Consider the following 144,179-nt stretch of genomic DNA (forward strand, 5'->3'; position numbering starts at 1 on the left):
TTGTCCCGGACTTCAGCTACAATGAAAAAGACACAAAGCTGGAGTTATTCTGTGTCTTTGCTGCACAGCTGCCTCTTCTTCTCTCATTCTCTCTCCTGTTTCTCCTTCAATCATGAAACTGATCAATGATCGTCTCTCTTGTTTGTTTATCGTCCACTTTGCGCCAGATGATGCGCTAAACAACAGCAGCACGTTTAAGCTTGATCAGCTGTTGTTAGAATTGATTTAATATTAATTTCTAGTATCAGCTGATGTTTGCTGGAGCCACAGCTGTAAAGCTGCTGGTCATGATGGTTTGGATCTGTGGTGAGAGGGAAACATGAAGATGAAACCAGGAGATGTCCTTACTGAATCATCAGAGCTGAACAGCTGATGGAGAAACAGGTTTACCTTTTAGGTGACATGGATGAGTTGAAGTTATGAACTGTTTCTGAGAGACAAATTGTTAAGGTGAATTGTTAAATATTGTCATTTTTATGTTTATCATTTGTACATTGTTTTAAGGAATTCTTTCTGTCCTCCCCTCCCCAGATCTTTAAGATTCTGGGAGGGGGGGCGGTAGTGTTTCTGATCACAGGAACACCCTCTGTGAAGGTCTGTTTGATGTGGTAAACTTCCTCCCCTTTGTATGGCTTCATTGTGTTATCTGGGGTGTGGGGGGACTACCCTCTTTATGACCAAGGATGTTCCTGTGCTTTTATGTTATAGGACCCTTTGATCTGACACACACACACACACACACACACACACACACACTCTCTCTCTCACATAACACACACACAGTGCCTTGTCTTTGTAACCAAGGGGGTTACGTGGGGAAGGTACGTGTTGTAAACTATTGTTTATTGTGTGAACGTTGCCAATAAAAGGGAGCGAGAGGGGGCAGTCGGAGAGGTCATTTTGTGATGAGCTGACATACCGACAAGGCCTCCCTTGCAAGTGAAAAGATCGATCGCTGTTGCCTTGTCTTTCTTTCATGGGAATAAGTTCTGGGATCAGCGGGGTCTGACTTAGACACAACATTTATTTGGTCCTTCAGAGCCGGAGCCCAAGAATTTTGCCGTACACTGAGGAGAGAGAGGACAAGCCGCAGACTGTCAACAGCCAGGCCGTAGGACGCCTGATAAAGCCCTGAAGTGTTAAAGTCGCGACCAGGCCGGCGAGATAGCGTTTGAACTCCCCTCGTGGACGGCGACTGACGGGATTCTGGAACTCTCCTGTGAACGAAACGCAACACAACAGTAAGCAAACAGAGAGCGTCTCTATAACCGTGTGAATGAATGTGGAATTCTAGATAGGAATGCGTCACTGAGACTGCGCGGGTACACGCGAGTCCAGGGGAGCGCTGGTTGCGCGGTTTCACGCGAACCTAAAACAATAGAGAGCGGCTACGTGACCGTGCAGGTTCTCGCAGGTACGTGAGTGCGCCAGCCGTGCGGGAAGGTCGCAGGCTATTAAAGAAAGAAATGGCTCCGCAGCTGCGCGGTTTCACGCGAGCACGGGAGTGCGTTGGACTGTGCGTTTCGGACGCAGGTCCATGAGAGCTGTGCGGGAAGGATGCAGGCTATTAAAGAAAAGAAACGGCTCCGCAGCTGCGCGGTTTCACGCAAGCACAGGAGTGCGTTGGTTGCGTTGGTTGCGCGGGTCCACGCGAACTTAGAGGAAGCGGCTCTGTGACTGTGCGGATAGGTCGCAGGTCCAGAAGCACGCTAGCTGTGCGTGTAGACGCAAGCTGCCTGGTTTCTCCGCCAGTGTTTTTGTTTTTGTTTTAATCTTTTTGATTTATTTAAGGAGGGTAAGGTTGGTTTCTCCGCCGAAAGGAGGATAGAGCTCTATAAAATAAAAGGGACTCCGCAGTTAAGGGTGTTGAGTATATGGTTTCTCCACCAATGTATAAGGAGGAAAGAGCTCGCCGCGGTATAGAGAGTTTAAGATTATAGGCCTTAAAAAGTGTGTGAATGAACGTATGCGTGTGTAAGTGAACGCAGCCACACAGAAGGAAACCTAAAGCGGTGTTAACTAATTCTGTGACCTGTTGTGTACACGTAGCCTGGATTTTTGAGGTAAGGTGTTACCTGCCGCAAACTTAAAAGAATTGTCATAATGGGGAATAAAATGTGTAAGTCTGCCTTAGAAGGGGATGTAAAATTTATGGAGAAATTTTTACCGGGCTGCACGCAGTATGTAGGTTGTTGACGTGAAAAATATGGATTTGAATGGACATTAGTGGAAGTTAAGAGTAAAGTGCTTGTAGAAAGAATAGCTGTAAGTGTAGCCGGTAAAACAGGGAAAGTGAAGCAGAGGAAGGAGTTGCAGTTAGCAGTTGCTCAAAAGAGAAGAGGAGCACAGAATGTTAAAAGAGCAATATTGCAAGTAGTAGTTGTAAAACCTGAGGATGAAACCACAGCTCAATCCACTGCAACTACTTTAGAACAACACCGTAGAAAAGCATTAGGAAGAGCAAGAATGTTAGCAGAAAGAAAGGCAGAGAAGAGTGTGAGAGAGCAGAAGCAGAGGAGGAGAAATTAAAGGCTGAGTATGGAGAGGCATTAGGAGCAGCATCGAGTCTAAGACAGACTAGGCAGGGCAGGAAACAGAAAGTAAAGTTAGTGAACACAAACGTTACAACCACATATCCATCCCTGACACAACACAAAAAAACATATGGTGTTTCTGTCCCAGAGTGTGAAGATGAAGAAAGTTTTTCTCCTGATCCATTCTGTGAGGTGAGCACTTACCCTATGGTAGAGGTTGCTAACCCACATTATGGAGTGGACGGGGATGATAGCCGCACTCTTCATGTTTACCGGCCATGGACCGAGTCTGAATGTGCTGATGCTTGCAAGAGCCTTGGAGACCCATTGACTAATGTTGATGAGTTCATAGCTCGACACAGACAGCTTTGTTCTTCATACCGTTTAAATGGACAGGAAACTTAGGTTACTTTTAGGAGATGCCTCACTTATAATTGGACCCGTGTCAGAGGACAGTACACAGGTAAAGGGCCAGGTGATAACACCCTGCCCTATGGAGATGCAGATCTCGTTGTCGAAATTAATGAAGTGTAATTGTGATCTAAGCAGAAGTGAGTGTGAGCGTGTTTGACGTCACGGTGTGTGTGAAAAGGTATCCAGCTGGGGCAGACATGATTCTGCAGATCACCTGCCCAGTGGACAAAAAGAAATTAAATAGTTGTGTGGATGAATGACAGCATGAAGAGTGTTTGGTGTTTCTCAGTCTGAAACAGCTGTAATGCTATTTTCTGTTTTGGAGAAAAGGACAGTTAAAAAAAACAGAGAGAGATGTGTGTTGTTTAAGCAGTGATGAGATTAATGAAAGTGTGATGAGAGAGGAACACAAAAACATACAGAAAATGCATTAACTATACTAACCCTACATACATATACACAATAAATGATACTCATGAAGACCAGACAGCATCGTAAGCATGAGATTCTGTTTGTCATCTTGTCCAAGTCACTAGTAAGATGAAAGTGATACATAGACTAGTGGACTGAATATTATAGGAGGACAGATGGTTGCATCATAGAGGAGAAAACAGAACGCTGATGAGAGGTTTTAGATGAGTGAGCTGATTGTGAGTTTCTGGTGTGTGAAGAAGTTTTAACATGGCACACATTTAGTTACATGAGAAGGGTTGTTACGATTTATCCCCCTGGCATGAAGAACACGTGTCATGACTTAAACAAGGCCTTTCTTTCCTTTCCTTTATTTTCTTTATTTCCTTTTATTTTGTTGCTTTCATGGTGCACTGAAGTTTTGTTTGATGATCTCTGTTTGAGCAGATCTGCACGATTAGAACAGAAGCGCTATATACTATACTATACTCGTCGTGGAGAATACTGTTGCAAAGTGAGCTTCTCCAAAATTAAAATGGGCTCAGGAGAAAGCCACTTATTTGGGACAATTAGGAAACAAGTTCCTGTCCAAAAGGATTCAACGAGGAAATCCAGTCTAAATTATTTTTCTTTTTGAAATGACGTCAATTTGCTGAGCGTGGAAACGAATGCGACAATAATTTCCACAATCTGCAAAGAATCACTGAGTGAGAATTTTAAAATAAATGGGGAAGCTGACAAGACTGACTCAACACCATTGTGTGAAGTTAACCCCCACCTGACAAAGGTGTGGATGTATCTCTGTGTGTGTCTATCTGTTGCAGGAGCAGAAGGAGACCACAGGAGGAATCTTGGGTCACATGACTATGTGAACGCTGCAAATTTAACCTTTTTAGTTTAAAATTTCTTGTGTCTGTGAATTTACCATGGGTGTGTTATTCACTACCTTATGTTGCTCACAGAGATTACTGTGAGAAAGAGTGTATACACCTGCGCAGCGCTAACATTTACATTTCTTTTTACAGCAGATGGTTAATCATGTGATTTGATCATGTGATTTACAGCAGGACACAATTTAATGATGTTTTTCTACCACAGGATTACTGAGATTTTGTGTGAAGGAAACTGGCTATATGTTGATGATCAAATTACACTGTGTTGTTGAGAGAATGTTGGAGAAAATGTGAAAATTACAGGGGAGAAATTAATACAGTTTGAGACATACTGTGATGAGACCATTGTTACTTTTCCACAGTGAGTGTTAACTTTATGACTTTTCACAGCTCCTCTGGAATCTGGATGGCCGACACCTGACCAGGATGAACCGTGTGTTTGGCTAATGTTTGTTTTTCCTTAAGAGTGCTAAAGGATTCAGCAGACAGACAAGTGACAATTGAACAGATGTGCAGTGGTTACAGAATAGTTACATGGGGCTCATTATCTGACCACTATTGGGCTCATGGTGAGTGACAAACTTAAGGGAAGTCACTGATTACAATGTGGAATGACGTTGAGATGTTCAATGATTTGGAACAAATTATGGGAAAAAGTAGGAGTTTAATGAGTTTAGAATAAACCTGCAATGATCCTTGTCTCTGTGATGCTGAATACTTTATTACTCTTACGAGCTGCAGTTGGTTGCAAATGTGAGGTTGTTTTAACTTTAAGACTTTGTCTTCTAGGATACAGGAGCTGGGAGTTAAACAAGCAAAACATTTAATTGCTGACTAATGTTTTTACGCAGAGAGCTGTGCTACTGGGCTTCCAGGAGCGTTGGAACATGAGAACCTGAGGGAGCGTGCCAAACTCCAAAGAGTGACAGCGCAGAGGAGGTCCAGCGATGGACTTGTGGTTCTGTGAACAGCACAAATGCCAGGTGACTGTAAAATAACTAACAGCACTTGTTCCACAAGTGAAGCCAGTAACTTACCATCCTAAAAGATTAGCTCTAGTTGCTTGTGCTTTACCTCCATGCGTGAGATCAGTATGTGCAGCAGCTTAAGCTGTACAATGTTTCAGGAAATAGTTTATTTCATTTTTTGACATTGTTGGTTCCACACGAGGTAGATGTTTACTACTGCAGACTAAAATTACATTTCTGTCACTTACAAGACACTTGTCTTTAATGTTACTGTTACTCTCACAACCATACATAACCATAAAGCGGTGCACAATTCTGAATCTGTCAAACCCTTTTTGCCAACGTAAGAGGAGGGCACTTCTCATGAGTGTAGAGAGGACATGGAGAAGAAGTGTAAGTCGAGGGATGACTTAATAGCTGTGCCACTCGTTGAGGGAAAGGTTTGGTTTGTTGATGGTTTGAGTTTTACAACAGCAGAGGGACAGACTAGAACACGTTTTACTGTAGTAGACAGTGAGAAAGTTATCTATGCAGGACAACTAACATGTTTCATATTTGCTTGAGCAGCAGAGATGCTAGGTTTAACGGAAACGTGTAAAGCTGCAGAGAAACAATATACCCTGATAGCCAGTGTGCATTTGCTACATTACATTTCCTTGTAGTGCAGTGAGTGAGACGAGGTGTGACAACCTCTACAGGGAAACCTGTAGAACACACCAAACTCTTGCAAGATCTGCTGGAGGCAGTGTTATTAACCAGTGGAATTGCCGTTTGTAAATGTGCAGCACACATGTGAGGGAAAGATCCAGTTGCATTAGGGAAAGTTTTTGCAGATAACATCGCAAAAGAGGCAGTTTTAGGTAAACATGGTGTTAACATTTTGGCAGTACAACATCAGCAGACATGTAGGCCCACTCACCTACAGTAGGAAAACAGTTGTGACTTACAGAAGGAGTGAGCTTGCAGGTTGGTGTTTATTATCTGTGTGATAAACCAATACTGCCTAATAATAATAATGCTAATAATAATGCTATTTTGAGCCATGGGCTTTGCAATGTCTCCACAGGGGGGATGATGGCAGCAGTAGGTTATACTCACTCTAGGATTATTAAATACTTTAAAAAAAAAATTGCATTTGCAGGCAGAGAACTAATAGAACAGTAAAGTTAAGACTTAGGAAGACAGGCAGGACATGGTTAGACTGTATAGAATTAATTAAGATGTACATGAGGATTCCTCCAACAGAGAATGGTCTGACTCTTTGAGATTATATATGTTAGAGCATTTAGAGTTCTAGTCTTCTGTAGTGATGATAGAAAAACAGAAGAGAGAGCATATTAGCAGATTAGATGCTTGAAATGTTTAAAAGTAAAGTAGTCATGAGAACAAATGATCTGCCAGATGATTCTGTTTCTCTGCAGGAGCAGAGTCTGAAGTCTGGAGATTGGATGTTGATAAGGCCATGGAGAGGAAGTGCTGGTCCAGTCCGCGGTGGAAGGTCCCTATCGGGTGCTGCTGACGACCACCACAGCAGTGAAGATTGCCGGAAGGAATACATGGATACATCAAGCGCACTGCAAGAAGGTGACACACATCCAGGCCAGCTCGGAGTAAGTGGCAGGAAGACCGGGTACAAAGGGGGGGAAAGCCTCCAGGGCCCCTCGTCTCAATCCGGTGAAGAAACCAACTGAGCCACAGGTACTCATCAGAATGGCTGGGAATGTGCTGTGCATCTTCTTGAGCCTGTGGACCCAGAGTGGGATGACAGGGAGCGCACTGGCACAGAGCAAACCACACCCAGTACCCACATGGGTTTTCAACAACTACTGGTGGCAGTTTAAGAACACAACCGCTCACATAAAGAACGAGACCAATGGTTATGCTTGTGATGCCACTGGCTACACATTCTTCTGGACTGTGGCCATATAGCATCACTGAGAGCGAGACAGTTTGTTTGGTTGCCTTAGCAACACATCCAGGAGTAAACATACTTGGAATACTGCCAACTTTTCAACTGCTCTGAACCTGAATGGACGATTGATTCACCAGTAGCCGGGAAGGTGAACTGCTCTGGTACGTCAGACCTGCTAGTCTGACTCAAAGGATCTGACTCGCTGCAGGACATTGAACAGCTAAACGAACTGGAAACAGGCCGATTGCCTATGTGCATAAAGGACAATGGATTAGTCCAAGTTGAAGATTTACCGTGGAATTTGTGCAACATCACCTATTCTTTTGTCTTCTGCAAGAATGATGTAAACAGAGAAGCCTTTTGTCTACATCTACATCATGAACACTTGAGGTTTTGAGCCAAGAAGATCAAAACAGCTTGATCCAATTTCCTTTACAAAGCTTTTTCTGTGGTGACAACAGGACAGGAGAAGAGTTGTAAATGCAGATAACTCACCAGTTGACTCTAACCCCCACAGGAAGCCTACAGTGAGATTTGGGGGGTTGATAGGAGTCATAAAAAGGGGTGTTGACCAGGCTACAGCTTTGAAGTTAGCTGAGAGCCACATGGACAAACAATGAAGTCAACTGATGTGTTTGAATGCATATGTCTGTATACAGTTGGATTGTAGTGACATATGATTTTTGAGAATGATGATTCTTCTTGTTTGACTTTTGATATTCAGTTGTTTACTTGCAGAAATACATAATGAATCGCACGACAGGAATAGACGCACCATAAGGCTGGATAGGTTGGTTAATGTCTGGTCCTTGGTGGCATCCTCTTTTGAAAAATTAATTCCTGTTTATGTATTGTTGATGCTGATTTGCTTATGTATAGGATACATTTTACCTTGTATAAGATCAATGCTGACTAAGATGATTTCCAATACATTTGTTAATTATGTACTTTTGCAACAATATGACATGACTGAAATTACTGACATGACAGAAGCCTGTGTATAAATGATGCCTGTGCTGAAAATGTCAAGCATCAGGTGCATGGCTAGAATGTACTACATAGGAATAATTTGAGGCATAAAAATGACAAACAGGAGGGTTATGTCAGGGTGAATTGTTAAATATTGTCATTTTTATGTTTGCCATTTGTACATTGTTTTAATTCTGTGAAAGGAATTCTTTCTGTCCTCCCCTCCCCAGATTCTCGAGGTTCTAGGTGGGGGGCTGTAGGGCTGTAGTCTTTTATCATCCTTGTGCTTTTGATGTAAGCTTCCTGCGTTTACGACCCTTTGGTCAGCAGGAGGTCTAACACACACACACACACACACACACACACACACACACACACACACACACACACACACATTCTCACATAACACACACACAGTGCCTTGTTATTTGTAACCAAGGGGGGTTACGTGGGGAAGGTACGTGTTGTAAACTATTGTTTATTGTGTGAACGTTGCCAATAAAAGGGAGCGAGAGGGGGTAGTCGGAGAGGTCATTTTGTGATGAACTAAGATACCGACAGGCCTCCCTTGCAAGTAAAAAGATCGATCGCTGTTGCCTTGTCTTTCTTTCATGGGAATAAGTTCTGGGATCAGCGGGGTCTGATTTAGACCCAACATCATCCTTGAAGATTGAGGGTACCCATGCTTTCAATGTCAACTACCCGTCATCACTCCCTATAAATATGGCAAATGCAAGGTGTGGGAGCCGAGCACTTTAACAGCCATCATTCCAGGGCACGCTCCATCATAGAGTGTGCTTTTGGAATGATGAAGGAATTATAAAATGTTTGTATATAGTTTTTTTTAATAAAATAATAAAATACATATTTTTTAAACCACATCATCTGCCTCAGTGCTAGTGAAATTGTGGCCTCAGAGGATGAGGGAGAGGCTGCAAATCCTGCAAACCCTGTGGATGGACAATGCAGTGGACAGTCGGAGAAAGCATCCTAAAGCTCTCTATGCAGACCACCCTGTGTATGATTCTCCATTCGTCGACAACAAAAGATGAACCACAGGACTCATTTGCAGCATGCCATCCATGTCTAATCTGGCTTCGGCAGACTCAGCAACACTGCCAGAGACTTCCTGTTTCTTCAAACTATTAAAGTTTTTTTTTTAAACAGTCCAGGAAGAAGTCAGTTAATCCTGTGTCAATAACTGTCAACAACTATAAGATTTTTTTTGACTGGATTATTCATCCAGAATTGCTGTGTGTTGTTGACCTACAGCAGACAAGAGCTTCTGGACATTTGGACTGAGAACTCCAACAGTTTTGATCGTTCTACACCCTCTTCAGTTGATGATTTTGCTAACTCCTTTCTCTCTACCTGCTCCTCTTTACTGGACATTGTGGCTCCTATGAAAGTAAAAAGGCCTAGAAGCTGCGCTTTACGACGCGTTTGCCACCAGGCTGAAAGGCGGTAAAAAAAAAAGATAGGCTCCAGGTGTCTTTTGATATCCTTCGCAGCACCCGCCTGGAATTTCAGAAATCTGCTAAGTTGGCTAAAGCGGCTTTTCTGTCAGGTGTCATTGCGGATAACAGTCACAACCCACGTATTTTATTTAAGACTTTTAACTCATTGATCAATCCTTGTCCTGAAACGCCTCGATTGGCTTCCTTAGCCCTTTGTGAAAAAATTTTAAACTCACTTTACAGGCAGAATCTTATCTCTAAGAGTCTCACACCCCCCTGTGATGAGTCAGGCCCCAGCATTACGATGCTCTACTAACCTCAATCAGTTTGATCCAGTTTCGCTCCCTACTCTTAAGGGTATAATTGATCACCTAAAAAACTCAAACGCTGCTCATGCCATCCTTCCATCTCGCATTATTAAAGATGGGTTTAACATTATCGGGCCCTGTATTTTATCATTAATTAACCTGTCACTGTTATCGGGTTGTGTTCCGGCTGCTTTTAAACACGCTGTAGTGCAACCTATACTCAAAAAGAGCTCCCTTGATCAGAATGACCTCGCTAACTTTAGACCTATTTCCAAACTCCCGTTTCTGTCTAAAATCCTAGAGAAGATTGTTCATTCCCAACTTCAAACTTATTTGGATGCAAATAATATCGGGGAAAATTTTCAGTCGGGGTTTAAGCCACACCATAGCACGGAAACTGCATTACTGACAGTCTTTAATGATCTTCTCTCAATTGCTGACTCAGGGCGCCCTGTGGTGTTAATTTTGCTTGATTTGTCCTCTGCTTTTGATTTGGTGGACCATAATGTCCTTTTAATGAGGCTTGAGCATCTGGTGGGCATCACGGGCAGTGCCCTTAGCTGGTTTAAATCTCTCAGAAAGGTCCTTTTCTGTCACCATGGGTACCTACGCCTCCTCCATTGCCCCTGTTACCTCTGGTGCCCCCCAGGGGTCTCTGCTGGAACTGGCAGGTTTGAGTCTATTACTCCAGTTCTCTCCGACCTGCACTGGCTCCCTATTAAATTTCGTATTGATTTTAAAATCTTATTGCTCAAATCATAAATAACACCGCGCCCAGCTATCTTACGGATCTCCTCAGCTTTTATATCCCTGGGAGAGCGCCTAGGTCAGCAGGCCAAATGCTCCTGGTGCGACCTAGATCTCGGCTCAAGACCAGAGGTGACCGCGCATTCACCGCTGTCGCATCCTACCTCTGGAATAACCTCCCCCTAGCTATTCGGGCGTCTGATACAATTCAATCTTTTAAATCTCAATTAAAAACTTATTTGTTTAGCCTTGCTTTCCCCGCCTCCTAGAGCCCACATTTTTAGTGTACTGGAACTTATCTTTATCACTTTGTTAATGTTTATAATGTTTTAACCCTCAGCATTGTGTGTGGACTTCACTGGTGCCTACTATGCCTGGTGTATTATTGGTTAGTTATGTCACCCGCCTGCTAGTATATTTTATTTGTATTTTGTGCTTTATATTTGTATTTATTATTGCTCTTAACTCATTCTGTGAAGCACTTTGGCATACCTGTGGTTTTTTAAATGTGCTATATAAATAAAATTGTATTGTATTGTATCATACTCACTGCAGTGTATATCCCCCCTGATGCTAATGCTAGGTTGGCCATGAAAGAACTTTCTGCAGCCATTAACAAACAACAGACTAAACACCCCGAGGCTGCTTTTATTGTTGCTGGGACTTCAACCAAACCAACTTAAAGACAGTCCTCCCCAGATTCCACCAACATGTCTCCTACCAGACTTTAGACCATGTTTATTCCAATCTGGCTGGAGCCTACAAAGCAACACCCCTCCCCCACATTGGACAATCTGACCATCTCTCCCTGTTCCTCACACCTCGGTATTCACCACTCATCAAATGTGTGACACCTGCTGGGAGGACAATTAAAGTGGGGACAGATGCAGTGGTCCAGGACAGATTCAATAACACAGACTGGAATATGTTCACCCACACAGACTTGGACCTCATCTCTGTTGGATTACATCTCCAAAACTCGTTCGTCTCATCCTGAAAGCATCCGCAACACCGCCTTTAGGTCAGGAGATGCACATGCCTACAGTACAGCCAGGGCTAATCTAAAGACGGGTATCAAAACAGCCAAACACCACTACAAAAAGAAGGTAGCGGCAAGGACTCCAGACCATTACAGACTACAGGACCACCACACCGTCCCCCGTGTCCTCTGATGTCTCCTGCCTCAATGAGATCAACAACTTTTATGCTCGTTTTGAGCGAGGGAACCCCACGACCACAACCAAAGCAGACATGACGCCAGACCACCAACCTCTGACTCTCTGCCCCACCGATGTAGGAGCAGTGCTGAGCAGGATCAATGTCCACAAGGCTGCAGGTCCTGATGGCATCCCCGGGCGTGTTCTCAGAGCGTGATCTGGGGAGCTTGCAGGAGTGCTCACAGACATATTCAACCTGTCCTTGGCCCATGCTGTGGTACCGGCCTGCTTCAAATCCACCTCCATCGTCCCGATACCCGAAAACTCCAACCCATCAAGCCTCACGACTACCGCCCAGTAGCCCTCACCCCCATCATCACTAAGTGCTTAGAGCAGCTGGTCCTAGCACACTTCAAATCCTTCCCCCCCACCCTGGACCCCCACCAATTTGCATACCATCAGAACAGGAGCACAGAGGATGTAGTCTCCATTGCACTGCACTCTGTCCTCTCACACCTGGACAACGGTGTCTGAAAAGGGCTGGGAAAATCATCAAAGACCCCAGTCACCCATCACATGGACTCTTCACCCCCCTTCCCTCTGGGAGGCGCTACAGGAGCCTCCGGACTAAGACCACCAGGTACCGGAACAGCTTCTTCCCCACAGCTGTCAGACGCCTGAACTCTGCCTCCTGACATCTGACCCACGTTAAACTCATGGACTGGACATACACACACCCACAACCACCTACACACACACACAATGGACAAAAACAAACCAATGGACAACTGTACCCTCATAGACACTGTTAGATTTGTATTGTTGATTGTCATTTATGCTTAGAAATATCTACTCATATATGCTTAGAGTTGTATAATCAATAGAGGTTTGATCTTTAATAGTCTGCAAAGGCTTGGTGTGCATTCCAGAGTGTTCTGGCATTCACACCCACATCTTGGGAGCATGGGAGAGGTCGTACCTTCTCTTATTGTTTTATGGTAGGATAAACGTGTCTATGTCTGTTTTAGTCTAAGTGCCTTTTGTTTAGATGAACTGTTGGACTTCCAGACCAGCAGGTTTAGGGAAGTCTTTATGGGGTCACACTCTGACCCCCCCCCCCACCCCCCCACCCCCCCCCCCCACACACACACACACACACACACACACGCGCACAGGCAAGTTACTCTTTGTGTGTATGTAGACGTCGTATGTTAATGAACCTATGTATATTCATGTAACCTCAATAAAAGAGCAGTGTTACGGGGGAGCGGATGAGAGCGACTGGTGTCAAGCGAAGGAATGGCGCTTGTCGTGGTTCTCTCCCTCATATATGAGTGACACAAAGAACTTTGCCTACTCGTGTCTTGCTTTTGCTGTGTAGTAAATTTACTTTAATCGCTGGGGCGATCGTGGCTCAAGAGTTGGGAGTTCGTCTTGTAATTGGAAGGTTGCCGGTTCGAGCCCCGGCTCCGACAGTCTCGGTCGTTGTGTTCTTGGGCAAGACACTTCACCCGTTGCCTACTGGTGGTGGTCAGAGGGCCCGGTGGCACCAGTGTTCGGCAGCCTTGCCTCTGTCAGTGCGCCCCACAATGTAGCTTGCCATCACCAGTGTGTGAATGTGTGTGTGAATGGGTGGATGACTGGGTGTGTAAAGCGCTTTGGGGTCCTTAGGGACTAGTAAAAGCACTATATCTGTGAAGGTTCTCAGTCATCCAGGTCATCGTAGTCAAAGGAGCTTGCAAAGAAAAACATCTGGACTTCTTTAAGTTAAGAGAAGCTTCTTCAGTTCTAAGGTCAAATGGTGGAGAGTCCCAGATATAAACCTGGTGGGAGTTTCCCCCCACAGAGGGACAAAAGGACCCCCTGATGATCCTCTAATCGCCTGAGACAAGGTGTGAAACTGGGTGTGGGTCCCAATCAGCCAGAGTTTCGGGAAGGGATTCAAAAAAAGTTTTTCTGATACACCGGCTACATAGGAGTGCCGGTGTATCAGAAAAACTCAGGAGGGTTTTCTCCAAGCATGACATCCCGGTGCATTTCAGACCCAGCAACACACTCAGACACAAACTGGTTCACCTGAAAGACAAAACTCCAAAACACAGACTCAACAATGTGGTGTATGCCGTACAGTGCAGCGAGGAATGCCCAGACCTCTACATCGGAGAGACCAAACAGCCACTTCACAAGCGCATGGCACAACACAGAAGAGCCACCTCCATAGGACAAGACTCAGCTGTCCATCTGCATCTAAAGGTCAAAGGTCACTCTTTCAAGGATGCCAATGTTCACATTTTGGACAGAGAAGACAGATGGTTTGAAAGAGGAGTGAAAGAAGCATCTATGTCCACTGTGAGCGACCATCTTTGAACAGAGGCGGTGGTTTATGACACCAACTCTCTGCCATCTATAATCCAGTTTTGAGATCCCTCCCCAGACGCCTTAATGCCCACTCACATCCTGGGCCATCTGACCTCAGGAAATCACATGATAAGGTGGGGCCAGGTTTCACAATGAGCTCACCCGAAACTCTGGCTGATTGGGACCCACACCCAGTTCCACACCTTGGCTCAGGCGATTAGAGGATCATCAGGGGGTCCTTTTGTCCCTCTGTGGGGGGACACTCCCACTAGGTTTAAATCTGGGACTCTCCACCATTTGACCTTAGAACTGAAGAAGCTTCTCGGATGAAGGTGAAACATCTTCAAGCAACTTAAAGAAGTCCAGACACTTTTCTTTCCAAGCTCCATTGACTAAAAGCACTATACAAATACAGGCCATTTACCATTTAGTAGAATTGTCTTGAACGTTCCAGCGAATAGGTTTATGCTACAAACCTATCACACACAATAACATGGACTGAACCACCACTCACAACCACTAGCACTTTATATAACCTCTGTAGAAATCATCCACATATTTCACTTATCTTAACTGCACGACTTTAAAATTATGTATAAATAATCATTCTGTACAATACAATAATATTAATTCTACAACTGTTTATAACCCACATAGTTCATATTGCTGTATATTTCATATTTTGGTATAGTTTTCATATTTATATCCTGTTCATAGTCTGTACATAGCGTGTACACTAGTACAGCCTGTACACACTTTTAGTTATAGTATATTCATAACATAACATACCTTCATACCGTGTACATTATAACATACCTATAATAGACCCATATTTTGAACCCTCATACCTATAATAGACCCATTCTGTAATATATCTAGCTATATATATTATTGATAATATATATTTTGTAATATATCTATATCATGGATAACGCACTCCTGGATAGATGCAAACTGCATTTTGTTGCCTTGTACTTGTGACATGTGCAAGGACAATAGAGTTGAATTCTATTCTATTCTATTCCATAGCCAAATAAAATTGTTCCAAGTTAGCTTTATGTTTATACATGTTAAAAAAAAAAAACAGTAAATAAAGTTTAATGCCAGTTACTTTTTGTTTTAATCAATTTATTCATAAAAAAAAACTTAAACTACAAAACAAATATAGCCAACTATTAAATATATTCAAATAAATAAATTTGGGAACAAATCTTTCAAAAATTGAAAGAAGTATGTTAATTCTTTCCCTAATGCCTTGTGCGCTCCTCTCCTCAGCCTCTGTTTGCTTTCTCGTCCCTGTATCTTTTCCTCTTTCTCCCCTATTGTGAGTGGCTGACTTGATTCCTCATTATTGTCCTCATCCCTTTTCTCTCGGTCACCCACTGCTGCACTTGGCCCTGGAGTGTCCTCAGGGAGAAAGGAAATTAGGAGAGGACGGAAAACCAGGGCCAGGTAGCAACAGTGGGCTTTCCACTGACTCTTAATAACATATGACCCGTGTCTCAAATCATGAGCGGCATCCTGCAGAGGCAGCATTTGAAGGCTGATTACTTCACAGCCAAGTGACAAAGGCTGCTCCAAATGAGGTCTGCTTTTCACCAGATTCGAAGGATGTGTCAGGTGTTTCCTTCATGGTGCACCCTATCCCAGGATTCATAGTGCAGCAGTGGCTGTGGATTTTTTTTTTTTTTTTTTTTTTCCCAATGGTAGGAGTTTCAAGCGGGCCGGCCAAGGAGTAAACTTTTAAAAGTAAGTACTGAGTTTTATCCCACTTATTTAAGCAGTGATATAAATGTTTAATAACGAAGGACATTAAAACATTACTGTTGACCACATGTCGGCAAAGTTATGTGACATTAGTGATGTTTGTACTTTCAGCCATAACTTGGTTTTAAAACCTCTACATATATATATAGTCGACCTTAATCTTACAGAGAATGTGATGATTTTGTGGATAATTAAAGTCAGTCATATAACCACAAACACAACAAGCTGAAAGTCAGTGATGCTGCTCGGTTTGCAGTCCTGAATATCACGGCACAAGCAGGATTCACTGCACTGTTAATGTTAGCTCTGTTATATTGCTGCCTCTGTTCGGTGGTGTCGAGCCAAACGGACTTTAACGTGTGTTTGAACGAGCTGACGGTTCACTCGTTAAGCTGAAAGAAAGATGCTTTAATCACAGCAGTCACACATGTGTCCACTGTACCATCTGGGAACTCTTCTTGTTCAGCACTCGTAATAACACAAACACTAAATCCTCCTGTTTGTAGCAGTGTGTACACCTGAGACTGTCACCTGTGTGTCTGTCCTGCACTCTCTCTCTGTTTCTTTCTCTCTGATTGTGGAATAAAAGTATGAACATGTGTTTATAAGTTACACTTGTGTTTGAATCCTGCAGCTTATCACACATTTGATTTCCATGTGTGACAACTGCAAGTGTCCAGAGTGAGGACAGACTGAGGGACCCACTGCTGCACATCATCTGTGAGGCTTTGCACCCCTGATGATCCACCAGGACAAACTCAGCAGTGTGTGAGGAAGAGGAGGAGGAAGAGCCAGCAGCAGCTGACAGATGGAGAGAATAGACAGACTGTTCCCTGTTTGTGAAGGACTGCTAGGAAAGTTTAACATCACTAACTGTCTGTCCTGAATCAGTCTTATTAGGTAATGTTCAAATAATGTTATCATCCAGTGTTTTCAGTGTGGGAGAAAGTACTCAGGGCCTTCAAGTTACACACTATGAAAGGCAGCAACAAGTTTAATGTTCAGAAACCTAAAGTATGTATCAGCAGCTGAATGGAGCTAAAAATAAATGTTTGTTTCAGTTCTATGAAGCTTTGAGTATTTTGGATCAGTAGCACTGCTGTGTTTGTTGCATCATATTGCTGTAATTGTTTATATGCTTTATATATTCTGAGGTAAGTTGATCTATAGTGTTACATCATATTCTATAAGGATGTTATGTGTTTGTAGACTTTCTGCCCAGTTTGACCCATTTAGCTGAAGTCAGCCTGTTTAAGGCTCTGATATCTATTCTGTGTGACTTAAAGCAGTTATGACATGGTCTGATTTTCTCACCCAATAAAGGAATATTTCATATATCAGTCTACTCTTCATTCTATCAGACACAGTTATCACAGCTCATACATTTGCTTTTTACAGAAATTAAAAATGCATGCCGTGTAAGAGTTTGGGTCTTACAGGGTTAAAGGTCAGAGTAAATAAATCAAGTGATGCTGCCTTGAGTGATGTCACAGACTAGCAGCATTTAGTTATTCAGCATATATTTAATCCTTATTATCTGCTCCTGTCACCTCTAGTTACCTCTCACAACAAGAACATTTAGCCAACAGTTTATTAACTTTGGTAAGTTATGAACAGGCATCAGCACGGTCAGCTATACTGTGCTTTAGTGCTAGAGCAGCAGGAACACCAGTTAATCTGAAATCTCTTTTTCTCTCTAAAACAAAGTGACAGCAGACTGAGTCAGAGACAGAAACCTCATTTAAACACAGAATAATTATTCACTTCTGGTTACTCTGACACCAGTCACTGCAGAACAGCAGCCGAGCTAAGGCCACATTCAGTGTGTCAGTGAGTGGGAGAGCAGTGGCTTCTGTGGAATGATATTTATGTCATAAAAAATGCGTGAGCAAATAATTTCATTTCAGGCAGGCAATTAAATTTTATGCGTGGCAGCCACGTGTACAAAGAAACGTGCTTTACATGTGCTGCTACAGTTTCAGGCCCTTTGAACCCTTTTACCTCCCAAGGGACTTCAGTGCCGTTCTCATTTCATCTGTTTACATCCCCCCACACGCTGATAAAGCTACAACTATGGACAAACTGTATGATGTCTTTAACTCCGGGGATGCTGATGCATATAAAGCAGCCAGGGATGAGGTCTAAAAGTCAATTGAAACGGCCAGAAAGGACTACAAGGACAAAGTGGAGTCCAGATACCACAGCTTTGACACCAGGCGACTGTGGAATGGACGACCCTGCATCACTGACTACAAGAAGGCAGGCAATGCTCTTCATCGATTACGGCTCAGCTTTTCACACCATCATCCCCTCAAAACTTGCCTCAAAGCTCGTCGACCTTGGACTGGGAACACCAATCTGCAGATGGATTCTGAATTTCCTCACGAACAGGCCCCAGGTGGTGACAGTTGGTAAGCAAACTTCCTCATCACTCATTTTAAACACAGGAATGCCACAGGGATATGTGCTTAGGCCCCTCCTATATTCCCTGTTCACACACCACAAGCCTATCAAGGAACATTATACACTCTGCATTGTTCACTTCACTTTATCAGTATTAAAATATAAAGTATAAAGTATAATACTTGTATTCTGCTCGTCAACCACATTTCATTGCAGTGATGCAGTGACATTGTTGACTTCCATATGACAAACCTAAACCTGAGATAAATCCTTCTCTGCAAGTAAATTTACTTCTGACAGTTTGGAGCCCAAATGAGGTCAGGGTCCTAATGTAATTGATCACTTTGATTGACCCTTCAGGTTACTGCATTAAATTCAGTACACTTTAGCAGCAATTGAAACGTGGTTTTAAAAATCTATTAGTTTACAGTTTGCTGGATTAATTATTAACAGGTATTTTTTGCTGTGCAGCAGAAATACTAACAACTGTCACTGGGTTTACTAATGTTGAAGAAATATTTAAACCAGGGGATTCTAAGGGAAATTCTGAAGTCTCTGCACTGCTGTGCCATTAGTCTAATGTACAGTACAGGACGCAGAGCTACCTGCTAGAGCGTGAAACTGTGAAACACTCGGGAATGCGTGAGTGCTTCTTTGTGTGTGTGGCTGCTGAGTTCTACACTCAAAAAAAATGTATTTGCTCGGATTATTATTTTACTCGTGCATTTGTTATGACATAAATATCATTCCATAGGATCCTCCCCGCCCCCTCCACAGACTGATAGGGACAGAAAAAGCTGCTGACCATCAACTAACTCAGCTGCTGCACCACAGTGGAAGAACTCGTGCTGAACTAAGCTGATTTTAGCCAGAAAAAACAAACAATGCTCTACTTACCTTAACATGGAGCTTTACACAGAGACGATCAGCATAAGTCACGAACGCCACGTTCGGCAAAGTAAAAGGAAACTTTCAGCGGGAAAGGAACAGTGTTGCCAACGCCTCAGTAAGGAAAATCGCTATTGGCTATCCTAAAAGTCGCTAGACGCCGACAAATGACGTAATCGCCTAATTTGCATAAGATGTGAACATTTCCTTCCCTGATCGCAGCTGGGGGAGGACTATCCTCCGCCTGTGAGCGCTTTGGCACGGGCGAGGTGCCCACCGCAGCACCCGCTGCTTGTTGAGAGTAAGAGCGATACGCGCTTTCACGTCAAATAGTCGTCTTAAATAAGTCTCCAATAGCCAGAAAAAGTCGCCAGATTTGTCGCTAGTCGCTTTTCAGAAAAAAAAAAGTCGCTAAGGCGGTCTGAAAACTCGCTAAATATAGCGACGAAGTCGCTAAGTTGGCAATACTGGAAAGGTAACGCCCAGAGATCCGTTTGAGGACACATTCACAATCATGAGCATCAGTAACGGATTACTCTGGAATTGAAACGCCTTTAGCTGAAAATGTTTTTGATTTTTTTTACAGGGACACGTCACTCTGTGTGTCAGTTTAACTCCAGACTTTGAATTTTTCTGGTTTTGTTTCAAAGTCTGAAAAACTCCTATATTCTGAAGTCAAAATGCATAAACAACCTGTAGGCAGCTTCAGCAGCACTAGAGGAGATTTGATGACTGAAAGCCAGTAAAGCAAAGCGATCAATGAACAACAAACTGTAACAGTGACATTTAGAGTTTACTGCACATGACTGTATCCCAATTCAGGGTCTGCAGCCTTAAAGTACGCAGCCTTAAGGGTCGCTAAGGCCGGAAGTGCGAGGCTTGTGAAATGGGACGGTCTCCCTCCGTCGCCCTGCCCAAGTTGCCTAGCAACCAGTGGCGGTCCTAGCCTGTTTGGCGCCCTGGGCGAACACTCCCTCTGGCGCCCCCCCCCCCCCCCCCCCCACACACACACACACAGACAAAACATATTAAGGATTGTACATTAACATAAAACTGTTGTACACACACACACACAATCCTCGTGCATATGGTACGACAGCTTTTCTCCGTGCCCCTGGTACGCTGCGCAGAACAACCTTGCCCCACACACACACATGAAGAGAGAGAGAGAGTATGCATAGTATGCAAACAGCTACCAAACAGCCATCATAATCCATACAACGAGAACAGGACAAATCAACAACTGACAATGACTAATTAATACTAAAATCTGTAACATAATGTATTGTTTGGAGTTTAGTCTGTTACTGTTGCTATTTTTACCATTTCTTCTTGGAGCAACTGTAACCCACATAATTTCCTTAGGGATTAATAAAGTATTCTGATTCTGATTGGTTCAGGATGACCTGCCATTATCCAATCACACATCTGCTTACCTGCATCTTTTGCTCGTTTCTCCTCCTCTTCTTTTCTCTTTTTCTAAACTGAGCACCTGATGGCTTTGAACTTTTCTTGTCCATCTTACATTGGTTTTAATTTTGCACTCCAGTATGAACACAATTCCCCAACTCGAGGATCACCACAACATGATCTAACACACCTACAACTTAGTTCACAGATTCACTTTGTCTAAGGTGCATTTTTGGGATTTCACACAACCCAGGATTCAAATCATGAATACATAATGGGCTTGGATTTACAACATTATAAATGAAATGTGCTCTATTTGGAAGCAGCTGGCCCCTCCCCTTTCCACGGGTTGTGTGTGAGACTTTAAATCATCAAACTGTAAATGTTAAATTGTTATTGATCCTTTACCCCGAGTCCTAAAGTGTATATTTATTTTCTTACTCTTCTTATATTTATTGTTTGTTTACTTGCACTGCTGTAACTGGAGCCTCGTCGTCTCGTCTCTCTATATACTGGACTGTATGCAGCGGAAATGACAATAAAGTTTACTTTGACTTCAGCAGCGAGCAGGCGCACCGAGGGCTCTCGCTCACTTTTCGTGTAGAATTTCGAAAAAAAATTGGTGCAAATTATAAGTCTGTATTATAATGTCTGGTGTTTTCGTGTTTGTTGGTTTGTTTTTATTTCGTTTTATTTTGCGAGTTGGTTATTAGATGCTGCTCCAGCTGGTCAGAGAATCCCCGCCATCCCGCCCTCTCCTCTCTGCGCCGCAAGCAGCAGGCGCACCTCACAAACGAAGGGCGCCCTTACTCCCAGGAAATGGGCGATAGAAAACCGATCGGTGGTATGTCATTGAGTCAATGGCGTTGATGAAAGATGTCTTCCAAGATAAATAGTTCTCCGGCTTGTCATCAAACTTGGTGAGTTCAGAGGTTAACAACTGACTTCTCATTAAATATTTGGCAAGCTCATTAGAGTCCCTAGAGGAATTTGGATCTGGAGGGTAGTACTGAAAACGTCCAGCAGAGGGCGGTGTAAACCCTGGTGAGACATGGCTGAGGTGCTGCTGATAGTTAACAGAGTGTAACTGTTGTCCTTGCCTTTCATGTGAGTAATGTCTTTGATCAGGGGGTCTGAGGGAGCCATAGTCCTTTGGTGCTGAGGGCAGTTCATCCGGTGACATGTCCGGTGGCTTAGGTCGATTTACATACTCGCCTTTTTCTATTTTGACGTCCTTTGATTTAACTGAATCACTGCGTGCCTGATGCATATTGACATAGTCTGTAGTTCGCTCATGAGAACTCTGTGTCTCCTTTGGTAAGCTCAGGTGCTCATCACTCATGTCAAAACTTGCAACAGCAGACTCCCAGACAGCTGCTTCAGCGGCTGCGGCCTCAGCTTCACTTTCTTTTGCTAGAAGATCAAGCTTTGCATCTAATTTGGCTCTTTCTACTTTAAATTCAACTTCCTTCTTTGCAAACTCAGCTCTTTTTTGGGCAGCTTCAGCTTTAGCACGGGCAGTAGCGGCGGCTAACATTGCGCTTGCAGTGGAAGAGCGGCTATATTTCTTTGACGTCGTGGATCTTACTTCATATCCTTCTTTCTCCATCTTTAAGCTGATTGAATGTGCATTTGTGCTGACTTGGTGTCACTGCGTCTGTCGTGCTGGTCTGGATACAGCGTGTAACAATGCAGTCTTCATCGTCGTAGTAGGGTGTCCCTTTTCACTGTACTGGCCTCGTAGAACCACTTTCTACTATCCAGGAGTTAAACACCTCCACACAAAAGTCACTGACGCCAGAGTGGGTTTAGACCTTGCTTTATATGGCAGGTGTGAAACTGTAACAACAAAATACAGTGTATATGAGTGTCACACTAAAATAATCACTTGAGGAGCTGCGTGACCAAGTGCTAATGCTAACACCAAACAACTGTCGACAAACCATAAATTAGCACGCGTAATACAGCCTCTTAGTAACTGCTGTTAATCAGCATAAAGTGCCAAACAATAATGCATTTATATGATTGTAACGTTTTACCCTTTATGCATACGCTGGACACTTTTATTTACAACTGTGGTTTTGTTCAGCACTGGGACACAGACACTCCTGCTCTCTGCTGCCACTGTGAACATATAAAGAATCACAATCACCTTCAGATCCCAGCACACCTGTTCACCCCTCCTCTGTAGCTGGCCAGAGACCACACCCACGCCACAATGATGTATGAACATTCATGAGTGTAAGCTGGTCTTCATTGCATATATGGGTTTGTATTCACATTAATTCATGCATATTTGCGTTGAGCTGTGGATTCAAACTATCTCGATCCTCATTCCCTCCAAAGATAATTTCACATATTTCTACTTGTGTATGTATATTTTCTATTCATTTATGTAATTTTTAGTTTATTTATCTTTCTGTTGCGATGCTCTGGACTTTTCTAAACCTCCACAAGTTCAGCCTCAATTTTCAACCCAGTTTTCATATGCTCTCAGCTTAACAGGACCAGCCTTCACCTCTCCCCTGTCCGCTCTCCTCTCCTCACAGTTGCCTTTGTGCGCTCCCAAATCTCTTGCAAGGACAGGCCCAAAACAGCTGTTTCTTCTTCTCTGTTCATTCTCTTCCTCTTCTCAGTCTCTTATTTTGCCGCTTGACTTTGCATGGCAAATATGAAACTCAGACAGTCCCATCAAGTCCATCCACACAATCATGTCACTGGTACACTTCCCAGCTCGTGATCAGAGCGCATGTTTCCCAAGATGGTATTTATTCATGCTTCTGGACCTTTCAGAGTTTTAGGTCATTGTTGCTCTCTGGTTTTTCTTCTTCAAGTCGACTCTGTTGCTCTGGAGCTGCCTTTTGTCTTCAGGAAGAGATCGACCGTCCTTTAAGCTTCTCCTCAGGATAAGGACAGGATGACCAGTGAAGCTGTCAAATTTCAGCCAAAACCTGGCCTGTTAGTCGTCCCAATTACGTTACTCTATCATTTTCCCGCTGTACTCATCCACAAGGTTGAGCCAAGTCCATGGGCACCTGTATTAACGCACTAATAAATTTATTTAATATCATTTTCATCACTAATTATTAACACATTCATTCTCTGATCCCTCTGTTTTCATTTTGAAACGTCTCTATTTCTCACTCATTGCACACACAGCCACTCTCCTTCAAGCTACTTACAGACATTTTCACTTCCTGTCACACACACACACACACACACACACACACACACACACACACACACACACACACACACACACACACAAACATGACGGTTTTCATACACACACATGCTTCATTTCACTGCATTTCCGTTTCTTCACCCTAATCAAACTCTTGTTGCATGTTCGCACACTATATACTGTACCCTCTGTAATTCTACTCACTTTTAATATAAAAAGAATGCATGCTCAGCCACGCACACAAACTGAACAGCTTCATACAGTTATATACTCAGCACTTGACACTTGCAGCAATACACAATAAACAGACAACCCAGGTACATACATACACAAACACTGGTATCCCTATGGGGGTTTTCTGGCGTCCAACGTTCAGTCCAACCCTTGTGCCCCCGTCATTAATTTAAGAGGGGTTTACTTTAACTAGAAATACACCTACGAGCCTCACTGGGGACTAGAACCACCAGTTTCAATCAGTGCCTGTTTAACCACAAATACCTTTAAGAGCATCTCTGGGGTCTGAAACCACCAGCTTTAATCAAGTCCCACCCTGTCGTCCAAACTGTCCCCCCGAAGTCTAACTTCTGCTGTCCAATCAGCGCGAACAACCATCCCTGACAGAGAAAGTGATCTGCTAACGTCATCAATTTACTATAAGGGCTCAAGTCCCCCGAGTTCCAAACTCTAGTAGCCAAACAATAGACCACTGACAATTAACGGGGGACAAATCCCGAGGCTACCTACCTGGCTACCGGTCCAACCGGGCCCACTCCAGCGTCCAGGAATGGGTGGCTTGCCAAAGCTTTAACGTTAACTAGTGATGACTTCATGAACTTCTTCACAAATAAAATTTTTATCATTAGAGAAAAAATTACCAATAATCATCCCACAGATGTAATATTATCTACAGCTACTCTTAGTTCCATTGATGTTAAGTTAGACTCTTTTTTTCCAATCGATCTTTCTGAGTTAACTTCAATAATTACTTCCTCCAAACCATCAACGTGTCTTTTAGACCCCATTCCTACAAAACTGCTCAAAGAAGTCCTGCCATTGATTAATTCTTCGATCTTATATATGATCAACCTATCTCTAATAATCGGCTATGTACCACAGGCCTTCAAGGTGGCTGCAGTTAAACCTTTACTCAAAAAGCCATCTCTAGACCCAGCAGTCTTAGCTAATTATAGGCCAATCTCCAACCTTCCTTTCATATCAAACATCCTTGAAAGAGTAGTTGTCAAACAGCTAACAGATCATCTGCAGAGGAATGATTTATTTGAAGAGTTTCAGTCAGGTTTCAGAGTTCATCACAGCACAGAAACAGCTTTATTGAAGGTTACAAATGATCTTCTTATGGCCTCTGACAGTGGACTCATCTCTGTGCTTGTCCTTCTTGACCTTAGTGCAGCGTTTGATACTGTTGACCATAATATCCTATTAGAGCGATTAGAACATGCTGTAGGTATTACAGGTATTGCACTGCAGTGGTTTGTATCATATCTATCTAATAGACTCCAATTTGTGCATGTAAATGGAGAGTCCTCTTCACACACTGAGGTTAATTATGGAGTTCCACAGGGTTCAGTGCTAGGACCAATTCTGTTTACATTATACATGCTTCCCCTAGGCAGCATCATTAGAAGACATAGCATACATTTTCACTGCTATGCAGATGACACCCAGCTCTATCTGTCCATGAAGCCAGATAACACACACCAATTAGTTAAACTGCAGGAATGTCTTAAAGACATAAAGACTTGGATGGCCACTAACTTTCTGCTTCTTAACTCAGATAAAACTGAGGTCATTGTACTCGGCGCTGAAAAGCTTAGAAATATGGTATCTAACCAGATTCTTACTCTGGATGGCATTACCTTGGCCTCCAGTAACACTGTGAGGAACCTTGGAGTCATTTTTGACCAGGATATGTCCTTCAACGCACATATTAAACAAATATGTAAGACTGCGTTCTTCCATTTGCGCAACATCTCTAAAATTAGAAATATCCTGTCTCAGAGTGATGCTGAAAAACTAGTTCATGCATTTATTACTTCCAGGCTGGACTACTGCAATTCATTATTATCAGGATGTCCAAAAAACTCACTGAAAAGCCTTCAGTTAATCCAAAATGCTGCAGCAAGAGTACTGACAGGGACTAGAAAGAGAGAGCATATTTCTCCTGTTTTGGCTTCCCTTCATTGGCTTCCTGTTAAATCCAGAATTGAATTCAAAATCCTGCTCCTCACATACAAGGTCTTAAATAATCAGGCCCCATCTTATCTTAATGACCTTGTAGTACCATATCACCCTATTAGAGCACTTCGCTCCCGCTCTGCAGGCCTACTTGTTGTTCCTAGAGTATTTAAAAGTAGAATGGGAGGGAGAGCCTTCAGTTTTCAGGCCCCTCTTCTGTGGAACCAGCTTCCAGTTTGGATTCAGGAGACAGACACTATCTCTACTTTTAAGATTAGGCTTAAAACCTTCCTTTTTGCTAAAGCATATAGTTAGGGCTGGACCAGGTGACCCTGAATCCTCCCTTAGTTATGCTGCAATAGATGTAGGCTGCCGGGGGATTCCCATGATGCATTGAGTTTTTCCTTTCCAGTCACCTTTCTCACTCACTATGTATTAACAGACCTCTCTGTATTGAATCATATCTGTTATTAATCTCTGTCTCTCTTCCACAGCATGTCTTTATCCTGTCTTCCTTCTCTCACCCCAACCGGTCGCAGCAGATGGCCGCCCCTCCCTGAGCCTGGTTCTGCCGGAGGTTTCTTCCTGTTAAAAGGGAGTTTTTCCTTCCCACTGTCGCCAAAGTGCTTGCTCATAGGGGGTCATATGATTGTTGGGCTTTTCTCTGTATCTATGAAGCGCCTTGAGGCGACATTTGTTGTGATTTGGCGCTATATAAATAAAATTGAATTGAATTGAATTGAATTGACCTTCGTGCTCTTAAGAGTCCAACTCTCGTACCGAATCAAATTAACAACTTTAAGACCGTCCAACGGCCGACGTCCAGCGCCTGCTGGCCTATTGTAAAAATTATTATACTTCCACAGCAACACGTGGAGACAACTTTGCAGACACTTAAAATAACTTTGCAGCAGACTTAAACATCAACCTGCAGTTCTTAGGAAAAATCTCTTGTTCTAATGTTTCCACACTACAGAGCCAATTTAACAGTGAAGATCATCAACTCAGCGAACAGATAATTTAGAATTCATCCAATATGCACACTTTGATTTAACAGGCTGTGCTTACCTTTGTATTGTCGAGTCGGCTCTCTGTTCGCTTCATTTTACGATTGCACATGAAGCCGAATTTGTCCTCTCAGCCGTAAAAGAATCCCGGGTTTCGGCACCAAGTATTAAATCTGGTTCTTGTCATTCTTTTACTGAATAGAGAGAACACAACATATTTATAATTATTTATTCAATCATATTCTGGGAGAGAGAGACATGCAAAGCCCAAAGCCAGGTGCAAATCTCTAGCATTAGAAACCAAAAATGTGTCTCATATAGGTGTTATTTTGATGTGTGTGTGTGTCTATGTTGCTTAGTTCTGCTTTTTCTCCCTGTACTGGTTTCCTGTATTTTATTAATATGCCTCTGCATCTCTGCTCTAAACTTCCTGTTTCTCAGTCTGGCTGAGCACTTGGTTTGTGAGTCAAAGCTGGCCTTTATTATTAAAATACATAAAACAATATAATCAGAAAATAAGCACTGAGAACATATATTTATTCTTTAACAGTATTTTTGAAAACAGCTGTTTCTATGCGTTTGCGCCTTTCGTCCACACGTAAACGGCGTTTCAAATCACCGAAAACTGAGGACGTGTGGACGAGGAATACAGAGTTCGTCAAGCAACATCAAAGGTACGTGCCTGTTTTAAGTTTTTACTGTGCGCCATGTTATCGTTTACATGAGATGAATTGCAGAATGGCAGATAGAGACAAAATACTGTTACTGTTAATCTTAATATCTTCAGTTTTTACATGCTTACATATAGACTACACATGGAGTTACTGTCCCTCCATTTACAAAGGCAGAGGCGTCGTGGTGTAATTATTTCACTTGTAGTTGTTTTTTCCTGTGTAATAATATTCAACATTGCTATCAATACCTTTTTTTCAAATGTCTCTCTGTGCAAAATGGGTTCAAAATCATAATATATACCTGTGGGATCCTGTTTGTCCGTAGTTTGGACCGGGGGAACAAATCATGGCAGGATCAGCCTGATGTCATTTGATCCCGCTGTAACTTTACTGTATAAAGAGCAAACATCTCCAAAATGTCAGGAGCAGTTAGTCATTACAAGAAGTGTTTGTGAACTAAAAATCTAGAATGTGGGGTCCTGTTTGTCCGTGATTTGGAGAGCCCAGCGCTGCTCCCAACAGGGAAAACTAATTGTGCAGGGAGAACTACCTTGGATCTTGTGCAGGTGAAGCCAAAGGGAAGATTTGCTTCACCATATTTTCTAGTCTTTGGCTTGGAAGAAAATTACATACACACACAGGCTGACATCTGGGGCCAGAGCTAGGACTGTTGTGGGCCAGCAGTGGACCACCTCTGGCAAACATAATCTGAGCCACCTGAGGGCCGTCATTCTTTGCGGTATGTGGGCCAGATTATGTGTAGATGTGTAAGCACATTGTGGGCCAGATCTGGGACATACCAGTTTTGCTATGTGGGTCAAACAGCTGGCCTTACCTTCCCAAACGGACCCAACTTCATGAGTGAAGGGACAGAGGTCTTACAAGAGTCGAAGATTCCCACTTGATCGTCATCGGTCAACTTTGGCAAAAAATTAATGGGACTGATGTTGAAATTCGGCTCGAAGGATCAAACTGTTAGAAACATTCTCTTATAAAGTGAAACACACAGAGTAGTGAGCGCCAACACATTTATTTTACTTGCAAGGAAGCAAAAGACACTTTGAATGTCTATCCAATTGCCTGGGAAATCCCATGAATTTCATTTATACAGTTCTTTTAATGTTTCCCTTGGAACAGATATGTGTGTGTGACACTTTTACAGATACACACTCAGTTACATGGCGTACTAGTACATGATTTGAATTGTACTGTGGATAAGAGATAGCAGAGGAGCCACAACAAGGCCTGAAAAGAGGACAGATTGAGAGAGAGATTCAATCTTTCAGCTTATCAAAAAGTGTGTCGTATAGCTTTAATAATTTTCCTATCAATGTGAGAAGGAGAAATCTGGCTAAAGGCAGAAAAGTCACAGCTGAGCAGCTCCTGTCACAAAGGTGCTCACCGACCTGAGTCTCACATATGTAAAAGGTTTTTTAGTGACTGCTCGGGGCTCTCCCTCCCTCTCTGAGCTCCATTCCCTAATTACTATTCCAGGAACTTGCCAGCTCTGCTATATCACAAAAACACATTCACTGCTTGATTGATTGAACCATTAGACTCTGAAATGCGTTCTTTTCATACCGTTGTAAGCTTTATTTGTGTTCTATGATTTAAAAAAATGTATACTAGAGGCATACATGCAAATTCTGTAAAAACGTTTTTGTGCATTAAATAAAATGGGAAGCGGAGTATCACACATCAATATTCAAGGCACTCGTCTATCATCAGGTAGTTTTCCGTTGCTCATGCTTTGATCTAAGTACCCCTTGAATGTCGACTGTCGACGCTTTGATAAGATATAGCATGGTTCATGTGCAACTATTGAAAATAGATATGTATAATATCCAGACTATGGATAAGAAACAAACAGACAAAAATGACTAAATGAGCTTGTTTTGATTTTTTTTGTATCTAAAACGAATGGGAAAAGTAATGAATTACATAGCTATCAATTTGAGTAACCCCAGTAAACAATAAATTAGATCTTATACCTGAGATAGATTTTTCATTGCAAAAAAGTGGGAGAGAACTAAAGTTTTCATTTATAATAAGATTCTTTATTTGCAGGCTTTTTATGAATGAGTACAGTGATCAACTATATAAAATTTTCTACAGTTTTTGTGTGAGCACACAAAGGTATTGTATTCCTGAGCTGTTCTAAGATGGCTTAGATCAGCGGTCCCCAACCCCCGGGCCTCGGACCTGTACCGGTCCGTGAGTCGTTTGGTACCGGGCCGCGAGAGTTGAGGCTCAGGTGTGAAATGTATAGTTTTCAGGTTTTTTATCGGTTTTCAGCGTTATTTTGTTATCGTTTTTATCGTTAACTCGGTTTTCCTGGGTCTTTTCACGTGTGTTATGAATCTTCTTTTTTTCGGTACCGGTACTAGTTTTATTTTGTTGTATTTATCCGCGACACCTTAAAGGCCGGTCCGTGAAAATATTGTCGGGCATAAACCGGTCCGTGGCGCAAAAAAGGTTGGAGACCGCAGGCTTAGAATACCTCAGGACACTCCAATAAGAAATGGAGGATGTCATGAGGAAGATAGATCTAATAAGAAATGTTTTGTGCAATCACAACCCAGATCCGGAAAATAAATGTATGACTATTGTTAGTCATGAGCGTTTCTGCTTATCGCACACTTCTTGCCATTATCCAAACAGCTATGAATAAGTACCCAGTATTTATTTCACAATACTGCAAAACAACATCAAACACCTGAGTTTCTCAGTATCAGTTTTCTGAAGACAATTTTAATTATTGACCACAGAAGGCAATACCATTCCTATTCTGGCAAGTAGAACTGATAACCTAAGCAAATTTAAACGTTTGAGGAAGTGAAATCAAGGAGCAACGATCTGAATGGTGTGACTGGTTAGGGCTGATGAGAAGAAAACGAAGGAAAAAGGGACAGCACAGGGAGACAATTAGTTATTGTGTGGAAATTATTACTACTGATTGTTTTCCTAATTTATCTTATATGACGAGGACATAGATTTGTGAGCTGAATGACAAATATTAAATTTTAAATTTGTGTTAATGTAATTAACCCAACACTTCAGAGCAATCAAAGTTTGCCTTGTTATATCAAATATTGTGTACTTTGTTTAACAAGTGTGACTCTTGTTGAATGAACTAACTGCATGGTCACAACATCATGGCCCTATAGACGTGTTTGCTTGCTCTGCTATCATTTTGATTGGCAGGCCTCAGTCCACCAGGATCAGCAACAGGACTTCAGGCAGCATTATCACAAACACTGACGTCCCACAGGGTTGCATCCTCAGCCCAATCCTTTACACCCCGTTCACCCACAACTGTGTCACCTCCAACAAAGAGAACACCCTACTGAAGTTCACGGATGACACTGCAGTGATTGGTCACATCACTGGAGGGGACAAAGCGGCTTATAGGAGAGAGGTAGCCGGTCTGGTGTCATGGTGTGAGGACAACAACCTCACCCTCAACACTGATAAGGAGATGATAGTGGACATGAGGAAGAAGAAGAGGCCTCACCAGCAGCTGTTTATCCAGGGGCTTGAAGTGGAGAGGGTGAGCAGCTTTAGATACCTGGGCGTCTACATCAGTGAGGACCTCACCTGGACACTGAACACCACACAGCTGGTCAAGAAGGCTCAGCAGCTGCTGTATTTCCTGAGGAGGCTGAGGAAATTTGGTATGTCGGCCAAGATCCTCAGCAGGTTCTACAGCTGCATTGTGGAGAGCACCCTGACCAGCTGCATCACTGCATGGTACGGCAGCACTACTGCTATGGACCGCAAACGCCTGCAGAGAGTGATAATAACTGCGGAGAAGATTATCAGGACTCCGCTGCCCTCTCTGCAGAGCATCAACCATCGCAGAGTCTGGAGGAGAGCTGCCTCCATCCTCAAAGACCCCACACACTTCCAACACCGACTGGTTACACTTCTGCCCTCAGGGCGGAGGTTCAGGAGTGTGAAATCCAGAACATCTCGACTCAACAACTCCTTCTTCCCCACTGCTATCAGACTCCTGAACAGCTGACCTATTCTAACAGTAATCATTTTTAACAGTAATAATTTTTGTATATCGGGTCATCCTACATATTAAGCTCATAGCTCTTTTGCATACATACATCTACCTCACTCTGAAATTTTGCCTTCATTTATTTATACTATTTGTATTTTATCTGTTCTATTTGTACATATTAGCTGGACTCTTGTTGTCTATTTCAGTGTGTGCATGTGTTTTTTTCCTTTTTTTACTTTGTAGTAGAGATGGCATGATACCACTTTTTTATGTCCAATACCGATATCATAAATTTGAATATCTGCCGATACCGATATGAATCCGATATAGTGTTTTTTAATCAATAAAACTGTTTTTTAATATCTTGCTGCATTTTGTATAAGTTATAAAGCTATTCTGTTATACCTATATGCAAAAATATATCATAGTTCAGCAAAACTGATCAATCTAATAAACTTAAACCTGCTCCATCCTCCCAACTCTGGTATTTTAAAGAGTACTTAGCAGAAATATTAAGCAACCTAACTAATAGGGCTCTAAAACTCCCAGCAAAAATAAATAGGAAACCACCCTCCACCTCATGATGCTTAATCGACGTAATCAACTTTAATTTGATGCAGTGGTGAAAAATGCACATAAATAAGTTATTTTTCAAGAATAATTAAATAGATTCAACATCTTTCTTCAACAGAACTGCAGACTGCACAGATGGTTCCCAAAGGAAAAAGTACTATAGCTTACTAGGGTATATTAGACTTAACAGTTACTATATACAGTAATGGACTTCTATTCGTTTTACATCATATTAAAACTTTGGGTGTAAGAGTCAGATAATTATTTATTAAAAGCTCGACATTTTAAATGAGAATAAGAAAGAAAAGTATGTCTTTGTGCCCCCTTTTCCCTGTTCATGCCCTATCGGCCCCCCTGGCTACACTTTGCTAGATCCGCCCCTGCACAGTTACGTCAGCTGTAGAAAAAGATCCTGGTGTAGAAATAATATTAAATAAATTCTAACAACAGCTGATCAAGCTTAAACATGCTGCTGTTGTTCAGCCGCTGGTTTCCTCTTTCTGGTGAGAAGTGAGACAAAAACAAAGAAGAGAGACGATCAGCTGATCATTGATCAGTTTCATGATTGAAGCAGCAACAGGAGAGAGAAAGAGAGAGGCAGTCGCTCCATATATCGGTTGTTAAACTTAACGCGGGAATGCTTTACAAACACTCAGAGATGAACTTACACACTTGCTTCACTTCTCTCTGGGAAAACTTCATCTGAGATGAAATGCAGGTTTGTAGTGATGGGATTTCTGGCTCTTTTTAGAGATCCGGCTCTTTCGGTTCGGCTCACTAAAAAGAGCCTGCTCTTTCGGCTCCGAACCGGCTCTTCAGGTTGTTTTGTTGCTTTAATTAATTTATTATTAACAATAATATTAAATTATGCACAAAAGGAATTACTAACATAAAAAAGTGGTTTTATTTATATATGTTTACATATAAATATATGCGGTGGCCCCTAGAGACAAAACACGTACAAACTCCAAAACACATTTCTAGCATGAACTGAACTTCCAAAGAAGAGCTACTAGATCACTTAAATTACACAACTGAAAGCATGTGTGTATTGTTTGTGTATTTATACACAGGCACTCATATATATTCAAATAATTTAAAAAGAATGTTCATTTACCTGTTACTACCACACACCAAATCCGGTCGTTGGTACTTGCTGGCTTGTGTAGCCACAAGGTAACAAAAGCTCAACACTGCGGCTAGCATTCTGGAGGACTTCTGTTGAGTTTTGTACGTGTTTTGAGTTTTTATGTGCTTCTGAGTTTTTACGTGCTTCGGAGTTTGTACGCGTTTTTACATGTTTTGGAGTTTATACGTGTTTTTATGTGTTTTGGAGTTTGTACGTGTTTTTATGTGTTTTGGAGTTTATACGTGTTTCTATGTGTTTTGGAGTTTATACGTGCTTCAGAGTTCGTACGTGTTTTGAAGTTTGTATGTGCTTTGTCTCTAGGGGCCACCGTAAATATACTTTTGTTTATTCACTCCACATAAAATGTAATAAATAAATCATATAATAATAATCAACTATTCACATTTCAACTTCTAACTATTTAAATTTTCAGCTTTTTCCTTTTACAAATTTAAAGTGAAACAACACAAAACACTGCAAACCACAACACAATTAAATATAAATTAAAATATGAAAACAAAAAGAAAATGCATATTCTCTGTCATATGGACCTGCATAAATAAACTTTCTGAATCCTTTATCATCATCAACTGAAAATAGTTGTGGATGATTACTATACCTTTCTAATGTGACGTTGTTGTCCCTGGCTCTCTCGCTCTCTCTCTCCCTCCCGCTCTGTTCCTGTGCTACTGAGTGTATCTACCGCCCCTCCCCCCTCTGCCCATCACAAGGCTCACGTGCTGAGTGAAGCAGAAAAAAAGTGCGAGAGAGAGGCTGAGAGAAAGGAAAAGAAAAAAAAAAAAACACGTGACGGCTCGCGTTAAGGAGCCGGCTCGCGTCGTTCACGTCAAAGAGTCGGCTCTAAGAGCCATTTCGTTCGCGAACGACCCATCACTACAGGTTTGGTAGCGAGGCTACAAATGCTCAACCAGACCGCTGACAGGTCTGGCACGCCACAGCAGCTCTATCACGTGAGCACACTGCTCCGACGTGCTACGGTTATGAACCGAGTTACGCCATGTCGCAAGTTTTGTGAGGTGCTCTTTTGATATTTAATGGATCGGATTACATTTTTTATTTCTCTCCGATTTCCGATCCAGTAATTTACGTCAGTATCGGACTGATAGCGATAGTAATATCGGATCGGTCTATCTCTAGACACATCTGCTTCTAAACTGAGCGCCTGATGACTTTGAACTTTTCTTGTCTATCTTGGTTTTAATTTTGCACTCCAGTATGAACACTTATCCCCCAACCCGAGGATCACCACAACATAACCTAACAGACCTACACCTTAGTTCACAGATTCACTTTGTCTAAGGTGCATTTCTGGGATTTTGCACAACCCAGGATTCAAATCATGAATACATGATGAAATATGCTCTATCTGGAAGCAGCAGGTCCCCTTTCGACGGCTTGTGTGAGACATTAAATCATCAAACTGTAAATGTTAAATTGTTATTGATCCCTTTACTCCGAGTCCTAAAGTGTGTATTTATTTTCTTACTCTTCTTATATTTATTGTTTGTTTACTTGCACTGCTGTAACTGGAGCCTCGTCGTCTATAAACTGAACTGTATGTAGCGGAGATGTTTTTTCAGAATGAGATAAGTACCCCCACGTTACAAATCCATTTCTTGTCAAAGACCATGTTCATAAATAACTGAGCATGTCTTCAACTGCAGAATGCAAACACAAATTTTAATTAAAATTTACTTGTGCTAAATATTGGCTGCGCTCTAAATGTGGCTGAGAATAAATGAGCAAACTGGAGCTACACTACAGGATCAGACTGTGGCTCCACAGACAATGCTTCTTTAATCAGTAAGAGTTTATTTCTCCCCTCATATTAACAGCATGAAATAAAGAGCGTATAGACATGGCTGGAACGGTTGCATAACTGGCACTGAATATCAACATGTGACTCTGGGCCAGTGACCTTTAATTGCTTAGCCAGTTTACACAGTCTCTTCAAGGTAATTTTCAAGGTAACTTTATTTCCAGGGTCCAGGACATTTCACCAAAGTATTGCCCCCCCCGCCAGCTGTAGTAGTCACTGCAGCCCCTTAAATAATATCTCTGCCATTACAATATACAATGTAAGAAATCAAACACAAAGCTGTAGTGAACAGTACAGCAGCGAAATGTCAATGACCCTGGTGAAGACGTGAATAAACACAAGAAACTAACAATATCAATGCTAGCTTGCCAGTTAGTTTCTCTGAAACACAGACCAGGTCCAGTGTCAAAGATCTTGTAATAATACATTTGGTGAGGAAAGGGCACACATGTTATCATGTGGTTACTACAGGGAGCAGGGAGTTAACCCTCTGAGTTAAAGCTGGAAGTCTGCACTTCAATCACTATTTGATTGTTTCATTTAAAATCCACAGTGGTGCTGTAATTATTAAATTTACTAAAAGAAAAAATGCTAACTTTCACAGTCTTGAGAGTGTGTGAGGGATGTTCCTTGAGAAAATGGGGTCCTCTGCCCTCTTCCTTTGTGTAGGGCTCTGGTCAAAGAAGTCAAAAAGAAAACAGAAAACTTTTAAATAGTGTTTATGAAGCAGCTCCAAATTCACAGCTTTTTCCTATATAATTCCATCAATATATGATTATCATTGGAGATAACTGGGCCACTTACACCTGTCTTTCAATGTTTTAATATCTTTTCATTTGAATCTGGCTTATCAGGACATTCAAGTAGAATATGATATCCAACCTACCACCAATATACACAGATTCTGTAAAAGTTACCACCCTAAATGTCCAGTTGTGAAATATGATGACAGACTTTACTTATCAGCTTTCTTTCAATGAGTTCATCAGTTGAACTGGATAACCTAAACTTAAACAAAGGAGAACACTTACATCATAATTGAAGCATTTTATGAGCCTCGTTAGCCCTCCTATGCCACTCTTGAATTTGTACAGCTCCATGAACCTCTCCATAATGGTCAAGCACAGCAAAAAAGGAACTCTTTCAGGTCAACAGATGTAAGACGGGCAAATTCTGCTTCAACCTGAGCAATAGAAGAAGAGGGGTGGTAAGTAAAGGCAAGATTTAAAAAAAAAATGCTTTCAGACCCAAATTTAAGCAAACCGTCATCTGAGGCCATTAGATAAAACACAAACACACAAAAGTAAACAAACAAAAAGATGCACTTTACCTGCCGTTCAGCGAACAAGGAAGTTCAGAGAACAATAAGCTCTGTCTTGAAATCTTTTAAAGTAGAATGAGTGTGAAAATGACTTATGTGATGTAAAACTTTAGTAAATCTTCGATGTAAAAGAACACTGAGTAAAAGGACAAGTAACAATTTCCTTATTCCTCAGATATTTACCTTGACGAGCAACATATTGCTTTAGTCCAACTGCCTCATTAAAGTTACACAACAGGCTTTTTACATTAAAGCCAGCAAGTCCATTACATACTCCTTCTGTGACCCCATGATCTCATAAATTAACCTGTAAGGCTCTGAAATACTGTGCACATTCTGTGTATATGCAGGGTAGTGGACACCAATTTACACAAGCAAAGTGCAAAGTTTGCAAGTTGACCTAATTTAAATGACAAAGACATATGTGATCATCCACAGTAGATCTGTGAAAATAAATGAATGACAAACCTTCATTTATGGATGTTATTACAAACACAACAGCCTAAACAGTCTGCTTTTGTTAATGCGTTTGTTGGTAGCATGTCTGAATATTTAGTTTATGCCACCTGCGTGTGATTGTCAATAGTGCAATATTACTTCTTAAAAAGTACCTTGACACTACACAGTAAAAAACCAAGTGTTACACTTAGAGAGTTGATTTTAACTCTTCTTCAGATAACATTTGGTCCCACTCAAAATTAAATGGCCAGTGTTAACTTTTCAGTGTTAACTGTACTCAATTTAGTGTCAAAATTAACAACAAACATTCTTATTTTTATATTTAACACTGAGGGTTATTCACACTGAGGGTTATTACACTTTATAGAGCTATTTTCCCTCCACATTTAGTTTAATGATAACACTGATGTGTAATAATATATCATTTTTATTTCTCTGTAGTTTTATTTTTTTATATTCATCTTATGATGCTATATTACTAAACTGTGATCTATGCTATATTATGGAAATAACAACAAACATACAGGTTAAAGTAACAGCATTTATTATGTTTCTCATTTCAGTGTCATTTAATTACCAAAACAAACCCTTACAATTCACGTTAGCATACAGTTCTATGAGGCTCACTAAGCAATATGACGTTTCCCCAATGTCATAGTTGTGTGCAGAAAAGTGAAAAGGTTGGTCAGGGATGAACTGTACGATGTACCAAAGACATAATGGGCCCTAAAGAGTTCATCAAGGGCTCCTACTGAACCTGTCACTTTACATGGAAGTGCAAGCTTGTCAATCACGAGGTGTGAATGCTGCTTCTTGTGGATCCTTGAGCAAGAAGGTAGGGCTGATGATGTTGTCTAGATGCTGCTGTACACTGGTTCCAGCCTACAACAACACATTAAACAGCAGTATTAAGTGACTATCCTCTGACAGTAGACTAGCTCACCTCACTGTCCATGAAAATAGAGGTGATGGAACGTATATTTTAAACAACGAACCTTTGGGAATTTGATGAGGTTATCGACAGCTTGAGATGCAGACACCTTTCCTGGTCTCTTTCCCCTTTGTGCAGATGGTGGTAGCAGATGTAGCAGCAGCAAGATAGTAGACATGTCACTGTCCCAGACTACAGACGAATAAACAAAGAATTATTCAATAATATTGTACGCTGTAATCGTACTGGGTAATTAGTGATACAAAACAACTGTTTTATCCTGTGAATAAAAGTATGTTTTTGTCAATGTACCATGGTAATAACAGAAGCGAAACGCAATGTTGTGTCAGGACAATTCACTATTTATGCACAATAAACAAAGGAGCATAGCGCCACAATTTCTGTTCAGCGCCAGACTTGCTTGTAACCTATATCGCCAATTATGTTATGAAAAATGACATATTAACTACTACAAAACACTGACCTTTGTGGAAATGTTTGGAGCAGACTAACCTGTGAGCTGGAGTGTTCTGGGACGTTATATTTGCTCTTTGGATGGCTGCAATCCAGGCCATCCGTCGCCTCTTTGTTACTTTGGAAACATGGCTCGAACAATTTCTCTTCAACGACGTAATCCGATAAAAACGATCTCTTTACCCGTGGCTGTCATGCGACCGGCTATTGCAGTTAATAATACAACAGCTTCTTGCCATTTTTTGTGTTTCTTTTTATCGCTGTGTGACTGATTTCAATTGAAAGCCTGCGTGCGCTAGTACCTCTTGCCACGAGTTCCCAGAATCCTTTGCAGTTTTACCGTTGAATGACGTCACATTTTCAATCTCTATTGAGAAGCTAGCCGCTCACAATGGTGGAGAGAAAAGTTGATTCTGAAAGCAGAGCCTTCCAGCGCCAGTGGGTGACAGAATATATGTTTACAGACATTGCTGGTAAAGCCGTGTGTCTTATTAGTGGAGCTAATGTGGCTGTAATTAACGAATTTAATTTAAGACGGCACTACGAGACAAAACGTCAGGATAAGCTGAAAAACCTAAATGCAGAAACTACAGAAAGTAGAAGAACTAAAGAAGAATCTGACATTTCAGCAGACTTTTTTCACCAGAGCAAAATCACAAAGTGAAGCTGTTGTGAAAGTTTTATTGTAGCAGAGGAGCCAAATCAGCCCGGTACCACTCTGAAGAGCTGCATGATGAAGCTGTGAAGCGACACATGATGAAGCGACGTCTTGTGTCCAGACAAAACGTGTGGTCTCAAATTGTGGTCATAAATATTTTGTACTTGCAAATCAGGATTTGTATGTGTAAAAGAGATTTGTGTGTGGAATACGTGTGAAACTCTGCACTCAGGTTTCAAGTTACAAGTACGAATTTTGACCCTGTTTTTCTTCCTTTCATCTGATTGGCCAATGTCATGTCAATCACAAATTTAACTATCCAATCAGAGAACAGGTGGGTTTGGCTATTGGAGGGGAGCTTTATGGAGCTTCAGGTCCCTGAAGGGAATAAATGCCCTTTTACATGCCAGCCCAGCGTTTTCCTTCATCACCACGAAGGAAAACAGTCTGTGGTCGTCTGAGTTTGGTGATTTTTGTGTCACAGGTCTACGTGTTTAATACAGGAACCTCCACAGCCTTTTCAACAGCGCTGCGGACCGCGGGGGACGGGCAGTATTGTGGAAATGACAGTCTTCACTAGTGGGGATAGTTACAAAGCTTTCTTCGTTATGAATTAGCATACGTGTTTTTATTGAACATTTGAAGAACCAGCAAAAAAACCCCAGAAACTCTTGTAGAGGACATAAAGTCAGAGATAGAAACAACAAGGAGCAGGTGCATCTAGTGCAGGTAGAGCTGCTGCAAAAACCCACAGAGCTCAGCAGCCAGCGCAACAAACTCTGGATCCTTTGCTTTTAGTTAGCAGTTAGCAGTTAGCATTATCTGTGTCCGATGAGGACTTTTATGCTGCGCACTGTGACTCACAGCAATGGTCCCGGGTCAGCCCTCACTTTGTGTTAAACTAATCCTAAAGTAATAATGGTATTTCTAACCACTGATATATAACTTTATCCTTTCAACAGCTGCTGAAAGTTAGGGGACCTAGCTGCTATCGGATATTTATATAGAGATCCTATTTGGAATCAGAACGATGCCACCTTGAAACGAAACCGAAAAAAATATTGAAACCGAAAAAAAATATTGAAACCAAAAAAAAATATTGTAACTAAAAAAAATATTGTAACTGAAATAAATGTACTGAAAAATCTTGTATTGAAACCGAAAAAAAATTTGATAGTGAAAAAAAATTAGTGGAAACTGTAATTTTTTTGTTTTCGCTTACAATTTTTTTTTCAGTTTCAATCCATTTTTCAGTTTCAACCTGCTGGCACTGTTTTGGCATCCGGGGGCGCGCTGGGGGGAGGGGGGATTCCGGCCCGCATGTATTTGCATACATTATAGAGGCCACTAGTGCTGACCAAGCTGCCATCTTTCTCTCTTCGTCTTTCAATGGCTGCTTCAATTTCAGCTGACCCTCCAAACCGCAAGTAAGTAATGATTTTTTGTCATCTTTCCTTGCTGTCCCACTGGACTGGACATTAGTTTAGTTTTTTTAGCTACATCTGGTGAAGTTGTGGTAAAGTGCTGGTATTAGCCTATTCGTCGTAGCAAGCTAGCCTGAAGCTAATATTTGCTAAATTTAGGGACACCCGTGTCTCTTTAGGAGTTGGAGGCCGGTGTTTTAGGAACGGCACAAGATCTCATCAACAGGCAGAGTTGGGCAGTAACGTAATACATGCACCGGCGTTACGCATTTAAAATACAAAATATGAGTAAATGTATCCGTTACAGTTACCGTTCAATAGGTGATATTGAGAATACAGTTAGTTTGTTGAAATAAATGGATTACAAGGCGGTATTTTCCTGTTTCATATGTTGGGCCATGGTCTCTCTATTTTTGGTAATTCCACGGCGGTGGAAACCCAAACAAAACACGCAATAAGAGCCTCTAAAAATTATTATACAAAAATGATTTAATATGAAGGCAATAGCAGAATGCTACAGGTAAAGAATGTAGCATCATGGGCAGTGTAGTCCGTGCTGCAGGGAGAATGGACTGCCATACCCGTTATGTGTCTGTGAGCGAGGGAGGGAGAAAAAGGAAAAGTACGAGCTGTCATCGAGCAGAAGCGGGAGCTGGAAGCATGTAAATATAATAATAACCACTGCAGCCAAGAAGAGAGCCTGACGAGCCCAGTTGTAAGTAAGCTATTAAGACTCGACTGTACACCGTGTTCGTGTTTTCCTCTGAAACAATAAGTTCTGTTGGAGCAGCCTTTCAACGCCTCTCTCTGTCTCTGCTAGCAAAGTTGACCCAGACAACAAAGTAAAGCTAGTTTTCAGCTACGAGCCGACACAGAACCCACCGTATTAGCCAGAGGTCCCTTTACTACGGTTCGGAGCCGCGGACCTGTTTTATATACACGTGGAATAGTTTTCTACACGAGATCACTGCAAAAAGTGCAGCCTTACCTAATGTCCACCTACTGTTACTCATTTATATTAAGATTTAAACATCTAGTTGGTGTTGGTGTGGAGACTAACCTTCAGTAATAGTAATAAATCACACGGTAATAGGACATTCATGTAGTTGTAAACAGCATGATAGTATGTTAAGTAATCCAAAGTATTCAGAATACGTTACCCTCATTGAGTAATGTATTCAGAATACGTTACTCTCAAACTGCAGAGCTGCACAGTTACTGCCTCAGTTTGGTTTGCAGAATGTTTAACGGTATAAAAACACAACGTCACACATACTGAACTTTCTCTCCATGTAAAATACAGTAGCTGAACCTTTCGCTAGCAGATACACAGTGCGACAAACTGCACAGCAACAGTTTGTGTGTTTGTTGAGCTGGTAGAAATATTGCTCACAAAAAATATTGTTCACTTTATATTCACCCTTCTTCTGTAGGACCTCAACATCAAAGAAACACCATCCCACTGTAACCTGTGACTATGGCAAACAGTCTTGCCTCCTTTATCTCTTTATGTGACACCTCTTGGTGATTAATGTGCTAACAGTATTGTCTTTCATGCATTATTGTTTACATTCAAATCGGTTTGATGTTTGAATACCCAGAGTCACAAATAAGTCTCCTCAAATAACTTTAAACCAAATGTAATGAGCCTATTTTGAAAATGTACGGAGTAGAAAGTACAGGTGTCTGTTTAAAACTAAAGTACTAAAGTAAAAAGTTCAGATATCTCAAAATTGTACTTAAGTACAGTAACAAAGTATTTGTTCTTTCTTACTTCCCACCTCTGCTAATAATATTGCCTTAATTGTCTCAGCACAGAATTACATGTCAAACCTGCATGTGTGACTCACAGGTGCTTGCAGGTGGTTCACGTTTTTCTCAGCTACCACTGGACAAGACACAAGGTATGCCGTGGACGCCGTCTGCCACAGGGCTGGACGCTGGTTCAGCTCACTGTGTTGAGCAAGCATGTGGGCGCAGCACCCCCAGGCTTGAGTCCGACCCACGGCCCTTTGCCACATGTCTTCTCCTCTATCTCCCTCTGCTTTCCTGTCACTTCTTCAGTGTGCCGATCAATAAAGTTAAAAAATGTTATTTTTTCACAGGGCTGACACAGAGAGACAGAACCATTCACACTAACAGTCATGCCTACAGGCTTTTAATTCAATTCAATTCAATTAAATTCAATTCAATTTTATTTATATAGCGCCAAATCACAACAAAAGTCGCCTCAAGGCGCTTCATAGATACAGAGAAAAACCCAACAATCATATGACCCCCTATGAGCAGCACTTTGGCAACAGTGGGAAGGAAAAACTCCCTTTTAACAGGAAGAAACCTCCAGCAGAACCAGGCTCAGGAGAGAAGGAAGACAGGATAAAGACATGCTGTGGAAGAGAGACAGAGATTAATAACAGATATGATTCAATGCAGAGAGGTCTGTTAATACATAGTGAGTGAGAAAGGTGACTGGAAAGGAAAAACTCAATGCATCATGGGAATCCCCGGCAGCCTACATCTATTGCAGGGAGGATTCAGGGTCACCTGGTCCAGCCCTAACTATATGCTTTAGCAAAAAGGAAAGTTTGAAGCCTAATCTTGAAAGTAGAGATAGTGTCTGTCTCCTGAATCCAAACTGGAAGCTGGTTCCACAGAAGAGGGGCCTGAAAACTGAAGGCTCTCCCTCCCATTCTACTTTTAAATACTCTAGGAACAACAAGTAGGCCTGCAGAGCGAGAGCGAAGTGCTCTAATAGGGTGATATGGTACTACAAGGTCATTAAGATAAGATGGGGCCTGATTATTTAAGACCTTGTATGTGAGGAGCAGGATTTTGAATTCTGGATTTAACAGGAAGCCAAAACAGGAGAAATCTGCTCTCTCTTTCTAGTCCCTGTCAGGACTCTTGCTGCAGCATTTTGGATTAACTGAAGGCTTTTCAGGGAGTTTTTTGGACATCCTGATAATAATGAATTGCAGTAGTCCAGCCTGGAAGTAATAAATGCATGAACTAGTTTTTCAGCGTCACTCTGAGACAGGATATTTCTAACTTTAGAGATGTTGCGCAAATGGAAGAACGCAGTCTTACATATTTGTTTAATATGTGCGTTGAAGGACATGTCCTGGTCAAAAATGACTCCAAGGTTCCTCACAGTGTTACTGGAGGCCAAGGTAATGCCATCCAGAGTAAGAATCTGGTTAGATACCATATTTCTAAGCTTTTCAGCACCGAGTACAATGACCTCAGTTTGATCTAAGTTAAGAAGCAGAAAGTTAGCGGCTATCCAAGACTTTATGTCTTTAAGACATTCCTGCAGTTTTAGGCTCACCTCAACCTAACCCCACTAAGTTCCTGTCTTTGGATTGTGGGAGTAACCTGGAGAAAGTGGTGGGTGGCCAGTGGGAGCCTCTTTACTGGGCGGCAAAGTTGTGAGGTTAAGGTTAACCATTATTCCACCGTGCTGGCCTAAACGTCAGTCCATTAATTAGAAAAATATACTGAGTTAAACAGGCAAGCCATCAGGGCACGTCAGGGTCTTCTCTCCCAGATCCTCCATAGTTCACTGCTTCAATCTTTGGGCTGAAGGTAAATTATGCAACAACTGTGATTACCACCTGATCTATTTTCCTCCTTTCTGATGTGTTATTCTCAATCATATACTCAACTATTTCCCACCATTGGCCCTTTTTACAGGCAACATCTGGCTATAGTAAATAGAAAGTAATTAGAAAGTATTTTAACTTGTATGTATATAACTTGTATTTATTTACTTGTACTTTTTCACTGATAACAACCACAGTCTAGTCCAGTGAATGTAAAATTGTGATCAACATAAAAAATGTGGAGTATTTGAGCTGGCTGAGCCAGTGATATCATTAAGTACATTATTGTTCTACATTAGCAATAGCTGGTTATTGTCATTGGAATTTCAGGTGCTCCACACCAGCTGTGTGGCTATAAAATATAAATAGTAAGATAGCAGGAATAATATTCAACAGGATATATACATAAAAATATAAACATAAGAATAGGAATGTATACAAAATAAGAGAAATATAAACAAAAGAAGACAAAGGCACACATGAGAAGAACAGGTTAGAAAGTCCTTGGAATAAGTGCAAAAGGACCTGAGTGTAGAGACCGTGTGTGAGTGGCCTCAGTGATGATGGTTATATTTCTTCAGCTTGCTGTAAATTGTTGTATAGCTTTAATTTGGACCGTGATGCATAACTGTATTAATTTTTCTAGACACAAAGCCACTCCACCAACTGGTCCATATAAGTTTTGAGTGGGTCACTTAGTACATTCATCATCAGCCACCCTTTATCTAATGCCATTCTGTTCTGGTACGTCATCTCATGTAGTTGCATGTAGTTGTTCAGAGAGCCCCTTCACTAGATCCCGAGGGTGAATCTAATCTACAATTTTTTTCTTTTAAATTGTCAGCCACCAAAAAATGACTGACTGATGAGAAGTGGGCTACTGGAACAAGAAGGCATCAGTGGGCAAGAGACAAAAATAGGGCGCTGTTGGAGTACGCTGCACAAGTAGCAGCAGAAGGGGTTACATGAATATGATGAGTGACCTCTGCAATCTTCGATATCCAACATCCACACTGACGGCAAAACAACTAGTAGCAAAGATGAACAGGAACATGGCTCAATACATAAGCAGGGCACAGAAAGGCATTGGCAAGATCACCAGAGACACAAAACACCAGCTCCTGGTAGACAAAGCAAGACTGAGACTGCAAGACTAGGCTGACCAACAAGAAGGCCTATGACTCAGTGCCCCACACCGCCTGAACCCCCTCAGTGAGATCATTGACTGGCTACAGATACCGACTACTGAACGGAGCAGTTGTCAGCCACCTCCTGTACATGGATGGCATCAAGCTGTATGCCAGAAGTGAACGAGACATCGATTCACTGATCCACACTACCAGGATATACAGCAATGACATGGAGCTATATCTATGAAGCGCCTTGAGGCGACTTTTGTTGTGATTTGGCGCTATATAAATAAAATTGAATTGAATAGAAATGTAGTCGGATAATAACAAACAGAGAAAATGTAGTCAGAACTGAGGGGATCGAACTACCAGAAGGCAACATTGCATCCTGTGGGGCTTCCAGATACAGACGGACAAAATGGTGGTGGCTAACCAACTGAATGTAGTGGTGGTAGACAAACAGAGGAGAAGACGGCGTAGTGACAGATGTAGCGTCCCAATGACAGCAACATCAGGAAGAAGGAACACGAGAAGCTGGAGAAATACCAAGGGCTCAGAGAAGAGCTCAAGAACATGTGGAGGGTGAAGTTGACGGTGGTCCCCGTGGTAATCGGAGCACTTGGTGCGGTGACTCCCAAGCTGGGCGAGTGGCTCCAGCAGATCCAACATTGGAGATCTCTGTCCACAAGAGCAATCCTAGGAACAGCTAAGATACTACACAGGACTTAAGCTCCCAGGCCTCTGGTAGAGGACCTGAACTTGGAGGACAGACCGCCTGCAGGGAGAGCAGGGGATTAATGTGTATACAAGTCATTTGTGCCCTTTAATTACTGAATGAATGTTTGATACCTGTGCTTCTATTCATTACACACATTTTAACAATAATCACCATAATTCCAAGTGTAAAAAATGAATATTGTATGTTATTTATATTTAATTTAATTATTATATAAACAATGCACACATATCTTATTTGAATGATTGCTGTAGATGAGAGAAAGTGAGGATAAAACACAGAATGAGCTCCACTGACTCGTCTCAGCAGAGCGAGGCAGGCCAATACTGTAAACTGTGTAGTTTTCAACTCTGACGCGGTCTGCTTTCTACTTTTCTTTCCTCATGTTCAACAGTTAAAACCGTTACATAATTCACCACCACAAAGAATATAAATTATTTACTGTGAATAAGTCACCAAACAGAATTAGAATTTTACACAAAAGCATTGAATGTTTACGTGTTTCACAAAGCCCTGCTTTGCCCATTACTGATAGAATAGAATAGAATAGAATAAAATAAACCTTTATTATCCCACGAATGAGAAATGTGGGTGTTACACAGCTCTGGTAGCAAGGGGAATATAAAATATAGAAGGAAGAAACAAGGTGGTCCTATTTCCATAAGCAACTGAAATTCATATATGCAGATAACAATGTACAGAAATATGTATAAAAATAGTACAGAGTTATGCACACAAGTGTGTGTGGGGTGAATGATTCTGGTGAAATGTACGGTGAACAGGCTGATGAGTGAGATAACCATGTTAAACTGTGTTATAGAGTCTGACAGCTGCTGGTAAGAATGGCCTGCGGCAGCGCTCCTTCCTACACTGCCTACATGCCTAATCAGATATTTACAGAGAAATACTCGGTAATGAATCCTTCAGGACGTTGTGTGGGTCTATATACACTGTTTTTGTTGTCACGTACATTTTGCACATACAACACTTCAGATGGTCATCGTGCCCTTTCTCCTTTCTGCGCAGTCCCCTGCCCAGTGTCCACGTCTGCCGCAGTTGTAGCAGCTTCCAGCCCTATCCTTGGTTTGGCCAGGCCTGCCTCTACGCCCGGTAGAAATGAAATAGTTGTCTTGGCAAAGTGGTCTGTATTGCGGGATGCGAGATGGTGGCTATATTGACTGAGGAAGAAATAGATGCAATGGGGAAATAGGTGTGTTCACGGTCCTGGGTCATGTGACCCAGTGTTTTGAGTTTCCCTGTATTTAGATATTCATTGTTTATGTTTAAGTTCCTTTAGTCATCTTAAGCTCCGTTGTTCAGTTATAGTTCTTTGTTTATAAGATCCCTTTATTTCATCACCGCCGTGTTTAAGTCTCCTCTAACCTGTCGCCTGTATTCCATTGTTCCTATTTTACTTTGAAAGTTATGTTTCTATGTTCATCGTGCTTGGTGTTACTTTTCCCCATGGTGTCATGATGTCATTCCAGTCAGCTGGTTTGTGTCTCCATTTCCTCTGATCACCACCGGTGTGTATTTAGTCTGTGTTTTCTTTCAGTCTTTCTCAGGTCGTCTGTTTGGTTTCATGTCCAGCCACATCAGGTCTCAGAGTTCTTACTAATCAGGTTCATGTTCCTGTTCAGTTCCATGTCTTTTGTTGCAGTTTTCATATTTATTTAGTAGGGGTGCAACAATACTCGTATCGATATTGAACCGTTCGATACAGTGCTTTCGGTTCGGTACACATATGTATCAAACAATACAACATTTTAAATTTATTTTATCAACTTTTCTTCTGACGATGCTGTCTGTGTTGAGCGCTCAGTGGATCTGCGCTCGACTACTCCGCCTAGGCTGCACTGTCGAGCGCAGATCCACTGAGCGCAGCACAAGCTAGCAAGACAGAAGCACAAGCTAGCAAGACAGAAGCTAAGCTCGTTGCAACATGGCAGCTGCCTCAATTGTCTACTTTTTGAGTCACCACACTATTTCAGCTTCTGTTTATGTATTTATTTAATTTTTATTTATTTTAGGATAGAGTTAAGAATGTCCTAAAGCCACCAAGAGAAACATGTTTTTAACCTGGTTACATTTCAACTGACTTTTTTTACTGAGTGAATGAACAAAATAATAAAAGAGGAAGAATAGAATAGAATAGAATAGAATAGAATAAAATAGAATGGCTGCTTATTGTGCGTGCTCCACACCAACTGTGCAGCTATAAAATATAAATAGTAAGATAGCAGGAATAAATATCAAACAGGAGATATATATATATATATAAACAAAAGAAGACAAACATTAGAAGAACAGGTTAGAAAGTCCTTGAAGCAGTGCAAAAGGACTTGGTCTGTGTGTGAGTGGCCTCAGTGATGATGGTTACTCAGACCATGGGTCAGGTAGGTGAGCAGGGTGGGTGAGGGGGGTAGTATTTGTTAACAGTGTGAATGGAGCAGCAGCTGTTAGTGGGTCTGCAGGTGTGGGACCTGACTGACCTGAGGCTCATCATTTATCAGTCATTTGTTCATTATGTGCTCACAATAAAACAATCTGTGTAGAGACAGTGGCACTCGAGTATAGACTATATTTCTTTTTCAACTGAGCCACAGTATGTAGACTCACTTTTCATTTTTGTGACTTTTGATTGAGAAACATTTTAAAAAACAAGGAAAAAAAACATTGGTGGTAGACATCTTGTAGTTCCCCATATATTGCTCCCATTTCTTACATAAGGTAGAATAACAGACAAAGAAGAAACGTCACGTACAACTGTAAAAGAAAAAAGTCATTAAAGAGCTCAGAAGGGTCAAATATGAAATGTTTTCATATTGTTTGACCTCGGATGAATTTGTGATTGTATGTAGAACAAAAACATTAATCTAGATATCAAAATAACATTTTTTAAGTGAATACAACGAAGAATTAAAGATAAATGTAAAAGAAATGTGAGTAAAAAGCCATGACAAGTGCCTGACACACCCACCTGAGCTACCAAAAAGCTCCGCCTCAGTCTTTGTATCTTGAGGCTAACTTCAGGCTATAAAAACAAGGATCAAACTGTAACAAGCGCACACTCTTTAAGTTTGCTTGGTGATCTCCTTTACAAGTAAAGTTAGCTCAATGCTTTAATTATTGAGAACACAGCATTGTTTCCATCGACAGCATTGTTGAGCTTTCTTGCGACCTGTAAATGTCGAGCAGAACCATGGCAGGAGACCGGTCAGATCATCGGGTGCTGCAGTACGAACAAAGTCTTGTAAGTTTTCACTTGTCACCATATGAACTTTTCCCACAGTGCATCCACTTATGAGCAAAGTGTGATCAAAGCTGGACCAGAGATGCAATGAGTGAATTGTGATGCGTAACTTATGAAAAATAAGTATATGCATGTACTTTTTGTCTGTGTGATTCTGACAACTTTTCTGGGTGATTGTGTGTTTGAGGAAATATAAGTTTTAAATGATTTTCTACGTCTGGCTTTCAAGTAAAACGTCTGTGGAGCCATTTTGTCCGTTTTTTCAGATTAACTGGTCTTTGATTAACTAGTGAAATGGATCAAAGGCATAACATCCAAAATGGCACAGCAGCCAGAAGAAACAACAGTCCTTCTACATTAGAGAGTATGCATATATCCATAGCATTACCTTAAAATGGACATTAATATCTTTAGGGCTAGGTTCTGTCTTCTGAACCAAAAGCCCAACTTTGTTTAAGCAGCTTATATTTTTCTTATGAAATCAGTTTTAGCCCTGCAAATATTCCTTTATTCATTTTTACTTTAATAGGTTATCTAAATAATTTGATTGAAATAGGTAATGTTTCTAAAAACTGGGTATGCTGTGGAAATACAGTACCTGCCATTCTTGCAAAATACACATGAACCTGTTGACATCAACTATGCAGCAATTTCATTTACAGCAAGTGTCTTACAGCCTACGTTGTTGGTGCGATGACATTAAAAATGATGTTTAGCAAACCAAAGCAAAAAAGTGGTTCTCACAAATGTAAAGAGACGAGAGCAGGATGAGGACAGCACCAGGTGTGTGGATTTGAGTGTTGCAAGGCCCAACGTTACAACGTTCTGATTGGCAGGCAGTAGCAATCTTTGTGTTTTTGTAAAGGACTAAAACATTGCACCGTTCATGTTATGCACTCATATTTTAATACATGCATGCGATATGTCGACAAGTTGGTAAATTGGAAATGACTGTTGAATGAGGAATTCTAGAAATCAGTTTGTTTTGTTAGCAAGACTGTTTTAGGCTCGTGGTAGCCTATTTGAAGAAGACTGTGTGAGTTTAAGAGCAGAAGAGTAAATAAAGGTGTCCGTTCACGCAACCTCTGACTGAGGTGCTGATAAAAAGCTTGAACAACTGCTATATCTAACCCCAGAGACAGTTATGTCAGAGTTTTTACTGTGGACTTGCTTTTCGGGAGCTGAAAAACAGAAGGAAAAACATTGTGAACATATTTTCTTTAAATAAATTTAAAGTTATATAGCTGAGACTGCAGCTACAACACCAATGCCTGCTCATAATTTCACCAAAGCTAATTAAATCTTTGCAAAATGTTTTTGATGACACTAACACTGTTCACACACACTGTTATGTACTTTGCACTCAAAGGGACTGGATGCTAGTCCACTAGTGCTGCTGTGTACTCACTGGGCACATCTGGACCTGTTTAGCTGATAATATGCGTTTTACGTTCAGTACATCATGTGCTCTGCTGCTCACTTCTAAACAAAAGAGATACAATGTTAACATGAATTTATTTTCCTAGATTATTTCTTTCTTCAAAAACCACTTAGGAATCAATGTGCTCCTGTTGGAGTATTTATTACTGCTGCAGTATGTTTGTAGAACAATTATAGACTTCAAATGAACAATGTAAACATGTAACCACACAATAGTAAAAAAAATAAAAGACTCTTAGCTAGAAGCCAAATCCCTTTCTGTCTTTTAAATGTTGGCCTGTTCTTCACCTCTCCTGCTCTTTTATCACTCTGTGACACACTGAAGTGCCCAAGTGCAAGTCGATATCTGTTACAAGCTTCTTCTGCAGACGGGTTTCCAATTATGCAATTCCCAGTTAGTAGTTCACTTTTTCTTTGTAATTAAAAGCACCACTTTATAATCAGTCAGCTATGCAGAGATCACACTGCAGAATTAATATCAGCTCAGAACAAATCTACAGTCCCATCTTTCTAGCTCAGTGAATGTGACCCACAGCAAAAACTGCATCGAGTCATTGGTCTGATGCCTCACACAGACATTTCCAGGTATAAGATCGGACATTAAGAAATGGGTTATACTCTACATCGGTCATGTCTACACAATTCCAAATCCATTGAATCAAGTTGCAATTGGCACTCATTTTTCATACATGACTGAGCCTCCTGGAATTTCACTGAACTTAGTGACAAAACTTATGTGGCAATAGCGGCTAACCTTGATAGTGTAGTGAGGAGAAAAATCAACTTCTTCCTGACACGAATGTAACAATAGACACAACGGGACCTGAGTCACAAACAAATGTGACTCAAAGCTTCTTTGAACTAAATGACCTGAGTGTGTTTGTGGTTAAAACACACTCATGGATGAGTGTGTGTGTGTGTGTGTGTGTGTGTGTGTGTGTGTGTGCGTGTGTGTGTGTGTGTGTGTGCCATGTTTATATATCTGTGGGGACTATGTGGTTTTAGTGTCAGGGCTACAGTCAGGTTAGGGTTAAGGTAGGTGGGTAAGGAAAGCATTATGTGAATTAGATGTCCCCAACAAGATGTGAAAACACAACTTTGTGTGTGTGTTATTTAACGTGCATGCTGTGTCCTGTATGTTATCAAGGGAAACCTCTCTGTGAAGGAGCAGAACCCACTTTCCAAAAATGTGTAACCTGCTTAACTCAGGACTTCGTTCCTGTCCGAAGTATAGAATCTAAGCTCACACTTTAAATCTCTGCATTCAGTTGTTAAAACAAACCAAACTAACACACAATGCAACCATGACAGCCACAATGGGAAAGTTCTATACGTCGTTTTGCCACACCAGCCAATACTTTGTTCCATATTCAGTGTTCCCATGACAACCACTCACAAACAGGGTTGTAGTGAGTTTTACACACCTGTGAAACTTAAATCTGTTACGTTTTGACTAAATTACCTGAATTGTCATTATAAATTTCAGGCAACGCTGGTTTGAGCATTATAGACATAAGAACATAAGTCAGATTGTATTGTCAGGACAATGAGTGATCAGCAGTACTGTGCAAAGGTCGTGATCGATGCTTCATGTTTTTGTTTTTCTGCTTTCTAGGAGCCGGACTGTAACGAGTTCAAGGAAAAACGTGCTCTGTAATTCAACTACCACAAAATATTTCATAGGAAAATATTTATTATGAGCCTGCTGGATGGTTATGAAATGTATGGTTCTTTGGGGTTCTTAGAGGTTGGGTTATTTTTAGCAGAGAAAGCATGTGGGGGAATATTACACAAATAATGCCTGGAGCAGACTCTGACTCCTGCAGCTGCTGTACCACTTTCACTACATTACATTTTCAAATAGTTACACAGTTATCGTTCTTCTTTAGGCTAGTGAAGTGTTACACCACCACAATCAACTATAGCTCCTTGTTCACTGACACCAGTAAATGCATTACACCAACTTACATCTGATAGCTCAGCACAACTTCTATGCATTAATTGGAAAGTCTCATATAAGGACACGTGTAAGCTGCTTCAGGATGCCCTTATATGCTGCATATGTGTATGTCATTTTGCAACCCAGCTTTAATTCAGTATTCAATATGTGGAACGTTTTGGGACCACCTACACCTCCATGCAAAGGAGCCCTCCTCCCCCTACGATGGTCCCAGCCTGTTTGCCCTGGTTGAACGCTCCCTCTCAAAGACTCATCTGTTTACCTGCATCTTTTTCTCCTCTTCTTTTCTCTTTTTTCTAAACTCAGGACCTGATGGCTTTGACCTTTTCTGGTCCATCTTTCATCAGTAATTCTGCACTCCAGTATCAACACCCAACCCCACAACATACACTAACAGACTAATAGGCCTACACCTTGTATAGGGTTTCTTTTTTTCTGGGATTTCACACAACCCAGGAAAAATAATTGATACATAACGGGCTTGAATTTACAGCATTATGAATGAAATGTGGTCTATTTGGAAGCAGCGGTGCAGCGAGGGCCCTCGAGCTCACTTTTCAATTATATGTGATAGAATTTAGAAAACACATTAGTGCAAATTATAAGTCTGTATCATAATGTCTTCAGTGTTTGTGTTTGTTGTAGGGCTGTTATGTTAACACGTTAACGCCGTCATCACGATTAATGTGATTACAATTTTTAACGCAATCAACCCATCGGGAGCACAGAAGCGACAGACTTTGGACAAACAGAGACATTTCAGGGAGTTTGAGTCATTCTGCGCTCCAAATGGTTTAATTGTGTTAAAAATTGTAATCGCGTTAATCACGATGACGTCATTAACGTTGACAGCCCGAGTTTGTTGGTTTATTTTAGTTTAGTTTTGTGAGCTGGTTATTAGATGCCGCTCCAGCCAGAGAATGCCGCCTGCTCTCTCCTTCCTGTGTGGCAAGCAGCACCTCGCAAACAGAGGGTGCCTTTACTCTCCACAAAAGGAAACGGTTCGGTGCCTATGCTGTCCTCAAAAGGCTTTGGCATGATGTCAGGGCAACATGGGTGCGAGCAACTTTTTTTTGCTGATGCCCATGATGCCACCCCCACCACGATACCGCCCCAGGCAACGTTGTGTCGCCCTTATCAAAAACCGCCACTGCCCCTATGCACGGGGGCCAAATATGGAAATGAATTCAGACAAGAAGTCAGAAGAAAGATACAATTCTGATTTACATCACACCGCCCATTTTTGGGACATGTGTAATGTGTTTGTTTTTTGAAAGCTAAATGGATGCCGGTGTTTTTTCGCAGATGTATGGGCGCTACACCCAGGAGCTCGGGGTGTGTGCCAAAGAGGAGGCCGCTCGGCTGAAGCAAAGTGGGACGAAGGTCAGTCAGCGAAGCCGGACACTGGAGCACGACAGTGGACGCTGTGCCAAGTGTAAGAGTCAAACCACACAGCCAGCAGGGAATATGAAGGACAAGCAGCAAGTGTTATTATTCCTGTTTCTGAAATCGTTTTGTTATTTTATAGAAAATGTTACCATTTCTAACCATGTGATGGACAAATGCCTGTTCACACCACAATGAACAAAATTAGTTTAACGAAAAGAAGTGCAGTGATACAGATTTCTAAACCCTATTAAAATTTGGACCTTTTTATCTTTCACAAAAGTGTTCACACAGTCTACATTCCTGTAGCGGTAGAGAGCAATTTGTATGTGGTAGAAATCCACACCGTGTAGCTTGCCATTTGAATATTGGCATTACCACTGAATGAGGCTCAAGACTTAACTGTTCAGGTTTACTTTTTGACCTTTGAACTGAGCCTCCTGTAGTACTGAAAACATCATTGAACATGGTCGTGTTTTACTGTAGTTTGGCCATTTGCACACTGACTGGACGGCCCTCAGACTGAACCAAAACCCCACTGACAGCTCTAGTATGGATTTGTTATCAAATATGCATTACATGGTCATGATTTTAAGTGGTAGAAAAACATAAAGGATTATTAAGCAGTCTTTGGTGATGGCACAGTTCAGAGAAAAAATACAAAGAGTACTCCAGGAATTGCTCAGAATCCAAGCCTTGAGAGAAATTGTTTGAACATTAGCTTTCCGTTAAAAATGTAATACTACAATCACTTTGATGTCTCTAAACTAAACCCTGTGCCTTAGGTGTTGCTTGGGAAGCATTGATCCTACTGAACGGTTAGATAAAGAAGCTAAACAATATCTGCAGGCAATCATGGCAAAAGCATTCATGATCCACTGCCTGTCTTACCTACTGTTGGTGTTGTCAGGTAGCTACAGTAACGAGATTATGTAGGACTAAATGCATTGAAGGATAAAACAAACAGAAGTTGGAAAGTCTCTGATGTTCAAGTGGAATCTCCAAGGCACACATAGACTGTCAGTTTAAGTCTGAGAGTCGACAGCTTTGACACTTCTAATCATGGTGAAGTTTTAATGATACAGATGTTTGTCTAAATCCAGTATGCAAGGATTGTGTTGGATTTCATGCCTAATTCATCGGAGTCACCTACAGATGAGTTTGAACTCAGGATAAATTTCTGTCAGTGATCATTTCTTAAAAGATTAAATTATGACTTACAGGCGATCTTCATGTGCAATTTTCACTTGTCCATCCATCCATTCTCTTCCACTTATACTTGTCAAGGTCGCAGGGGGCTGGAGCCTATCCCAGCTGTCACAGGAGGAGAGGCAGTGTATACCTGGACAGGTATACCCTGAGTCTGTCGCAGGCCAAACATAGACATAGAAAGATGTCATTAACGCACTAGTACTGTCTCATCTAGAGTACAGCTCAGTCATTTGGTCAGCAGCTAATAAGACAGATCTGAACTTCAGTTAGTCCAAAATAGGGCGGCTGGATTAGTGTTAAGGTGTTCATATTATACAAGTATTGATAAAATGCACGATAAACTTTCTTGGCTTTCTGCACAAGCTAAATTATACTGTGGCTTACTTGTATTTTTAAAGAAAGCAATACTGGTAAACACACCACACTTTTTTTATGCTCAGTTGCAGCATCCAGATACATAATCATGCTACACAATTCTCAACTAACCACAATTTAGTAACTCCTCGAGTTAAAAGTAACTTTTTGAAAAACTGTTATATTCAGAGCATCTTTTCAGTGGAATAAGTTGCCTTATGCAATTAGAGAATTGGCTTCTATTCATAATTTTAAAAATCACCTAAAAGCCTATTTAGGCAGTTTTTAATTTATTTGTAAATGTTGTAAGAGGGTGATGTCACTTGTAATGGAAATTGTGTATTTTGTTTGAGTGTTTTTATATTTTTTAATATTTACATGCTTATATTTTCAGAATTGTAAAACCTTATTGTGGATGTAAGAGCCAAATGATGTGGATATTTTGCATCCAACTCATTGTGTAACATTTTATTCGATGGTATTTGATGGTTTGGGCCCCAGGCCCCCAGACGAGCAACCACTGTTGTGGAAGCTAATGGGGTTCCTTATAAATAAACAAACAGACAGGCAGACTAACCATTCACACCTAGGGGCAATTAGGAATTACCATTTATTACCAATTACTGTGGGAGGAAGCCGGAGTACTCGAAGGGAACCAACGCAAACACGGGGAGAACATGCAAAATCCTTACGAAGAGCCCCTGACTAGGTGGCTCCAATAAGAACCACGCCACTGTGCTGCCCCTATTCACACCACCCCTGTCCGTGTCCTCCTTCAGAGCATCTGTGAACCTCCTCTGTGATCTTGCTCCCGTCCTACTGCATGGCAACTCCATGTTTGTTCAATATTTCCTTTATCCTTCCTGTAAGCATGGCCCGACCATCTCCGCCTAGAGTCTCTAACCTTGTCTCCAAACTGCTCAACCTGAGCCGTCTCTCTGTTGCAGTTGATTCTACTTCTGTCCATCCTGCTCTCTCCCAAAGAGAATCTAAGCATCTTCAGCTTGGACTCCTGTCTTTTTGTTAGTGCTTCATCTTCACTCTTTCTACTTTCTTTCTCTCACTTATCGCCACCACATTGTTCATTGCTTTGGATGGTTAACCCAGGTATTCAAAGTCATCTACTTTCTCTGTTTCTAATGCTTAAAGCTTCACTATTCACTTGCACCCAACTCTCACTAGATCATAATGTTGTATACAAACATCTTAATCCACCTTCCTCCACACTCCACACTCTCCCTCCTGTATATGGCAGTGGAAACCCACCCAACACCTCCTCATCACTTGTGTTCCCTTCACTTCCATTGTCTCCATCTTTGTAGCCATGTGTCAGTCTATGAAACCAGTTGGTCTTCAATTCTCCTGTCTCTTTCTCTCACTGCTGATATCACAAACTCCTGCGGTCTCCCAGCACTCACACAGACATTTATGCAAACTCAGAATATGCAGCTGTGCCCAAAAAGGTGACCAGAGCTACATTTCTCTGTAAAGAGAAGCAACATGTAACATAGTGATAAATAATATAGAATCAGTGTGTGGGGTATGGAGCCCCGCAAGGGACATGGGAGAAAAAACAAATTATGAACTTTTGCGAGATCTCGCAAAGCAAACTCGGTTTTTGCTTTGCGAGATCTCGCCAAAGTTCATCGTAATGTTTTTCTCCCATGTCCCTTGCGGGGCTCCGTAGTGGGGAAAGGTTTCAGAAAGCACACGGAGGCATAAACACATCAAAGTGATAACAGTGTGTTCAGTGTGGTTCACAATGACCTGAACATATTTAACTGCAGCTTTCCCCTCTAACGTCTCCTGCATCTTTGACTTTGTCACAGTGTCCCCGTTATTTTAAAAGTTTCAAATGTCATCAAGGCAACGTACCAGAGAGTGGGCAATTGGATTGTGATACAAGATGCCCTTTACTACATTTAACAAATAAGTAACTTGTACAGTTAATGGACTGCCCCTCCATTTAAATGCTCTCAGCCAGCACACACACACACACACACACACACACACACACACACACACACACACTTATTATTACCTTCAGTTCTTGATTTGATGAAAGAACAATATGTTTGCAGTGTTGGAAATAACTGTGATTCTGATTACCGGCAGCTGATGCAGGGCAGTTTTTGAAAAGCAAATGAAGGACCTAATAAGTTAGGTTTTGAAATAAATGTTTGACAGGGAATTCTTGGATATGCTTAAATGAAAAGGCCGAATGCCATAAAAGTCAATTATTTGGCGTATTAAAACACTGGCATTTGTTCTACAAGCTCAAGTGTAAAAAGGAAGCAGGGAGATGAAAGCAAAGTAACTGACTGCACACAATCGTCTTTTTCCTGCAAGTAAGATAAGGGTGGGAAGAAAGAAATAAAGAGAAATGGTTTTCACCAGGAATATAAACTTCTGAAAATGTCTTCTTTATTTTTTACAAAAATTGCCCCAAAACAAATTCATAATTACTGAATTTCCCAGATTTACGCACCTGAGAGATCATTAAAGATTTATCTAATCTACTTCTTTGTTATTGGGCATGGGTCTGTTTAGATTTGGGCCAAAGATAAGAAACTTTTGCATCTCTGGTTTACTAACTTGTAAAATGCTATAGAGTACGAAGCAGTGGTCTTTTGGGCTAACAACATGTTTATTGCTGTTCAATATTTCAAAAGCTATTGGGATGAAACACAGCTGTTATTGGAAAATGTAGAATAAAGTGACCTGTACTAATCTCTGGGTGCTGTAGTCCTAATGTATTATGCTGTGTTCTTGATATTAGTCGGCCCATTTCGCTGGCTGAGGTTCCTGATCTCATTGATCGGGGAGGACTGGATCTTCTTCTTCCTGTTGGGGCTCCTCATGGGCCTAACCAGCTGGGCAATGGAACTGGGCATCAACATGCTCCTAAAAGGTGAGGGAGAGACTGGGTTGGTTTTGTTTGTTTGTTTGTAAGAACGCAGCATCGCTACACACTAACATAATAACACATTTTGGGAAGGAAGGAGGTCAGTAATATCTAACAACTACAGGAAACTGATGGCGAGAGGAAAAGATGAGTTGATAGGATGGAGGTAGTGGTGAAGGGTGAGGTAACAGGAATGGAAAGGGCTGAATTTATTTGAAGTCTTTCACATTCTAGTTCTACACATGTATGCAAATGTATACAAATCTATTCAGAATTTTAAAATCGGACAGTGAAAACACAAAATAAATGAAGAAAAATATACAATGGAATTAGACACTGGATCAAACCATTAGATGGCACATATTGGAAAGGTTTTAGTTTTACTTCTTAGTGATGGAGACCAATCTTAAACCAAGTTGACATAAAAAAAACTTGGAATTTGACAAATGGCAGGAAACTTTGTGTCCAGGTAGATGCACTGGGGAAAAAAAGACTGGGTAAGCATTTGAGAGAAACTAGAAACCACAAATAAATGGTGAAAAGCTTTGTTCTTATATAGCTTTAGCACTCATAGCACCTTAAACAACACGTTTCACACACGCTTCTTTTCCTACACGTTCTTTCTATCTAAGTGTAACATTCACACTCAGACAAATGCATCAAAGGAGCAATTTGGGGTTTAGTATCACTTTCCTCTAGTATTACAAGTCCTTACCATCCAATACCATGGCAGAGCAGCTTGACTCCACCTCCAGTGTGCCTGGCCTAGCCTTCAATCTGGTTTCCTGCACACATAATGTAACGACCTTCGTTTTCACATCAGCCAAATCTCCTCTAATTTTTTGACATAAATTTCCTTTTTTCTCTCTGTACATCAGAGCACACATTGGGGGGGCATAGTCGACCAAAATGCAGAAACTCAGCAGTCCAAGGGGGGGCTTTCTCTTCCTTTGTCTGAGCCCCCCAATTTTGTTGGGCAGATGTATGTTATTATACGTGGGGCGATCGTGGCTCAAGAGTTGGGAGTTCGCCTTGTAATCGGAAGGTTGCCAGTTTGAGCCCCGGCTCGGACAGTCTCGGTCGTTGTGTCCTTGGACACTTTACCTGCCGCCTACTGGTGTTGGCCAGAGGGGCCGATGGCGCGATATGGCAGCCTCGCCTCTGTCTGTCTGCCCCAGGTGTGGCTACAACTGTGGCTGCCTCCACCAGTGTGTGAATGTGTGTGTGAATGAATAGTGGAATTGTAAAGTGCTTTGAGGTTTCTTGAAAAGTGCTACATAAATGCAATCCATTATTATTATACCTAGACTACCCAACCATACAAAATCTATGTCTGACTGACACTGACACTGGATTGTGTAGATCTACATAAATATGTAAACAAAGGAGGCAAAAGCGAGGCTGCAGGCCCACTAGCACAGCTAAAGAAAAAAACACTGTTTCCTGTCCACATTAGATTCATAGCCAACAGAATTGACTGAAATACAGACTATAGTTCGGCTGTAAAATCTAGTATAGTAATCTATATTAAGTAAACTGAACTCAGTTTTTCTCACGTTATTAGAACTCAGTTTAAGAAAGTTACCAGTACGTTTTATTCAAAACAGCAGATCAAGCTCAATAACTCTTTGTTGTGTGTTAAAGGTTCTCCAAGGGATAAAAACTAGAAGCTACAGTAGACAGGAATGAAAGAGGCATTTAAAAGTGTAAAAACAGTTTGGTGTAAAGAAGAAAGTAAGTAATGAAGATGAGAGCAAAGGGGAGCAGGGAGGTGGATAAGGGAACAATAAGTAAACAAACTGTGCAAACAGGAAGTTGAAATTAGACACCTGAACTTTTGAAATTCATCAGAAATGTCAAATCTTACAGGTTGAGATATTCAAACACATTTCTCCAGCTGCGTGTTTCATACTTTCAGAAAGGGAAACTAACCTCGACCTGTCAGTTCCAGTTTTGTTGTATAGGTCTGAAACTGCACTGTAAATCTGTGAGGATGGTTTTACACGTTGGGCCTGGTTTGTGTGTCCACAGGACAGCAGTGGATATATGGTAGACTGGACAGTAACGGGTTCCTGCAGTACCTGGGCTGGGTCGGCTATTCTGTGGCTCTCATCGTGTTTTCTGCCGGCTTCACCCAGATCGTCTCCCCACAGGCTGCTGGTATGTAAACAGATGTGACACCAAAATGTAAAAAAGAAATACTCAAGTACTGAAAAAAGTTCTTTTCTCAAGTAAAAGTGAAACTTGATCTCAAATGTACTCAAAGGAAGAAAGTAAAAGTATCTCTTTGAAGGATGATTCTACTAACCATTGTTGTACAAGGTAACTGAACCTTGTGCTATATTAATATACTGGTGAAACAATACTATTATATAAGAATACAAATACTATTCAAAGCTAAATTCTACTTCCACTGACTGTGGTTAGTTTGATATGTAAAAATAATTTTTTTCCAGTGGGCCACATGGTGGTGGGTAACTTTGCCTCCACACCTGCACAACAAAATAAGAACATTCAGTGGTTAAAGTGGGATTCAACAGGTGGAGGAACACTGGGCTCTATGTAGTGTCTCGGCGTATGAAAAGGAATCACAGTTGTCAATAATTTCTAATGTAAGCTTCAGATTTTATTAGTGTACAGCTGAACTGCTGCTTTTTGTGGATGTACACAATTGAATTGAACAGGATTTTGGCTCATGTCCTTCCTACACTGACACTGTGCTGCTTCCACTATTTTTATACAAGACATGTGGTTTGGTATAAAGTTGACTCTAAGCATCATCGTCTTAAATTCAGATTCATCTCTGCTATACTTGATGTAACCTAAATCGAGCTAAAAGACTAGCTAGCAACTCATTGTGCGACAAACTGCACACATACATTTTTTATTCAAGTAAAAATCTCATTGAGACTCATTTTCAAGAGACACCTGCCATCATGTGTGATGTCTGGTACTTTTCCATTAAAATAACATCTGTACTTCTTGTCCATTGTTGTTCATTGTAATGTAAACAATAATCTTTTGGGTCTAACAGAAAGTTTTGACATTCAGCCCGTTGTTGTCCCCTACAGGTTCAGGGATTTCGGAAATGAAGACCATCCTACGAGGAGTATTACTGAAAGAATATCTCACCTTCAGGACCTTCGTGGCTAAAGTCATCAGTCTGGCTTTTGCCTTGGGCAGTGGCATGCCCCTTGGCAAAGAGGTAAAATAGATGCATACACACAAATCAGCTGCACACTCTTTAAATGTCTTCATGTACATGTACTGTTGCATGTTGCTGTGGGTAGGCGTTCCTGTGTCTGTCTGCAGTCACCATCCAAACCATCAAATTGGGAATAATTACTTGGTAGTTTGAAGGATCTAATATTCTAAGAGCTACATGTCTTTATCAGTGAGTTTATTTATTTTAGATTTTCAACAAAATTGAAGTTTTGATCACATTCTGCTGTTGCTGACGTGCACGGTGTCAGTGAGTCACAGCATTAAGACACCACCACGGAGAGACAGCCCTAATATGTCTCAACCCTCTAGCAGCTGCTTTTAAGACATCCAAATAAAGAGTAAAGATCCCTCAGAAGACGGGCTCACACTCGGACCACATCTGGTCCTCAGAAACCCGCACAGAGTAAATCAAAGCAAAGTGTTGGAGCACCATCGTGCTTATATGAAATTAGATTTTCACCTGAGATCACTTCACTAGAGAACCTGTTTTATGCCTTTTCCTTCGGTCAGGCTCCCTTTGTACACATCGCCAGTTTGTGTGGAGCTCTCCTCTGCAAGTTGCCTGTGTTTCGAGGAATCTATGAGGTGAGTCTTTTTCTTTCTCATGTTTTATTGAATTCATCCACTGTTGATTTTATTTTTTTTACGCTTTGCAAATGTCCTACACATATTTTTGCCTATAAAATGCCAACAGTCATATTTCTATTCAGGCACTAGTGAACTGTCTCAGAGATGTACAATTATGGTTGGAGAGAAATTATTTTATTTGGGCATCCCAACCCATTTGACGGGTATGACAGTGCTTGGTGTGACTTTTGACTGTGCTTTAAAATTTAATACAGATCAGCTCTGTTGTTAAGACAAGTTTCTTTCAACTGAGTCTCCTCAGTAGGGTGAAGGCCGGCCTCCAACCACACGGCTTAGAGACAGTAATTCAGACTTTCATTTGCTCTCATCTCGATGATTGAGCAGAGCCAGCATGTAAAGAATTACAATCTTCACCTCGTCACCTCCAAGTCGATCAAAATGCAGAAACTCGCTTTTTCACGGGAAAGGAGCCGTGTGATCATATTGCAGCTACGCTACACTGGCTTTAGTGACTGTTTCTATTTAATGAATACTTTGTGTAACCTTTTGTTGTTTAAAAACATGGTTTGTAAATATACTTTGACTTGATTCATCGGTCAGTGTACACAGTGGCTAAACACAAAACCATTTCATATCTATTTCATACTGTGCGCACAACATGAAAGAATACAAGCAGCAGTGTAGCTTCCAAAGTTGTGATGGATTTCTGATGATTGAGGAAACAGTCTGTGTAAAAGCTGAAAACTGATTCAGAAGCAATTATGGTTTGGTGAAGATTTTAGCTATACTTTGCTCTTTGAAGGATAAATGAATCTACCAGTGTTGATCGGCTCCAACACCACGAGATTCTGACACATTTGGTGAAACCACAACAACAAAACTGAGTGAACACAGGAGAAAACAGAAACACAGACTAGACCTGAGAGAAAAAGGAGGACAAGAAAAAGTTAATAACTAACAATATCAAAATGAAAACAGAACCGAGGCAAAAGTTTATCCAGACTAAAAACAAGAGCAATTTCAAACTAGCTGTGAGAAAAGCTCATGATGTGCCAAAACAGCTTCATGTGGGGTAAGAAAGTATAACATACTAGGGCTATAAACTTGCAGTACATCAGTTTCATGTTTTATACTTGTGTTACACTCCATTGTCCCTTTTAAATAAAGAATTATTATTATTATCATATTTTATTTTTCGAACCTTTTCACCTTCAAAGCGAAAGAAGATACAATCATACAGTTTCATACAGTGTATCTCTGAGCAGAGAATTACCGCTGTTCATGATAAACACTTAAAATGGTCTTCCACCTTCTTATGGTTACATTGTAATTGTAGCTAATTTAATGTAGTCTAATCTATTCAATATTGCCTAAATGGTGAGTTTATTTCTGTGTCCCACATCTATTTATTCTAAAGCTGAAATCCGTGTGATTTCAGAACGAGTCCAGGTACAGAGAGATGCTGGCAGCAGCCTGTGCTGTGGGAGTGGGCTGCGTTCTGGCTGCGCCCGTAGGAGGTGAGGTTCATCAAATGTGACGTGGTAACACTCCGACGTAAGCTAAATCTGTAAACACTGTTAAGGCTTTAAGTTGAGCAGTGTAACACATAACATGTAATATGATGAGCTTTGTGTTGCTGAAATCTGTGGAGCAGTTTCAGTAATGATTCACAAGCTGTCTTGTAATTGAGGGTTTCTTTTTTCACGCCTGTATCAGTGCCAATTTCTTCAACTTCAAGATTGTTTTGAGCCTCTCTTGTTAAGTCATGTATGTATATATACAGCTCGCCATGAACAAATCTGTCCAAGATGAGCTGGAAGTAAATGACACTGAGATCTGAGTGAAGATGCTGGCTAGCAAATTCAACAGACAAAGGAAAATATTGTTCTTCGGCATTACACAAGTGCAAGACGGGTTTCTGAAAAGTCAGTTCCAACGCTCATGCCTCGCGTTGTTTGTGTGTTTCAGGTGTGCTCTTCAGTATTGAAGTAACATTCACATGCTTTGCTGTGAGGAGCTATTGGAGAGGCTTTTTTTCTGTCACCATCGCTGCCATCTTTTTCAGGATATTGGCTGTGTGGCACGAAGAAGAAGGTATGACTGTGTGGCCAGATGTTTTTACCAGGTGTTTTAGGGAATTCACAATGTCGACCATTTAATACTTAAAAAAAGCATTGATCATTAAATGAAACCTTACTGCTTTCATAGGGTTAGGCTGTTTGCAGTTATGGATTCAGGAAAACGTGGACTCAAAGCTTGTTGGGACTTATGAATTCCTAATTTTTCAGATGTAGTCTCTTTAAAAAATGTCAATTTAAAAAGTAGTCAAGCATTTAAATCAGCAGACCCTGAACACAGAACGCATGAACAAATGAAATGTGTCTCCACGTTACTAACACACGTAGCTGTGATGGTTTATTTAAGAGACAAGTTAAAGTAAACGCAGCAGAATGAATCACAGTGGAGCTGCAAGTTTCAGTTTCTAGTGCAGTTTGATCAAACATGGTTTAGAGGTTTGCTCAGTACTTTCTCAGTAAACTTCAGCAGGATCATTTTTTATGCATTCACCTAACAAATGATAGATTACCTCATTTGTTTTTGGGACAAGACGTACACCACATTCCTGTTGCATCAGAAAGGACTTCCATTTTAACAATCTTCTTCATCAAGCTGCTCACTGTGCTCAGCCTGAAACTAGCTTTACTCTCCATTTTCCATCAGTTATTCAGCATCTGTAATACTTAATGTTATTGATAAAGTTTGGATGACTATTCAGTGATACACTAGCTCGTCCTCTTGCTTTCTCTTGCACCAGAGACCGTCACAGCCCTTTTTAGAACCCATTTCCAGGTAGACTTTCCCTTTGACCTCAAGGAGATTCCTGCCTTCGCTTTGCTTGGGTAAGTTTCCATCTCTATATTTGAAATGCTAAAATTTGCTTTAAAAATAGTAAAATTGAAAAATACCCACTAGTTCCAACTCGTGCAAGACGTGCATACGAAATACTTCTTGTTGACTGAGTTTTTTAGCAGTCATTTAAAAGCCTTTTGTTCTGACAGATATTCCAACATATTATGATTGCTGCATATATTCTGATATTATTAAGGAGCACCACTTAAGTAGGTTTGATTCAGTTTTATTTATGTATTCACAACAACAGTCACCTCAAAGTGCTTTATATTATGAGGTAGAGACCCTACATTAACAGAGAGAAAACCCCAGCAATCAGATGACCTGCTGCAAGCAAGTGCTTGGCAAGAGTGGGAAGAAAAAACGTCCTTTTAACAGGAAGAAACCTCCTGAAGAACAAGTCTCAGAGAGGGCAGCCATTGCCTGCTGACTCTTTGGAGGTGAGGGGAGAGCGTAAAGTGATGTTGAAGTGACATCTTTTATAAGTAAATTTGGACTTCCATGTTTGGTCTGGAGGCTTTGTTTTGTAATGCCAGGATTTGACCTTTTTCATGTCTATTATACTTTATATTTATACTTTTAGTGTGACATCAGTAAGACCTCAGTATACGGGCTATTTATAGTCCAAATGTGGTTCCTGTGGACATCTTTTCAACTCAAAACTAAGACTAATTTTAGACGTTTAATATTTCTGTAGTCACATGTTTTCTGTAGGGAAACAGTTATGTGTTGAATGCAGAGTGATCAGCATACAGTGATCAGCATACAGGGAGGGGCTACTTGCCATGTCCAATGTCTCCACCGCAGGGAAAAGGTGTTACGGTCATTGGGGGACTCAAACGCAGGACTACTGCAAAGGAAGAACAGAGGGTTTTATCCACAAACACCAGGTGAAGTGTGTGACAGTGACTAAGTGCTATACAAGCGTGCAGGGATGAGGGCTGCAGGGAATCCACAGTGAAAGCAGGAGATCACTATCACTCCTCTTCAGCCTCTCTTGGCGTCTCACCAGTCAGTTACTCTTCTCTCGCACAAGAAACTCTGGTGACAAAAGGGCAACATCTCCTGGGTCTAGGTGCAGATTCCCCTTGTAGGGGCGAGGGTAGCTTGTATAGAGAATGTTTGGGGAGTGTGATTGTGTGTACAGTGTCCATTTGTCTTCACGTTGGGTGAGTGCTGAGTGTTTGTACATGTGTGCATGAGGGTGGGAATGTTTGTGTCTGTGTGCCTGTTCGTTTGTGTCTATATGTCAGGTCGGGTCTTAGACTCCGCCCCTCTGGCAACACCTCAGACTCTCCAAGGTATGGGGGCACACTCCCGGCCTGGCGCCCGTGGCTCGGTCAGGCTCCAACCGGGGGTGGGGGCTCAGTCCACTCTGGCACAGCTGGCTGCCGGTGGATCCCGCGGGCAGGCCACTGCAGCCCCTCTGGCCTCTGCTCCGTGGCTGCTGGGTGACCCCTCGTCTGGGGCTCTCCTCAGCTCTTCCCATGAGGGTGGCACAGATGTCCCTGCTCAGCTCCTCCTTGGGCTCCCACACTCTGGGGCCTCTGGATGTCTGGGCCTGGATCTCCTCCATGCCTGTTTCATGCCCCGGGGGCGGGGCTATGGCTCCCCACACCCACTAGCAGATCGTTACATGGAGAAACCTTTTGAATACAAGCGTGCTGATGCACTCAGGTGTGCACAGACACAAACTACATCTTTCTTGGCTGCTGCCTCACAGCACATTGTGAGCTGTCCGTCTTGACTGCTGCACAAAAAACATTGAAAATTCAGTATTTACTGTTATCTACGCTTAGCTAGGTTAAGTGCTAAGTGGGCTGCAGTAGTGTTGTGTTTAATATGTTGCTCTCTTTTTGCTTGTTTCTCTTTTTTCATGTTTTTTCTCTCAACCGGTGATTTTTTTAAAGTGTCCTCTCTCACTGTCCTATTCCCCTCTGTTTTCTCCTTAGCCTCCCTCTCTTTCTCACTCCCCGTCCTATTCCCCGGTCATGTCTGTCCCGTCTGTAGTAACTTAATAAAATAAAATAATAATAACAAATGTCGATCAAATGGACCAATACAGCAAGGCTGTGATGATCCACTTGGTAAAGTAAATCCGTTTGGTATCTTTCTTGGCCTTCACACAAATATTCTGACAGCTAAAGAAACAAACGGGGCAGGAAAAAAAAGGAAGGAAGAAAGTGTGCAGCTGCGTGGTGGATTCACAGAAACATCCCCAGCTTCTTACAGCCAGATTACAAATGTGCACATCGACAAAGACGGTCAATCAGATAGTCAAGGTTATATATACACTCGCAAACTTCTTGTTCTGTCACAACTTCTCTCAGTCCGGCTTCCATCACAAACATACTCGCTTCCTATTACACAGTTCTTCACAATAAAACACGATAACAACCTTACTAAATTAAAAATGAACCACACATAAAGCAAATGCACTTTTAAATGTATTAAACACATTGTACTCCTTTGGCAATAATTACAAATTCTTTCTAAATACTTTAACCATTATTGTTTTACATTTTAACATGGATTTCAATGTGGTTAATATTTATTTATAACATTTTTAACCGGTTACAAAAACATCAGTTGATTCCCAAACCATACAGTAATGCTTACCTGTTGCTGTCTAAGCTCAGTAAGGCTCCCCTCTGACAGCCAAACAGTCAAGTCAGGAACTTGTGCAAAAACCTTGAAGTGTTATGCACAAAGATAAAACTTGTTTGTTTTACATTTCAGTTCACACGTGCACAGTCTGATTTACAGGTACAAAATATTTATGACCTGAATTTGAACCCATATGAAGAAAAAAAATCACACAATTAGTTTTTCCAAAAATATATAAACTGAATTTTAAAAACTTACATTTTCTAATAGACACTTTTCAAATTGTGAATTGTGTATAATACACATGAAAATGAAATACAATTATCAGCAAATCTCAAATCAATATTTTATTCACAATATAACATTGAAAGATATCAAATGTTATATGTATATATGTTAATATTTCATGAAACACATTTCTTTTTTGGGTGGTTGGTTTTTGGGTGTCACTGTATGGGTAAACTGCAGTGTTGGTCAAGTTACTTGAAAAAAGTAATCAGTAACTAATTACTGATTACTTCCCCAAAAAAGTAATCCTGTTACTTTACTTATTACTTATTTTCAAAAGTAATTAGTTACTTAGTTACTTAGTTACTTTTTAAAAACAGGATTTACAACCTGAATAGGTGATAAAGTGATAGATCTTTCAGCCCAATTCTACTTTTTCTACATAATCATCATACAAAATGTAATCAAATGGAAAAGTCTCTTTTTAAAACTTGTTTTATTAGTTTTAATCTTTTAACTTTATGCATCAAGCAAAAATTTAATTATCTGCAACATTCTCTGACTGGAAGAAATTAGTTTATTATTTAAACCTATTTTCTGCACATTCCAGCACATAAAATAAAATATTTTTTGTGTTTACACTCAGTCTTTCAAATAGATGCAAGTAAAACACAGCAGAAAATAAATAAAGTCAAAGACTAGCGGTCCTGTTGCTCTATTTTCACCTGTAAAGCAGGAGTGGGGTAGGCGGAGGGTTACCCTGGTGCAGGTGTGCTGCGGTCAGTGGAAGAATCCGCGAGTTTCTCTGTGAGTTTCCCATTACGTCGTAGCTACTCGGTGCTTGTTTGGAAGTTTAGGGGTTTTTTCGCTGTAAAAAGAAGTTTTCTTCCCACGCACAACGGACACTAATGTTTTAGTCACTTTTTATGGAATCAAACTCAAAGTAAGGTCAGTACTTCCACGCTTTAAACGCTGCACGCTCATACTCTCTCTGCACTCGATATATGATCCATTGTTGATCTGCACACAGCTGTTGTCACGAACGTCGCACTCGCTTACGTCACTGTCATGAGACATTCTCGCAAAAAATCACGGTTTTAGTAACGCAGTAACGCAGCGTTCCTACGGGAAAGTAACGGTAATCTAATTACCGTTTTTGCAATAGTAATCCCTTACTTTACTCGTTACTTTAAAAAAGTAATCGCGTTACTGCCCATCTCTGGTAAACTGTTGTGGGGCATGACTCATGGGTGGGTATTACGCAGTACATGTGGGTGCACTCACCTGTTCACCTCACCTGGTGTTTGATGAGGAAAAGGAGAGGGTGAGCATGGGGTGAAACCTTCTGTTGACTGCAGTTTGATTCTGTGGGTTGATGTCGCAATTTGGTGTGATAGTTGGTGCAGCATTCTGTTGGTTTGTAGTTTGGTATGTTTGTGCAGTCTGTGCATTTGTGTGTTTTGTATCCCATGTTCTGATTCATGGTTTGGACAGTGTAATGGTTAAACTAATAGAACAAACAACTCAGAATGGCATTTGATGTGTTTATTGGTGTGTTGTTTAGCCATTGGTTATGGAGGAGCTAAGCAATAGCTTATGTTGAAGTTGATAGCAGCTATAATTCTCAATTCTCGTGGTTGGAAAAACAAGTGATTAGTTTAGATTAAGAATTAAAAGATCTCATCCAGGCAGTTTCTCTGATGTGAAGATGGGCAGAGGTTCTGCAAAACCGCAGAACAAGATTTAGTCCCTCAATATAAAAATCATATTTCTTAATGTCTTCAAGGCATGAACTTCTTTCTCTTTTTCTGCAGTATTATCAGTGGTTTTGGTGGGGCTTTGTTTGTCTACCTAAACCGACGGATTGCCCTGTTCATCAAGAAACAGAAGCTCTTCAACACATTCCTCATGAAAAAGTAAGTTGGGATTTTTTTAATATGAGGCAGTGAAGGCAAAGCATTGTTCAAATTTATGACAAGCATGTTAACTTGTCAGGAAAACTGATGCAGCCCATCTGCTTCAGTCTGCAATCAACATGTTGTGCATTCAGACATGTTTTTCTGTAGACCTTTCTCCTTTTCATGCCATTCTCTTTGAAACCCACAGATGTTTGTGTGGTTTAGTTCTATTACGTCAGCAGTTTCTGAAACACTCAGACCCTTCCAGTCAAAAATTTTTGAGGATTCAGTATTCATTTAGATGTTTTTTGACTCTAAATTTTCTTTTGTCATTACTCAACTTTTTCAAATGTATATTTTCAACATATTCAAATACAGGGTGGGCCATTTATATGGATACACCGTAACAACATGGGAATGGTTGGTGATATTAAAGTCCTGTTTGTGGCACATTAGTATATGTGAGGGGCAAACTCCTCAAGATGGGTGGTGACATTGGTGGCCATTTAGAAGTCGGCCATCTTGGATACAACTTTTGTTTTTTCAATAGGTAGAGGGCCATGTGACACATCAAACTTATTGATAATGTCACAAGAAAAACAATGGTGTGCTTGGTTTCAACGTAACTTTATTCTTTCATGAGTTATTTATAAGTTTCTGACCACTTATAAAATGTGTTCAATGTGCTGCCCATTGTGTTGGATTGTCAATGCAACCCTCTTCTCCCACTCTTCACACACTGATGGCAACACCGCAGGAGAAATGCCAGCACAGGAATCCAGTATCCGTAGTTTCAGGTGCTGCACATCTCGTATCTTCACACCATAGACAATTGCCTTCAGATGACCCCAAAGATAAAAGTCTAAGGGGGTCAGATCGGGAGACCTTGGGGGCCATTCAACTGGCCCACCACGACCAATCCACTTTCCAGGAAACTGTTCATCTAGGAATGCTTGGACCTGGCACCCATAATGTGGTGGTGCACCATCTTGCTGGAGAAACTCAGGGAACGTGCCAGCTTCAGTGCATAAAGAGGGAAACACATCATCATGTAGCAATTTCAAATATCCAGTGGCCTTGAGGTTTCCATTGATGAAGAATGGACCCACTATCGTTGTGCCCCATATACCACACCAAACCATCACTGTTGTTGTTCCAACAGTCTTGGAGGATCCATCCAATGTGGGTTAGTGTCAGACCAATAGCGGTGGCTTTGTTTGTTAACACCATTCACATAAAAGTTTGACTCATCACTGAACAAAATCTTCTGCGTGAACTGAGGGTCCTGTTTCAATTTTTGTTTTGCCCATTCTGCAAATTCTGTGCTGATCTGGGTCATCCTCGCTGAGATGCTGCAGTAGCTGGAGTTTGTAAGGGCGCCATTTGTGAGTAGCTAATATCCGCTGAAGGGATGTTCGACTAATGCCACTCTCAGTCCGACTTCTCAATGGCCACCATGGTCACCACCCATCTTGAGGAGTTTGCCCCCTCACATATACTAATGTGCCACAAACAGGACTTTAATATCACCAACCATTCCCATGTTATTACGCTGTATCCATATAAATTGCCCACCCTGTACTTTTCAACTTCCTCTGTGTAAATGTCAGCTTTCAACAGTTCTGCACTTTTGTTTTCAGGTGAAAAATTCTGTATTTTCCAGCTCATTTAACATTTTTAACTTAACATTCAGCAATTATTTTCTTTCAGCTTAAAACATTCAGCTATCAGCATCCACACTTCCATTTTATCAGAAAATGCATTTTATAGTTTCACTTATAATTTACTCTTAATTTAACCACGTAACTCTAGAAGCCTGCACAGCACAGTCAGACATAATAAAATGGACCCAACTTTGTAGCACAGGTTGAGACTTTAGGAAAGCATTTCCTGAAGCCTCCTAATGTTAGCCCACTTTACCCATTCCAGAACTAGTGTTGATGTGTGTTCACCGGGCTATATCCAGGTTTCATACATCTGGCTATTGATTTCAAGAAGTTCAAGAATATGGAGGTAGTCCTCCTCCTTCATTATTCCACTGACTTTGTATAATGTACCAGTACCACTGGCAGCAAAACTACAGAGCCCCTCTGATGACATGGTCCAAAAAATAAATATATTGTGGCCACAAAATACTACTTCGTGCCCACAAAATACTTATTTGTGCCCACGAAACACTTGACTGATAACCGTGATCCTTCCCAGGCCCTTGCAGTTGGTTGACAATAAAATCTATCCCGGCGTCCAGGTCGTACTTACGTCTGTAAAGCAACTGGGCTCTCAATATCCTGTTTTAACGTCTCTCCGTAATAATGGTTCCTTGCATTGCAGGCTTTTCAAAATGCATTTGTAGCTCATCCCCAGTCTAAAATAAAACTCAATCATACCGTCTCTGTCCACGGTGTATAGGTTCAGCCTACTTATGCTTTTGTCTCTACACAGCTGTCCAGGAATTGTATCAATATGATGTGCGCACGTTATCTATTTCGTTGCCACAAATGCATAATTCTTTGCCACGTTTTACCCAATTTGTGCCCACAAATTACCATTTCGTGCACACGTTATACCTATAATACTACTACTAAATACCTATAATACTACTACTAAATACCTATAATACTACTACTAAATACCTATAATACTACTTCGTGCCCTCGAAATAGTATTGCGTGGCCACAAATAAGTATTTCATGGGCACGTTATACTATTTTGGATTTGGACCATGTCATCAGAGGGGCTCCGTACAAAACAGACCCAGGGCATGTTTGACAGTTGGTGCAGTTCACATTAACTCCTTCAAACATACCGCTTGTCATTATAGCCAGCCAGCTCGATGTTTGGTCATCAGAAATTAATACTTTTCTCCAAAAGGCTTTTGGCTTGTCCATGTGGTCAAGCTATAGATTTCAGTTAAGCTACCAAGAGTCCAGTCGAAGTTCAACTGTTACAACACATTCAACCAAATATTAATGGGGGCATATGTATATTTGTGTCTCTGCATACTTTCGATCCTATGTGTATTAGAGAAAACCCCAAACACATTCAAACCTGTGCACAAAATTCCAGTTTCTTATATTCATTTAAAAGGAATAAATGACTGTCATAGGTTGACAGAATGATATGGTAAAGCTCTAAACTCCACATGCATAAATACATTGAGCTGCTGACATGTGATTGGATAATTTGAGATTTGCCTTAAAAATAATTTTCATAGGTATACCCAGCAAGGTGGCCTGTGAGTGTATTTTAAGTTAAACAAACTTGAGTAAATAAAGGAAAAAATGTACCTATAAAAATAAATATAATGTAGTGATTGGCTTTACGTTGCTTTTTCACCGATGCGTAAATAACTATGGTTTTCTCAGTAACTGTTAGACATGCATTATGCCCTGTTTATTGTTTTATGTTTAGCCTTTTATTGTTTTACCCCTGCTTACTTGTTCTTAGATGTCTTGTGTATCCAGTGATGGTCTCTTTCCTCATTTCGTCACTATTGTTTCCTTCTGGTTTTGGACAATTTATGGCTGGAGAGGTAGGTTCACAAAGCCCATGAACCATATATTATTTTTATTACATATACTCATCACTCTACAGTTATTACAGTAGACAACAAAGAATTTTTTTTAAAATATGCAGGGTTTTTTCTCTTTATTCTAATTAAGCTAATTTTGAAATGTATCTAAAGATGATTTACATATCATACATGTTGTATGGTTTGAAAACAGTCGTTATCCATCTTAAATCATTTAATTACTGATATATCAGTAAGACTTAAAATTCAGCCCGTTCTTGTTAAATTGAAGTCATTCATTGTATAATAAAATACATCATCAACTAACTCAAAAAATGAAAAATTGCCATTTTCTGTGGATTACACATCATGGAAATGCTAATGTTAAATAAAAGGATAATATTGAAACCATTACAAATTATCTTCTAGGGTTTCAAGCCAAACACTGAATTTTGAATGAAATAGGTCTGTGAAGGTTCTCAGTCGTCCAGGTCATCGTAGTCAAAGGAGCTTGCAAAGAAAAGCGTCTGGACTTCTTTAAGTTGCTTGAAGACGTTTCACCTTCATCCGAGAAGCTTCTTCAGTTCTAAGGTCAAATGGTGGAGAGTCCCAGATATAAACCTAGTGGGAGTTTCCCCCCACAGAGGGACAAAAGGACCCCCTGATGATCCTCTAATCCAGGGGTGTTGAACTCCAGGCCTTGATGGCCGGTGTCCTGCAGGTTTTAGATGTTTCCTTGATCCAACACAGCTGATTTAAATGGCTAAATTACTTCATCAACTGCTGTGTCCCATTTCAGGGTCTGCACGCTTGAAGTACGCATTTTAAGTGCAATTACGTCACCGCCACGCGACGACGGCTGTCCCAATTCGAAGTGTACTTCAAACGCATACTCCAAATGCGCCGTCGATTTCCCCAAATATCAAGCGTGGTCCGGTGCACGCTTCGTGGTCCCAGATATCCCACAATTCATAGCGCGGTGGTGGGTGTGGATAATTATCCGCAAAATCCGGCTGAAGGGAGCGGCCGAAAAGTGAACTGTCAAAAGTAAGTACTGAATATGACGTCACTTATTCATGTGCGAACGTTTAATAACGAAGAACATTAAAACATTGCTGTTGGCCACATGTCGGCAAAGTTATGTGACATTAGTGATGTTTGTACTTTCAACCTCTCTCTCTCTCTCTCTCTCTCTCTCTCTATATATATATATATATATATATATATCATAATAATCTGACAATACTATAATATTGGCCATATTATATTTACATTACCACAGTGAGATGATTTTAGTCTCATGAACAACAAGAGCTAATTGTTATTTACTAACTAATCTTAAATGACTGTTCAGTACAGAAATGAAGCCCAACAATCATGTTTTACAGTCCTGTGGTCTCAGCCTCAGATACTCAACTAATCAAAGTGATGTCATGACAAAAATGAATGACCAACAAAAGATTTTTTTCTCCTTCATTTATGTCACACAATCTCGCGTTTCTCGTGGTTAGTATCATGGTTGCTAGGCAACCTGAACAGCGCGACGAAGGCTAGACCGTCCCATTTCACAAGCCTCTCACTTCCTCACTTCTCGTACTTATAGTACGCACCGTACGTAGTACGCGTAGTGCGCGTACTTCAAGCGTGCAGACCCTGAAATGGGACACAGCCAACGTGTCCTGAGGTTCTCCAGAGGCCTGATAATGAACTGATCACTTGATTCAGGTGTGTTGACCCAGGGTGAGATCTAAAACCTGCAGGACACCGGCCCTCGAGGCCTGGAGTTCGACACCCCTGCTCTAATCACATGAGCCAAGCTGTGAAAACGGGTGTGGGTCACAATCAGCCAGAGTTTCGGGTGAGTTCATTGTGAAACCTGGCCCCACCTTATCATGTGAATTCCTGAGGTCAGATGGCCCAGGGTGTGAGTGGGCGTTAAGGCGTCTGGGGAGGGAACTCAAAACTGGATTATAGATGGCAGAGAGTTGGTGTCGTAAACCCCGCCTCTGTTCAAAGATGGTCGCTCACAGTGGACATAGATGCTTCTTTCACTCCTCTTGCAAACCATCTGTCCTCTCTGTCCAAAATGTGAACATTGGCTTCCTCAAAGAGTGACCTTTGACCTTTAGATGCAGATGGACAGCTGAGTCTTGTCCTGTGGAGGTGGCTCTTCTGTGTTGTGCCATGCGCTTGTGAAGTGGCTGTTTGGTCTCTCCGATGTAGAGGTCTGGGCATTCCTCTACATGGACACCAACTATCTGTCACGTGTTTCTGTTTCTATTATCTGTGAAAGAGTCACAGTCGTAGTAATTGTATTTTTTTTTCTTTGTTTAATTTTCCAATTTTTCCAGCTGACACAGAATGAGGCTTTGGTGACATTACTGGACAACCGCACATGGAGTAAAGACGGCATCGCTGAAGAGTTTGACTACATTGGAAACGCACGAGTCTGGATGCACCCACAGGTCACCGTCTTCGGCACACTGGCCCTTTTCACCATAATGAGAGTAAGGTGAAAATATATGTACAAAGCTGTAGGTTTGATTTATGCTAGTAAATGTGTCAGTCTGCAAGTTTTCATAATGTATAAAATGAATTTGTCATTCTATGTAAAGTATGTTAAATTCATACACAATTCCTGACAGGATTTATTATACATGCACGGGGTGCTGTCCCCCCTTTTTAATCCAGAGGTCCACATTTATGTACATGTGAATGTGTTATTAATGTCTTTTAAAAGCTTTCCCATGATAATTTTATTTGCTGGAAAGAAAATATCTCCCTCTGCTGGTGCTGCAGCTTACTGCGACTGCAGCTAGTGCACGCATGTCCATTTCATGCTTTGGAGAGGCAAAGTGAGAAAGGGAAACAGTGCACCACTGTATGTATTACACGCTTTGCTCTGATACTAGGTTGGTCTGAAAGCTGCACACATGCATTTAAAGAACACTGACATGATTTTCTGTCATGGTGTAGGAGCGTCAGGTGCACACTGATATTGGCTCTGTCACACCGATCTTGCTCGTGAGCTGATGTCAATGTTAAATGTATAAGCTGCATTCTTGTCTTTGAATAAGAAACTTTGAATGATTATTTTATGGTTAATGGTTCCAAACATCTTAACATAAGAAGATGATCCAGCTGGGCTATCGTTTTGACTCTAAAGGGGTCGGCACCCCTGGGCATGCGTGCCACAGCGGGCACACAAAGGGTTAAATGATGGCACACAGAGAATTAATCTGAGAAGGTGCATTAAAAAAAGAATAATCTATGGACGGGCCACTGGTGCACATCACTGATTAGCTTACATTAGTTGTGCCACTTCCACATTCCAACACTTCAAACGTTCGAGAGCTGCTCAGCGCAGCATCAGCACCACGAATTCACAACGCATTTTCTGGGCTTTCAGGTGTTTGGACCAATGTTTTCTTTTCTGATTAAACCAGACAGCTTGAATGGGCAGCTGGATTTGTCTCGTGCATTTTCACCTGCTGGTCTTCAGAGCATTGCACAGGCCTTATTGACAGTGTTTGGCTCCACATATCTGTGTGAGCAGACTTTCTATCACACAAATAATGTTCTCAGCACCTCCCGTCTGACTGCCGGACACTTGGAGACCTGTGTCTCTGAGTGGGAGACCATAGACCACAATAACATGTATTATCAAACATGCCTTAGTATTTTTCCTTATCACTGTTGTGAGTAGACCATACATAGCATTTGTGTTTTCTGTCGTACAGTTCCTTTGCTGTTATAGAGTTCTTGTTTTGGATAAAAAGTGTTTTTTAATTTGCTTTTTGTTTAAAACAGCTGATCTGCACTTTGCCAACATCTGCTAACAAATATAGTTCTATAAAATTATTCTATATAGCGTGGAAGTGTTGAGCATGATTGCTAATGCAGTGGTTGATATGGCACATTGACTTCTGAGGAACCGTTCTGATAATGCTACTCATTACCAGAACCGACCCGTGATTTAGACCAAGGGTATTCAACTGAAGTTTAAGGATGTCTGGTCAGAGAAAACTTCCTCAGTCAATTTACTATGCAAGCTACAGTGCATGTGACCGATTTGTGCATCTCCTGTGTGCACACACTGCCTACAATGAGCCTAAAAGAGCTGTGCAAATTAAAATAACCCTACAGTAAATCTAAAAGACTTTGAGCAGAGTAAAACAGAAATTGCGCATTGAAGGTCTGTATAAAATAGCATCTGGTTTTGAGCTGGAATCTAGAAACACACCAGATAAAACCATGCAGCTCCTGAAATGTCACCCTATTCTTTCTGTTGATGTCGTCTTCTTCTAGTTCTGGATGTGTGCCTTGGCCATCACCATGCCAGTGCCCTATGGAGCCTTCATGCCAGTACTTGTCATTGGTAAGATGTTTTTCTGTGAAGAAGAACAGATGAAACACATTTGAAGGGGTCAACACAAGGCTCAGGGGTGAACAGTCATTTGCCATGACTGTGAGGGGAGAGAAACAGGATAAAAGGCACAGTTGAAGACAGCCAGAGATTAATAAATGAAATTGTAGTTGTGTATATAAACACAGAATGAAAAGAAATGGGAAAAAAGGAAAGACTCCCCCAGCAGGCGAGACCTGAGGCAGCATAACTGAGGGAGGATTCAGGGTCACCAGGCCTAACGATATGCTTCGGCAAAAAGGAAAGTTTGAAGCCTGATCTTAACAGTAGAGATGACTAACTGAATGCTTATCAGGGAGTTTTTAGGACATCCTGATAATAACGACTGACAGCATTCCAGCCTGGAAGTAACACATCCATGAATTTGTTTTTCAACATCACTCAGACAAAATATTTGTGTAGTATGTTTAAAAAGTGCACAAAGGCAGACCTATATGTTGTTTAACATGTGCATCGAAGGACGTTTTCTCAGTCAGATTCCTCACTGTGTTACTGGAAGTTCAACTAATGTCATGCATGCTCCGAGTAATCACCAGTGGACAAAAGAAGTATTCCTGAAGGGTTTAGCTAGTGGTTGTGTGAAGTTGCCTGCTTGCTGTCATTATGCAAAAATGGTAACAAAGAGGTTTTTACGCCACTACTACAGAAAACATTGTGAATGATTTGGTTACTAGCAGATTGCTGGGGTTGACAGTAGTTTGCAGTAATGACAGTCAAGAAGAAATTGACTTGCCAACTACCCATCGAGGAGCACTGAAACTGTAGACAAAACAGAGACTTTCAATACTCCTTCAACAGGCATCTCTGAAAACGTTAGAGCACTTATGCAAATATGTGATGTCCTGATAAATCGAGCAGATATTTGAAGTGTACACAGAAACATTCTCACATGAAAATATCTTTAAAGTTTATTTTGTGACCCAGAAAGAGAAATATTTCAAACTCCGCCACTCTGTGCTCCTGCGTCACTGCATCGTTTGAGTTTTGGGCGAAATGGATTCTGGGATATTGCATTTCGTCATTTCAAGCTGATGGGCAACCGTGTCTTGGCTGGCCTCACCCTGGGGACCAGCATGGGTACTGGAGCAGACTGAAGTAGGTGCGGGTGCAGGAGTAGGCTGGGTTACCGCTGCCCTCACATTGGAAGACAGGACAAGCACTGGCAACAGCTGGGCGTCAGCTGCCCAGTGCAAGAATGTTTTTGAGCTGAGATTATTTCAATGATTTTGGTGTTTGTGAAGCTGACAGCAAAGTAAGTGAAATTATTGTCTCAGAATTGGACAATGTTCAAGGTGACGTTTAGCAGAATATGTCACTGGGTTTTCTGTTCACCAGCCTGGTGACACTAAACTCACTGTTTCAGTCCTGTAGAGCCTGAGTTCTTGTTTCCCCAGTCGGCCTTTTCCAAGACTAAAATCTGTGAACTGAATTTCCCAGAGTTCTCCAGTGGACCACATTGGAGTCTTTGCAAGGTTCATTTTGGCCCCTGAGCCATATGTTTGACAACCCTATTTTAGATTACTGTAGTGACTGATTCAATAATGATTTTAAACTCAATACTTTTGTTTTAGATAAGTTTTATATTTTGACTTGATTTATTTTTGCCAGGCTGATGGTGCTCCATAGTGATTTCAGTTTTCTGTGCACATGTTTGAAAATTCTTGCAAGTCTAAGAACTGCTGATTTTGATAAACAGCCACATACTGATTGTGAATCTCTATCTCCTTCCACATTTCAGGGGCCGGCTTGGGGCGTCTGGTTGGAGAATGCATGGCATTCTGGTTCCCGGAAGGCATTCATGCAGGTCATGCTATCTATCCCATAGTGCCAGGAGGCTACGCTGTGGTGGGTAAGTTAGCGACTCTCTCCTGACTACTTAAAATGACAAATACTTTCTTTGGTACAAAGTAACTAAAATAACATTCTTAACGTTTTGGAGACCCTTGTAGCTCACAGAACCCTATGCACACACCTCAGGAGCTTCGTGAATGTTTCAGACACTTTCCAGTGGAGACACTGTAGTGGCGCATGATCTGAACCGAGGATAAAAGGGTCTCTCAGGAGGTAGTAATGAAGAAGGTCAACCTGCCAGATACTGCTCATCCACAGAGCTGTATCTACCTTCCCGCTCAGACAGCTTCTGGCTTATATAAATGACCAGACAGTCAAGCCCCCTCACCTGCTGGGACAAACTTGAAAGGCCTTAAACAGGCAGGGGTCTCAAACTCAAATGAGCCGCGGGCCACTTCTGGCACCGTCATCTCATTGGAGGGCCACTTAAGTGTCCAAGTAGTACAAAAAAACCAAAACACCCACTAATATTTCCTAAAATGTTTTGTTTGTTTAATTCCAAATATTGTGTAACAAGACAAAACTGCAAACACGATGCAATTTTTTTCTCACTCTTAACTATCTGAATCCTTTCAGTTTCATTTGTCATATGCAAGTTAGCACAGGGTCAACATTGCAATGAAATGTATTTGACGAGTAGAAGACACAACTGTAGCACACAAACATTTAAGCAGTAATTTCTCTCGCTGTTCCTCTTCCCAACAAAAGGTGCTGCAGCTTTGTCCGGAGCAGTCAGCCACTCATTTTCCACCGTGGTCATGGTGCTTGAGTTGACTGGACAGATCTCCCACCTCCTGCCGGCCCTGGTAGCGGTGGTCCTGGCCAACCTTGTGGCCCAGTCCCTGCAGCCCTCCATCTATGACTCCATCATCAAGATAAAGAAGCTTCCCTATCTCCCAGAGCTGGGCTGGGGTCAGCACGAGTATGTATACACTGGAGAAACACAAGCACACAACTGGCATGATAAATCGGTTTTGGCCTTTTGAAAAACTAGAAGTGGGAAACATCAAACAAGAATAATTTTAACTGTTTAATTATTAAAAGCTAATAATAACTGCCCCCCAAAACAAACAAACAAAAAACTAATGTGTTACGTAGGTAATTAAGAACATTTGGAAATGCTTGAAATCAATGTGCATAAACAGTACTAAGTTAATATCTGATCAGGTATTTGGTGACTGAAATGATCCAAACTTCATAAAGTTGTCTTCTTCGATGTTCAAGTCGAAGCCGGTCAGTCCAGCGGTTGGCTGCTCCTCGCTGGGCCCGATTCTCCTCCCATTAAAATGCAGTTGCATGGAATTAAACAAGAACTTTGTTGCTGCCATTTATTTTCCCTAAAAGCTTGCTCGTGTTTTTCCTACTCTCGCGAGTCCTTCCTGTCTACAGCAAATGAATAATCCTCTCCGTTCTCATTTCAGGGTGTACAACATTCGTGTGGAGGACATCATGGTGCGCGACGTGCAGTACATCACACTCAGCTGCAGCTACAGAGACTTGCTAAACATCCTAATGAAAAGTCGACTAAAGGCTCTACCCCTGCTCACATCAGCTGGTAAGTCACGGCTCCACACTGTGATGTTCGTATAATAACTCACTACCCCCATGAATAAACACATACATAGATACGTCTGTTTTTAACATGACTTTATTAGAATCGTGTTTTTAATACTTTCTCTTTCTGTGGCTTTCTAGGAGTAGCTAAAGCTACCACTGTGTAAAGTTGCTTGCCATCCTCTTGACCCCCATGCCCCTGGTACCGGGGGCAAAGAGGATGAACAGCAGGTTAAGTCTTTTATCCAAATAATCGACATCGACCTCTGTTGTTTTTCATCGGTAGCTGATAGCCGCTGTAGCTCCTCGTAACAGGAGTGCTAACGCGATGCATCAGAACCAGTTCCTTCACAATTTCCATTTTTGACCCAGTTAAAGTCACGTGACTGTAAATGTGTGTTGTAAATTTAGGGCCACGTGGGGTCTGGCCTTGCAACTTCTGATTAGTGGAAGTGACGTGAACGTGGCACCATTACTGTGATTCTATTGGCTCAAACGATTAAAAAGAGGTGTCGATCATGCAAGTCAGCCAATAGAAGCCGAAGCTTGAGGCGCTTATAGTTTTAAGAGCCAGAGACCATTTAAACTGTCCGTGGTGCACGGAGAATGGGCCCGCTCTATGTGACTGTGTTGGTAATTCTTCAATGATATTCAAAAACAAGCAATTTTAGGCATGTAAGTGAAATTAAATCATTTCTGCTTTATAACACCTAAAAAATTCAACTGGTGACCAAAGTGTGCCAAAAATGGACAAATACAACAGTAACATCTCCTATAATATTTATACTGAAATCTCACAAGTGTTAGCTTCATTTTGATACCAAGATTGTTGACACAGTGTAATTGCAGAGAAATTAATTTAGGTATGTCATTTTCAGAAGAACCTCAGAAAGCCCTTTGAGCTTAACAGGCTATTAGCCATAGCCCCCAAACAACATCATTAACACTTCATATTTATGTTGCATTTTATGATAAAACCTGCAACATACTCAGCAGTTTCCTTTGATATGAACCTGAAACTCCATCATTTATCATAATATTTGATTCAAAGCGTGTGAATTAAAAGGACAGTATAAATTGTCTCTTTGGACAGACGGTAATGTGCGGACCACAGCGACAACTGAGTGGACCAAAAAAACCTCAAATGCTAGGTTTACCAAATTTTACTGAACCTTAAGTTTGTGACTTAATGGCTTTACAGGGTTCATTTATTCATAACTCTGCGGCTCGTAGTTCTAATTCCAGACCACAGCTCTGGTCCTTTTATGCTACTGACCAACACAACAACAAAAAATGTACACAGTCTCTAACTGGCTTCATGCAACCTGTTGCAAAAAACATATAATTTTTTCTCATATTACTTGCTGTGAAAAAATGCCAAAGTTTAACAAACATAAAAGAGTATTTTCTACCAGAGCCAGAAACCTGGAGCATCCTGCATGGTGTACAGTGTGACCTTTATTTATTTCATTTGTTTGTAAAGAAGAAAATAATAAACTTACAAGTGGAGGACGAAAGAAAAAGAAGCAGGCCTAAAATATATATATGTGACCTTAAGAAAGAGGACAAGCCTCAAGGACATGGTTGGGATCGCCACAGTTAGCTCACTCCTTATTTCTAAAACAAGTTCTCACACTCTTCCCTTATCTCACATAAAAGCTGCTCCTTCGCCCCGTTTTGTCCTCCTCTCCCAGAGTCAATGACCCTGTTGGGCTCCATTGAGCGTGCCCAGCTCCAGTCGCTGCTCTCGCAGCAGCTCAGCTGTGCCGGACGTCTGCAGTGCATCAAAGATCGAGGCGCTGAGGAGAAGAAGATCCTCTCCGCTGAGTCAAACCCACCCAGCAATAACAACAGCAGCCTGCAGACAGGCCAGGAGGAAGGCCACGTCCAGGTGAGAGGTCACTGCAGGACACTTTGTGAAAGGAGCTCTAGTATGAGCGACAGATTCACATTTTCTTTCACCTGAAACTTTAGACGTATCTGCATGTTATGTTCACCCATTCACCTGCTTCATTGTTTCTTTCCTCACTCTTCCTCTCGCCCCACTCCCATCTGGTCCATCGCTTGCTCAGAGCAATAGTTGTGTATCAAAGTGTTGAATTGAATGAATGCACGAGGTCATTTCTGTGTTTACAGAGGAAATAAACTGAAATTAGCAGACAGGTTGAAGATAGATGTCTATAGATGATGTCTAGTTGCAGCTGCTGCACTGCATTGCTTAACATGAGTGGCTAAGCAGAGCATCCTCAGGCATGGATGTGGAAGTCGAGCAGTCTGCTGTGATACTGTCTGCTTTTGATTGGATATTTCTGATATGTTGATAAGCATATTTTCTTGCTTCGGCCATTTCAAAAATCCTCAGTATACGCAGAGAAAATGTTGTCAGGGAAAGGACAGTCAGCAGGCGGACTGACTGAGTCATACATTTGAGGCCAGACTGATATGAGAATTCTTAGTGTAGCTCTGGACCCCTGCAGGTTTGCTCTCCTCATTCGTGCGCTCTTGTTTCTGTTGCATCAGCCCACAGTGCTGCACGTGATTGTGATTTAATCAGTCTGTGTGTGTAGATCACTAATGAGGAGCTGAACCCGCCGCCTGTGGTGGAGCAACACACTGAGCTTTCCAACAGTAAGAACTACACTTACCTGTGCAAATACTAGGGGTGGGGAAAAAATGGATACTGTGTAGCATGGTGATATTTTGTTTGCTAATAATGTATGGATACAGGGACAGCAGAAATCGATATTTTGTTACAAAAAGGTTTTTGTGCTCTGACTTCAGAGCATGTTGATCCTTTTTCTGAGCAAGAATCCTGACATTCCTTCACTGTCCAAATGTGTTTAACTTGTTTTTGGCAGCAATAAACATGACAGTTTACTTATTTTAATTTAAGACATGTTTTATTTTAATTAAGTTTAAAACTTTTTTATTTAATGTAAAATTATATTTTGTTTTAATTTACTTTCAAATTCTTCAGTTGCTGAAGGGGCTGCATAGTTTTCATAAACTGCATAGTTCAGAATAGCTATAATTGTACCAGATGGTTGATTCAGTTAAGTTGGACTAGACTGTAATACAAACCGTTCAGTTTGTCAACAATCAAACTGAAATGAGAGAAAGACTGAGTGTGAGACTTTGATATTAGAGAAAATGATGATTGATAAAGTTTACCTTTATGTACAGAATCTGAATATCGCAAAATATTTTTAAAAATTGCAATAATATCGTATCGTGGGATGTATGGTGATTCCCACCTCTAGCAAATGCATGCACACAGCAGAGTTTCAGAAGACCAGACTGATGTGGCTAGAAACAAAAGGAAATAGAAATTCAATAGAAGTGTGGGTTTGCTCTCTCTGTTCCTTATGTGATGAGCAGCTCCTGAAACTGTTTGAATTAAATAGGTATAAACAAGCACACCGTTTTTCTAGCTCACACTTTAAATGTTTGCTTTGTGGCCACTGATTAAAAATACAAGACAAACCAGCTAATTTCACTGCCTGAGCTCACGAAGCTGCACCTGCTGACTGTGTTGCAACTCTACTGTCTCTGTTTCTGATGCAGGCTCACGAGATGAATCAGGAGTCACACTGAGAAGCATTTTCTGTGCTAGTTCAGATGCAGAAGAGGTAAGAGAGTGACACCCACCCACACTTGTACCCTGCAGAAAGGTGTCCCAACATAGCCTCACTCAGACCTCTGGAGTATTGTTGGCAGATTGCTGCAGAGCACAGCGTTGGTAGTTTGACACGTCATCATCAAACAGCATCAGCTTTAAGTTGCAATGTTGATGTCCTTGTAGTCACTCACTCAGTGACTCGTGTCATTTTGTCCATCTTCTGTGCACAGATGTTTATGGAGGTACCAACCTGCTGAGGGCTGTTGTTTGCCTGTGTTTGTGGCATTCACACTGAGTTGTGTTATTGGGTTCGGTGTACACGCTGACTATCGTTGCTTTCTGTTGCTTCTCAGGTACAAGATGATCGAGATGTTCAAGATCCCAGTGGTGAGGTAAGATGTTCAGACAATCCACACAGACAGAACAACCAATGAGCAGGTCACAAGCGTCGCAGCAGAGTGTTCGTTGCTCTGGGACGTGAGAAAATGGGGGGACTACAAACGTTTCCACCCAGCCCCCTGTTCAGATTACAAATGAGGAATTCTCTTGGATAAGAGGAGAAACATCTGCAAAAACAAGAGTTTGAAAAGAAGGTGATGGAACTGTTTTCAGGTTGTCTTAGCCAGCAGGGTGACAGCAGATTGCTCTGTTGGTGTTTAAGACAAGATGAGGCCTAATTATTCAAAAAATACACTTCAGGCCAAGAATGACAGGCTGCATGACTGTAAGCGAATCATTTATTACAAACTAAAGTCATCTTAAGGCAAAATAATGTAGATCACTAACTGCTATAATCAATCCGACACGGGATGCTGAAAAGGAGTTTCACTCTTGTTGACTTGCAGATTACAGACTGGGAGGCAAGGCAACTTGATGAGAGGGTCAACTTCAACAACTGCAAGATTAACCCTGCCCTGATCCAGCTGCTGGAGTGTACATCACTGCATAAGGTTTGAATTCTGAATGCTGCGACAGTCAGTCTGTATGTGTCTGTCACAGTGACGGCAGTATTTTCCAGTATTTTAGGGTTGATTTGTATTTGATCCTTTAAAGAACGTACGTATGATTTAAAATGATAAATCAATGCAAGGTGACCTAAAATGAAAAGATCCAAAAACAGTTTGACAGAACAAAATGTATATATTACATCATATATATATAATATTATAATACATATATAATATTACATCATGTCTACATATACACACTGACATTTCAAACTGCACCATTTCTGTTACTTTCAAAATAAATGCAGTCCATAACAAAGCAATTGTGGCAAATATTTTTTGCCGACTGGGTGATGGCTCAACGTTGTCCTAACGAGAATTAGAGAAAAACAAAGATTTGATTTTATGAGAGCAAAGTGAAAAAACAAAGTTATACATCTCAGATACAGATCAACTGCAAAGAAAAGGAAAAAGAAGAACTATTGTTTTGCTGAAAAAGCAAGGTCCTTACGAAAACCACTACTAACTCCAAAACCAGCATGTGTCATTCACCAATATTAGTACCTTCACAGATGTGTGAATGGTCCTCATCGAGCTGCCACTTTAACTGTCTGCTGACAGCCCTCGGTTACAGACAAACGTCAACAGATTCTGCCTTTCAAAGTTGAAAGACATCATCCAACTTTCAGCAGCACAAAGATTTAAGTCAGTGTGTTGAGCCAGTGTATACTGTTGAACATGTGGAGAAAATCCTAAACAGATCTGAACTTGTTCCTGCTTTTTAAAGATGCTGCGCAATCATTCAACCGTTCAAAGAAATCGTTAAAAGCCACCATGATGCTCATGATGAGTGTTGTAAACTACTGACCACAGTCGTATGTATGCTAACCGCAGCCCATATTACTGCCTCACTAGACTTAACAAAATAGTAGCCTATATTATTTCCGTAACACACATAATACACCCAATGAAATCCTGCGTGCAGGTCGCATGTGCAGATTAAACAAATGTGTTTTGATTAGCTTCAAACATTTCTTAAAGCCATCAAGTCGAGTTAATAGAGAGTCTTCTGTCCACAGGTGTACACGGCTTTGTTAACCATGTCGGTTCCCATAAAATCCCATTTAGCTGAAAATGTGACAGGTTGAATGAATCAAATGTGATATCGGTGAAGTTTGGATAATTAAGATCAGTGGTGCATTTTCCAAACTGGACTTTAGGTAAGAAGAAAGTTTTTACCTACAGACCTTTGCTGTTTTCCTGCAGACCTACACCATCTTCTCTCAGCTGGGCCTCGACCACGCCTACGTCACCAGGATCGGACGCCTCATCGGGGTGGTTTCCATCAAAGAAGTAATACTCTCTCTCTCTTTACAGGACTTTTGGGGTGTACGGGTTTGATCACTTAATCAGCTGCGCTCCACCAGGGGAGTCGGCAAAAATACAGATACTCTGTGCTCAAGCAGAAGTACAAATACTACTATTAAAAAATATTACTGTAAAAGTTGAAGTACAGAATCAACTTCTTTACTCGAGTAAAAACGTTCAGGCTCTGAAAAGCACTCAAAGAAAATAAAAAGTAGCTCTTTGGAGGATGTTTCTGTTTCTGTGCAAAGCTAACTGAACCTTGTGCTATATTAGCATACTATTAAAATAATATCAGTAGATGTTAATACAAACTTTATTAAACTCTAAATATTCTCATCTTGAATCAGAAGAAAAAGAAGTAAATAGGAAGCAGCTCTATTTTCTTATGCCTACATTATAGTTGGAGACTAAACAGGGAAATGTGCACCGTCACAGGTTAAAGTGGGGGAAACTAAACTAAACTGGTTCTAATGGTTCAGTGTGGGGAAAAGAATCAAACACATTAATTTCCTGTAGATTTTCTTAGTGTACAGGCTGTGATCAGCTGACCTGGATTCAACCAGATGTTCCTTGAGTTGTTGGATGATTTCCATCCTCTGCACTGACTCTACACTGTTTATGCCGCCTTTACGTTGGACTGGATGAAGTTGGTGTGACACAGCTGACAAAAAGCATTCTTATCATGTACTGACAGAACAACACATTACATCCTTTAATGCGGGGATAAAGATTAATTTGCACATAAAATGTATACATCATTGTAGGGCTGCTCAATTAATCGAATTTTAATCACGATTACGATCTGGGCTTTCAACGATCATTAAAAATGACTGAGCCGATTATTAGCCCCTCCCTCGTGCTTTACTCTCGCGCTGCTCCGTGTGGCGAATCGAGCGCACCTCTCTGCATTTCGAACACGCGTCACAACAATTAAGAGCAGCGGTCTCCAACCTTTTTTGCGCCACGGACCGGTTTATGCCGACAATATTTTCAAGGACTTTAAGGTGTCGCGGATAAATACAACAAAATAAAACTAGAAAAAAAGAAGATTTATTCATAACACACGTGAAAAGACTCAGGAAAACTGAGTAAACGATAAAAACGATAACAAAATAACGCTGAAAACCAATAAAAACCCTGAAAACTATACATTTCACACCTGAGCCTCAACTCTCGCGGCCCGGTACCAAACGACTCACGGACCGGTACCGGTCCGAGGCCCGGGGGTTGGGGACCGCTGATTAAGAGGACCGAGGGAAGCTCGGAAAGCTCAGCAGAAGTTATTTGGAGAGGAGAGTGACTGCTGTTGGTTGAAGAGAGGTAAAAAGCTTCAGTGGTGTGGAAACATTATGGGTTCAGAGTCAGACGTGGATCAAGTAGACACAGTGTGTAAACTTTGCTACAGTGTCGTAGCTGCACCACAGAGCAACACTGCAAAGTCCACTAAACATAATGTTTACATTTTTCATTTATTTCTTATTTTGCAAACATTTGCACTGTTATCAGTATTTGCACTATTTTATATTCTTTTTTGACAATCTTTAAAGTCATTATTCAACACATTGTTATTGTTAAATAAATATCAAATAATCGAGCTCTCAGTGAAAATAATCGTGATTATCATTTTTGCCATAATCGAGCAGCCCTACATCATTGCTTTTATTAGATATGAATTTTTCTGTGCTGTACATATAAAGTCTTCAGGCATGAGAAACTCTGAGCCTTAAAAAGCAGGTCGTGCATCTGGCACTACGTTGTTTCTTTCTCTCTACTGCCACCACCTCTTTCTCTAATGCTATCTGACTGTGGAGGTGATCTGGCACCATATAAATTAAACTCAAAGGGAACTGCAATCCAAAATAATAAGATAACCTTTATTAGTCCCACACGTGGGAAATTTGTTATGAGCTTAAAGCCTTGAGTTATGTTTGTTTGCATGGCTCAAACAACTTTATTGGGATGTTACTCACCTGGAATTGAACAATTCCTGCCTTCTTTCTTCTTCTAGCTCCGTAAAGCCATAGATGGCTCAATGCTTCTGAAAGGTGTGAAGGTAGCGCCCCCTATGGCCACCTTCAGGAACAGCAGCTTGAGCAGCAGCCAGAATGAGACCACCTATCTCCAAGCTGTGAGGCCACCAGAAGAGCACGCCACCGATGCACCAAAGCACGTCTGCTGACGTGACCGACGGCAAGTCTCGGGAGGAAGTGTCAACGTGCTCAAGTCTTTAATCTCCCAAAGCTACACGTGCAAAAATCAAATACAGACAGTGCAACGTGTATAGGTCTGTACATTAGGGGGGCAGATGCCTCAGCTTTTGTGTTTTCCTGTTTCCACTCTCTTTCCTTTCTTCTTCACCGACATACCGAATAGTCAGGTGTTAATTGTCATATATTATTGGTTGTCTTAATAGTCAGGTGAGAGCTGAACCTGTGCAAGCAGAAGCTCCCTGCAGTGATGGAGGCACCTGTAGCTAATCTCATCCTGTCACCACAGCTCTCAAACACCTTGACTGTAGTCCAAATGTGCCTCCTCTTCTTTATCAGCAGGAATAAGCAGAGAGTGTGATAAGTGAGGTTTTCCCAGTAGAGAGCAGGGCGCGGGGAGTCAGTTTGACCACCTTCCACTGAAACTTTAACCACATGTGAATTTTCCACGTACTGTGTAGTATGTTCAGATTAAGGCTAAACTGTTACAATTTCATTAAAGATGAAGGATTTGAACTAGAAACAATTAGATGTGATATTTTTCAGTTTCATGACTCAAAATAGTTGCTTCATATTTACTGAGGGTAAAAATGGCTTCTTTTTGTGTGGAGTTGAACCCTCACCCCACCAGACCGAGTCGAACAATATCCTGACCTGTCTCACCTTTGACCTGCTGTCAATCAACAGTGAATAAATGACATTTTAACAAACCTCTGCTTTGTTTAAGAGTTCTTTCTGTCTCTACATTTTCATCAGGATTTCTGCAGCTGCTCGTCTTTCTACCCTGTAGTAACAGCTGGAGTGAAGTTTGTCTTTCCAGATGAGTTTAAACGTTACGTCTAAAACATTCGCTGATACGTGTTTTCAGTCATTCACACTTTTGCAAAATTTTGAAAGAAAAAATTGTACATTAGTAAATCAAAAGTTGAAAGTAATTCAAAGCAGGAGTACTTTGTCAGTAATGTCTTGTTCATTACTTTTTGGTATATTAAAGGACTATGACTGTAGTAAGTAACAGCTGCCTTGCTGCAGGCGGTGACTACAGAGAGTTCAGCTGGCTTGACTTGGACTTTTAGACCCTACATGTTATTTCTGTCACAGTCTGTTTGGCTGCACTCACGCAGCAACCTTTCACTTGCTAACTGAACGCCTACACCACCACACTGTGGCAAAAACCACTTTGTATAACACGAAGCAGTCCTTAAATTGTCTCTTATGATCACAGCCATTTATGAGTAAATATCACAGAAAAAAACTGCATCATGAACTAGTTCTTCTGCAGCATGTGCACTGGCGCACATCTGTGGCTGCTCCAAGTTTCCTGCAGCGTTCTCGCCTTGTAAAGCAGTACTTCTAGGGGCCACTGGGAGGCAGCCTTGTCATTGTCAACAAAAGTCCTCCTCAGTTAGTGTAACTTTCCTGTAACGCACAGGAGTAACACAACACCTGATTACAGTTGTGCCCAGATGTGCACAACTATAATCAGGCTGTCAGCTCACACTTTTTATCCACCAAAGATACATGTGCAGACACTGGACTGCACTCTTCCTCTCTCTGTTACGACCCAGCATAGGGGTAACAGGGACTGAACATGAAGCTTCCCACTCCAACCACTCCTAAGAAATGCCAGCAATAAGGTCATTGAAGGAGCTAGCAGCAAATTATTTACTTCAGACGTGAGCCGTGAAAAAAAACAAAACAAAACCCACCAACAACACAACAGACGACAAAAAGCTTCCCTATTAAAACAAAAGCAAACAAGACCATTTCTAACCTACTCTCCTATGAAAACATGGGAAAAGGGTTCAACAAAAAAGGCCTCCTCACTCCTACTGGATCTGCTGCAGTGCTCAGTATTTACAATGAAAACTAAAGCAAAGGTTATACAACTATTTACAAAAGGTGCTCGTCACACAAGACGTCTCAGTTACTGACAGCTCACACCAAAAACACTGCAGCTCACACAAAAGCTCAGCTACAGAGAACCAGCTGGCACTTTGTTGTTGGTAGCGGAGTCAAGGAGAGGGGCGAGGTCAGCTGGAGTTTAAGGTCAAAGGTCAAGGTCAAATTTATTTATATAGCACATTTCCACACAGACGATGCTGCACAAAGTGTTTAACAATATAAAAATGCCATTAAAAGGAAAAAGTGTAGAACAATAATAACAATATCAAACAATGATAAGACAATAAAAGAAAACAATAACTAAGACGATCTAATATTTAGGGGGAGATTATTCCAGAGTCTGGGACCTGCCACAGAGAAGGCTCTATCGCCACGAGACGTGAGACTAGTGGGATGGACAGCATTCATTTTGAGCTAGACCTCGTAGTTTTTCCTGGAGCATAAACAAAAAGGAGCTCAGGCAGGTAAGAAGGGGCTCGGGCATTATGCGACTTAAAAACAGAAAGTAAAAGTTTAAATTGGATCCTGTAGGAGACAGGAAGCCAGTGTAGAGAAGCTAAAACTGGAGTTATATGCTCTCTCCGTTTGGTACCAGTTAGCAGGCGAGCAGCTGCATTTGGGACCATCTGAAGACGATGGATGAAGGCCTGGTCGACACCAAAATACAATGAATTGCAGTAGTCCAACCTGCAAGTAAGGAAAAGGTGAATGACACGTTCAAAGATGTTAGCCGGGAGGTTTGGCTGAAAGAAACAGGACTGGACTACTGCGCTCACCTGCTTATTCAATTAAGAGCCTGCTGTCCAGTCAATCATCCAACCCCAGGAGCACACACACACACACACACACTAACTTGTCTGTCGGTTAACTACATCTGTGAACTGGCTAAACTCAAACACCAGCTGTACAGAAAGGTAGTGACTTAGTTGTAGACATGCTCACATTTAATCTGAGGAAAGTGTTGTCAACAATAATGGAAGGCAGAGGGAGAGTACATGGATGTGCAGATCAAGGAAGAAGATAGGTAACGGTAGAGGGGAAGGATATGTACTAATAGGAAGAGAACTTTATTTCTCAAAGGAAATTTGTGCCTTATCAGTCTACCATGTGATAAATCTTTGGACTGACCAATCCTGACCACAGTTTCAAGGTTTTCAATGATGTCCAGCAGGCCTGAGTCCTTAGAAATCACCAGCTTCAAATGAAGCCAAGGTACAGTTAGGTCCATATATATTTGGACACTGACACAAGTCGACTTTCAGCTTTTATTTGAGGGCATCCAAATTTAATTGGCTAAAGGGTTTAGGAGTTCCAGCTCCTTAACATGTGCCACTCTTTTTAAATGGACCAAAATAATAATAATAATAATAATAATAATAATAATAATAATAATAATAATAATAATAATAATAGGACAATTGACTTAAGGCCTATTTTATTAGCAGGTGCGGGCTATTCCTTGGTGGCGCATGCATGAAAAACAGTTAGCTGTGAACAGACAACATGTGGTCAAAGGGCAGAGCTGTCCCTGAAGGTAAAAGAACTTACTGTTAAGAATGTCCATGGATATAAAAAAAACCTTTCACAACAGCCAAACATCGAGCGACACTCTGCAGGAGATGAAAGTAAATACAAAGGTTTCACTGCAAGAAGCAAGCCACTCATGAACCTCAAGAATAGAAAGGTTAGACTAGACTTGGAAAACATCTGAAAAGGCCAACACAGTTTTGGAAAAAAGTTTGGAGAATGTGTGGAACCGCTCGTGATCCAAAGCAACAACATGTAAAACACGGCAGAGAGATGGCTCGGGCATGCATGGCTGCCATGGCAATCAAGGTCATTTATCGAAAGAGATTTTTATACAATCACAACAACAAATCAAACATACAAGCCAAAGAGCATACTACTTATAAACTGAAACCCCACCCTCCCATCTGCCAGATTAAAACAGAAGAGGGGGCGGGGGGGTGAACAAGGCAGGCTGACATTTATAGACATGCACATGCAGCCAATTGTGCAGAGGCAGCTGTTGTTCATCTTTCCATTTCTCAATAAATGTCAGAAATGGTGTAGAAGCCGGACGTTGGTCCTTTGAGGGAGCATCTCATCTTTTGCACAATGTCTGTAATGCATGGTGAACATGAAGGGGCCCCTCCAGAGCCTGGTTCTGCTGGAGGTTTCTTCCTGTTCAAAGGGAGTTTTAACAAACGATTGTTGGGTTATTCTCTGTATGTATTACTGTAGCGTCTACCTTACGATATAAAGCAGCTTGACTATTGTTGCGATTTGTTTTAATGACTTATTATTCAGTGTAATCATTTACCATTATTCCTTACTGTGAAGCACTTTGTGTGCCCCTTTTAAAAGAGCAGAACACCTTCTCCCCCTGACAAGGAGGGAGGGAACATATGGTTTCTAGTAAGTGGTGCAAAAAGAGAAAGACTATGTAGCCTTAAAGTTTTCCTAAACTGATTCCAAATACAAACTGAGTTTATCACAGCTGGAGTAGAAGTTTAGTCTGACTGACCTGACAGGGATCTCGGTGCACAGCAGAGACACCTGTCTTGTTGAGGAGGAGCCAGCTTGGAACCACTAAACGATCAGTGTCCCATCCAGTGGAGCCTGATATTGGCTGTCATGGTTGGCTGTGTGGCAGGAAAAAGGACTCAAAACGCAGAACTTTTAAAACAGAACTGGAACTCAAAACACAGTTTAATTACTGGCAAAACTTTGTCATAAAAACAAACCTCAGACAAGACAACACAACTAGCGATGGCTCGCTTGAAGCTGACGCTCCGGTGCGTGTGTCAAAAAATCCACACACTGCTTCAGAAGCACTTGATTGAGTCGTTTGGCCAGAGTCACGTGATCAGTGACGTCCGAAGCTTCGTTTAGAGCCTAACTGCTTCAGTGTCTGAGTCAATGGTTTATAAGGAAGCGAATCATTCGCAGGATTTGTGGAGTTTTGATGGTGACAGATAGCGAACCACTGATATTTCCACTGAGAGATTTGGAGCCAGCGAGGAAGAGAGGAGGTTCTGTTGTTTAGGAATATTTTGAGTTGATTTTGGTCGGTCGGGTGGGTTTTCCAGCTTTGTGTTCTTGTTGTTTGCTTTTGTTTTGTGTTTATTTTATCTGACAACAGGAAAAAACTTAAAATGTCAAAAAAAATCTGCTTCCATAATATAAATACCATTAAATAACTGTAGAAAAACTTCCACTTGACTCTTTACATGTAATGTTATAAAAATATATATTTTATTGTTTAATTCATCTGAAAATGTTAGTCTGCCAAAAGTGCAGCAATTGAATTTATTTCTTCTCTTTATCTGATAGTTTGTGGGGCCCAGGTAGACTGTATAACTGCATCTCTACCAGTTTCTCTGCACTCCAGCCTCCTCTGTGCCATGTGAAGGGATTTCCCTTAATGCAGGAGAAATTATCTAAATATAAAAGAAACAGGTTCAGCCACCGCACAGTGGAACAAATTCTCTTCTTAAATAAAAATGAAAAAGGGTTACTTTAAATGCATCATGTTTTTAATTTGCAAGTTCATAAGCATTTTCCATTTCACAATCAATTCTACCCCCAGGTCAGAAATATGTCTGGGAAAATTTCCCTAATGTAATATTATTTATAAATATACCCGTCTAGCTCTTGCACAAGTGCATGGAGGCAGGACCTCACAGCAGTAACATACTCCATAATGTGTTGTACATTATTATATGTATATTATATGTAATGTGGTATTTTTCAATTATTGTACTTACCGACATCAAGAAGTCACAAGCAAAGAAAGAGGCAAACTTGTAAAAATCCATCGTGCTTTATTAGCTGCTTCGGTGCAAAACAACTTACTGGAAAACAGTTATTCATCACTTGACTGCTTCAATACAACACTTGGGCACATATATGCAGACGTTTCGTGGCTGTTTTGATCTCGCTCTCTCTCTTAACCGATCAGATCTCGCTGTGGTAGCAGCTTTACACTCAGTATGACCCAGGCTGATAGAGGGTCCAGTCTGGATCACATTCCTGCATTTTGTCGGCTGGTTTTCCTACAAAACACAACAAACATTAGCCTGCAAAGCCACCGCGAACAAAGCAGCATAGCAACGAATTCAATTCAAATTAAGACTTATTTGTAACCTACATGAACATTATGTTATGATAAATTATGTAATAACTACAACAGAAGACTGATCTTTGTGGAAATGCTTGGAGCAGACTAACATGTGAGCTGGATGTTCTGGGATGTGAGGGAAGTTGGCCCCCCCATCTTCTTCAAATCCAACAAAAGTGGTATCAAACGTTTGTGCTACGTTTGTGCTGCTAAAATTGTTGTTTGTGCTGCTTCTGTTTTAAAGATATTAATAAAAAGGTAAAGGTCAAAAGGTCAACCAGCCCCCCCACATTACCCAAATCAAAGAAAATTGATGTCAAACGTTTGTGCTGCAAAAAATTTTGTTTGTGCCGCTATCATTTTAAAGATATTAATAAAAATTTCTAGAGGTCAACAGAGGTCAACCAGCCCCCCCACATTAATGGAATCAAACAAAATTGATGTTAAACGTTTGTGCTACGTTTGTGCTGCAAACATTTTTGTTTGTGCTGCTAACATTTTAAAATTTGTAATAAAATAACGTCTTGATGCGTGCTTAATCATCCAGGTAAGTAAATCCCAAAAGGTTGATTCTGTTCATCTGGACCTTTTCAGAAACGTTTCGTCATCATCAGGTGACGTCTTCAGTCTCAGCTGACTGCAGGTTTCAACCTTATAAACAGACATTTGCACAGTGAACACACAGTTAAGCAAAGAGGGATTGTCTTGAATGGTCACGTCAGTCCCTGATATCAGCCCAGTTGAACATTCATTTTACTTGATAAAGACTAAAATTGTAACTGAAAGCCGCTGCAGTGAAGGCGTGGCAGAGCATCAAAAAGGAGGAATTCAGCCCACTGAATTAAAGCTGAAAGTCTTCAGCTGCATCTGAGTCGTTTAATCTTAAATTCATTGTGAGTGGAAACAGGAAGTTTGACTCTGTGGTGATGCACAGAACCAAAATTATAAAAAAAGATGTCTTTGTCCAAACATTTATGGACCTACTGCGTGTATAGTTTGTTGTTACTGTAGTAGTGTGTGCTGCACACAGACTCACACTGAAGCACACAATGTGATCTTCTACTTTCAGAGAGTTTCTCAAATAAATGCTGAGTAAATCCAACATGATGTCGAGTGAGTCAGCATCTACCAGCAGAGATCACTCTTCATGCTCTTCATGAACTCAGCTGTCACCCCCCCCCCCCCCCCCCCCCCCGTTCTGGCCCACTTTTCAACCAATCAGCATTTGACTGATTTACTGCTCATTCACATCCAGCAAAGTGCAGTTATGATTAAGCCCTCGACAATTTTTATTAAACTTCATTCATAGTCGATCTATTTAACTAATGACACTCAGAGGAATGTCTGCAAGAATTTGCCTCGTGGGTATTTTGTGTCGACTGTAGTTGTTAAGAAAGAAAGGCGCCCTTACTATAGGCCTATTCTCCTTATTTCCATTTCTCAAAGTGTGAGATCATATATGACTTATATGACGTGCATACATTTTATTATATTTTTGCTTTCTCTTCCGTTTGGTTCAGCTACCAAAACTACTTAGTTGGCTGAAAAATTGTGGCTCAGGCCCAAATGTAGACTTTTCAAACTTTAAACACCTGTTAGAAAGAAGCAGCTCACCACAGTGCTAAAAGTGACGGCGAGGAGGACAATGTCATTTCAAGTTTGTATTTGAATCCTATTCTTTAGCATTGCTTACACTTACACTTGTCTTTGGAAGCTGCTGCTCACACAGAGCATCGGTGTTTGGTTGTTTCCTTTTACACTCAGAGTTTCCATCCAGCCTCGTCTCCAGTTCAGGGCCGAGCTTATCAGAACTTCTCCCAGCTGACAGAGGTGCTGTGCAGCCTGAACAGGTAGACAGTCCATCTCAGGGTTGACAACAATAATTTTTTTAAAGAACTTATCAGCCAAGGCCAAGATCTTGATGGCAATGGAGATGCACAGCTTGACCGAGGAAGCTGAGATTGGGCTCGTACATGGTGTGCCACAGTTTGTGTAAACAATTGTTAACAAAGGACCCGGTCATGGACACTTTTTCACTTAGATACAGTAAAATAAAGTCAGTTACACACGTACATGTTCAGTGTTCTGGACACACATCGCATGTATATTCCTCCCCTGCAATAAATGAAATGATTATAACCAATGTGTGTCTTACTGCATCGACAGAATCTTTATTCACAGACAGGAAACGTCGTGATGCATTCCCAATCATCCAGGTGAGTAAAAAAGTTGATTCTGCTAATCTGGACGTTTCCAGTGGGACCCTCTGTGAATGGGACTCATGGCCATTGATCAGTGGTTGTTGATTAATGGTCATGAGAATTTCCATAATTAAGATGAAGGAACTGACCTCCCAGCCCATCGTTCCTTCAGTGGGCTGGTTTCAGTCATTATGCAAATGTCCTGTTTATAAGATTGAAACCTGCAGCTGAGACTGAAGACGTCACCTGATGATGACGAAACGTTTCTCCCACTGAAAACGTCCAGATGAACAGAATCAACCTTACAGACAGGAAAACGATAAATCCACAGCACAGTTTATTTACTTTAAAAACAACACGTCTCACCAAAGTGCTGAACAACATAAATATAAGAGGTACAATAAGAATAAATACAATAAATGAAAAACAATAATAATAACAATAAAGTAAAAGTGTCAGTGGATAAAAATATGTTTTTAATCTGGATTTAAAAAACTGATGTAGACGGCCTAACGTGAAGAGGAAGCTCGTTCCAGCGCTTCAGAGCAACAATAGCGAGCGCTCAGTCTGCTCTAACAGCTGCTCAGCTGACCAGCGTGAACGGGGGCACGGGGCTTCAGCAAATCAGACAAATATACAGGTGCCAGGCCGTGATTTAAAAACCAGTAACAGGATTTTACAATGGATCCTATTGGAATCGGAGCCAGTGTAGAGAGGCCATAGATTCAGGCACAAAGCAAGCCAGCACACTTTCATATCTAATGCTGCATGGCTCTGAAGCTAGCGTAGTCCTGCCTGTCACTGTATGTGAGTTCAGTGAAGGTTAAAGGATTGATTTAATTTATTATGTTCCTATATGGTCACGCTCATAAACCGAGGACAACACCTCGCACTCTGACAGGTGTAATTGTGAAGATCTTCCTGTGATGAATGTTGGCATTAGTGTGCCAAAGATGATACAAGACTTCATTTCTATTTAGGGGGTTTTATGAATTATTTATGTATGTAAATTCATCTGTATTGCAGATTCTGACTGCTCTTGTCTCTGAATTATGTCAGTGAGAGCACAGACTGCTAATGTGGTCGTTTCACAGACTCTGGCTGAAAGATTTTACAGACCTTTTGTTTGTGTGGGCCAACCAATCTGACCTGAAGGTGATCAGAGCTAAAGCAGCTTGTTTCACAGGCAGTTTGATCGGGCTGCACCTAAGCAAGAAAAATAAATGATGCAAAGCTCCTAAACAGAGCCCAGCAGTTATAATACAGAAACAAACAGAATGGTTCCTCTTTAAAGTGAGAAAGCACGCCAGCAATCTAAACTTCTGAGAGAAAATAAGAAATTCTTGCTTAGTGCTTTATCAGAGGTTTTGCATTGGAGTAAAATTATAACAAACTCTACGCTATCAGAAACTATGGATGTTTAAAAAAACTACCTCACATGCAGAGCTACAGGTTTTTCTTCTAAACAAATAGAAAGAAGGTTAAATAAAGTCCTGCTTGATTTTCTTAAAGACGTTCGTTGAAGGACTAGGATTAGGATCATTGCTGATGATAAATTAGATCTCAGAAAGTTATTTCTCTTCTCTCCTGTGTCCCTTTAAAAATCGTTTTTCGTTCATTGAATTAATGTCAAGGTGAGCTCATCCCCTCTGATCCCACTCCTGCACCTCCCACCGCCTTGGCACCACTGACTGTTTCTGTAGGCCAGCTCTCTGAAGGCCTTCAGTCAGTGTTTTTGTCTCTTTTATTGCTGCTGGAGGTGATGATGAGAATGTCAGAAGTGAAGCTGGAAGCAAAGTAGGTGGTTTGGGAACTAGACCCTTGAAATTACGCCTGGAGTTGAAAGGAAGCTGACAGCAGGCTGCATATTCAGCCTCAGATGACCAGGCAGAGATGCTGACACAGAGTCAAAGAAACTCTGATGTTGTTGTTGTGTCTCACTAAAAGGGCCAGACACTGGTGCCTCCACGTGGCTCACCCTGTCAGAAAGCCGTGCTCAGCCTTGGGGGTTGATAATGATGGCTGCTGAGCTCTTATCTGCTCACAATTATTATTCAGTGGCTGACATTTAAGAGGAAGGAAGTAGATCATTATTATTGCCAAACTCCAGCAGTGTCCTTGTTGTTGTCACACTCTTGTTTTGGTTTCTCTGACTTTTTGGTATCTTCTTCTTGTGCACTCTGCACAGCTTATGTGAATTTATCAGACAACTCCAAGGGCGACAGATGATGGAGGGATAACTGTAAATCCTTTCTTCAGACTTAGCTGCTGCCTTTGCAGCTTGGCTTAAGACTGTCCCATCGATTAAAGCCCAAAGTCTTCTGTTTAGGCCAGACATCCAGGTCCCTGTGTTTGGATCGGATCAATGAGCAGAAAATTATTCAATCCAATGACTATTTGTGTAATTCCATTCTGTTTAAATGGGAATGCATACACATTAATGCATTTAAGAACTGTATCTTTTAAAATAGGTCGATGGTTCAATCTCTGGCTGCTCCAGTCTCCAGTTTGCCTGAGAGTGTGAATGTGTGTGAATGTGTGTGAATGTGTGTGAATGTGTGTGAATGCTAAACAGAAAACACTCAGGTGTAGAAAAACGTGCTCATATGGACGGGTGAATGGCGCATGTCTCTTTCTGTCCCCTTTGGCTTTCTTTCCTCTTGTCTTTGTGCAGATAATCATCATCTAAAAGTAGATGTAGTGACAGTGGTCTGTCGGCTAAACTTCATGGTAAATCTGTATTTCTGAGCCAGATCACAATCAGGGAAATTACGTTGGTTACAATTGCTCCAGGACAGTGACAGACTAAACTATTTAAACAATATCCCATCTATTTAAATCTGTATCTTCACTGTGAACCTATTGTTTGTTTATTCTATCTTGTGCTTTTGTTTTTATTGTTCTTCATTTTGTCATTGTTCTATTATGTTCTATTCTATTGTAAAGTGTCCTTGGGTGTCTTTATTTTCAAATAAAATGTATTATTATTGTAAATATGTTACAGATTTTACAAATGTATGAAACAGCTCTAATATATACAAATATGATATATACAAATCACTCAATTATCATTAAGGTAATGTATGATATACATTATGATAGAGAGTAAACAGAAAACAATCTCTTTCAGTTCTTTTGTAAAGCACAAATGAAAAAGTTAAAAACTATTTAAACCACTGAAAGTTGAAGCCACACGTCAACCAGTATGAAATATGTAAATTATTTACTTTTCATTTTCCTGGAACTCAAATTGGGCAGGGAACGAAGGTGTGGCTGAAGCTGGGTGGGGCTGAAGTGGGGTGTGGCTGAAGCTGAGTGTGGCTGAAGTGGGGTGGGGCTGAAGCTGGGTGGGGCTGAAGCTGGGTGTGGCTGAAGCTGAGTGTGGCTGAAGTGGGGTGGGGCTGAAGCTGGGTGGGGCTGAAGCTGAGTGTGGCTGAAGTGGGGTGGGGCTGAAGCTGGGTGGGGCTGAAGCTGAGTGTGGCTGAAGCTGGGTGGGGCTGAAGCTGGGTGTGGCTGAAGCTGAGTGTGGCTGAAGTGGGGTGGGGCTGAAGCTGGGTGGGGCTGAAGCTGAGTGTGGCTGAAGCGGGGTGGGGCTGAAGCGGGGTGGGGCTGAAGCTGAGTGTGGCTGAAGCGGGGTGGGGCTGAAGCGGGGTGGGGCTGAAGCGGGGTGGGGCTGAAGCTGGGCGGGGCTGAAGCGCGGTGGGGCTGAAGCGGGGTGTGGCTGAAGCTGAGTGTGGCTGAAGCGGGGTGGGGCTGAAGCGGGGTGGGGCTGAAGCGGGGTGGGGCTGAAGCGGGGTGGGGCTGAAGCTGGGTGGGGCTGAAGCTGGGTGGGGCCTCTGCAGCTATTTAACAGACGCTGACTCTGAGGAGCATCATAGTCAGTTATGGGTCAACCTGGGATTCTGAGCTGGACATGGGCGCTGTGCGCCTTTGTCAGCTGGGCACATGAGGGTCAAGCAGGACCTGGACCGTAAGTTTGCCTCTATGATCGATTCTTTTTTATGTCCTGTGAAATTTGTACCTGGTGCACATGAATTCTGATTTTTTTCTTTTTCACATCCATAGAGGTCACTGCTGTGTGTGCATCTCTGTGTCTGCAGGCAATATCTCGTGGCAGTTCCTGCAGTTCTTCAGTCTGGAGCTGAGACCAAATTCTGTGTCAGCGTGCTGGAGCTCACTGAGCCCGTGGTTATGAATGTCACCCTGAAATCAACAGTGAAGAGCGCAAGCCGAATGTCACTGCACACGTGCATTCAAGATGTTCATACCTGCATTGTTTTTTCGGTGAGCTTCCCAAAAGAAGCATTTTTGGGGAAAACATTCCAAGCATTCCAGATTATAAGAAACTTTCTTTAAATTCCTAGCATCAATTTGCAGTCAGTCCAGGTTTATGTATATATATATATATATATAGCCCGTTTGTTTTCTCTCTTTTGATCATCCACATGACTTTAACAGAAAAGCTGGAGAGCGAAATGTGTGAGGTCCAAGTTCGTTTCGAAACATGTGCCCACTTAGCAACTGGCTAAAACATACAGCTGAACAAATATCCTGTGCTTCCAGGTTCCTGTTGTGACGAATGAAGAGGTGATGGATTTTCAGGTGAAAGTTGAAGGAAGCGGGTTTCAGTCAGAAGAAGTCAGAAAAGTCCTGATCAGAGTCTACAAACCGCAGACATTCATCCAAACAGATAAAGCCATCTACCTCCCCGGACAACAAGGTAAACATGGGCAATCGTGCTATCTATCCCAACAATGCAGCATAAGCATGATATGGAAGTATAAGTAATGTATCCCCAAACACCAATAGTTTTAAACTCAGAGAAGCCATTAGAAGTTCATAATTAATAACTAATATAATGAGCTTTGGGCTTCAGGGTTTGTGACACTGCTAGAGATCATTTTTCACGCAGTCTCTTTGGATATGTCTTCAAGTGCGTTTCAGAGTCGTCACACTGGACTCCAAGCTGAGACCTGCTAGTAAAGTGGTGAGTGTTTAAACTTTGTTAGGTCCTATTTACAGACAGCTTATGCGTTTGAATGAATGCAATGAAAATGAGTTACTTCCATGAATTTTGGATTACTTATCCAGTGAAGTCGTAAGAGGCGGTTTCTACCTCCCAGCTGTCATTATGTAGCTTACATAAATCTTCATCTGAATTCATCCGAAGCCGCAAGTGTGGTGCACGCACAAAAAAGCCTAATAACTGTAACACTGCAAGATGACATGAAACCTTTGTGCTCTTTGAACTTTTTCCCTTCCTTTGTTGCAGTATGACATCATCGAACTGGAGGTAAGAACACAGTGATTTAAAAATAAATAAACAATATGAACACACAAGTCAGTACTATGTTTATTTTATTCATGTTTTTATTATTGTTGTTGTTTTTAACAAATCATGGCATTAATTTAAAGCATTTAATGTGTGAATACATATAATATATACATATGATTAACACCTTTCAAAGTCAAATTGACAGAAGTAATAATTCTTTGACCCACGTATTTGGTTATTAATTATATTCTTAATTATATTCTTTCATTTTGCATGTAACAGGATCCGAGCGGGAACAGGATCGGGCAGTGGCTCAATACAAATTCAGATAAGAAAATACTGCAGCTTTCATACTTCTTGAGTTCTGAGGCCCGTGAGGGAATATACAAAATCACTGTGACCATGGGTGACTCCCAAGTACCTCACACTTTCACGGTGGAGAAGTATGGTAAGTTGGGCTGATTGTTACACTCTTCCCATTTGCAGTGAAGCTTAAACACTGACACGGACACTTTGTCCCCAGTTTTGCCCAAATTCGATGTAACTCTAAAAGTGCCTGACGAAGTGAGTGTTGGAGATCAGAGCTTTAAGGCTCAAATATGTTCAAAGTAAGTAACATTTCTTTGTTGACAGATGTCTACTAGATTTTATTCTTATTTTTTTATTTATGTATTTATTTTTAATTTTAACAGCTATACATTTAAGCAGCCGGTGCCAGGAAGGGTCACTGTAGGTGTGTGCCGACCTACTTCTCCATGGTTCGGAGTTGATGAGAGTAATTCAGATGACACAAATCCTCTGTGTCACTCAGAGACGAAGCAGGTACAGGTTCAGTTTCATCACCGCAGAAACAAACTTCGCACAGAGGGTGTTTCCTTCTTTATTACAAATTTCTGCTCAAGTTTGTTTGTGCGATTAAAATAAATTAGGCAGGAATTATAACTGCTCCCTTAGTCACAAACGTTTGATTTAGTTGAGTAATGTTTTAAAGGCCCGAGGCCGTTCCTGGCGCACTCCCAAAGAGATTTATGTCTCCTCCTGGAAGCAAACCAGAAACATTTTTTTGTTGGGAATGTGTAAACTCCTGCACTACGCATTCACTATATGCATGATTTATACAACCACTACAACGTAAACCTGGTGTGGAGTATCCCTGCAAAGCTCCAACTCACTCTCAGACTACAAGTATCCGAGTATTTTGTGGCTTCTTCAGTATTTCCGTGTTTCAGAGGGAACTCTCTTAAATTGTCAGTCACATTTCAAAATAAAATGTTTTAATCTCTAAAATCCTTGTAAAAATATTAATAACATTTTTTGTTTTGACCTTTTTGAATTGTTTGACTTCACGGCAACAGCCCAAAGCAAAACTCAAACTCACTAAAAGAAAAAGCAAATTTCAAAGAGTCATTTGTCAAACCAGTCCTTGTAAGTGTGCACAGACCAGTAGTGTTTAGACATTATCAGTCATTACTTTAACGCAAAACCAAAGAAGATAGTAGTAAGCGTAAAGCCGACTGACTGAAGGCCCTTGTATTTAGGGCCTTCAGCACTAGGCTTGTTTTGTCTGAAGACTGTCTGATCCACTGCTTTAAATGTGCATATATGTGATGTTTGTGTCAGATCTGAATGATTTGCTTTGCTAAACTCGGATGACGTGTATCACCATGGCTGTCATGCTGAGAAACGGCTAATATCAGCTTTTATTTTGTTTTCACAACATATTCTAGGCAGATAAGGACGGCTGTACCACTTTTACCATCCTTATGTCACACTTCATCAAAGTTGATTCAAAAGTACTGGACGATATCCTGGAAATCACCGTTAAAATGGAAGAGGAGGGGACAGGCAAGACTATATTCATATTTAGTTTATTGTAATGACGCACTTTGGTGTATTGTAACAATATATCATATCTATTGCTTTTTTTTTCAGGTGTTTTGATATCACGCAAGCAAAGCATAAGGATTTCATACGTCCTTGGAAGAGTGTCTTTTGTTGATACTCCCAACATTTATGAACCAGGAACAATTGTGCAAGTAAAAGTAAGTGTTTTTCTCAGTTATCATCATTTTGTAATACAGCTGAAATCCTGTGGATCCACACATCATTGTTTTCCTTTCAACAGGTCAAAGCTGTTTATCATAATGGTAAACCCATTCCTGACCACATCGTGTACCTCTTTAAGGGAGACAATTCTCTGAGCTCAATACAAAATGTAAAAACTGACGGGAACGGTGTTGCCGTGTTCTCACTTAGCACAAAAGAATTAAAAGAGGACATCGTACTCCATGTAAGCGAAAAGCTGCACTGACATTTATAATATAAATATATATATATATATATTATAATATAAAATAGCTGTGATTTCATGAACAGCTAAAATTTTCTGCCCAAATGTTCCACTCCTTCGTCCATTTATGTTTTGTTCCACAACCAGGCAAGCCTGACGCCGACTCTGGATTACGCTGGATATAGAACTGGTTTCTTTGAGTTTGGAACTCACACTTTGTCCGTAGCCAAACCGTCTTCTCCTGATGACACAACAGTTAGCTTCCTGGAGGTAAAGACGAAGGACAAACCTCTTCCGTGTGAGACAGAAGAAACCATATCTATCCGGTACACAATCGTGGGAGAGGCCCCAGGCTCTGTGGATCTGATGTATCTGGTGAGAAAATACACAGTAGAAAGACGCATGTCAAAGGCCTTAATGTTATTTAATGACAGCGTGGAGTTTGAACGTTCTGTTACACCATGATAAGAACCTGTATGGTAACATTTTGGTATTATTTAGGTGTAATCATTTGTAAGCGCTTGACCAAGAAAATCAAAGTCACACCATTGAAAGAAGCTTGTTTTTTAATGTGTAGGTGCTTTCATTAAAATTTAAGACGAATAGCTTTAACAGTCACGTTAGTTTACTCAATCAAGTCACGTGAAAGAACCAAAGCAGAACAACAAAATGAAAGGAAGTGAATATTTGCTGCTGACTGTCTCCTTGTGTCATTTTCTCCAAAATTATCAAGGTCTTGTCCAGAGGAGTTATTTCCGTTTACGGACATCAAGAGCTTAAAGTTACATCTCAATCAGGTGTGCTAAACATGGCTTTGATCTTCACTTCTAGGAATTTCATTAAAACATTAGCCTTTCAAATTTTCCCAGTAAAGTAGCTTTTGATGCTCTGTTTCAGTGCATGAGGGCGAGGTGTCCTTGAAGTTGACTGTATCTCCTGAGATGACACCAGAACTCCAGATTGTGGCTTATGCTGTCCTCCCCAGTGAGAATGTGATCGCTCACAGTGCTGAATTCTCCACTGAGAAGTGCTTCACTAACAAGGTCAGTAAATATTACTTAGTCGATGCTTTTACAAAATTATCAATATCAAAATAGCCAATGAGGCTAACCTGAAATAACGTTTACTCGTAGTTGTACCAGCAAAACTTCTTTCATGTCATGGTTAAAGATTTCTGGAGCCATCACATGCAAATCAGACTTGACTGTAGTACGCCAGTTCATGCGCAAATGTGTAATTTGGCCATAAATGTTTAAATAGTTAACTTTCCACAAGCAAGCAACACATTGAGTAAGCAGTGATTCAGGATTGTCTACAAAAACGAATCTCCCAAAACTGTTTGGAGCATAATTGGTGTTTTCCTGTTACCATGGTCACACGGGCCATGAAGTGACACTTTTTATATGGTTTTCTATCCATCGGTCACCTGTCCAGCTCAATGTTCAAAGTATTCAAACAGAAAATTACAATGATAAAAAAATATATAAATAATTATCTTGTTTTCAACTTAAAATTGATTTTTTTGAAATTGAAATGTTGCTAATTTTACTAAAACTAATTTTTAGCACTTTGCAAAGTGAGTAACCTCAACTCAAAAAGATTATTGTTATCATTTTATGCCATATTGTAATGTTTCCATGTTCATTATTTTAGATTAGATTTTACAAAACCTGAGGTCATTTCGAATTACAGGTGTTTATTTGTACAGAATACAATCAGACTCATTTGTATCACATGGTTTTACTTGCCAAATATTTGTTCAAAGTTGCCACCAAAACTCCAGTACCGTTGGATATCCTGAGTTCACCTCACATATTAACATCTGGATGGTTTCATTTGGGTTTTGTGCATCAGGTGTCGGTACATTTTGTACCACCGTCAGCTGTCCCAGGAGATACGACCAACTTCCAGGTGACGGCCCGGCCGTACTCTCTGTGTGGTGTGAGTGCCGTCGACCAGAGTGTCCTCATCAAGGAGCCAGGGAAGACTCTGAATGCCGAAAAGGTAACAGCGTTTTTAACGACCACCAGGTCAGGTGGGATGTTGGATGTTGAAGGCTCAATACCAAATGCACAGCCCCTCCTTTTCTCTTTTGAACAGCTGGCAAAGTGTACAGTAGAAAGATCATACATATATATTTTCTTTCAGATTTATGACTTGCTTCCTGTCAGGAAAGCAACCTTTGTCCCATATGAGGTTCAAGATCCTATAGAGTGCATGGAAGTGAGATCAAAAAGATCAATTCTGCCGTTTCCTGAGAGTGGCAAAAATGATGCCCACACTGTTTTCCAGGTAATCTGCATACGTACCTGTAAGTCATATTCAGTAAAAAGCTTTTTGTTGTTTTTCCTGTAATGAACTATTTGTATGTGCTGGAGTATGTAGAATGTAGGACTGAAGATGGCAACCAACTTGGGTATTCAGTTGCCTTCATGCCTCAAGTACAAAGGAAGAGAATACTATCAAGGTGACTTTGAAGGGTGATGCTGATCATTTGAAAGAAAAATGAAGCAGTTATCTTTATGGCTGTTTCAATCTCTTTTTCTGCTTTCTTTGTAGGCGGGTGCTTTTGGAAGGGTCCTCATCACAGGTTCGACATGTTAGCGAGAGAACCAGAATCAGCTGCCCCTGGTGGTCCGCCACCTCCTCCTGGCCTTTCACCCATAATAACAGTCCGTACGTTCTTCCCAGAGACTTGGATATGGGAACTGGTAGACATTAGGTGAGCTTGTGTTGTAAATTGATTTGATAAACATTAAGTGCTTGAGAAAAGTCTTTGAGTGCATAATGAAACCAAAGATTCACCAGTTCTCCCATTAAGATTTGGAGTATTTTCATGTGCATTTTGTTTTTTGATGATGAAGGAAGTTATAATTTAAGGGGTTTTTGCAACTTCAAAACAGGGAAGGTCCGTACTACAAGAAAAAGCTTTTGTGTTTCTGTGCATGGAGTGAAACTGTGGAACAGTCTGAATATGGAATTAAAGCAACGTCCAAACATAAAACAGCTCAAAAAGAGCAATAAAAATATGATCTTCTCAAACTACAAAGAAAAGAGAAAATACTGAAATTAAGTGAATGTCTCTATTTAAAAAAAATCATGATGTGATATTATAGTATATGGTATATCAGAAATCTGTTCACTATTGTTATTACAGGTTATATCAGTAAGGAAGCAACTAAATATTAACTGATAATTTATGACAAAGGGGTGGGATTAAATAAGTGTTTACTTCTTCCCTCTCGACATGTAACTGAATCAGAACGGCAGCTATATTGAAATGTACTGACCTGTACCTGTATATTGTTTACATGTTCGAAATAAATTAACAATCAATGATTGGGAGCCTAACTGATCTCCTGCCTTTTGCCCCCATATCAGGGGGCGTTGGGGCTTACGAGGTTAAACATTTGTGCTGCTATTGCTGGAAGTTCTTCAGCAAAAATGTGTCCAATACTGCATCATTTGAAACACACTGCAAAAAACCCGTTTTGTTGAGTATATTTTAGCCCCTGACCGAATGTTCTTGTGTGTTTGGGCTGATTCAGAGAATCGGGCACAAAGGAAATGACCCTCACCGTCCCAGACACCATCACCACCTGGGAGACGGAGGCTTTCTGCTTGTCTTCTGAGGGTTTTGGTTTGGCTCCTCGTGAAAATTTGAAAGTCTTCCAGCCCTTCTTCCTGGAGCTCACCATGCCCTACTCTATCATCCGAGGGGAGTTCTTTGAACTGAAGGCAACTGTCTTCAGCTACCTGACCAGCTGCATGATGGTAATCTGTGCTGCTACTTAAACTCTGACGAGCAGCAAAGAATCACAGACTTACTCAAGAAAAACTTCAGTATTTCTGAGATGAATGAAAATACTGAGCACATTTAAAATTGAAATCTTGACCTGTTCCTCACAAGAGTCTATATTTAAAATGTATTGTTTGCCCCTGGAACAGATCACTGTAACACCAGCACCTTCCTCACTTTACACCCTCACCTCCCTGTTTGGTAACCAAACCACATCTTGTTTGTGTGCCAGCGAGCGCAAGACCTTCAGCTGGAAAATGACCCCATCGGCCTTAGGTGAGGGTCAAGCTTTGGAGCAAATGCTAGAGGGTATCAGTGTGAAGGAGCCATGTGCCCCTTTTCCCACCACTTCTCCTTTGAATCGTTAGACACTGAGATCCCTTGAATAACGAGGGTTTGATCATTTGCAGGATTTTGAAAGTCATTTTCGCTGATGTGTTTTAGGGGTTGTGAAAGTGAATGTGTCTGCTGAGGCAGTGGCTTCGACGGATTTATGTGGTTCTGGGGCCGTAACTGTTCCAGACAGAGGTCGCATCGACGTGGTGACAAAATCCCTCATCGTGAAGGTTGGTGCCATAAACACAAGATGTTAACGTGTTCACCACCTTAGTTTTTGGGGGGGAGAAAGTCAATCCATCTTGGTATAAATGTTAATGCGATATCTTCATGTCCTTTAGCCAGAGGGAATTGAGGTGACAAAGACCTTCAACTTGCTACTAATCCCAAAAGGTCAGCATGGTTTTCTAAGGCTATCGCCTAGTAGAGCAGTTTTCTTTTAATACCACTGTTTCAATAAATGTTAACTTATTTCACTAAACTAATAGAACTGACCACACCTGTACTCTTCCCCATGTAACGTGGCTGTTTTTGTCTGTGTGCAGGAAAAACTGTGAGGGAAGAAGTTCTGGTCAAACTTCCGTACAACGTGATTGAAGATTCTGCCCGTGCTTTTATATCAGTCCTGGGTAAACCTGATCATGTATTTTGAAATAATAATACATGAAAAATTATATATGATATATGAATAATGTTTCAATTAATATTAAATACTATGCTGTGAGGCTGTTTCTTCCTACCTATTACTCTATTACAAGTTCATGAGTTGATTTTAAGCTTAGCAAGCATACTCAAAGTACCATCGGATTACAACAAAGTACTGCATTTGATGTATTTGGTATTTTTCTAGGTTGTTGCCATGTTTTCATTTATTTGAAATTAGATGATGGGTTAGTTACATGTTCAGCTTTAGTGAGTCTTTTTTCCATCAGGTGACATTCTCGGTCGGGCTCTGAAGAACCTCGACAGTCTGCTGCGGCTGCCAAGTGGATGTGGAGAGCAGAACGCGGCTCTCCTCGCCCCCAACATCTTCATCCTCGAGTACCTAACTGACACACAGCAGCTCACCTCAACCATCAAGGAAAAGGCTACCAGTTATCTAATCACTGGTGAGTGCAGCACTTCTCTAAAGCTAAAGCAAGGAAAGCGAAAGTCATGCTTAGGTTAGGACATTTCAAAGCCAGATCTACCAGCTGAGTTAAACATACTTTAAGTAGAAAATCTTGAAAATAAAATCTTGAAGTTTTGTGAACCAAACTAAAAGCTAAAGATATTTTACAGAGACAATCAATTCAATTCAATTCAATTCAACTTTATTTATATAGCGCCAAATCACAACAAAAGTCGCCTCAAGGCGCTTCATAGAAACAGAGAAAAACCCAACAATCATATGACCCCCTATGAGCAGCACTTTGGCAACAGTGGGAAGGAAAAACTCCCTTTTAACAGGAAGAAACCTCCAGCAGAACCAGGCTCAGGGAGGGGCGGGGCCATCTGCTGTGATTGGTTGGGGTGAGAGAAGGAAGACAGGATAAAGACATGCTGTGGAAGAGAGACAGAGGTTAATAACAGATATGATTCAATGCAGAGAGGTCTGTTAATACATAGTGAGTGAAGAAGGTGACTGGAAAGGAAAAACTCAATGCATCATGGGAATCCCCCGGCAGCCTACATCTATTGCAGCATAACTAAGGGAGGATTCAGGGTCACCTGGTCCAGCCCTAACTATATGCTTTAGCAAAAAGGAAAGTTTGAAGCCTAATCTTGAAAGTAGAGATAGTGTCTGTCTCCCGAATCCAAACTGGAAGCTGGTTCCACAGAAGAGGGGCCTGAAAACTGAAGGCTCTGCCTCCCAATCATTAGGATTTTCTATATACAAATCATACACATGCTCATAACTAGATGAAGATGAACACATATACACTAACTAGAAAAAGGCAAATGAATTAAATTTCTTATTTTATTTTAAAATGTATATTAATGAAATATGAGCAGAATTCTGAGCAATTTGGACATTTCATAGGTTTTATGTTAAAATAGCGAACCAAAACACCTTTTTAATGTTGTGAGAAAAACTCCTATCATTATACATGATGCTGCAGTTCTACTTATGTTGTAAAGCAAACAGCCAATAAAGCTTGTTCTAATGACAAACACATCAGCTTACATGAAGGATAACGTCATTACTTTAAGCCAATGCTTCCCAGGTGAAAACTACTGTGTGTATATGAAATTGAATCTGTTCAAAATTAAAAGCCAACTCTAAATTGCAACACAAAACAAACAACAAACAAACAAACAAAAACCACACACACACATAAAGATTGGTAAATAGCTAACAGCCAATGCTAGCCATACAATCAATCAAAAATTCCCCTTGAGTTGGGGAACAGGCTGACAAAACAAGCATGTTCTCAGAGAAACTGCTTCCGACATCATCATCATTTAAATCTATTATCTCAGGTTAAAATGAACTGTGTCTATTTACTGTTAAGTATGTTCACACATAACTTTCAGAGCGCTACTCTGCGATATATCTACTCTTAATAGGAACCTGGATTTAAGAAATAAGTGCTTAAAGTTCTGGTTTTGATTACGTGTAGCGTCATCTTGTGCCAGTACAGTGGTTGGTTGCAGCTTGCATTGGTTTATGTTAGCTAATTAATCTCAGAGCTGACGACTCACTGGGAAAAAAAGAGACTACAACTAAAAAAATAGGTCACTTTTGTACTGCCACTGACTGCATTCAGTAGTTTTATGTTAGAAGCCAAGGATGTACCATTCACTTTCATTCGGTTTTTTAAGCAGTAAGTTGTTCTTCATTGTTAGCTAGCGATATTGAAATGGCAGAATTCACCTACTTGCTGTCGGGGTTTGTAGATCACTTGTGCACTGGTGGTTCACCAGACTAACGAGATGGAGTCTGATGTTGCTCACTCTGCACAGACCAGCCTGCGCAATCAGCCATGCTTTTTTCTCAAGCCCATCCAAACAGCTTACAACCTGTTAGCATGTCTGCAGGGAAATCTCCATGTTACACCCTCCTTCACTTACATTTGGGCTTTGCTTTTCCTCACTTCTAGTATGAAGTAGTCCACTCAGTGAGATAAGAATTTCTAAACCAAAATAAGAAAATAAGTTTTGCAAAGAGTGCGCTATGTTTTTGTTTTTCTGTCACGTACATCAGTTTTCTTTTCTTTTACAGGCTACCAAAATCAGCTGAGATACAAACATGCTGATGGTCCTTACAGTGCATTTGGAACAGGGGAAGGAAACACTTGGTGAGAACATTACTCGTTATTCACAGTTATATGGTGTCCCACATTTAAGACACAAGAGAAACTGTTGTGAGGTTGTTGCCTCTTCATGAAATGTGATTCATCCTGTTATCATTCTCACTCGCATTTCCAAAAATATTTAAATTACATTTAAACTAAAACTAGTTTTTTTGTGTGTTTTTACTTGTTTTCAGGCTGACTGCTTTTGTGGTGAAATGTTTTGCACGAGCTGAGAAATTCATTCACATCGATCCCAGAAACATTGAAGAGTCTAACACATGGCTGAAAAATCAACAACGAGAAAATGGCTGTTTTAAAATGTCAGGGAGACTCTTTCACATTGACATGAAGGTACACTTGTATAGCATGAAACTGCCTGTCAGAAAACTATTACTCATAGAATAATCCATAAATAATACCAGCCTAGAGAGAGAGTATGCATTCTCTGCAAACAGCTACCAAACAGCCATCATAATCCATCATACAATGAGAACAGGACGAATCAACAACTGACACTGACTCATTAATATTAGAATCTGTAACATAATGTTTGGAATGTTTGACCTGCCATTATCTAATCACACATCTGCTTACCTGCATCTGTTGCTCGTTTCTCCTCCTCTTCTTTTCTCTTTTTTCTAAACTGAGCACCTGATGGCTTTGAACTTTTCTTGTCCATCTTCCATTGGTTTGAAATTTGCACTCCAGTATGAACGTAAATCCCCCAACTCGAGGATCACCACAACATGATCTAACACACCTACACCTTAGTTCACAGATTCACTTTGTCTAAGGTGCATTTCTGGGATTTCACACGACCCAGGATTCAAATCATGAATCCATAATTCAATTCAATTCAATTCAATTTTATTTATATAGCGCCAAATCACAACAAAAGTCGCCTCAAGGCGCTTCATAGATACAGAGAAAAACCCAACAATCATATGACCCCCTATGAGCAGCACTTTGGCGACAGTGGGAAGGAAAAACTCCCTTTTAACAGGAAGAAACCTCCGGCAGAACCAGGCTCAGGGAGGGGCGGGGCCATCTGCTGTGATTGGTTGGGGTGAGAGAAGGAAGACAGGATAAAGACATGCTGTGGAAGAGAGACAGAGATTAATAACAGATATGATTCAATACAGAGAGGTCTGTTAATACATAGTGAGTGAGAAAGGTGACTGGAAAGGAAAAACTCAATGCATCATGGGAATCCCCCAGCAGCCTACATCTATTGCAGCATAACTAAGGGAGGATTCAGGGTCACCTGGTCCAGCCCTAACTATATGCTTTAGCAAAAAGGAAAGTTTTAAGCCTAATCTTAAAAGTAGAGATAGTGTCTGTCTCCTGAATCCAAACTGGAAGCTGGTTCCACAGAAGAGGGGCCTGAAAACTGAAGGCTCTCCCTCCCATTCTACTTTTAAATACTCTAGGAACAACAAGTAGGCCTGCAGAGCGAGAGCGAAGTGCTCTAATAGGGTGATATGGTACTACAAGGTCATTAAGATAAGATGGGGCCTGATTATTTAAGACCTTGTATGTGAGGAGCAGGATTTTGAATTCAATTCTGGATTTAACAGGAAGCCAATGAAGGGAAGCCAAAACAGGAGAAATATGCTCTCTCTTTCTAGTCCCTGTCAGGACTCTTGCTGCAGCATTTTGGATTAACTGAAGGCTTTTCAGTGAGTTTTTTGGACATCCTGATAATAATGAATTGCAGTCGTCCAGCCTGGAAGTAATAAATGCATGAACTAGTTTTTCAGCGTCACTCTGAGACAGGATATTTCTAACTTTAGAGATGTTGCGCAAATGGAAGAACGCAGTCTTACATAATGGACTTGGATTTACAATATTATGAATGAAATGTGCTCTATTTGGAAGCAGCCGCCCCCCTGCCCTTTCGAAGGGTTGTGTGTGACTTTAAATCATCAAACTATAAATTTTAAATGTTAAATTGTTATTGATCCTTTACCCCGAGTCCTAAAGTTATATTTATTTTCTTACTCTTCTTATATTTATTGTTTGTTTACTTGCACTGCTGTAACTGGAGCCTCGTTCTCTCGTCTCTTTATAAACTGGACTGTCTGTAGCGGAGGTGACAATAAAGTTTACTTTGACTTCAGCAGCGAGCAGGCGCACTGAGGGCTCTCGCTCACTTTTCGTGTAGAATTTCGAAAAAACATCGGTGCAAATTATAAGTCTGTATCATGATGTCTGGTGTTTTCGTGTTTGTTGTTTTGTTTTTATTTTGTTTTATTTTGTGAGTTGATTATTAGACGCTGCTCCAGCTGGTCAGAGAATCCCCCGCCGCCCCGCCCTCTCCTCTCTGCGCCGCAAGCAGCAGGCCACCTCGCAAACGGAGGGCGCCCTTACTCCCAGCAAATGGGTGATAGAAATATGATCGGTGCCTATGACATTCCCAGTATGCGTTGGTTAACGTCGGGGCAGCATGAGTACGAGCTTCTTTTTTTTTTTTTTTGCCGATGCCCGTGATGCCGCCCCCCACCACGCTGCCGCCGTATCTAAAACCGCTACTGTTTATTAGAATATGTAGGACACATTTTTGAAACACGACACTCACACCGTCTACAATATGTGCAGGTTAGAAATTCACATCCCTGCACGTTGGAGGCACATTGATGATAAAGTTTCTTTGATGGTTTTCTATCCACAGGGTGGCGTGTCGGACGAAGTCACTCTCACTGCGTACATCACTGCGACGTTTCTGGAGAATAAGAAATATGCAAATGTAAGTAGATGCCCCTGTGGCTCAAAGAATTCCCATGTGTGCTCTTCCTTTGGAGATGATGACATATCCTGCTGAACCGAAAAGCTCACTAGGTTTGCGTTTGTCTTTTGGGGGCTTTTCCCCCCTGTTTGACTTTAGTCTTTTGATGTGTAATTTGAATTTGTTTTTCTATTCATTTGTGGTTATTATTTTATAGCAGTATGACGGAAGAAGTTTTAAGAGGTTCACAACAGAAAGTATAAGATCAAGGCCAATTGCAACGTAACTAAGGGCTCACCTGATCCAGCCTCAACTATAAGCTTTATTTAAAAACAAATCTCATAACAAAAACATTTTCATTCTTCACTGTGATAATTAAAAAGTCTTTCTCTCACTGACTGCTATTATGCACATAAAAGACATCAACATCTGTTTTGCTGCAGCGAGATAAGACCATGTTCACTGACATACTGCTGACGTAACTCTGAAACTGTTGTTTTGATCAGTATACTGAATTTTGTTCTGACACATTAATTGTGAAAATTGTTAAAGGATTCAGTGGTGACGAAGAGCCTGGCTTGCCTCAAAGACTCCATGAGTGACCTCAACAACACCTACACTACAGCTCTGATGGCGTACGTCTTCACCCTGGCAGGAGAGGTGGAGATCCGCGCTCTCCTTCTAGAGCACCTCGACAAGGTTGCAGTAAAGCAAGGTGAAGGTGCCTCATGCAGGAACCCATAAATCCCTCGTCATCAGAAATGCAGCTTACATCGTGTCTCTGTGTCTGTTTGTGTGCGGCTCTCAGGCAGTTTCATCTACTGGAATCAGAAATCAACAGAAACGTCCGCCTCCCTGTCAGTGGAGATCAGCTCCTACGTGCTGTTGGCCAAAATCAGTGCTTCCCCGACCAATGAAGAACTGGCTTATGCCTTCAGCATCGTGAGGTGGCTGATTGAGCAGCAGAACTATTATGGAGGCTTCTCCTCAACACAGGTAGTGAACTCCCATAGAGTGTATCTAAAAGATTCAGTTAGGTCAGCCATTGACCCATGATTGCAACAACGTTCAGTCCAGTGTTTACTGTGTGTGTGTGAGAGACAGAATGCTCGCATTAATATCAATATACCGTATTCAAAGTAGTTTCTGTTTTGTATTTGCATCTTATATAGGACACAGTGGTGGCTCTTCAGGCTCTGGCATTGTACTCCATTGAAGTGTTCGGTTTTAAGGGCTCAAGCAAAGACGGCTCAAGCACAGGTGGCTCAAGCACAGGTGGCTCAAGCAAAGTGGCAGTTGCTACTCCTGGTGGCCAGGTTACGTTCCACGTCAATCGAAACAACAGACTGCTCTACCAGGAGGAGATAATAGTGGAGAACATAGCAGGGAAGTACATCGTGGAGATGAAAGGCACCACAAGTGTTTTTGTGCAGGTCAGTGCCCATATCAACCTGGTTGTTCCAAATAAAGATGAAGTCACTGTTCACTTGTACTAATAAATGTTAGCGTAGTCAAAACTGTAGCCAATGGCGATTTTTTTTTTTTTCTTTTAAGCCAAGTTTACTCTGTGTTACTGTAATGATTCTCATATAGCGCTTTTCTACTCTCCCGGAGTACCCAAAGCCTTGTATACAACATGCCACATTCACACCTATTCTCACAAGCACTGTCTCTAAACTGAGTGCGTTTCTAACGCCATTCACACCCATTCATACTCCGATGGACGCATCGGAGAGCAACTTGGGGTTAGTATCTTGCCCAAGGATATTTGACATGCAGACTGCAGGAGCCAGGGATCGAACCACCAACTTTCCGATCAGTAGGTGACCTGTACCTCCTGTGCAAGAGCCACCTAATCTATGCTACATACTACATCTGTTTCTTCTAACATATTTTATAGGAAAATAGAGCAGAAATCCTAATATAAAATCTTTCTTGGTTAACTTTGTTTCAGATTGCTGTTCGGTACAACATCCCAAATCCTTATGGTTCCTCAACTCTGAGCGTGGAGGTTAACGTGCAGCATAAGAGTCAGTCTTCCCGATCCAAACTCACTCTGCTGATAAAGTCCCTGTAAGTACTCAGTAAGCACATTACTGCTACAGTAGAGGAATGTAAGGCCCTGCTGGATGTCCATCTGAGAAATGTAGTAGTTTCTACTCCAAACTCCAACAACAACCTTCCTTTCCAATCACAAACAGAGTGATTGGTCTGGAGGGCGAGGCTAGTCTCAGTTATGCTAACCGATCACACAGCAGGCTGCAGATACAGTTGTGGTCAAAAGTTTACATACACTTGTAAAGAATATAATATAATGGCTCTACCGAGTGTCCCGTTATTTCTAAAACTCTTTTCTCTGATAGAGTGATTGGAACAGATACTTCGTTGTCACAAAAAACATTCATGAAGTTTGGTTCTTTAATGACTTTATCATGGGTTAACAGAAAAAAGTGATCACATCTGCTGTTTTTTGTGACAACGAAGTATCTATTCCAAATCAGAGTTTTAGAAATAACGGGACACTCGGTAGAGCCATTATATTATATTCTTTACAAGTGTATGTAAACTTTTGACCACAACTGTAAAATTGATGGACACTAAAGTGCAAGCGTAACTGACTGCTGTGGCGTAGTTGTTGGAAACCTATCCAGTAAGTAGGGTTAGGTATTGTTTTAGCAGCATGCTAAATCAGCAGATAGCCTATGCTTAGCACCAGTCAGTAACATGAGTGATTCTTTGCAGATACACTGGAAAGCAGAGCACTACGAACATGGTGATCCTGTATATCAAATTGCTCTCTGGACATGTCCCAGACCCAGAGTCTTATAACAAGGTGACTTATGACGTTTTACTCACAGGAATTTTGTAAGAATTCCCACAGTGAGAGTGAAGATGACTGAACTAAACATTGTCTTTTCACAGCTCAAAGGTGCCGAGCTGGTGGATCGTGTTGAACAAAGGGAAGATCATGTTGTGGTGTACTTACGAGAGGTGAGAGGACATCACAGTGAGAAATACCAGATGATGATCTTTGTACTTGTTAACGAGTGCGTTGTGTCTTTTCCTGTGCAGTTAGTGAAGGACACACCCATAGAACACAGCTTGGACCTCATAGAGGAGTACCCAGTGAACAACCTGAAGCCTGCTGTGGTCATACTCTATGACTACTATGAGCCAAGTAAAACTCGAGCACAGCACACCAACACATGTTGCTCCTTAGTGGAGCTGTACAACAAACTGAGCAGTTAACAGGACTTGAAGCACTGAAGTTTTAAATGTGTTGGACATGTAAAGAGAGTCACCCTCAGTCTTTTTACAGGCTCTTTTTTTCTCTCAGGTAACCGGGCTGAAGATGAATACCTCTAACCAAACTATGAAGGTCAGCAGTCTGAGAGTGGATTCTTCTACCCGTGAGGTAATACTTCAGAACTACAAACAGGAACACCTACAGGAAGCCTTTTTTTGCCTGTCCAACAAATGTGCACCAATTTGACAATAACCTGATATTTTAATACAGTTTTTCAGGTAAATGAAAAAGCAACAAATAATTACTGTAGCTTCACTAAATTATTGCTTCTTTTGCAGCTTGAAGAGAGAAACCCTGACGTCATCATCAATTTCAGAATAATTTCACATCCTTTGGCTTTTACCATATTTTTTTGTGCCACACTTAACATACAGCTGTGTATGTATTGCACATATTCAGCATGAAATGAATGCATGATGGAAATATAATAAATTGATCTGAATTCTGCTCTTTAAAGTGGTCTCTGTTCTTCCATGTTTTCATCAGCTGTGACAGCTTCACATCATGTATTTAATCCATATGCCAATAAACTCAATGGTGCAAGTTGGTGGATTGGGGAAAGTACAAATGCAGATATGTCCTGAGTTTTCATCAAGAGGAGTAAGGTGCTAACTTTTTTTATGTTGCAGTCAACTTGCAGTGTTTGTACAAACATGCTGCTAACCTGTACCATTATGGACTGATTCTTACATAGCACTTTTCTACTCTCCTGGAGTACTCAAAGCACTATACAACACACCCATGCAGACTGGGGGAGCCAGGAATTGAACCATCAACCTTCCAATCAGCAGATGATCTGCTCTACCTCCTGAGCTACAGCCACCTAGTTTTTCACTTCTGGTACAGGGTTTTCACACCTGCAACTTTGGTATCAGGTGCCTTTTATGCCTATGCCCAGTGGATCCACGCGGTTTGACATAACACTATAAACATTAAAACAATGAGTATGTCTGCAGTGGATTTTCTTTTGTAGTTTGTTGTCAAATGTAAAACCAATACAAAAAAATTAACAAAACTAAACACAAATCAGGAGACTCAACTCTGCAAACCTCCAGCTTCCAAGTCAAAACCAAACCCCTATCTTCAAATCGTTCAGTCTTTGCGATGTTACACCTCAAAATTCAATTTTATTTATATAGCGCCAAATCACAACAAAAGTCGCCTCAAGGCGCTTCATAGATACAGAGAAAAGCCCAACAATCATATGACCCCCTATGAGCAGCACTTTGGCGACAGTGGGAAGGAAAAACTCCCTTTTAACAGGAAGAAACCTCCAGCAGAACCAGGCTCAGGGAGGGGCGGGGCCATCTGCTGTGATTGGTTGGGGTGAGAGAAGGAAGACAGGATAAAGACATGCTGTGGAAGAGAGACAGAGGTTAATAACAGATATGATTCAATACAGAGAGGTCTGTTAATACATAGTGAGTGAGAAAGGTGACTGGAAAGGAAAAACTCAATGCATCATGGGAATCCCCCGGCAGCCTACATCTATTGCAGCATAACTAAGGGAGGATTCAGGGTCACCTGGTCCAGCCCTAACTATATGCTTTAGCAAAAAGGAAAGTTTGAAGCCTAATCTTGAAAGTAGAGATTTTTTTTTTTTTACATTTATTTAGTGGTTTTAGCCGGTTTTACATGGTGCACCGTAAACATAAAAAATAAAAAATAAAAAAAAAAAAATACCACAACAACAACAGAAACAACATGGTAATAGAAACAAAAACAAAGCAAACCCTAACAGAAGGGAAGAGCAGATATACAAATCAAGTCAGAGTTTCAGGCCGTTAAGTCCACAGTGTGCACGCTGCAGTTCTCCAGAAAGTTGTAGAATTTTGACCATGTAGCCCAAAACAGTTTATTTCTTAATGCATAAGTTATTTTCTCCATAGATCGTATAGATGTCCGTCCATTAAGCCACTGAGATAGTCCACATATTTTTTGATTTTTCCAGCACAAACAGCGCTTGGCTTCCAAAAGTCCAATTGTTAACAAGCTCTATTGTTTGCAGCATGTACAAAATTATTCGGGTATATATTTAAAATACATATTTTAGGATGAAGTGGAATCACATCACCAATGATTTGACTCAACAGATTTATTACCTTTTCCCAAAAGATTTTCACATGTGGACACTCCCATATACAGTGAAATAAAGTGCCTGTCCACTCCACACTTAATACAGGAGTCTGGGATGTTTGAGTTAAAATTATGCATTTTTGACGGAGTAAGATATTGTCTTGTTAACCATTTATATTGAAGTAGTTCAGATTGCACATTAAATGTCTGACTCTGGGCCAAGGAGCATGATTTATACCACTCATCATCAGATATATCCATTTGCCTCTAAAGTAGACGGTGTTGATTCTTTGGCATTTTCCATAAATAATTTGTACAATGCAGAAACTTGGCCTCTTCCATTTAGATGCTTTATAACTGTGTTCTCTAGAGAGGAGTAGGTGGGGATTTCTAAGCTGTTGTGTGGTTAAGATAAAATTTCTTAATTGAAGAAATTTAAAAAAAATGTTTGACAGGAATAGAAAAAGTACTTCTAAGTTGTTCAAAAGACATAAGAGTATTATTCCTACATATATCAGACACTTTTCTTATATCGAACCAAAATTTAAAACCTGCATCCGCCCAACCAGGAAGAAAGTTGTTATTTCCAAATATCAGAGTAAACCTAGACAGTTGTAACATTTCTCCCAAGTAGTTATGTGTTTCTAACCAGAATTATAGTGTTTTTTAAAAAGGGGTTCTTAGTTTGCTTATTTAGTGTCTTCCTTAGTAAAGATTAGGAGGAATTTTGATTTCTGTAGACTCCATAGAAACCCACACTGGAGTTTGCTCATTAACTAAATAAAACATTGCCGCTCTGATTTGAGCAGCCCAGAAGTACCACTTTAAATTTGGAAGTTGTAAATCCCTCTTTCATAAGGAAGGTATAGTAATGAGATTCTGAGTCTTGGTCTTCTGTTGTTCCAAATAAAGTTTCAGAATAGTTTTTGCAAAGCTAAAAAGAGTTTGGTGGAGAGAGAGGTATTGATTGAAAAAGGTAAAGATATTTTGGAAAAATTTACATTTTTAGTATATTAATACGACCAATTAAAGATATAGGTAGTTTCATCCATCTGTTTAGAAGTGTAGTAACTGACGTCGTCAAGGAATTATAATGAGATAATTTCACACCCAGATAAGTAAACCCATGTTCAGATAGCAGAAAGGGAGTGTTGACTGGAGGATTTTGTCGTTCATTTTTATTAAAAAATAATATTTCAGATTTATCCAAATTTATTTTATAACCCAAAAATGTACTAAATGTATTAATGAGACTTAATATAGATAGTATTGATTTGTTTAAATTAGTGCAGAACAGGATCACATCATCTGCATAGGGCAATACAGTGGTCAACATTGCCTACTTTAATTCCTGATGTGTTTTTATGATTCCGAATTGCCATCGCAAGAGGCTCAATTGCCAAGGTGAACAAGAGAGGTGACAAGGGGCACCCTTGTCTAGTTCCACAATATAATCTGAATGGTGCGGAAAAAAGACCATTAGTTAAAATCTCTGCTTGAGGGTTGGAGTATATCAATTGAATCCATTTAAAAAATCTGTTTCCAATACCAAACTTTTTCAAAACTTCAAATAAGAATGGCCATTCGATCCTGTCGAAGGCTTTTTCGGCATCCATTGAGATTAACGCATTGTCTCTGGTCTCTTTTTTCTCATAAATGATATTCATGACCCTCCGTATATTGTGAAATCCCTGCCTCCCATGGATAAAGCCATTCTGATCTATATTAAACAAATATGTAAGACTGTGTTCTTCCATTTGTGCAACATCTCTAAAGTTAGAAATATCCTGTCTCAGAGTCAAAGGAGCTTGCAAAGAAAATATCCTGTCTCAGAGTGACGCTGAAAAACTAGTTCATGCATTTATTACTTCCAGGCTGGACGACTGTAATTCATTATTATCAGGAAGTCCTAAAAACTCCCTGAAAAGCCTTCAGTTAATCCAAAATGCTGCAGCAAGAGTCCTGACAGGGACTAGAAAGAGAGAGCAGATTTCTCCTGTTTTGGCTTCCTGTTAAATCCAGAATTCAAAATCCTGCTCCTCACATACAAGGTCTTAAATAATCAGGCCCCATCTTATCTTAATGACCTTGTAGTACCATATCACCCTATTAGAGCACTTCGCTCTCGCTCTGCAGGCCTACTTGTTGTTCCTAGAGTATTTAAAAGTAGAATGGGAGGGAGAGCCTTCAGTTTTCAGGCCCCTCTTCTGTGGAACCAGCTTCCAGTTTGGATTCAGGAGACAGACACTGTCATGTACTGATATATGGCTATGTCTTAATGTGATGACTTTTGACCCAGATGTTGTTGTCTGAAGGAGGCCCCGTTAGGTGGCTAGTTGTCAGATCGACAGTATTCAATAAAGCAAGATCAAGACCGTGCTTTATGTCCTGATTTAATTCAGAGTGCTCAGCTTAATTCAGTAATAAGGTGGGCACACAACAATGGCGACGAGGATGACACGGACATGGATTTGTTTTTGTGAGAAGTAGACCCAGCGGCGGCACGGTGTTAGCGAAAACCTTGTGGGCTCACATGGAAAAGTCCGCGTATTCAAACCGTTCGCCTGCTACACTGATCCAGCTACGCTCAGACTGAGATGGACGTGGTGGTTAACATCCTTCGAGTTGTTTGCTGATGGGAAAGGTCTTATTTTGACGGATAATGCTACAGACGTGATCAGACAGGGGAAACGCGCTCTTCTACTGCACTTGGCCGGACGTGCAGGACGTCTTCTCCACTCTACCACAGACGGGAGAGGCGAAGGATTACACCGCGGCGGTGACTGCGCTCAACACTTATTTTGTTCCTCAAGTGAATGCAGCATACGCACGCCAAACACCAGGTGAGACTGTGCAACAATTTTGTACACGTTTAAGGCGAGCTGCAGAAGACTGTGACTTTCAAGGTGACAATGATAACCAGATAAGGGACGCTATCCTGAGTAAATGCACTTCTGAATATGTACGGAGAAAGCTGCTTGAGGAGGGTCCAGGCTTAACCCTAACTCGCTCGTTGGAGGTGGCTTCACACTGTGAACGCGTGGAGGAGCAGATGGCGGCGATGAGCGTCGCCGGGGAAAAGAAAGGAGAGGACACGGTCAGCCGGATTTTTACAGCAAAGAAAGAGAAGAACAACAGACCAAAAGGAAAAATGAGAGATGATAATAATGCCCAGCACGAGGACAAACATGTCACAAGTGTAATGGTAAGGACCACTTTTCAAAAATGTGTCGTACCAAAAGACAAAAGAAACAAAATGTGAATGCTGTTGAACAAGATGATTATGCATTTACTGTAAATGATGATAATGTACCTGAGAAACTTACTTTTCTGTTGGGGGAATAGAGTTGAAAATGTTAGTTGACTCTGGAGCTACAAGTAATGTGATGGGAGAAAACATATGGGAAAAGCTAAAAGCTGAAAAGATAAAATGTCACTCATATGTACCCAAAGAGCAGAGGAATTGATATGCATATTCCTCAGCACAGGCACTCATGGTTAAAGGTACATTCAGATGTGAAATCAAGATTGGTGACAGGACTGAAGAGGCTGAATTTATTGTGATTAGAGGTAATGGTGAACCACTCCTGGGGAAAAAGACTGCCATAAAGTTAGGAGTGTTGAAAATAGGTGAAAATGTGGCGGCTGTCACAGATTTAAAGCACACTCTTAAAGAAAAGTATCCAAAAGTGTGCAAAGGAGTAGGAAAGCTAAACACCAAACAGATCAGCCTGTACATTGATCCAAATGTGAAACCAGTAGCACAGCCACTGAGGCGCATACCTTATCATTTGAGGGATGCAGTAGAGAAAAAGATCAATGAACTAATCGACGTGGACATTATAGAACGTGTAGAAGGACCTACACCTTGGGTAAATCCTGTAGTGGTACTCCCAAAGAAATGTGACAATGATATCAGAATGTGCTTAGAGAAAAGCAAATGAGGCAATAATCAGGGAAAGATACCCCATACCCACTGTGGATGAAATCTTGCAAGGACTAAACGGCTCTGCAATCTTCACCAAACTCGATCTCAAGTGGGGATACCATCAGCTAGAGCTTACCCCGGAGTCAAGAGAGATCACTACATTTGCAGTGCACAACGGAGTATACCGGTACAAAAGGCTAATATTTGGAGTCTCATCAGCTAGTGAGCAATATCAGCATGAGATTGCTCACTAGCTGGCATTGAAGGAGTTGAGAACATTTCAGATGATGTAATCATTCACGCGCCAGACCAGGAAACCCATGATAAGCGCCTGCATGCTGTGATGAAGAGACTCTCTGACTGTGGCCTGAACACTAAACTCAGAGAAGTGTCAGTTCAACATGGACAGGACTCGTGTTCATGGAATACTGCTGACACAGAAAGGCATCGGCCCAACTGAAGAAAGAGTGAGAGCTGTGGTGGAAGCCCGAGAACCGAAGAATGCTACTGAGGTGAGAAGCTTTCTGGGACTGGTAGGTTTCAGTAGCAGGTTCATACCACAGTTTGCTACACTCTCTGAACCACTTAGGACGTCTAACTCGAAAAGAAACTATGTTTACATTCGGGCCAGAACAAAAGCAAGCATTGAAAGACTAAAGACTGAGTTAGCCAGAGCAGGTACCCTAGCCTATTTTGACAAAAGAAGCCCCAACCACAGTCATAGCAGATGCGAGCCCTGTAAGGCTTGGGCGCAGTACTAATACAAATACAAAACGGAGAAGAGATACCGTGTGCTACGTAAGTCGGAGTTTAACAGACTGTGAGCGAAGATATTCTCAAACAGAAAGAGAAGCCCTAGCGCTGGTATGGGCATGTGAGAGACTACATCCATATGTGTATGGCAGGAAGTTTGACCTCATCACAGACCACAAGCCATTAGAGGTCATATACAGCCAGAGATCTAAACCTTGTGCACGCATAGAAAGATGGGTTCTCAGACTGCAACCATGTGACTTTAAAGTAGTGCACATCGCGGGAAAACAAAACATTGCGGATTCACTGTCAAGACTGCTGTCTGACACCACGTCAAAAGAGATACATAAGCATGAATCTGAAGAATATGTGAGATTTGTTGCAGTTAATGCTACTCCAAAAGCACTCACAACAAGAGAGGTTGAAGAAGCCTCTGCTACAGACTCAGAATTAACAGAAGTGCGAAGAGCTATTGAAACTTTGAAAAATGCAAAACATATGCTCCCATTGCAAATGAACTGTGTGTCATCGGCTACATAGTTTTGCGGGGAACTCGAATTGTATTGCCAGAAAACCTCAGAGCGCAAGCACAAGCTCATGAAGGACATTTAGGAATTGTTGGAACCAAACAGCATCTCAGAACAAATGTTTGGTGGCCAGGGCTGGACAAAGCTGCAGAAAAGTTTTGTAAAGCCTGTCACAGATGTCAAATAGTAGCCAGACCAGATCCACCTGAACCACTGAGAAACACACTTTTACCGGATGGACCATGGCGAGATGTGGCGGTAGACTTACTGGGACCGCTACCTTCGAACCACTTGTACTATCACTTGTACTGATAGATTACTACAGTCGGTACTATGAGTATGATGTAATGTCATCTACAACTGCTGAAAAAGTCATTGACTCTATTGACTGTATATTTAGCGGACATGGGCTACCAGTTACCATCAAATCTGATAACGGCCCACAGTTCAAATCTGAGCTGTTCAGAGAATATTGTGAAACTAATGGAATCAAACATATAAGAACTACACCAAAATGGGCTCAAGCAAATGGAGAAGTGGAACGGCAAAATGCATCATTGATGAAAAGAATCAGGATCGCACAAGCCGAAGGACTTGATTGGAAGCGAGAGCTAAGAAAATATGTAACAGTGTATCGCAGCATTGAACATCGAACCACGGGCAAAAGTCCAGCAGAACTCCTGTTCAACCGCAAAATGAGAGGAAAGTTACCGAACATCAGTGAGGCAAAAACAACGGAGTTGGACGTGCGTGACAGAGACGCTGAACAGAAAGGAAAATCAAAGATTTATGCTGATGAACGAAGGGGAGCTGAGCATTCAAAAGTTGACACGGGAGACACAGTGCTGGTTCAACAAGACAAAGTGGACAAGTTTACAACACCATTCAACGCAACACCACACAAAGAACTGGAAACCAAGTCTTTATTGAATCACCAACAGGAGCTCGCTATCACCGGAATATGACATATGTGAAGAAATACGAGAGTTTGTAGTGTCCTTCTCTGAGACCAGAGAAGGACACTACAAACAAAACACAATACCTGAAAAGGAGGAAGGTGAAACACCCACAAAGACTGACACCTTCACTCCAACACCACAAGAGGGCTCCCAGGGGCCAGAGAGACCAAGTAGATCACAGAGGGCTAAAAAGATACCTGAGAGGTTTCGTGATTTTGTGGTGAAATGAACTATAATATGTTAAGGTGAAGAGGTAACTGAAAATGGGCAAGTTTCAAGTTCATATGTGTATGTCGACATGTATATATTGAAAATAGAAAGGTACATGTGTGGTGAGGCTGTTAGAAAATTTAATTGTTAGAAAGTAAGACAAGAACGAATGTTCAATGTTGGAAAAGACATGAACGTTATTACGACTAAAGTTTGAGTCTAAGGAAAAGGGGGATGTCTTAATGTGATGACTTTTGAACCGGATGTTGTTGTCTGAAGGAGGCCCCGTTAGGTGGCTAGTTGTCAGATCGACAGTATTCAATAAAGCAAGATCAAGACCGTGCTTTATGTCCTGATTTAATTCAGAGTGCTCAGCTTAATTCAGTAATAAGGTGGGCACACAACAGACACTATCTCTACTTTCAAGATTAGGCTTCAAACCTTCCTTTTTGCTAAAGCATATAGTTAGGGCTGGACCAGGTGACCCTGAATCCTCCCTTAGTTATGCTGCAATAGATGTAGGCTGCCGGGGATTCCCATGATGCATTGAGTTTTTCCTTTCTCACTCACTATGTGTTAACAGACCTCTCTGCATTGAATCATATCTGTTATTAACCTCTGTCTCTCTTCCACAGCATGTCTTTATCCTGTCTTCCTTCTCTCACCCCAACCGGTCGCAGCAGATGGCCCCGCCCCTCCCTGAGCCTGGTTCTGCTGGAGGTTTCTTCCTGTTAAAAGGGAGTTTTTCCTTCCCACTGTCCCCAAAGTGCTGCTCATAGGGGGTCATATGATTGTTGGGCTTTTCTCTGTATCTACTGTACAATATAAAGCGCCTTGAGGTGAGTTTTGTTGTGATTTGGAGCTATATAAATAAAATTTAATTTAATTTAATCATTTAGGCAAGAGTGTCTCTAATCTCATAGCTAATAGTTTGCAAAGTTTCTTGTAATCATAATTCAACAGTGAGATTGGTCTATAAGAACTACAATGTGTTGCTGGCTTATTAGGTTTCAGTAACAAAGTAATTGTTGCAACATTAAGTGAAGGGGGGATAGACCCAGATTCAAATGATTCCTGATACATATCCAATAAAGGCTGGATTAATTTATCTTTAAATATTTAAATATTTCTATTGGTATTGCGTCAGGTCCAGGAGTTTTGCCCCCTTTCATGTTCCTTATAGCATTAGTAATTTATTCTACCGTTATATTAAGCTGTAGTTCATCCATATCGTTTTCCGGTAGTCTAGGAAAATGCAGCTGATCCAAAAACAACTTTTGTCCTTCATCTGTAGTTATAAAATTTATTGATTTTTCAACCCGAGCCTGTTTAATACGCCAAGCCAGTATTTTACTTGCTTTTTCACCCTGTTCATAATATGACTGTTTCAGTCTTAGTAAACTTTTAGTAGCTTTATTTAATGACAAAATATAAAATTTAGCTCTGAGTTTATTTAACTCTAGAATTAGAGCATTAGATTTGGATATAAATATCTCTTCCTCAATATCTTTTATCTTTTTCTCCAAATGGACCAGCTCCATCCTAGATGCTTTATGTTCAAAGCTTATAAAACTGATCATTTGTCCCCTCAGGTAAGCTTTAAAGGCCTCCCATTTTATAGTAGCCGTAGTTCGAGTTGTGTTATAAGCAAAATAAGAATCTATTTGCTTTCCAATGTATTCTAAGAATTTAGGATCTTTTAACCAGAAAGATTGCAGTCACCATCTAGTGGTAAATAATGGTAAGTTAGGTAAATTTAGTTGAAACGAAACGGTTGAATGATCTAATATGATAATACTATCATACCAGGATTTAGTTACCATGGGTACCAAAGATGCAGAAAGTAGAAATGGTCAATTTCTGGAAAAAGTGCCATAAGTGCAGAGTAGCAAGAAAAAGTAATCTTATCTGGGTGCATATTTCTCTAAACATCAACTAAATTGAGTTCAGTCATGAATTGTAGTATTTCCTTTCTAGGTTGCTTATGAGCTGAATCGACCCCACTTGATTTATCAACACTTGGATAAAGTGTGCAGTTGAAAGTAGAGATAGTGTCTGTCTCCTGAATCCAAACTGGAAGCTGGTTCCACAGAAGAGGGGCCTGAAAACTGAAGGCTCTGCCTCCCATTCTACTTTTAAATACTCTAGGAACAACAAGTAGGCCTGCAGAGTGAGAGTTAGGTGCTCTAATAGGGTGTGTGGCAGGAATAAGGCACGGCGGGTCCAGGGATCAGCGTTGTCAGACATTTTATTTCCTTTTTTTTTTTTTTTTTTTTTTTTTCGCCTGTCCCATTTGGTTCTTTAGCCATCAGAATTGTTGTCTGAAGACCAACAAGGATACCCAATGGATTTATTTTGCCAAATGGATCATCATGGCATTGCCGTATTGGTCCATTTGATCGACCTTTGTTTTTATTATTTATTTTATTTTCAGTTGTTACAGACGGGACAGACATGAGTGAGGGATAGGAAAGGGAGAAAGAAAGAGGAAGGAAAAGAAAATCAGAAGGGGAGAGGGACAGTGAGAAAGGGGGGAAGAAAAAATATCTCCGGGATCACCTGTTGAGAAAAAAAGAATAGAAAACAAGCAAAAAAAAACAAAACAAAGCAACATACTATACACAACACCATCACATTAATCTAGCTAAGTGTAAACAGCAGTAAATACTAAATATTGAATGTTGTTGTGCAGCACAGACAGCGCACAATGTGCTTTGAAGTAGCAGCCAAGAAAGGTGTGATTTAAGTCTACAAACAGTGAACACCCATGTGCACACCTGTGTGGATCGGCGCGCTTGTATTCAAATGGTTTCCCCATGTAATGGTCTGCTAGAGGATGTAGAGAGCCATAGCCCCGTCCCCCAGGGCATGAAGCAGGCATGGAGGAGATCCAGGCCCCAGACATCCAGAGGCCCCAGAGTGCAAGAGCCCAAGGAGGACCACCGGAGGGGCATCCGTGCCACCTTCATGGGAAGGGCTGAGGATCCCCAGACGAGGGGTCACCCAGTAGCCACCGGGCAGGAGCTAGAGGGGGCTGCACCGGCGTGCCCGCCGGCTCCGCCGGCAGCCAGCTGTGCCAGAGTGAACCGAGCCGCAGGCACAGAGGCCGGAGGCCCGAGGGCCCCCCGCGCCCCGGAAGAGGCCCGACCGAGCAGCAGGCGCCAGGCCCCGCCAAGTAGCCACCGGGAGTGAGCTGGTACATACCCGAGCGCCCAGCCCCGGACACCAAGAACCAACAATGCACCGACCCCTGAGGGCATCAGTCACCGGCAGGGAGTGTGGTGAGGGGAGATAGGCCTCCACACTTTGGAGGGCCTTGGAGTTCCCAGAGAGGTGGAGTCTAAGACCCGACCTGACATATAGACACAGACAAACAGGCACACACAGACACAGACATGCATTCCCACCCTCATGCACACATATACAAACACTCAGCACTCGCCCAACGTAGGAATAAACGTAAATGGACATGTACACACAATCACACTCCCCAAACATACTCTATACCCCGGGTCCAGGTATCCTCACCCCCAGAGATGGAAACGGCACCCAGACCCAAGAGATATTACCCTTCCCTCCGGGGTGGAGGCAAGCAGACTGCCCCAGGCTCCGCAGCAGCAGGGAGGCCAATCGGACAGCCAGCATCTCTTCCCAGCCCCCCCGCCCCGATGGCTAGCAGAGAACGGGGGTGTGTTAAGACCCCATACCTCCCTCCTCCCGCTCAAGTGTAGTGTTGCTGCGTGTTGCTCTAAAGTGTATTTAAAACAAGGGAGAGCATGGTGCTGCTGCCAGAGAGCAGCAGGTGTTAGCACGGCCCCTCCCGAGAACCCTCAATGTCTACATGGATTTAAAATTGAGAGGTGGGCACCGGCGCCAGAGGTAGGTTTGAATACACAGACCGTCTACTGGACGCCGTTAACGTGCCCACCCTCAAGGCCCTATATTATATAATATATGTGTGTGTGTTATGAGAGTGTAAGTAATGTGGATGTCTAAGTTGTGAGATAAAATTGAGGCACAGGTGCCCAGAAGAGGACAGGGGGGGGGGGGGGGGGGGGGGGGGGGGGGGGGGGGGGGGGGGGGGGGGGGGGGGGGGGGGGGGGGGGGGGGGGGGGGGTGGGGGGGGGGAATGTCTCCCATAGCACACCTGGTGACACACCTGCCACCCCAAAGCCCCTACCTGTGTGGGTGGGTGTGGTGGAGCGGGAAGAGGGAGGCAGCCGGGGATGGGGAGGAAAAGAAGGGAGGGGAGGGTGTCCCTCCCTAGGGCCAGCTCCCCCGCTGACCCCAATATGCACCCCCGTCCTCCGGTATCCACCAAGGCAAGGGAGGCCCAGGCCCATCCAGACCGGGGCCTATGGCAGCAGCACCGCCAAGCCCCACAGGACCCGGGGCAGCCCACCCTACCCCACCGCAGAGGAAACTGTACCCACCCCAACATTCAATCATCTCCCAGACTACACAAGACACAGACACCCAGGTTAAGTTTATTCTCCACCTCTCCTATGTCTCTCCCCCACCTGCAGAGTGGACTCCTGCAAAGATGGAACAACCTCCCTGCCGGTTCAAGAGCCCCCGGTTAGGCCGATGCACAAGAGGCCCCCTGCGCCAGGGCTGAGCCCCCGTGCACCCACCCGCCCACAACCTCGGCGACACACCGACGAGGACCGAAGCCCCCAAGGCCCAGCCAGAGCCCCAGCACGGAGGCGAAGCACCCCCGAACCCCAAACCCCCACGCCCGCCCCGGATCCACTCAGGGGCAGCCAGGCCACCAGGCCAGTAACCTACGTCCGCCAGCACAGACCATCCTCCAGCCCCGCTGCACGCGGCCACGAGGAGAACAACCTCTGAGAAGCGACCAGAGCCACTAACCAGGTTATGAACACAACCCCCGGGTTAAGCCCCTCCAGGGATAACGTCTCTAGGGTCCTCCAGGTGCCCTAAGCCCATCCCAACCTCCATATTTTATTTCCAACACCACACACCACACACACCTGAGTCCCCGTGTTTTAAACTTGGTGGACGTGATTAAGGATGCCGTGCAGGTGCGTCCGCCCTCCCTGCACGGCACCGCAGGCCACGCCCCACCACATACCCCCATCGCCCGACTGAGGCCGGGGAGCCATCCGACCGAACCTACTCCCCCCACCGCGAGCGGGAGAGGGGATCAGCCCGGGCCGTCGGCACCCCCGGGCCCTGGCCTAGCGAGAGGGAGGTGTCTGTTCTGGTCTCCGTCCACTTATCCAGCGGCGCCGGTGATGAGGTGAGTCCGGGGGTCGCCCATGTATCCAAAGGCTGCCCCGGAGATGGACCGGAGGCCACCCATGTGGCAAGCAGCGGCGCAGCCGGCGTGACCTTGAGCCGGGGCTCATGGGCGGCTGGGCAGGCGTCCAGCCCGCCGAACCACACCACACGCCGGCCTCTGGTGGGGGCGAGGCCGCTCTGCTCCCCCCGCCGACCTCGGGCTTCGGTGGCGCGGACTCCCCTTGCACGGGCACCTCGGGCGGCTGGAGCGGCTCCTCGGGCGCCGCCTCCGCCGCTGCCTCTCCCGGCTGGAGCGGCTCCTCGGGCGCCGCCTCCGCCGCTGCCTCTCCCGGCTGGAGCGGCTCCTCGGGCGCCGCCTCCGCCGCTGCCTCTCCCGGCTGGAGCGGCTCCTCGGGCGCCGCCTCCGCTGCCGCCGCCTCAAGCAGCCCCTCGCGTGGCTCCTCCGTCACCACCCGCGGCTCCTCTCCCTCCAGCCGGCGCAGACCCTCGCCCGCCTCGTCCTCCGCCTCCGATTGGAGCGGCTCCTCCACCGCTCCCGGCAGGAGCAGCCCTTCACCCGGCTGTTCCTCCTCCTCCGGCAGGCTCGGACCCCCGCGTGACTCGTCCACCACCTCCGGCTGCCGAGGTGCCTCCACCGCTTTACCACCGTCAGTATACCCCGGTGGGGGTGGCGGCGTCGAGGTCGCCCAGGCCTGGAGCAGCGCTGCCAGCTCCGCCATCTTCCCCAGGTGGCGTTCGCTCTCCTTCTGCAGCTCGTCCTGTTGGCGACGCACCTCCGCCGCCTGCTCCCTCTGGGTGGCCACTAATTCGGCCACCATCTGGGCCAGCTCCTCCCTTCCCTGGCTCCGGGAAGGACCCGCCATGCCGCCTCCTGGGTTTTCGGCACCACTGTGGCAGGAAATAAGGCACGGCGGGTCCAGGGATCAGCGATGTCAGACATTTTATTTCCAACACCACACACACCTGAGTCCCCGTGTTTTAAACTTGGTGGACGTGATTAAGGAATGCGTGCAGGTGCGTCCGCCCTCCCTGCACGGCACCGCAGGCCACGCCCCACCACAGGGTGATATGGTACTACAAGGTCATTAAGATAAGATGGGGCCTGATTATTTAAGACCTTGTATTAGGGCTGGGTGATATGACCCAAAATTCATATCTCGATATTTTTTAGCTGGATGGCGATATAAGATATATATCTCGATATTTTTTTAAAGCCATAAAGTAAGAACAAAAAGAGAGTTCTTAGTCAAAGCTGTGTCCCAGATGTCACACAGGCACTTTTATTCACATACAGCGTAGATGTACATGAAAAATTACTCAAAAATAATTATGAGCATTTTATTAAATAATGATGCTCTATAAATAAAGAAAGCTACCGTATTTTCACGACCATAAGACGCACCATACTAAAAGGCGCAGTCTCAGTTATGTGTGCCATTACTGTATTTAACACACACATAAGGCACACCTGATTGTAGGGCACATACAAGAATGCGTATTTAAAAATAAAGCGGGAGCAAAGCTGAGTTTGGTACTCACATTTTTATTACTGGTAATTGTCATCAATCAAACCCATCGAAGTCCTCATCCTCTGTGTCTGAATTGAACAGCCGCGCTCCATCAAACATTCCAGGTTCACTTTCTTCACCGTCAGAGTCACTTTCCGTGCCGTGCGGCTCCTCGAAAATGAAGCTCGAACAACAGTGCCAGCAGACATGTTAGCCCAAGCATCTACAATCCATTCGCAAATTGTGGCGTAACTCGCCCAGCGCTGCCTTCCACTCTTAGTGAAACTGTGGTCTTCATTGGTCATCCATCGCTCCCACGCCGCTCGCAGCCTTACTTTGAACGGCGATGTCCAGCGGGTAGAGTTCCTTTGTCAGGCCTCCTGAATGACAGCAAGCTCACAGTTTATTTGCTTCACTTGTTTTTTCACATCGGCTGTGAGATGCATAGAGTCACAGATCAACAGCGATGGTGATGCGTGGAAAAAAACACCTGGTCTCCTTACATACACCTCCCTCAGTCATCCCTCAGACACTCTTTCGCCATTTCCTCATCCATTCAGCCCTTTTCATTAATTATGATTCCTGCTGGAAACTCCTCTTTAGGCAAAGTCTTTCTCTTAAAAATCACCATAGGCGGCAGTTTCTGTCCATTAGCATGGCAGCCAAGCACAACAGTAAAAGAAGACTTTTCGTGCCCTGTTGTGCATATCGCTACCGTGCTGGTCCCCTTCACAGTGTGACTCACCGGGATGTCGAAAGTGAGCGGCACCTCATCCATGTTAGTGATGTGGCTGGATCTGTTTATCGGCGATGTGTTTGCTGCAGTAGGAGCAGAAGATGGCCAGCTTTTCATTATAATCCGCTGGAAGTTGCTGCGCTACCGTAGTCCTGGTCCGGAGGAAAATGGCACCGTTTCATGAAACGAAAGCACCAAGACGGACCTCCTTGGAAATGTTCAATTTTCATTTCTTCTGCTAGCGTTACTGCTTTTAGTCGAATGGTGACCATTGAAACGCTTCTCCCACTCGTTCTTTGCTCGATGATCCACTGCTCGAGTCTTTCCTCCAACTCGGGCCACCTCGCCTTATGTCCGCAGAAACTCAGCTGCGTCTTCTTGACCTGTCGGAGCTCGTTTTCCAGCTTCCTCCACTTGCGAACCATCAATTCATTACTCATAAATTCTCTCGCGGCTGCTCGATTTCCATGTTCCTCCGCGTAGCTGATGGCCTTCAGTTTAAACTGTGCTTCATAAGCATGTCTCTCTGCCATTTTCAGGGTTGTTAAAACAACGATGTTCTGCATAACGCACATACCTGTTCTTATATATACAATCAACGCCCACACTTCCCCCTTTAGCGTTCTCATGGTGTTCTCTACTACGTCCTCCTTACAACACACACAGGGCGCGCCGCACTTTTTAAAGAAAATCTAAGGCTTTTATGTGCGCCTTATAGTTGCGAAAATACGGTATGTTGTTTTTGTGCATAACAGAGGGCTCACAATTGTGCAGTCAAATGTAACTAAAAGACGCTGAGCATAATAACAAAGACAGATTTCGCAGCTGCTCTGTTCCCAACTTCTGACAGCCTGGAGTTTGAAATCCGCTTCGTAACCGTGTCTCTTGACAGGTGCCATTTATGGTCCTTATACACAATACGGTAATATTATGTTGAAGCACAGAACGTATCACTCCACGAGGTCATCGGTAGCCGTAATGCTCCAACAATCCCTCAAGCGGTCTGTAGCTTACCAAAGTCGTACTAAAAATTTTTTTGACAGATTGCTGAGCGCCGTGTACCACAATCGGTTCACGGTCATCAAGCACAACCAGAATTCATACATAAGGCGCACTGTCAACTTTTGAGAAAATGAAAGGATTTCAGGCCGCGATGGGGGAGGAGGGGGAGTTGTGTTCAGTTAAGGACAGGCAAGGTAGAATAACGTTGCGTAAAGACAAAAGTGGACGAAAGAGAGGCAAAATGTGGCTCCACAACTATAATTATATCGTAACATAGACTATATCGATATAAAGGATATTGTCACATCTTATATCTTGTATAAAAATATATTGATATTTTTTTAAAAAAACTCGATATATCGCCCAGCCCTACCTTGTATGTGAGGAGCAGGATTTTGAATTCAATTCTGGATTTAACAGGAAGCCAAAACAGGAGAAATCTGCTCTCTCTTTCTAGTCCCTGTCAGTACTCTTGCTGCAGCATTTTGGATTAGCTGAAGGCTTTTCAGTGAGTTTTTAGGACTTCCTGATAATAATGAATTGCAGTAGTCCAGCCTAGAAGTAATAAATGCATGAACTAGTTTTTCAGCGTCACTCTGAGACAGGATATTTCTAACTTTAGAGATGTTGCGCAAATGGAAGAACGCAGTCTTACATATTTGTTTAATATGTGCGTTGAAGGACATGTCCTGGTCAAAAATGACTCCAAGGTTCCTCACAGTGTTACTGGAGGCCAAGGTAATGCCATCCAGAGTAAGAATCTGGTTAGATACCATATTTCTAAGCTTTTCAGCACCGAGTACAATGACCTCAGTTTGATCTGAATTAAGAAGCAGAAAGTTAGTGGCCATCCAGGTCTTTATGTCTTTAAGACATTCCTGCAGTTTAACTAATTGGTGTGTGTTATCTGGCTTCATGGACAGATAGAGCTGGGTGTTATCTGCATAGCAGTGTAAATGTATGCTATGTCTTCTAATGATGCTGCCTAGGGGAAGCATGTATAATGTAAACAGAATTGGTCCTAGCACTGAACCCTGTGGAACTCCATAACTGACCTCAGTGGGTGAAGAGGACACCTCTCTTCACTTGCATCCCAGTCACTGAAGTGTTGGATGTAGTTCGTAAGAGATTACAGGATGACCCCAACCTCAGCAACAGGACCACTCTCAGCATCGACCAAGTGTGTTTGAACTGTGTCTCAATTCCACCTATTTCACATACAAGGGTCAGTGTGTCATGGGTTCCCCAGTTGTGAACCCATTGTGAATGGTAAATGGCCTGTATTTGTATAGCGCTTTACTAGTCCCTAAGGACCCCAAAGCACTTTACACATTCAGTCACCCACCCATTCACACACACATTCACACACTGGTGATGGCCATAGCCACCCTGGACTGACAGAGGTGAGGCTGCCGGACACTGGCACCACCAGGCCCTCTGACCACCACCAGTAGGCAACGGGTGAAGTGTCTTTCCCAAGGACACAATGACCGAGACTGTCGGAGCCGGGGCTCGAACCGGCAACCTTCAGATTACAGGACGAACTGCCAACTCTTGAGCCACGATCGCCCAAATTGACTCTCATCATCCACTGAAGCATAAACTGGGTGTCATCAGGAAGCTACAACACACAGTGAACACCATCCCCACTGACACAGCGACCAGGGAAGCAGAAGAACATCACATCAAGAAGGCCCTGAGTAAATTGGTTATGCCCCAGGACTCTGCAGTTTATTTACACCTACAGGCCAATGATTAGGATGTACACATCTTGGACAGAGAGGAACGCTGGTTTGAGCGCGGAGTCAAGGAGGCTATATTTACGTGAAAAGGGAAAGACCATCTCTGAATCCAGGAGGGGGCCTAGGGGTACGAGTGATGGGATTTCCGGCTCTTTTTAGAGAACCGGCTCTTTCGGCTCGGCTCACTAAAAAGAGCCGGCTCTTTCGGCTTCGAACCGGCTCTTCAGGTTGTTTTGTTGCTTTAATTAATTTATTATTAACAATAATATAAAATTATGCACAAAAGGAATTACTAATGTAAAAAAATAAGAGGTTTTATTTATATATGTTTATATATAAATATATACAGTGGCCCCTAGAGACAAAGCATGTACAAACTCCAAAGAGCACGTACAAACTCCAAAACACATTTCTAGCGTTAACTGGGGCTACGTCTACACGTACACGGGTATTTTTGAAAACTGAGATTTTCCGTTTTCGTTTTAAAAAATAATCCCGTCCACCCGTAAACGCAGAAATGAAGGAAAACGCTGCTAGGAACATGCCAAAGCAACAGATGGCAATATATTCCTAACCGTGCAGAAATGTTGGCCAATCAGAAGTCTCGGTGGGAAAAAGTAAACAAAGCTGGGGCATAGAAGCAGAACCGAGTCGTATGTGTGGAGGGACAGTAACTGTGTGTGTATATGTAAGCATTTAAACACTGCAGAGACAATTAACAGTAACAGTATTGTAGAAATTCATTTCACCGAAACAATAACGTGGCGCACAGTGTGATGTCAAAAAAGGCGCACACCTTTGACGCTGCGTTTTTTGCGTTTTTCTTTATTCGCCACATGCAGGTTGCCCTACAGTGAAATGGGACACCCCCCCCCCCCCCCCCCCGACCATACATACACAACAAAGACATCACACTGGGTTACAGGTCAGAGATAGGTAGCGTTACAGAAAAAAAACACTGAAATATACACTACAATGGGAAAGTACAATAGGAAAAAAAGAGACTTCTACTCATGCTGGGCTCCTGGGAGGACAGCACGAGAACAGGAAACAAAAAACTCCTCTGCACAAAAAGAAGCACATGAATGAACAGCACAACATTATGGAACACGTGACAAGCCACAGGGTCGGTGGGGGGGAGGAGTAATCCGAAGCAAACACAGCAGCCATCCTGCCCAGGGCTACCATTCCAGCGTGGGCTCAGACCCGCCGTGTTCCCAGGAGGGAACAAGCAGTGAAGGCGTTGGAAAGGGAGGGGGGATGAGTGTGTGCATATCAGTGTATGTTTGTGTGTGCGTGTCCAGAGTTCAGCTGAGACAGTGTCCTTCGCCCTGCCAGGCTAAGTAAACAGTCTTCCAGCCAACCCAGGTGGCCTTGAGTGGGAAGAACAGTCTAAACACGGTCATTATCAGGGTGTTTTTGTTCGGCTCCAGCCTCGAGCCCACAGCTGGCGCCGATGGGGTAGCCGCATTATGACGGTGATTTTTCTTTTACAAATAACTCATAAGACTTTCAAGCTGTTTTTAACACTCCGACACTGGTCTCTCAATCTCCCATTGGATAGCTGCCAGTTTCTCCATGATGTTATTAATTTTCAATTTCGTGGTCTTGTCATTCTTTTTCTCACAGAGCAGATTCTGAGACCTCACGACCGCAGCCAACTGATCCACGATGTAATCTAGCTTCCCCCCAGAGGTGTTGTTCCGGGTGGATTCTTCCCTGATGTAATCCAATATACGCTCAGAGGTGTTATTCTGAGTATTTACTGCAGCCGTTAGCGCCTCCAAGCTCTTAACCATGCTGCACTCAGTGAGCCCTTTCTGAGAAGCCGCACCTTGTCCCATCGTTTCAATCCCAGCTGGCAGTCTTGTGGGGGTTTGAACAGCCGGTTCCGCTTTCTTAATTCTCCGATAAGCCAGGGCCAAGCCAGCTCCGATCAGCAAGAACCCTGTTATCATGGTTCCAAATAGGTAGATATCTTCAGCGTCCTCGATCGACAGTCCCGCCAGGCACACGACCCTCCATTTCTGCCACCCGTCCATCGTGTATCCGGCAGGTCCCTCCAGGGCACTCGGGCTCTCCCGAGCCCAGACTTCTCATTGAGAAGAGGGTGGCAATAGCATTCAGAGACCAGTTGATCAAATCCATAATTCTCTTTTAGATTTTTTAGACACAGACTGTGAGAGAGTGTTCCAGGGAAGTGAAAAAAGAGCACGAGACAAGACAAGGACATAACAAACTAAGCAGGGAAGATAAGGGAGAGGAGAGGAGAAAAGTGCGACCGCCTTCGCTGAGAGCCAAACGAGAAAGAAAGTAAAGTCCCGAGACATGAGAATTCGTCATCGGGCCGGTGGATTAGCTGTCTGTTTTCTCTCCTCGATGAATGACGCTCGGCGCGATTCGAGGCTATACTACACGGTAATCAACACCAAGTAAGTTGAGAGAGCGACTCTATAACCGCAGAACTGGGTTAGGGTCCCAGAACTGGGTTAGGGTCCGAAAAAATAGGTTTTGGTAAAATCGCCCAAGGGCCCATGCGTCCGGTGAGGGTCCGGTTTTAAAATCTCCCTGGGTTTGGGTCCCGAGCGTCCCTTCACTGGGTTTTGAGTCGCGTGACTGGGTTAGGGTCCCAAGAGAGTGTTGTTGTGCTTGTGTGAATCACTGCGGAGCAGGCGTGGTCTGTGACTCCAGCTGTTGTTGTTATCAAGCAACCAAGAGTGTGTCAGAGGGTGACGAGAAGTTTATGATGGAATTCGCGCCTGGCAGCGCAAAGTATTTAGAATATTGGTTAAAAAACATAAAATAAAATAAAAAAAATCATATGTAGATATATATATATATATATATATATATATGATTTTGGGTGTAAACTGCTTGCTGGAAAATGTTAGAAGTTTTCAGAAAACACAGCAGTCTTAAAGAGCGTGTGGAGAAGGCCAGCCCACATCAGCAGCACTTAAGATATGCTCTGGTGAATGGCTTTCACCCACCCCTTGCTGAAACAAAGTGTTTAGATGAATCTTTAGATTGCCCTGATCAACAACAGCCTGAGCTCCAGACCTTTAATTTAATCATTTGCTAAAAGATAATTGGCAAACCTTCTGGAGGAAACCTGGTCTTGTTAGGAGAGATGGCATCCATCCCACTTTGGATGGAGCAGCTCTCATTTCTAGAAATATCGACAAATTTATTAAACCCCTCAAAACATGACTATCCAGAGTTGGGACCAGGAAGCAGAGTTGCAGTCTTACATGCCTCTCTGCAGCTTCCCTCCTCCTGCTACCCCCCAAAAACCCATCTCCATAGAGACTGTGTCTGCTTCCAAAAAGACAAAAAACAAACTAAAAACCAGCAACAAACAACTTAAACAATCACAAAGAAAGAACAATACAGTATCCACATCTGAACCAAAGAGGTAAAACAGTGAAATGTGGATTATTAAATATTAGGTCTCTCTCCTCCAAGTCTCTGTTAGTACATGACTTAATAATTGATCAACAAATTGATTTACTCTGCCTTACAGAAACCTGGTTGCAGCAGGATGATTATGTTAGTTTAAATGAATCAACACCCCCGAGTCATTCTAACTACCAGAAATCTCGAAGCACAGGTCGAGGGGGCGGTGTGGCAGCAATTTTTCACACCAGTCTATTAATTAATGAAAGACCAAGACAGACTTTTAATTCATTTGAAAGCCTGATGCTTAACATTGTCCACCCCAGCTGTGAAACTCAGAAACCAGTCTTACATATTATCATCTATCATCCACCTGGGCCTTACACAGAGTTTCTGTCTGATTTCTCAGACTTTTTATCTGATTTAGTTCTGAGCTCAGATAAAATAATTATTGTGGGTGATTTTAACATCCATGTAGATGCTAAAAATGACAGCCTCAACATGGCATTTAATCTGTTGTTAGACTCAATTGGTTTCTCTCAAAATGTAAAAGAACCCACCCACCACTTTAATCACACTCTAGATCTTGTTTTAACATATGGCATAGAAACTGAACATTTAACAGTGTTTCCTGAAAACCCTCTCCTGTCTGATCATTTCTTGATAACATTTACATTTACAATAATTGATTACGCAGCAGTGGAGAGTGGACTTTATCAAAGTAGATGTCTTTCTGAAAGCGCTGTAACTAAGTTTAAGAATATAATCCAGCCACTGTTATCATCGTCAATGCCCTGTACCAACACAGAGCAGAGCAGCTATCTGAACGCTACCCCAACAGAGGTCGATTATCTTGTTAATAATTTCACCTCCTCACTACGTACGACTCTGGATACTGTAGCTCCAGTGAAAACTAAGGTCTCTAATCAGAAGTACCTGACCCCGTGGTATAATTCTCAAACACGTACCCTAAAGCAGATGACTCGTAATCTGGAGAGGAAATGGCGTGTCACAAATTTAGAGGATCATCATTTAGCCTGGAGAAATAGTTTGTTGCTTTATAAGAAAGCCCTCCGCAAAGCCAGAACAGCTTACTACTCATCACTGATTGAAGAAAATAAGAACAACCCCAGGTTTCTCTTCAGCTCTGTAGCCAGGCTGACAAACAGTCAGAGCTCTTTTGAGCCAACCATCCCTTTAACGTTAACTAGTGATGACTTCATGAACTTCTTCACAAATAAAATTTTTATCATTAGAGAAAAAATTACCAATAATCATCCCACAGATGTAATATTATCTACAGCTACTCTTAGTACCATTGATGTTAAGTTAGACTCTTTTTCTCCAATCGATCTTTCTGAGTTAACTTCAATAATTACTTCCTCCAAACCATCAACGTGTCTTTTAGACCCCATTCCTACAAAACTGCTCAAAGAAGTCCTGCCATTGATTCATTCTTCGATCTTATCTATGATCAACCTATCTCTAATAATCGGCTATGTACCACAGGCCTTCAAGGTGGCTGCAGTTAAACCTTTACTCAAAAAGCCATCTCTAGACCCAGCAGTCTTAGCTAATTATAGGCCAATCTCCAACCTTCCTTTCATATCAAAAATCCTTGAAAGAGTAGTTGTCAAACAGCTAACAGATCATCTGCAGAGGAATGGTTTATTTGAAGAGTTTCAGTCAGGTTTCAGAGTTCATCACAGCACAGAAACAGCTTTAGTGAAGGTTACAAATGATCTTCTTATGGCCTCTGACAGTGGACTCATCTCTGTGCTTGTCCTTCTTGACCTTAGTGCAGCATTCGATACTGTTGACCATAATATCCTATTAGAGCGATTAGAACATGCTGTAGGTATTACAGGTACTGCACTGCAGTGGTTTGTATCATATCTATCTAATAGACTCCAGTTTGTGCATGTAAATGGAGAGTCCTCTTCACACACTGAGGTTAATTATGGAGTTCCACAGGGTTCAGTGCTAGGACCAATTCTGTTTACATTATACATGCTTCCCCTAGGCAGCATCATTAGAAGACATAGCATACATTTACACTGCTATGCAGATGACACCCAGCTCTATCTGTCCATAAAGCCAGATAACACACACCAATTAGTTAAACTGCAGGAATGTCTTAAAGACATAAAGACTTGGATGGCCACTAACTTTCTGCTTCTTAACTCAGATAAAACTGAGGTCATTGTACTCGGCGCTGAAAAGCTTAGAAATATGGTATCTAAGCAGATTCTTACTCTGGATGGCATTACCTTGGCCTCCAGTAACACTGTGAGGAACCTTGGAGTCATTTTTGACCAGGATATGTCCTTCAACGCACATATTAAACAAATATGTAAGACTGCGTTCTTCCATTTGCGCAACATCTCTAAAATTAGAAATATCCTGTCTCAGAGTGATGCTGAAAACTAGTTCATGCATTTATTACTTCCAGGCTGGACTACTGCAATTCATTATTATCAGGATGTCCAAAAAACTCACTGAAAAGCCTTCAGTTAATCCAAAATGCTGCAGCAAGAGTACTGACAGGGACTAGAAAGAGAGAGCAGATTTCTCCTGTTTTGGCTTCCCTTCATTGGCTTCCTGTTAAATCCAGAATTGAATTCAAAATCCTGCTCCTCACATACAAGGTCTTAAATAATCAGGCCCCATCTTATCTTAATGACCTTGTAGTACCATATCACCCTATTAGAGCACTTCGCTCTCGCTCTGCAGGCCTACTTGTTGTTCCTAGAGTATTTAAAAGTAGAATGGGAGGCAGAGCCTTCAGTTTTCAGGCCCCTCTTCTGTGGAACCAGCTTCCAGTTTGGATTCAGGAGACAGACACTATCTCTACTTTTAAGATTAGGCTTCAAACTTTCCTTTTTGCTAAAGCATATAGTTAGGGCTGGACCAGGTGACCCTGAATCCTCCCTTAGTTATGCTGCAATAGATGTAGGCTGCCGGGGGATTCCCATGATGCATTGAGTTTTTCCTTTCCAGTCACCCTTCTCGCTCACTATGTGTTAACAGACCTCTCTGTATTGAATCATATCTGTTATTAATCTCTGTCTCTCTTCCACAGCATGTCTTTTATCCTGTCTTCCTTCTCTCACCCCAACCAATCACAGCAGATGGCCCCGCCCCTCCCTGAGCCCGGTTCTGCTGGAGGTTTCTTCCTGTTAAAAGGGAGTTTTTCCTTCCCACTGTCGCCAAAGTGCTGCTCATAGGGGGTCATATGATTGTTGGGTTTTTCTCTGTATCTATGAAGCGCCTTGAGGCGACTTTTGTTGTGATTTGGCGCTATATAAATAAAATTGAATTGAAATTGAATTGAATTAAAAGTAATCTGCATTGAGTTTAGGGTTGCTTAAATTCAGTACAATGACATATGAAGTAAAGCTGAAGTAAAATGGGTAAATATTTTAACTAATGACGTGCATAGAGGC

The 144,179-nt window shown here is 41.8% G+C and overlaps 2 protein-coding genes across 3 annotated transcripts; both read left to right on the forward strand.

Moving 5' to 3' along the window:
* Positions 1–49,001: 49,001 nt before the first annotated feature.
* LOC146504522 (chloride channel protein 2-like) lies at positions 49,002–89,432 on the forward strand. Its single transcript, XM_085130486.1, has 23 exons — positions 49,002–49,196; positions 53,902–54,031; positions 58,328–58,459; positions 60,485–60,613; positions 61,525–61,658; positions 62,189–62,263; positions 63,705–63,783; positions 64,235–64,360; positions 65,082–65,166; positions 69,826–69,927; positions 73,357–73,441; positions 75,772–75,927; positions 77,729–77,798; positions 79,585–79,695; positions 80,406–80,619; positions 81,119–81,252; positions 82,946–83,142; positions 83,819–83,879; positions 84,816–84,880; positions 85,224–85,262; positions 85,716–85,820; positions 87,084–87,170; positions 89,194–89,432. The coding sequence occupies exons 1-23, from the start codon at positions 49,131–49,133 to the stop codon at positions 89,362–89,364; spliced, it is 2,553 nt and encodes an 850-aa protein (XP_084986612.1). The 5' UTR covers positions 49,002–49,130; the 3' UTR covers positions 89,365–89,432.
* A 12,049-nt stretch (positions 89,433–101,481) lies between these two features.
* On the forward strand, positions 101,482–119,111 carry LOC146504523 (alpha-2-macroglobulin-like protein 1). 2 transcript variants are annotated; one of them, XM_085130836.1, is made up of 36 exons: positions 101,482–101,591; positions 101,722–101,905; positions 102,185–102,341; positions 102,556–102,608; positions 102,894–102,914; positions 103,179–103,344; positions 103,420–103,504; positions 103,589–103,718; positions 104,624–104,741; positions 104,829–104,938; positions 105,022–105,186; positions 105,334–105,561; positions 105,920–105,983; positions 106,084–106,229; positions 107,041–107,190; positions 107,335–107,478; positions 107,572–107,653; positions 107,746–107,908; positions 108,735–108,960; positions 109,135–109,261; positions 109,430–109,551; positions 109,663–109,714; positions 109,867–109,950; positions 110,254–110,430; positions 112,527–112,602; positions 112,794–112,950; positions 115,271–115,345; positions 115,877–116,039; positions 116,133–116,320; positions 116,497–116,757; positions 117,279–117,397; positions 118,067–118,157; positions 118,247–118,315; positions 118,397–118,502; positions 118,662–118,739; positions 118,910–119,111. In XM_085130836.1, the coding sequence occupies exons 1-35, from the start codon at positions 101,506–101,508 to the stop codon at positions 118,688–118,690; spliced, it is 4,374 nt and encodes a 1,457-aa protein (XP_084986962.1). In that variant the 5' UTR covers positions 101,482–101,505; the 3' UTR covers positions 118,691–118,739; positions 118,910–119,111. The 2 variants fall into 2 exon arrangements, with proteins under 2 accessions (XP_084986962.1, XP_084986963.1); XM_085130837.1 differs by lacking the exon at positions 118,910–119,111 and having other exon boundaries at positions 118,662–118,743.
* The last annotated feature ends 25,068 nt before the right edge of the window (positions 119,112–144,179 follow it).

This window comes from Neolamprologus multifasciatus, chromosome 14, assembly GCF_963576455.1.
Source record: "Neolamprologus multifasciatus chromosome 14, fNeoMul1.2, whole genome shotgun sequence".
Taxonomy (NCBI): Eukaryota; Metazoa; Chordata; class Actinopteri; order Cichliformes; family Cichlidae; genus Neolamprologus; species Neolamprologus multifasciatus.

Coding starts and splice junctions, on each gene's coding strand:
- LOC146504523 (XM_085130836.1), top strand. CDS start 101,506: ATGGGTCAACCTGGGATTCTGAGCTGGACATGGGCGCTGTGCGCCTTT. Junction 102,915..103,178: donor ATGACATCATCGAACTGGAG/GTAAGAACACAG, acceptor TGCATGTAACAG/GATCCGAGCGGGAACAGGAT. Junction 105,562..105,919: donor CTGTGGATCTGATGTATCTG/GTGAGAAAATAC, acceptor AAAATTATCAAG/GTCTTGTCCAGAGGAGTTAT.
- LOC146504522 (XM_085130486.1), top strand. CDS start 49,131: ATGTCGAGCAGAACCATGGCAGGAGACCGGTCAGATCATCGGGTGCTG. Junction 73,442..75,771: donor GACAATTTATGGCTGGAGAG/GTAGGTTCACAA, acceptor CAATTTTTCCAG/CTGACACAGAATGAGGCTTT. Junction 79,696..80,405: donor AGGAGGCTACGCTGTGGTGG/GTAAGTTAGCGA, acceptor TCCCAACAAAAG/GTGCTGCAGCTTTGTCCGGA.